The sequence below is a fragment of the Dendrobates tinctorius genome, unplaced genomic scaffold, assembly GCF_039654945.1.
Source record: "Dendrobates tinctorius isolate UK_male_01 unplaced genomic scaffold, ASM3965494v1 ptg000126l, whole genome shotgun sequence".
Lineage (NCBI taxonomy): Eukaryota > Metazoa > Chordata > Amphibia > Anura > Dendrobatidae > Dendrobates > Dendrobates tinctorius.
In genome coordinates this window covers 28,871,585-28,994,514 of record NW_027361794.1, presented here as the reverse complement: position 1 = coordinate 28,994,514, position 122,930 = coordinate 28,871,585, and the positions used below count along the sequence as shown (strand labels likewise).

The following is a 122,930-nucleotide window of genomic DNA, read 5'->3' as shown; positions in this document are numbered from 1 at the left end:
TTCCAGTTGCAAATTTTTATTCATTGCATAGTGGAATGTGTTCAGAACAATAAAACATATCAATTATCAATGTAAATCAAAATGAATATCCCATGGAGGTCTGGATTTGGAATGATACTCAAAATCAAAGTGGAAAATAAAATTACAGGCTGATCCAACTTTAGTGGAAATGTATCATGATAAGGAAAAGATGTTCAGTAGTGTGTGTGGCCTCCACGTGCCTGTATGACCTCCATAATCTCCTCCCAGGCTTGGACTAAAGCATCCTCCAACTCCTGGACAGTCTGTGGTGCAACGTGATGGTGGATGGAGCGAGACATGATGTCCCAGATGCGCTCAATTGGATTCAGGTCTGAGGAACGTGCAGGCCAGTACCTAGCTTCAATGCCTTTATCTTGCAGGAACTGCTGACACACTCCAGCCACATGAGGTCTGGCATTGTGCCACATTAGGAACCCAGGGCCAACCGCACCAGCATATGGTCTCATAAGGGGTCTGAGGTCTCATCTCGGTACCTAATGGCAGTCAGGCTACCTCTGGTGAGCACATGGAGGGCTGTGCAGCTCTCCAAAGAAAAGCCACTCCAAACCATTTCTGACCCACTGCCAAACCGGTCATGCTGAAGGATGTTGCAGGCAGCAGATCGCTCTCCATGGCGTCTCCAGTCTCTGTCACGTCTGTCACATGTGCTCAGTGTGAACCTGCTTTCATCTGTGAAGAGCACAGGGTGCCAGAGGCGAATTTGCCAATCCTGGTGTTCTGTGGCAAATGCCAAGCATCCTGCATGTTGTTGGACTGTGAGCACAACCCCATCTGTGGACGTTGGGCACTCAGACCATCCTCATGGAGTCGATTTCTAACCATTTGTGCAGACACATGCACATTTGTGGCCTGCTGGAGGTCATTTTGCAGGGCTCTGGCAGTGCTCCTCCTGTTCCTCCTTGCACAAAGGCAGAGGTAGTGGTCCTGCAGCTGGGTTGTTGCCCTGCTACGGCCCCCTCCACGTCTCCTGGTATACTGGCCTGTCTCCTGGTAGCGCCTCCATCCTCTGGATACTACGCTGACAGACACAGCAAACCTTCTTGCCACAGCTCGCATTGATGTGCCATCCTGGATGAGCTGCACTACCTGAGTAACTTGTGCGGGTTGTAGAGTCCATCTCATGCTACCATGAGTGTGAAAGCGCAACCAACATTCAAAAGTGACCAAAACATCAGCCAGAAAGCATTGGTACTGAGATGTGATCTGTGGTCCCCACCTGCAGAACCACTCCTTTATTGAGGGTGTCTTGATAATTGCCAATAATTTCCATCTGTTGTCTATTCCATTTGCACAAGAGCATGTGAAATTGATTGTCATCAGTGTTGCTTTCTAAGAGGACAGGTTGATGTCACAGAAGTTTGATTTACTTGGAGTTATATTCTGTTGTTTAATCAGCATAAACCGTGGCAGCATGAGGAAAACAGAACATTCTTACAGCAGACAACAATGAATCTTCATAGTGGAGCTCTGCACCTTTAGCCCTGTGGTCACACAGGCTATGCTTTATCCAGCCATCAGGCTATACAGTCTCTCAGTTAATCTTCCCTGTCTGGGTTACCTTTTAGCTGCTTCACACTTCAGACGTTCATTCCCTCTCCTTGGAACTGTCTGCCATTATACACAGCAAGTGAAAAAGACCAGCTCACCTGTCCTGGCTAATGGTGATGCAAGGAGGCTCGGATTCCGTGTAAACACACGTGAAAACGGTCCAAAAGAAAAAAATATCCAGCTTCGAAACATGCAAAAAATTTATTGAAGGCATAAGAACAGAGATACACGGACAAGCCCCATCATAGCGGAGTAGCAATAGCAACGCGTTTCGAACAATAAGTTCTTTTTCCAAGCTACTTTCAAGTGAACACCATGCTGAATATATACCACCTCCCACCAATCACAGTTTAAACACACATGGTGCATAATAGCAATAAAATCAGTCATACAAAAACAGAAAAATATTAAAAACAAATCAGTATAAAATATACCAATTAAATATAAACGAATATAGATATATAGAGGATTCCAATGTAAAAAATATGCACATCAATTATGGAACATAATTTCCTTTCGTGCATTCAGTCCATTTGGAACACAGGTTTTCAGCTGGAACATCCAGAAAGCTTCTCTGGTCACTAGACGTCTTTTAAAATCCCCATCTCTTGATGGAACACATACTTTCTCAAATCCGACCGCTTGAAGTGAAGAAATATTCCTTTGATGTTGAGAAATAAAATGTTTAGAGGAAAAGGACATGTCCGATTTAGAACTGCCAAGAGAGATTATATCGGTTATATGCTCTGAAATTCTCACTTTCAGTTTTCTCGTGGTGTTTTAGGTAGAAAACATTTCTCACATTAAGAACATGAAAAAGGTTTATCCCCTGTGTGAATTTTTTGGTGACTAAGAAAGATGATTTCTTCACAAAACATTTCCCACATTCTGAACAGGAAAAAAGCTTCTCCCCTGTGTGAGTTCTATGGTGCTTAACACAATCTGATTTATTGCTAAAACATTTCCCACATTCTGTGCAGGAAAAAGGCTTCTCCCCTGTGTGAGTTCTATGGTGCTTAACCAAATCTAATTTCTGGCTAAAACATTTCCCACATTCTGAACATGAATATGGCTTCTCTCCTGTGTGAGTTCTCTCATGTGCAACAAGATGTGAATTCTGAGTAAAACATTTCTGACATTCTGAACATGAATATGGCTTCATTGCTGTGTGAATTCTCTCATGTGTAACAAGATGTGAATTCTGAGTAAAACATTTCCCACATTCTGAACAGGAAAATCTATTCTCTGTTATGTCAATTTTTTCATGTTTAAGAAAAGTCTTTTCAAGAAAATTATTTCCATATTCTGAATATGAAAATGGCTCCTTTCCTTTAGAATCAATTATTTTTTTAATGCTTATATCGTGGCTTTGATTTTCCTTAGTAGTTGGTAATGAACCAAAAGATGGGACCGGTTTCATAGGATCAGATGACAGATCTTTGCTATGAAGGGATGATGGTATATCTGGAGTAATGGCATTAACTTCAGTTGTATCCTGTGAGATCTCAAGATCATCAGATTTAAAAATTGAAGATGTCAGCGTTCCCTCTGATCTCCTGGTGCATTCATCTGCTAAAAATAAAACCAATTAATAATTTTGAATAAAATATCCTCAAATTTTATACTTTTGAACATTTCTACTTAAGCTGTCCATAAAAAATACAAGCTTTTTAAGAAATATTGAAGTATTCACCAAGACAATGACAGTTCACAGTCTAATCGAAAGCCTCATAGCATGAACCAGTGCATCATGGTGTTCAATGGTTTGTTCATTCTGCCTCCCAAACATGGAACAAAAAGCCAACAAACAATGTTATATAGGTGAAAATTATACCAATAAAACTTCTACTCATCTCACGGAAACACAAGAAACCACTAAGATCCATCATCTGTCAGAGGAAAACCAAAAGGTTTCCACAATATTTGTGGGTCAAAAGCTCTTGAAAAGCAACATGGCTTCCATAAACCAATCCAGCAATATCCGCTCTCCCAAAGTCAAATATCCACTCTCTTCTGAGCCTTGTAGTGCGCCCAAACCATATTTAGCATCCATATATGTGGCATTACTATAGTGAGAAGAACCCACTTAATTTACGGTGTGTGTTTCCTGGAGCACAATCTGGGCATTATGTGTTGGATAATAAAATGGCAAATGTGCAATTTTCATGTTGCAACATCCAGTGCGAGCTAATTTCCGTAAAGTGTCACTACTCCCATAGAATAATTCACTGAGGGTTATAATTTCCATAATGGAGTCACTTTATGGGGATTTCTACTGCTTCAGTTCCCTGTAATTGTGTTATATTAGGGCATCTGCAGATGGTGTGTCCCCTCTCCACTGGAATCTGCTCCTGCGATGTTTGATTCTATCACCAAGCAGCGCCTTATTTATGGTGCAGACGTTGCTGGTAATAGAAGAGACGTCAAAACCAGAAGCTCTGGGTGGCGTTGGCTCTGTCCAGCCACTAAGATTAGGGTGCCTGAGACCAGTAGTTTCATCCAGCCTGGCAGTATGGGTTTGTGTGCTGTCCAGCAATCTGGTAGTAATCTGCTACCTGCTTAAGCCAATTAGAAAGCACCAAACCCTACTAAAGCTTGAAGCACATTCCTGGAATCTGCCAGATACAGCCTTGTTCTCCTCTGGTTCAGTCCTCTGTGCTCAGCTGGTGTATTTGTTTCCTGGTGTAATCCCAGCCCGCTTACTGACTACACTTGTGTCTTCTGATTTTGTACTTTCTCTGCCCTCCTGGTTATGACCAACTACCTGACTATTCTTCTTGCCATCTCACCCCACAGAATAGCAGGTAACACCATGGCTCAAGCCTAGGGGTCTCTGTGTAAGTCCAGATCCATGTAGAGGGGTTAAAGGATGATGAGCAAGGCAATCACTGGGATCTGGAAAATAGCGTAGATAGAGCCAAGCCTTCTCGTGGTGGCCATCTTCTGATCTGCCAGGTGATCACTAACAGTGCTCCCAATACATCGTGTCTGCAAACTATTCCATCAAGATCTGTGTACGAATAGCTAAATGGCGCTCCTTCCTTTCTTACCCTACCATGTGCCCAGAGAGTAGTGTACAACCATATATAGGGGATTGTTGGATTCAAGAGACATTGGGAAATAATTTGTAAGGTCCAATTGTTTCCTATTATCCTGGTGAAAACTCTCTGGGTAATTAGAGTATGGGGCTCGGTGGCTCTTGGCAATCTAAACTATCGTAAGGGACAATATTTTCTGTCAGATGAGTTTCAAGAAGAAAGATTAGACATTCATAGAGAACTTTTTATAATAGTGCAGAGCTGAGGTGTCTTAAATTTAGATCTCAGCCATTTGGCAGAGGTAATGGAGACCTTATTTTAAAGGCTACCAGGTAGTTGCAGACTAACATAAGTGAGGCAGGCCGATCCCACCATCATCAGACTACCATACAAAATGAACCTGTACAAAAAGAACTAGAATAAAAAACATGTTACCGTATTTTTTGGATTATAAGACGCACCCCAAATTTTGAGGAGAAAAATAGGAATTTCTTTTTAATAAAATGGTGGTGCTTCTTATAATCCATGCGTCCTATTTCTGTGGTGAAGCGGGGTCCCAGGGTCGCTGCTGGAGGAGGCAGGAGTGGGGTTATGCTGCAGGCCGCAGGGTGGGATGAGGGGGGTCCGATGTGCAGTGCACCGCTGTGATTGTTTGGTGCTGCTGGGGTGCCTGGCGCTGCTGCCCGGGGAGTCCGCTGCTGCAGGGGGACTCTGCCGACATTTCGTGAAAGGCCAGAGCCCCCCGCATGTCCATGGTTTCCTCCTGTGCGGTGGACTCTGTGAACATGGCTGCCGGGGGGCGGCACATGCGCAGATGGAGGTCTCGGTATCAAGATCTTGGGAGATGAGATTACAGCCCTGATATTAGATCTCAGGGATCTAGGAAGCCAACAGCATCATTACCCTCCGCTTTCTCCTACAGGCCCAGCATAATAGTTTTCTTCAAGTGAGTTTCTAACTTGTCAGCACATTTTACGTACGCTGTCATTTGGCTTTATAGTTACAGATCTGGGCAGGTAACGGTCAGTGTCTTCTAATCCCAGGGGTAGATGGATCTACCAGGTTGTAAGTTCTATAGAAAAGGGCTTTCAATGCCCAAAGTCATTTGAACAGTATTGGGTGGAGGAGAATGTTGTGGTCTAGAGGCAAAATGGTGATCATGGTAATACGGCCGGACTACACCACCGATAAAGCAGCCACAGTCGGTGACTGAGAGGAATCTGTGACTTCTCTGCATTCAGTGGTTACTACTCACCTGGGTAGTCATATGTGGGAATCTCCTCTTTACACCACTCATCACCCCTCACATATGTCTCTGTAGTATTAATATGGGTCAGATCTTCACCCTGAAACAAATATTGTAAAAGTCACAGACAGATGGAGAAGTCCCATCTATGATCAGCTCTAATCCTGCCATCTCCACCGTTCTCATTATACAAGTTGTTGGAATAGTTTTAGTGCAACAACTCCATTCATGTACATGACTGTTTAGTTGCTAGATTTGTATGCTGTTTATAAAGTTTAAAAAAAAACTCCCAGAGGCTCACACAGGGAGAGCATGTGACTGTATTTCCTGTTTTCCTGCTGTGTCTGAGTATGGGAGAAGCAGCCTGCTGTAGATGCTGCACAAATAGAGACACTCAAATGATTTATTCCTGATCTATTAAGCTTATCAAAAATTGTTCTTGATTGCTCCTGAAAAAACAACTTCTGTTGTCACACGCTTGGAGAGAATCGTGAGTAATCCGCTGCCAACACAAGTTCTGTGATGTATTAAGAGAAGTATAGAGTCTACATCACGTCAAATAATTATTCTCCTCTACTCCTTCTTGGTCAGATCTCTTCTGGAACACTGTGTCCAGTTCTGGGCATCACACTTAAAAAAAAGCATTGACAAGCGAGAGCAAGTTCAGAGAAGAGCTAACAGGATGGTGACATAAAACAAGACTGAGCACAAGACCTTTACAGCCGTCTACACATCATAGGGGAGATCTCCTGACACCTTCTCTCCATCTACCTGATGATCCTGAGGAGCACTGGGATCTTCTTGGTTACAGTCCTGTGGAAGAAGAGGACGGGGACATCTCTCTGGTGTTGTCCTCTTACTGGATAGATCTGGAGGAAACACATACAGGGACTGAATTCATTCTCTACATACAGATAATTATAGGCCGTGTGTATTTAGTCCTGTCTATTACCTGGTGATGTGAGGGGCTGGGGAACCTCCATTATGACGTTCCTGTACAGATCTCTGTGTCCTTCTAAATACTCCCACTCCTCCATGGAGAAATAGACAGCGACATCCTGACACCTTATAGGAACCTGACACATACAATGATACTGTCATCCCCCCCGATCCCTTCATAGTGTTACTGTATAATGTCCCAGCATTCCCAGCAGTGTCACCTTTCCAGTCAGCAGCTCAATCATCTTGTAGATGAGTTCTAGGATCTTCTGGTCATTGATGTCCTCATGGATCAGGGGGTGAGGCGGAGGCCCCGTGATTGGGCTCAGGGGTCTTCCACATCCCTCAGACACAGGGTCCTGACAGCGATCACTAGAGGTCTTCTTCACCACTGTGTAATCCTGATAAGGAGAGACACATTAATAAATCTCACTCCAGACATTTCCAGAGTCCTCACCTCTCCAGTTCTGTCCATCTGTTATTCCCATAGATAAGAATGATGTAATGTGACATCAAAACATTCTTTAACTACATAAATAGTAAGAAGCTAAAAAATGATAGTGTTGGCCCCCTTAAAAATAGTCTGGGTGAAATGGTGGATGAGGAGGAGGAAAAAGCCAATATGCTAAATGACTTTTTTTCAACAGTATTTACACAAGAAAATTCCATGACGGATAACATGACCAGGGATAAAAATTGTCCATTAAATGTCACCTGCTTAACCCAGCAAGAAGTACGGCGGCGTCTAAAAAGCACTAAAATTGACAAATCCCCGGGCCCGGATGGGATACACCCCCGAGTACTGCAGGAATAAAGCACAGTCATAGATAGACCATCATTTTTAATCTTTAAAGATTCCATAATAACAGGGTCTGTACCACAGGACTGGCGTATAGCAAATGTGGTGCCAATATTCAAAAAGGGGACAAAAACTGAACTTGGAAATTATAGGCCAGTAAGTTTAACCTCAACTGTGGGTAAAATCCTGGAGGGTTTTCTAAGAGATACTATACTGGAGTATCTGGAGAAGAATAACCTCATGACCCAATATCAACATGGGTTTACAAGGGACCGTTCCTGTCAGACTAATCTGATAAGCTCTTATGAAGAGGTAAGTTCCGGACTGGACCAAGGGAATGCAGTTTACGTGGTGTACATGGACTTTTCAAAAGCTTTTGATACGGTGCCACACAAAAGGTTGATACATAAAATGAGAACAATGGGGATAGGGGAAAAGATGTGTAGGTGGGTTAAGAGCTGGCTCAGGGATAGGAAACAAAGGGTGGTTATTAATGGAGCACACTCGGACTGGGTCACGGTTAGTGGTGGGGTACCACAAGGGTCAGTTTTGGGCCCGCTTCTTTTTAACATATTTATTAATGACCTTGTAGGGGGCATAGAGAGTAGAATTTCAATATTTGCAGATGACACTAAACTCTGCAGGGTAATCAATACAGAGGAGGACAATTTTATATTACTGGAGGATTTATGTAAACTAGAAGCTTGGGCTGATAAATGGCAAATGAGCTTTAATGGGGATAAATGTAAGGTCATGCACTTGGGTAGAACGAACAAGATGTATAATTATGTGCTTAATTGTAAAACACTGGGCAAAACTGTCACTGAAAAAGACCTGGGTGTATGGGTGGGAGACAAACTCACATTTAGCGGCCAGTGTCAGGCAGCTGCTGCAAAGGCAAATAAAATAATGGGATGCATTAAAAGAGGCATAGATGCTCATGAGGAGAACATAATGTTACCTCTATATAAGTCACTAGTGTGACCACACTTAGAATACTGTGTACAGTTCTGGTCTCCGGTGTATAAGAAAGACATAGCTGAACTGGAATGGGTGCAGAGAAGAGTGACCAAGGTTATTAGGGAACTGGGGGGTCTGCAATACCAAGACAGGTTATTACACTTGGGGTTATTTAGTTTGGAGAATCGAAGGCTTAGGGGTGATCTTATTACAATGTATAAATATATGCGGGGACAATACCAAGACCTTTCTAATGATCTTTTTACTCTTAGACCTGTGACGGGGACAAGGGGGCATCCTCTACATCTGGAGGAAAGAAGGTTTAAGCATACTCACAGACGCGGATTCTTTACTGTAAGAGCAGTGAGACTATGGAACTCTCTGCCATATGATGTTGTAATGAGCGATTCCCTACTAAAATTTAAGAAGGGACTGGATGCCTTTCTTGAAAAGTATAATTTTACAGGGTATATACACTAGTTTCCTTAATATTGCGTTGATCCAGGGAGCTAGTCTGATTGCCGTATGTGGAGTCGGGAAGGAATTTTTTTCCCCAATGTGGAGCTTACTGTTTGCCACATGGGTTTTTTTTGCCTTCCTCTGTATCAACATGTTAGGGCAAGTTAGGATAGGATATGGGTTGAACTAGATGGACTTAAAGTCTCCCTTCAACCTTAATAACTATGTTACTATGTCATCAGAATCTCTCACCTCTCCAGTGAGACGGAAGAGGATCTCTAGGGTGAGGTGTAACATCCTCTCCGCCATCTTGTCTCTGTCCATATCCATCCTTGATGGGTAAATCAGGAAAATTCTCTTCTGTAGAAGATCTTCACTGAGAGGATCCGACATTGTAGAGACCTGAATGAGAAGAAGATGATCCGATGTAACATCATAAGAATCCTGTGTAATAATACAATTACTGGAGATAATAAGGGAAACATATGAGGAGATTTATTATCTTACAGGGTTTAGTTTTCTTCCCTGACATCTACTAATAAAACCTATATATTTAGGCCACAGACAACAAGCAGTTTCCTCCTCGGAGTCGGCAGCTGAACACGTTCCTCATAGACTCATCTTCCATAACGCTAATTCTCCTCTCATTACCGACACTGGAATCGGCATTAGCAATACTGCAGGAGATATTCATTACACGCGACATGAGAAATAACTCCTTCATGATGAGGACGACATCTTCATCTTCTACTGCGGCTCTAGAGACAGATGTGGCCAGAGTCGGTCACTGCCTCCATCCCCACCGGCCGTCTATATGAAGGTTTCCCGTCTTCCCGCACTGGAATCTTCTCTCCCGTTAGATCTCAGCTCTGAGTCACACACAGAAGTTTGAGGCTTTTCTGGAAGAACAGGACAGGAGAGATCTGAGGCCGATGTCTCCATGTACAGGGTTTCCCCTCGGGATAAGAGGCTTTTCTGTCCCTTTCCCCCAATTAGAGGGGACACCTGTGGATATCGGGGTCTTTACCGGCTGCAGTCCTGGGGGGATTTACTCAGTAACGTGGACGTTGGACAAACGTCACCATCAATTCCCATCAGAGTGAAGGAACATCGCTCCTCTATTCAGCTCTATGGATCCAGGATGAAATCCACTGCGGCCTCTGCAAGAAAAGAGCGAAGTCTGGTGAGACCCCCGAGGCCGGAGATTTCTACAGCTGCTCTGTGCGCACAGGACCTGTGATCAGGGCCGGTTTTAGGCAAAGTGGGGCCCTAGGCAAAGTTTAAAATGGGGCCCCAAATGCTAACATACTGCACATCACACAGAAGCATTTCGATTGTATTTACATGCACTGAGTTGGGGCCGCTAAATGATCGTCAAAATTGAAGCTGTTCAATGCTTGTTTCCCGGCCTCTTTCCACCATCTGAGAAAGAATGATGGGAACAGAACGATCACTAAGGGTGTGTGCACACGTTGCGGTTTTTGCTGCGGTTACGCCGCAGTTTCCATGCAGTTTACAGTACAATGTAAACCTATGGAAAACCAAATCCGCCGTGCACATGCTGCGGAAAATTCCGCGCCGATTTGCTGCGGTTTATTTTCCGCAGCATGTTACGTCTTTTTTGCGGGACCGCAGCTGCAGTGTATGTTCCGGGACATACAAATCAATCTCTCTCTCTCTCATCCGCACTGCCAAACCGCACTAGAACCTGCATCAAATCCGCTGTACACATGCTAGGAATCCGCAGAAAAAATGCATGTGTTTTACCCTGCAGTTTCTGCCAAGAGATATGGATTCTCTGCAGAAAAAGCCGCAGACTAATCCGCAACGTGTGCACACACCCTAAGGGTGGTTTCACATTAGCGTTTCAGGCCGCAGCATCGGCCTGCACACGGCCGCCGCTAAGCCCCGCCACCTGCCGCGCCTCCTCCGGTAGCTCCGCCTACGGGCGCATGACGCTGCATGCGTCCTGCGTCCCCTATCTTTAGCACTGGGGACGCAGGCCGTGCGCAGATATGCGTTTGGCGGCGCATGCGTCCTTTTGACGGTGCGCCGACCAGCGCCAAACGCAACCTGTTGCAATTTGGTGCGCTCGGCGCACCGTCAAAAGGACGCATGCACCGCCAAACACATACCTGCGCACAGCCTGCGTCCCCAGTGCTAAAGATAGGGGATGCCGGACGCATGCAGCATCATGCGCACATAGGCGGAGCTACCAGAGGAGGCGCAGCAGGTGGCGGGGCTTAGCGGCGGCCGTGTGCGTCCCCAGTGCTAAAGCGTCATGCGCCCGTAGGCGGAGCTGCCGAAGGAGGTGCGGCAGAGAGCGGGGGGCTTAGCGGCCTGCAACGTTAATGTGAAACCACTCTAACAGATCACTATACAGTATCATGTTATCAGCAGGACATCTACAGTTTACACCCCATAGTCCTCCATATAATATAATCTGCCCCAAAGTCCTCCATATAGTATAATACACTCCTTATAGCTCTCCATATATTAAAATACACTGCTCAGTCCTCCATATAGTATACTACACTCCTCATAGCCCTACATATATTAAAATACACTGCTCAGTCCTCCGTATAATACACTCCATATAGTATAATGCACCGCCATAGTCACCCATGTAGTACAAATCACATCCCATAGCATAATGCACCCCATAGTTCTTCATATAATGTATTCCCCATAGTCCTCGATACAGCATAATGCAGCCCACATATAGTATAATGCAGCCACCCCACAGAGTATAATGCAGCCCCGCCATACAATATAATGTAACCCCCATAGAATATAATGCAGCCACTCCACAGAATATAATGTAACTCCCCATAGTATATAATGCAGTCCCACCCCCCATATAGTATAATGCAGCCCCTCCATAGAATATATGGCAACCCCCTCATGGGATATAATGAAGCCCCTTATATAGTATAATCTAGCCCCTCCATAGAATACAATGTAGCCCTCCTCATATAATAACTATAATACAGCGTCCCCCATAGAATATAATACAGCCCACCTCCCCATAGAATATAATGTAGCCCTTCATATTATTTAACACAGCCTCCCCCTATAGAATATAGTGTAAAATGTACCCTACATGGTATATAACACACCGCATAGTATACAGCCCAGCCCACCATGGTATACAGCCCACCATGGTATACAGGCTGTATACCATGCTGGGCTGTATAATACAGCCCAGCATTGTATAATATAGCCCGCCCAGCATGGTATAATACAGCCCAGCATGGTATAATACAGCCCAGCATTGTATAATACAGCCCAGCATGGTATTTAGCACCCCAGAATGGAATAATACAGCCCAGTATGGTATAATACAGCCCAGCATGGTATATATCCCCCCAGCATGGTATAATACAGCCCAGCATGATATATAGCACCCCAGAATGGAATAAAACAGCCCAGTATGGTATAATACAGCCCAGCATGGTACTGTATATAGCCCCCCCCAGAATGGTGTAATACAGGCCAGCATGGTATAATACAGCCCAGCATGGTATATAGCACCCCAGAATGGAATAATACAGCCCAGTATGGTATAATACAGCCCAGCATGGCATATAGCCCCCCAGCATGGTATGATACAGCCCAGCACGGTATATAGCACCCCCCAGAATGGTGTAATACAGGCCAGCATGGTATAATACAGTCTAGCATGGTATATATCCCCCCACAGAATGGTATAATACAGCCCAGCATGGTATATAGCCCCCCCAAAATGGTATAATACAGCCCAGGACAGTATAATACCGCCCAGCATGGTATATAGCCCCCCCAGCATAGTATAATACAGCCCTGCATGGTATATAGCCCCCCAGAATGGTATAATACAGCCCAGCATGGTATAATATAGCCCAGCATTGTATATAGCCCCCCCAGCCTGGTATAATACAGCCCAGTATGGTATATAGCCCCCCCCAGCATGGTATAATACAGCCGAGCATGGTATGATACAGCCGAGCATGGTATATAGTCCCCCCAGAATGGTGTAATACAGCCCAGCATGGTATATAGCCCCCCGCCCAGCATGGTATGATACAGCCGAGCATGGTATATAGTCCCCCCAGAATGGTGTAATACAGCCCAGCATGGTATATAGCCCCCCCCAAAATGGTATAATACAGCCCAGGACGGTATATAGCCCCCCAGAATGGTATAATACAGCCCAGAATGGTATATAGCCCCCCAGAATGGTATAATACAGCCCAGCACGGTATAATACGGCAAAGCATGGTATATAGCCCCCCCCAGAATGGTATAATACAGCCCAGCATGGTATATAGCCCCCAGCACGGTATAATACAGCCCAGCATTGTATATAGCCCCCCCCCAGCCTGGTATAATACAGCCCAGCATGGTATATAGCCCCCCAGCATGGTATAATACAGCCCAGCATGGTATATAGCCCCCCCAGCATGGTATAATACAGCCGAGCATGGTATATAGCCCCCCCAGCATGGTATAATACAGCCGAGCATGGTATTTAGCCCCCCAGCATGGTATAATACAGCCCAGCATGGTATATAGCCCCCCCAGCATGGTATAATACAGCCGAGCATGGTATATAGCCCCCCAGCATGGTATGATACAGCCGAGCATGGTATACATATAGTCCCCCCAGCATGGTATAATACAGCCCAGCATGGTATATGGCCCTCCCAGCATGGTATATAGCCCCCCAGCATGGTATATAGCGCCCCCCCAGCATGATATATAGTCCCCCCAAAGTGGCCCCACAGTCTAGTACTCGCACTGATTTAAAAAAAACAAAACAAAAAAAACAACACTCCTCACCTTCTCCTCATGCCCGCGCTGCTGGCTGCTCCTGTCTCCTCCTGCACACAGTGAGAGCGCGATGACGTCATTGCGCCCCCGCTGTGTCAGAGTCAGAGCGGGGAATGATGGGAGAGGGAGCGTCAGCTGACGCTCTCTCCCCCATCACTGCCTCCTTCAGTGCGGCGGCGGGAGTCGGCGCTGGTGGCAGGCGGGCCCTCCTGCCTCACAGGGGCCCCATAGTGGCTGTGTGATGTGCCGCTGGCTGGGGGCCCCTGGAGGAGCGGGGGCCCTAGGCAGCTGCCTGGTCTGCCTGCCCATAACGCCGGCCCTGCCTGTGATGAGGTCACAGGAGGGGAGGAGTCAGGGATCACATGATCAGGGCCTCAGTGTCTGCAGGACTCTGCTGTGCTGGTTGTCATGGTGCTGGATGAGGGGAAGTTTCTGTGTGGGGTCAGGAGGGGTTTACAGGGTGGATGTAGCAGAGCTGTGTGTACGAGGTGTACGGAGCGGAGCCGTGTGTGTACGAGGTGTACGGAGCGGAGCCGTGTGTGTACGAGGTGTACGGAGCGGAGCCATGTGTGTACGAGGTGTACGGAGCGGAGCCCTGTGTGTACGAGGTGTACGGAGCGGAGCCGTGTGTGTACGAGGTGTACGGAGCGGAGCCGTGTGTGTACGAGGTGTACGGAGCGGAGCCGTGTGTGTGCGAGGTGTACGGAGCGGAGACGCGTGTGTACGAGGTGTACGGAGCGGAGCCCTGTGTGTAAGAGGTGTACGGAGCGGAGCCGTGTGTGCACGAGGTGTACGGAGCGGAGCCGTGTGTGCACGAGGTGTGCGGAGCGGAGCCGTGTGTGTACGAGGTGTGCGGAGCGGAGCCGTGTGTGTACGAGGTGTACGGAGCGGAGCCGTGTGTGTACGAGGTGTACTGAGCAGAGCCATGTGTACGAGGTGTACGTAGCGGTGCCCTGTGTGTACGAGGTGTACGGAGCGGAGCCGTGTGTGTACGAGGTGTACGGAGCGGAGCCGTGTGTGTACGAGGTGTACGGAGCGGAGCCGTGTGTGCACGAGGTGTACGGAGCGGAGCCGTGTGTGTACGAGGTGTGCGGAGCGGAGCCGTGTGTGTACAAGGTGTACGGAGCGGAGCCATGTGTGTACGAGGTGTACGGAGCGGATCCGTGTGTGTACGAGGTGTACGGAGCGGAGCCGCGTGTGTACGAGGTGTGCGGAGCGGAGCCGTGTGTGCACGAGGTGTACGGAGTGGAGCCGTGTATGTATGAGGTGTACGGAGCGGAGCCGTGTGTGCACGAGGTGTACGGAGCGGAGCCGTGTGTGTATGAGGTGTACTGAGCAGAGCCATGTGTACGAGGTGTACGGAGCGGAGCCGCGTGTGTACGAGGTGTACGGAGCGGAGCCGTGTGTGTACGAGGTGTACGGAGCGGAGCCGTGTGTGTACGAGGTGTACGTAGCGGTGCCCTGTGTGTACGAGGTGTACGGAGCGGAGCCGGGTGTGTACGAGGTGTACGGAGCCGCGTGTGTACGAGGTGTAAGGAGCGGAGCCGTGTGTGTACGAGGTGTACGGAGCGGAGCCGTGTGTACGAGGTGTACTGAGCAGAGCCGTGTGTACGAGGTGTACGGAGCGGAGCCGCGTGTGTACGAGGTGTATGGAGCGGAGCCGTGTGTGTACGAGGTGTACGGAGCGGAGCCGTGTGTGTACGAGGTGTACGGAGCGGAGCCGTGTGTGCACGAGGTGTACGGAGCGGAGCCGTGTGTGTACGAGGTGTACTGAGCAGAGCCGTGTGTACGAGGTGTACGGAGCGGAGCCGCGTGTGTACGAGGTGTACGGAGCGGAGCCGTGTGTGTACGAGGTGTGCGGAGCGGAGCCGTGTGTGTACGAGGTGTACGTAGCGGTGCCCTGTGTGTACGAGGTGTACGGAGCGGAGCCGGGTGTGTACGAGGTGTACGGAGCGGAGCCGCGTGTGTACGAGGTGTACGGAGCGGAGCCGCGTGTGTACGAGGTGTACGGAGCGGAGCCGCGTGTGTACGAGGTGTACGGAGCGGAGCCGTGTGTGTACGAGGTGTACGGAGCGGAGCCGTGTGTGTACGAGGTGTACGGAGCGGAGCCGCGTGTGTACGGAGCGGAGCCGTGCGTGTACGAGGTGTACGGAGCGGTGCCGTGCGTGTACGAGGTGTACGGAGCGGTGCCGTGTGTGTACGAGGTGTACGGAGCGGAGCCGTGTGTATACGAGGTGTATGGAGCGGAGCCGTGTGTATACGAGGTGTACGGAGCGGAGCCGTGTGTGTACGAGGTGTACGGAGCGGAGCCGTGCGTGTACGAGGTGTACGGAGCGGAGGCGTGTCTGTACGAGGTGTACGGAGCGGAGCCGTGTGTGTACGAGGTGTACGGAGCGGAGCCGTGTGTACGAGGTGTACGGAGCGGAGCCGTGTGTATACGAGGTGTACGGAGCGGAGCCGTGTGTGTACGAGGTGTACGGAGCGGAGCCGTGTGTATACCAGGTGTACGGAGCGGAGCCGTGTGTACGAGGTGTACGGAGCGGAGCCGTGTGTGTACGAGGTGTAAGGAGCGGAGTCGCGTGTGTACGAGGTGTACGGAGCGGAGCCGCGTGTGTACGAGGTGTACGGAGCGGAGCCGCGTGTGTACGAGGTGTACGGAGCGGAGCCGCGTGTGTACGAGGTGTACGGAGCGGAGCCGTGTGTGTACGAGGTGTACGGAGCGGAGCCGCGTGTGTACGAGGTGGACGGAGCGGAGCCGCGTGTGTACGAGGTGTACGGAGCAGAGCCGCGTGTGTACGAGGTGTACGGAGCGGAGCCGCGTGTGTACGAGGTGTACGGAGCGGAGGCGTGTCTGTACGAGGTGTACGGAGCGGAGCCGTGTGTGTACGAGGTGTACGGAGCGGAGCCATGTGTGTACGAGGTGTACGGAGCGGAGCCGTGTATATACGAGGTGTACGGAGCGGAGCCGTGTGTGTACGAGGTGTACGGAGCGGAGCTGTGTGTGTACGAGGTGTACGGAGCGGAGGCGTGTGTGTACGAGGTGTACGGAGCGGAGCCGTGTGTGTACGAGGTGTACGGAGGGGAGCCGCGTGTGTACGAGGTGTCTGGAGCGGAGCCCTGTGTGTACGAGGTGTATGGAGCGGAGCCACGTGTGTACGAGGTGTACGGAGCGGAGCCGCGTGTGTACGAGGTGTACGGAGCGGTGCCCTGTGTGTACGAGGTGTACGGAGCGGAGCCGGGTGTGTACGAGGTGTACGGAGCGGAGCCGTGTGTGTACGAGGTGTACAGAGCGGAGCCGTGTGAGTACGAGGTGTACGGAGCGGAGCCGTGTGTGTACGAGATGTACGGAGCGGAGCCGCTTGTGTACGGAGCGGAGCCGTGCGTGTACGAGGTGTACGGAGTGGTGCCGTGCGTGTACGAGGTGTACAGAGCGGTGCCGTGTGTGTACGAGGTGTACGGAGCGGAGCCGTGTGTGTACGAGGTGTACGGAGCGGAGCCGTGTGTATACAAGGTGTACGGAGCGGAGCCGTGTGTGTACGAAGTATACGGAGCGGAGCCGTGTGTGTACGAGGTGTACGGAGCGCAGGCGTGTCTTTATGAGGTGTACGGAGCGGAGCCGTGTGTGTACGAGGTGTACGGAGCGGAGCCGTGTGTGTACGAGGTGTACGGAGCGGAGCAGTGTGTATACATGGTGTACGGAGCGGAGCCGTGTGTATACGAGGTGTACGGAGCGGAGCCGTGTGTACGAGGTGTACGGAGCAGAGCCGTGTGTGTACAAGGTGTATGGAGCGGAGCCGCGTGTGTACGAGGTGTGCGGAGCGGAGCCGCGTGTGTACGAGGTGTAAGGAGCGGAGCCGGGTGTGTACGAGGTGTACGGAGCGGAGCCCTGTGTGTACGAGGTGTACGGAGCAGATCCGTGTGTGTACGAGGTGTACGGAGCGGAGCCGCGTGTGTACGAGGTGTGCGGAGCGGAGCCGCGTGTGTACGAGGTGTAAGGAGCGGAGGCGCGTGTGTACGAGGTGTACGGATCGGAGTCGCGTGTGTATGAGGTGTGCGGAGCGGAGCCGCGTGTGTACGAGGTGTAAGGAGCGGAGCCGCGTGTGTACGAGGTGTACGGAGCGGAGCCGCGTGTGTACGAGGTGTACGGAGCGGAGCCGTGTGTGTACGAGGTGTACGTAGCGGTGCCCTGTGTGTACGAGGTGTACGGAGCGGAGCCGGGTGTGTACGAGGTGTACGGAGCAGAGCCGTGTGTGTACAAGGTGTGCGGAGCGGAGCCGTGTGTGTACGAGGTGTATGGAGCGGAGCCGCGTGTGTACGAGGTGTACGGAGCGGAGCCCTGTGTGTACGAGGTGTACGGAGTGGAGCCGTGTGTGTACGAGGTGTATGGAGCAGAGTCGCGTGTGTACGAGGTGTACAGAGCGGAGCCGTGTGTGTACGAGGTGTACGAAGCGGAGCCGTGTGTGTACGAGGTGTACGGAGCAGAGCCGTGTGTGTACGAGGTGTACGGAGCGGACCCCTGTGTGTACTCTATATACACCTGTATTCCCCCAGCTTCAGTCACAGACTCTTGTGTACACTGTATGCACCCGTATACCCCCAGCTTCGGTCGCAGACCCCTCACTGTGCACTGTATAAACCCGTATACCCCCAGCTTCAGTCATAGACACCTCCATGTACGCTGTATACGCCTGTAATCCCCCAGCTTCTGTCACAGACCCCTGTTTGTAGGCTGTACACACCCACCTACCCCCAGCTTCGGTATCAGCCCCCCGTGTATGCTGTATACACCCGCATACCCGCAAGTTCAGTCGCAGACCACTCTGTGTACACTGTGTACACCTGTAATCTCCCATCTTCAGTTGCAGATTCCTGTGTACACTGTATACACCTGTATTCCCCTAGCTTCGGTCACAGACCCCTCTGTGTATACTGTGTACACCCGTATTCCCCTAGCTTCGGTCACAGACCCCTCTGTGTATACCCTCAGCTTAAGTAACAGCCCACTGTTTACGCTGTATGCACCAGTATACCCCAGCTTCAGTCGCAGACCCCTCTGTGTATACTGTATACACCCGTATATCCCCAGGTTCGGTCACAGACCCCCTTAGGCTACTTTCACACATCAGGTTTTCGGCGTCAGGCGCGATCCGGCGTCGTGCCGGAATGCCGGATCCGGCAAATGTTTTGTAAAACCTGATGTGCCGGATCCGGTTTTCTGCCGGATCCATCTTGTTCTTGACAGACAAAACCGGATCCGTCTCATCCGGTTCATCCGTTTTTCTATCCGTTTTTCGACGGATTACGCCGGATCCGGTTTTTAAAATTGACCCTTGTGGCCTTCCGAACGGGATTGGCTACTGGAAAACTATATATAGCATGTTCCTACAGCCCTTCTTTGACAGGTTGTAGAGGAGAAAGTGCAGGTTGGAGAGAAGAGCAAGTTACTGGCGAAGATGGATGTTGTCATTGGAAATATTTTGAAGAATTTGGCGGATTTTATAGCGGAGGCAAATCGTTTGAGGGTGATTGTTCTGGAGAAGGAGAGAGCGAGACAGCAGCGCATCAGGCATCGTAGACGACATTTGTGGATCCACCCCATCACAGCCAGGAGAATGACGCGTGGGGTCTATTCTACACTCTGCATGGACCTTCGACGAAACCCGGATAAATTTTTTGGATATGTTCGGATGAAAATGGAGAATTTTGATTACTTGGTGGAGCGCATTGCACACCTCATAAGAAAATCGGACACCTATTGCCGCTTCTCTGTTTCACCCGCAGAGCGTCTGATGGTGACTTTAAGGTAAGCCACATTTATTGGATGTGATTGCATCAGAGCACACTTTCACTGCAATCTTGTTGGTGGTAGTTTGTATCTCCAAGTGTTATAGCTGACTTTTGGTATGTAATGCTGTGATTTAAAACTAATTTATTTTTTTTTAATTCCCCACAGATTTCTTGCAACTGGAGAATCCCTTTTGTCACTGCATTTCCAGTACAGACTCAGGATTTCCACCATATCTGGAATAGTGAAGTACACATGCCGTGCACTGTGGGACTCCTTAGCTGAAGAGTTTTTACCAGAGCCCACAACAGAGAGGTGGATTGAAATTGCTGACAAGTTTCTACAGATATGTCAGTTTCCCAACTGCTTGGGCGCTGTGGACGGGAATCATATCCGCATTGTAAAGCCAGCTGGATCGGGATCGGAATATTTCAATTACAAGAAATATTTTTCAATTGTCATCATGGCCATCGCTGATGCGGAATACAAATTTATTGCTGTTGATATTGGGGCCTATGGCCGCTCCAATGACTCTCAAGTTTTCAAACTGTCTGCCATGGGGCGTAAACTGTATGGAAACACCTTCCAGTTCCCACCACCTAGAACGCTGCCGCAAACAGCTGGCCCACCTATGCCATCTGTCTGTGTAGGGGATGAAGCCTTCCAGCTGTCAGAACACCTTTTGAAACCGTACTCTAGCAGAGGATTGACAAGACCAAAACGCATTTTTAATTATCGCCTCACAAGAGCAAGAAGAATGGTTGAATGTACCTTTGGTATTCTGACAGCCAAATGGCGGGTCCTATTGACTGCGATCAACCTCAAGACAGAAACTGTGGACGAGGTGATCAAAGCTTGCGTGGTACTCCACAATTTTGTTATCTGCAAGGAACCCATTTCCATTGAGGACACCTCTGAAGAAACCACCTTGCAAGATTACCATGACATTACCACTAGAAGTTCTGTGACGGTTTCAGTAATGAGGGACAATTTTGCACTATACTTTATGTCACCTCAAGGCAGAGTACACTGGCAGGATGACAGAGTGTGAAAGATTTGTGTCCTTAACCAAACTTGTGTACCTTCTGTACCAACAGTATATACCTTTGCCAACCAAAGTTGGCTATCTTGTCATGGTCTCTATTTTTACCTTTAGGCCACAGGTGTGTACCTGGTTGTGTTTTATGCAAAGTATTTCACCTTTTAACAAAAGTTGTGTACATTGTTAGGAAATCACCAACAATAAACACAACTTTTCAGGTGAAATACTTTGCTTCAAACACAACCAGGAACACAACTGTGGCAAAAAGCTAAAATTTACCCACAGTTATATACCTGGTTTTGAATACCTTTTTACCTTTTAAATACCCTGTATTTAACCTTTTTTTAAAACATATTTCGCCGCAGAAAGAAATGACAGACAACCAGTGTAAACAATAATTTAACTTTTATTTAAAATATTTTTTTTTGTGTAAACTGTTTTTAAAGTTAAAAAAACTTTTTTAATAAAGGTTTGAAACCAACTGGTCATTTTTATTACAAAACACATCATAAATCTGTGTAGTGTGGGGTGGAAATACTGCTGGAGGGGCTGCGGGACACTTCGACACTGGGAGTGTGGAGAGAGGACTGGGATCGTGGTGGGGAAGGAACAGTTAGAGGTGATGGTGTGGAAAAAGCTACAGAATGGGTGGACATGTGGGAGGCAGAAGAGGTGGTGGGCGGTGGAGTGGAGGGTTGGGCAGGGACTGTAGGAGCAGATGATGTTGATGGAAAGTTGTATGGGGAAGGAGTTTGGTACGGGGAAGGAGTTTGGTACGGGGAAGGAGTTTGGTATGGGGCAGGTTGCTGGAAGTGGGGAGATGTCTGGTACTGGGGAGGTTGCTGGTACTGGGGAGGTTGCTGGTACTGGTGAGGTTGCTGGTATGTAATAGGAGGGGGAGGATGGAAAGTGGCTGGAGGGGGTGCAGATGTAATAGGAGGGGGAGGATAGAAAGTGGCTGGAGGGGGTGCAGATGTAATAGGAGGGGGAGGATGGAAAGTGGCTGGAGGGGGTGCAGGTGCAGGAACTACAGTGGTGGGAGGTGGAGGTTGGGAGGTAACCTGCTGTAGAGCACCGTGGCACGAATGCATTACATGCATCTGCTGGGTAGGAGATAGTGTTGCCATGCGCTCCACAACAGACCTGAAAAAGGTGTGGTTTGGCGAAGATCTTGCTTCTGAATGCATCGTTTGCAGAAGTGTCTTCACCTCCAGAATGCTGGAGTTGATCTGCTGAAAGCCTGCGGAGATTTGCTCTGACAAGACTTTTAGACAGTTCTGGAAAGATGCATTCAGATGCAAGAACTCTGGCGCATAACTCTTTTCCTGACCCCTCTGCCGCTGCCGCCCAGTACCCGCAGGTGTACTAGAGGTGGCAGGGGCAGAAGGGTGGGGTAAAGGGAAAGCGATCTCCTCACCAGCAGCTTCATGTAATGTAGGCGGCCACGATGCTCCTGTGCTGGTGGATGGGACAGATGGGTCGAATGTGTGGGAAGGCTGGGAAGGTGCAGATGTACCGGGGCGGTCGAAGTGTCCCTCGGTGCCGGTCTCCTCAGGGATCGCCTCAGAAGGGTCCAATCGTGCAGGCTCCCGAGTGCTGCTCACCGTGCTGTGGAATAAAGAGAAAAAAAAACAATTAAAATACTGACATGGTATGGCCCTGGCTGAAAAAAAAAGTTACATCTAACATTTTTTTTCACATGTGGTGTGTAATATTTACCTTCTAGTGACCATTGTTTCCCGGAGGAACGACAGGGCTCGTGCGTACTTGTACTTGCTCCTGCGTCCTCCAGATCCACTCGGGGCCCGCATCTCTTTATTGAACTCCTTCTTGAAACGATCCCTCACAGACCGCCACCGCTTCACAATTCTGTCCCCTGAAACGAGAAAGGACAAAGTGGTTAGTATACAACATCAGTGTTTCCCAAACTCCAGTCCTCATGGTCCCCAGGGGTCATGTTTTCAGGATTTCCATAGTAAATAGAAATCCTGAACACATGATCCGTGGGGACCACGAGGACTGGAGTTCGGGAAACACTGGTTTACATCAAGCAACCGGTACCGTATATACTTACGCTCTTTAATCTGGGCCCGAGCATCGAGGTCCTCCCAGCGGCCCACAAGGAGCGAACAGATTTCCTCCCAGAGTCGTCGGGTAACGATAAGGTCAGCATGGCGGCGGTCAGCCATATTCCAGAGCGGCTCCCTTTCTCTGACGAGATCGATGAGGTGGTCCACATCAATCCCTCCATCCTCACCGTCAGAGTCGGGAGCACGCTGTGAAGGCTGTTAAAGAAAAAGACAAAAATAACATAATTAGCCTCCACAAAAGAAATGAAATAAAAAGTGCAAAAAAACAAAGCAAAAATATTTATACTTACACGCTGGTGACCGCCGCGTTGCTGTCGCCGACGACCCTGGGAGGCACTGCGAGGACCTCTTGGCCGAGCACCAGATTGGGAAGACTAGAGAAGAAAACAAAAAATGTTATGTCTTTGGATGTAGGCATTTGTTTGCTGTGTGTGGTCTGCAGAACATTGTTTTCTATGTGTTGTGTGTAGTGTGATGTTGTGTTTCTGCGTTTGATGCAAAAAACTTACCAATTGTGAGCCCACTCCAAGTGTCTGTCCACCCCTTCCTTCTTCTTCTGGGAGCTCCTCTTCATCTTGTGATTCCTGTTTTGAAATAAAAGGCAATGAATAGACATATATTACAGAGATGATGGATTTTGGAAATAAAAAATTACCGTCAAGCGCTGACGATGCGAGGGAGGGCTCCCAGAAGATGTGCTGTCTTCCTGGTGGCCACACGCCATGCCTGTGGGTGGTGTTCCAGCTGCTGCCATTGCTGCTGCTGCTGCATCTATTGGGCGGCTGTTGAATAAAGAGAAACAAAGGGCCAATGAATATCTTGATATTCCATAGCCCTAGTTTGGAGGAATGGGGGATTTGATAATTACCGTCTCTCATCTGCTGCTGGCCTCCCCTCCTCAGCATGTTCCATTTGCTGCTCCATTTGGGGTGGTGGTGCTGATGGTGCTGCAGTGGTCTCCTGCCTTCTCCTGCGCTTGGTTGCTTTCTTGGGTGGCATGTTGGGTGTGGCTGTGGGTCCCACTGTCTTGCTTTTATATATGTCTTGTGGGCAGAGCTACTGAGCATGCTCAGACCAAAGAAACCGGATCCGGCCACCATCAGGCGCATTGCGGCGCTCATAGGCTTTCATTGTATGAAAAAGCCGGACACGCTGGATCCGGCGTGTCCGGCTTTTTCGCCGGAGACAAAAAACGTTACAGTAGCCGTTTTTTCCAGACGCCGGATCGCGTCACATTGCCGGATCTGGCGAAAACCGGATGAAACGCATGGCCATCCGGCTCGATCCGGCTCTAATGCAAGTCAATGGGGGGGAAACCGGATCCGGCATTGCATTTCGCCGGATCCGGTTTCTGTCAAAAGCGCCGGATCGCACCTGACGGCGAAAACCTGATGTGTGAAAGAGGCCTTAGTGTACACTTTATATGCCTGTATGCCCTAAGCTTCGGTCACGGACCCCTCTATGTATGCTGTATACACCCGTATACCCCCAGCTTCGGTCACAGACCCTGCATCTCTCACACTGTAGAACTGACGCCGGACACACACGGTAAAACTGTGGTCGACGGTCTCTCATCTCTCGCACTTAGGGTGTGTGTAGACGCTGCGGAATCGGCTGCAGATTAATCCGCACGGATTTTGCAAAAACCGCAGATAAACCGCAGGTCAAAAGACCTGCGGATTATCTGCGGTTTTGCCTGCGGATTCACCATCTCCACAATGGTGGAGTAGGAACCCGCTGCGGATTCCGCAGAAAGAACTGACATGTCAATTCTTTCTGCGGTTTCAAAACCGCAGCAAATCCGCGCGGATTTTTCCGCAACGTCAGCACAGCAGTTTTTTTTTACCATTCATTTGAATGGTACTGTACACCGCAGCTAAAACTGCTGCGGGTCCGCAGCGGCCAAAACCGCTGCGGAAACGCAGCGGAATCCGCAGCGTGTGCACGTAGCCTTATACTGATAACACGAGAAGTGGTGAGTTCTCCTTCAATGGAAGTCTTCAAACAGAGGCTGGACAGACATCTGACTGGGATGATTTAGCGAATCCTGCTTTGAGCAGGGGGTTGGACCAGATGGCCCAGGAGGTCCCTTCCAACTCTACGATTCTATGATTCTATGAACATAAGATGGAGTCAGACGAACCCTCCTACAAACCGTGAGAACAAAGTCATTACTACAGGACTGTGTGAGAAAGGGATTTATTCTACAAGAAATGCTGGGGCCACAAATGAGAGAATTCGGGCCCCGTGGCTGGATACTCCGGACCCCCAGCGTGTTAGGACCAGACGGGGTCTTTGTCCCTGGAGCTTCTCTACTCGGGATAATGAGACTCTGATCTTGGTCATCTGTATGGATAATGGAAATGGAATTACAAAGCTTCTCATAGACTTTCCATGTTACACACGGACGGCTCATGTACGGCACACGGACGGCACATGTACAGCACACGGATGGCACATGTACAGCACACGGACGGCTCATGTACAGCACACGGATGGCACATGTACAGCACACGGACGGCTCATGTACAGCACACGGACGGCACATGTACAGCACACGGACAGCTCATGTACAGCACATGTACAGCACACGGACGGCTCATGCACGGCACATGTACAGCACACGGACGGCACATGTACAGCACACGGATGGCACATGTACAGCACACGGACGGCTCATGCACGGCTCATGTACGGCACACGGACGGCACATGTACAGCACACGGATGGCACATGTAAAGCACACGGACGGCACACGTACAGCACACGGACGGCTCATGTACAGCACACGGACGGCTCATGTACAGCACACGGACGGCACATGTACAGCACACGGACGGCTCATGCACGGCACATGTACAGCACACGGACGGCACACGGACGGCTCATGTACAGCACACGGACGGCTCATGTACAGCACACGGACGGCACATGTACAGCACACGGACGGCTCATGCACGGCACATGTACAGCACACGGACGGCACACGGACGGCTCATGCACGGCACATGTACAGCACACGGACGGCACATGGACAGCACATGTACAGCACACGGACGGCACATGTAAAGCACACGGACGGCACACGTACAGCACACGGACGGCTCATGTACAGCACACGGATGGCACATGTACAGCACACAGACGGATCATGTACAGCACACGGACGGCACAGGTACAGCACACGGATGGCACATGTACAGCACACGGACGGCACATGTACAGCACACGGACGGCACATGTACAGCACACGGATGGCACATGTACAGCACACGGACGGCACATGTACAGCACACGGACGGCACATGTACATCACACAGACGGCACATGTACAGCACACGGATGGCTCATGTACAGCACATGGACGGCTCATGTACAGCACATGGACGGCTCATGTACAGCACACGGACGGCACATGTACAGCACACAGACGGCTCATGCACAGCACACGGACGGCTCATGCACGGCACATGTACAGCACACGGACGGCTCATGCACGGCACATGTACAGCACACGGACGGCACATGGACGGCTCATGCACGGCACATGTACAGCACACGGACGGCACATGGACAGCACACGGACGGCACACGGACGGCACATGGACAGCACATGTACAGCGCACGGACGGCACATGTACAGCACACGGACGGCACATGGACGGCACATGGACAGCACATGTACAGCACACGGACGGCACATGTACAGCACACGGACGGAACATGTAAAGCACACGGACGGCACACGTACAGCACACGGACGGCTCATGTACAGCACACGGATGGCACATGTACAGCACACAGACGGATCATGTACAGCACACGGACGGCACAGGTACAGCACACGGATGGCACATGTACAGCACACGGACGGCACATGTACAGCACACGGACGGCACATGTACAGCACACGGATGGCACATGTACAGCACACGGACGGCACATGTACAGCACACGGACGGCACATGTACATCACACAGACGGCACATGTACAGCACACGGATGGCTCATGTACAGCACATGGACGGCTCATGTACAGCACATGGACGGCTCATGTACAGCACACGGACGGCACATGTACAGCACACAGACGGCTCATGCACAGCACACGGACGGCTCATGCACGGCACATGTACAGCACACGGACGGCTCATGCACGGCACATGTACAGCACACGGACGGCACATGGACGGCTCATGCACGGCACATGTACAGCACACGGACGGCACATGGACAGCACACGGACGGCACACGGACGGCACATGGACAGCACATGTACAGCGCACGGACGGCACATGTACAGCACACGGACGGCACATGGACGGCACATGGACAGCACATGTACAGCACACGGACGGCACATGTACAGCACACAGACAACACATGTACAGCACACGGACGGCACGTTTACATGGACTCATAGACTTGTATTGGCGCTTTGTCATCTGTGCCGATGGGGAAACACGGACATGAGAGCAGCACCGTAGGTCAAATAGGGGACACGTGGCATCTGTGAAAAACATGACAGGTCGTGTGAAGGGGCCGTACAGTCACATAATAGAAAACAGCAGAATAAAAAGTGATTAATAACAAGTCCTACATGTCCCCCAAACTACTCTGCTAAATCCCCTCTGGCTCCGTGGCCGATGGTTCGGGGGCCCTGATGGTTATTATTCACTTTGCAGCTATAATATAAGGTGAAGCCACAAGACCCCTGCAGACCAGTGCTGAGGCTGACGGAGACCCCCGGAGCCACAAGACCACTGCATCCCAGTGCTGAGGCTTACAGAGAACCCCGGAGCCACAAGACCACTGCAGCCCAGTGCTGAGACTAGCAGAGACCTCCCGCAGCCACAAGACCCCTGCAGCCCAGTGCTGAGACTGACGGAGACCCCCGGTGCCACAAGACCACTGCAGCCCAGTGCTGAGACTGACCCCCGGTGCCACAAGACACCTGCAGCCTAGCACTAATACTCCCGGAGACCCCCGGAGTCACAAGACCACTGCAGCCCAGTGTTGAGACTGGCGGACACCCCCGGTGCCACAAGACCCCTGCAGCCTAGTGCTAAGACTCACAGAGACCCCCTGGAGCCACAAGACCACTGGAGCCCATTGCTGAGACTAGCAGAGACCCCCAGAGCCAAGACTCCTGCAGCCCAGTGCTGAGACTGATGGAGACTCCTGGAGCCACAAGACTACTGCAGCCCAGTGCTAAGACTGTCAGAGACCTCCAGAGCCACAAGACCCCTGCAGCCCAGTGCTGAGACTCGCAGAGAACCCCGGAGCCACAAGACCACTGAAGCCAAGTGCTGAAACTGATGGAGACCCCTGGAGACCCAAGAACATTGCAGCCCAGTGCTAAGAATGACGGAGACCCACGGAGCCATAGAACACTGTAGCCCAGTGCTGAGACTGGCGGAGACCCCCGAAGTCCCAAGACCACTGGAGACCAGTGCTGAGACTGATGGAGAACCCTGGAGCCACAAGACCATTGCAGCTCAGTGCTAAACTGAAGGAGACCCCCGGAGCCACAAGACTATTGCAGCCCAGTGCTAAGTCTGGCAGAGACCCCCAGAGTCACAAGACCACTGGAGCCCAGTGTTGAGACTGACAGAGACCCCCAGAGCCACAAGACCCCTACAGCTCACTGTTGAGACTGGCGGAGAAGCCCGGAGCTTCACAACCACTGCAGCCCAATGCTAAGACTGACAGAGACACCTAAAGCCACAAGACCATTGCAGCCCAGTGCTAAGATTGACGGAGACCCCTGGAGCCACAAGACTATTGCAGCCCAGTGCTGAGACTGGCAGAGACCCCCCCGGAGCCACAAGAACACTGCAGCCCAATGCTAAGACTGACAGAGACCCCCGGAGCATCGGTGCTTGAGCAACGGGGGATTTATCAGTTCATGCTAATTATTTTTACATTCTCAGAAATCCCCTGTAGTGTCTGTTCACACTCACAATTTTTGCTGTGGATTGATCTACAGTGTTGGCAGGAAATATTCTGCTTTTTTGCAGCCTTTTCACTTACATTTTTGTGTCCCATTCATTTGAACAGGGAAAAAAACACTGCAGAAACTCTGAAAGATGACAGCAACAGATTTATACTGGCTGGTGTCCGTGTCTGGTCAGTGTCCGTGTTTGGCTGCTGTCCGTGTCTGGCTGGTGTCCGTGTTTGACTGCTGTCTGTGTCTGGCTGGTGTTTGTTTCTGGCCGGTGTACATGTCTGGCTGCTGTCCGTGTCTGGCTGCTGTCCGTGTCTGGCCACTGTCCGTGTCTGCCTGGTGTCCATGTCTGCCTGGTGTCCGTGTCTGGCCGCTCTCCGTGTCTGGCCGGTGTCCGTGTCTGCCCAGTGTTCATGTCTGCCCGGTGTCCGTGTCTGGTCAGCGTCCGTGTCTGCCCAGTGTCCATGTCTGCCCGGTGTCTGTGTCTGGTTGGTGTCCGTGTCTGGATGCTGTCCATGTCTGGATGCTGTCTGTGTCTGGCCGGTGTCCGTGTCTGTCCGGCGTCCGTGTCTGGCCGGTGTCCGTGTCTGGCCGCTGCACTGGGACAGCCCGGAATAGTATAGTAGACGGCATTATTCCACACAATAGGATATTAAGCCCTGTTTACACTGCGCTTCTGCAGTGCGTCCGGGGGCTCTGCCTGAATCCCTCTAAAATAGGATTCACATAAATCCCCGTTGGGGCCACAGACGGCACTGACACCAGCAGAGGTCAAAGGAATTTGCTTTTTTTCTGTAATTGACTGATTTATTTCCTTAGGCCGGGTGCACACGATCAGGAATTGGTAGCGCTTTGGACGCAGCACATGTCCGCTGCCGGCTATTGAACGCAGGTGACTCCACATGTGATTACTGAGCCGTGTGGATTCACTGCATACAATACATTGTACGGTGAGATTTATCGCGTCTCCACAAGATAAATAGACGTGTTGTGATCTGGAAAGACGCCGCCGCATGTCCGTCTCTAAAGAAGGGAATGTAGATTGTGAGCCTCATTGGGGAAAACGCCACTAATGTCTGTAAAGCGCTGTGGAATTAATAGCGCTATATAAATGAGTAAAAATATATAAACTGCGGGGGTTCTGGCCTTTCACAAAATGTCAGCAGAGCCCCCGCAGCACCGTACACCCGCAGCGGCGTGCCACACATCTGAACGCCCCCTCATCCCAGCCTGCAGCAACACTCCACTCTTGCTTCCTCTAGCAGCGACCCTGGGACCTCGCATCACCGCAGCCACCACCCCCCGGTAAGTAACTTATTAAAAAAAGTTATTTTCCTATTCCTCTCTTCAAAATTTGGGGTGCGTCTTATAATCCGGAGCGTTTTATAATCAGTAAAATACGGTAAAATACTGATCCCTATTATGGCGACACTACAATTACAGGACTATATATACAGCACATATACACAGATACACACTATACATGGACACACATTATATATACTTTATAAATATAGAAACATACACTATATGCTGTATATACAGTACACACACATACTGTGTATATAAAGTATATACACACAGAAACATTCAGTTTATATACAGTATATACAGTATGCTCACATACATATACAGTTTAGATATTTACAGAATACAGTGCACACAAGCAGTATACAAGTATAATATACATACACATACTATATACTGTATGTACATGTATATATATTATATATAAACTCACATGCACCACAGATATGCACACACATACTAATACACATATACAGGCACACACACTATATACTGCACATGTACATGCACAGATACACATATACATGTATACTTACCAGGTTCTGTGGTTTCACTTGCACAGATCCATTCCCAGGACAGTGCTTTATGAGCAGCCATGATGAGGACTCAGGAGGAGATGACACAGACACACAGGGCTGCAGGCATCTTCCTGGCCATGCTTTGATCTCTGCTGTGTTGTAATCGGCCCCTTCCCACTCACTCTCAACTTCTAACCTGACTGTAGGGAGAAAGAGAGAGAGGGGCTGGAGGGGGGTTTAGGAGAGACGCTCCGGGACTACAGAGGATGCACAGCGTTATTGACTGCTGTAAACCGTCTACTATAGAGCGAAATTGGGATTTATATCATTGTAACCGGTTGTTGTATTGTTTACTGGTTTTTCTTTTTTTTATTGTTTTTCTCACAGTTTGTACAAGAAAAACAAAATGCTAGTAATTCTTTGTTTTGTTCAATAAAATTTATCTGATTGAAAAAAGAAAGGTGATAAAGTTGTTAATAGATGAAACGATAGAAAATACCAAGATCACATGAGAAGGTGCTCGTATGAATTCACAGATAAATGTGGTCGCTCATTGACAAGGAGGTTATATCCATGCATGCAAGGGACATATGTATCCAAAATAAAAGGGGCACCCGGGCCAGAAATTCATAACCCCTCTGACACAGCTGAGGCATGTTGTTGCTATTATAGCTCGCTATATAATATCCATGGATAATACCACGACATGCCACCTAATATTCTGGAAAGAAAAACTGACAAATATATTATGGACGCTGCTCTTCCTTCCTTACAGACCCCTGAGCAGGAGGAACTAGACAAAGCTGTCACTGAGGAAGAGATCGGAGAGGCCATTACATCATTCCCTATCGGGAAGAGCCCTGGGCCGGATGGGGGCAATAATAGATTTTATAAGATGTTTGCACCCCAGTTATCACCATTTTTAGGAGAAGTGATCAGTAATATCTCAGAAGACTCCCTCTCTGCCCCTTAATTACTGGAGGCTGACATAACATTGTTTCTGAAAGCCTGGAGAAGAACCAAATGTCTGCCCTAATTTTCATCCAATATCACTAATTACTGTAGAGGTGAAAATATTTTCTAAAGTGATTACAGCCCGGCTCTCCCACTACCTGCCCCCAATTGTTACCGACCATCAGGTTGGCTTTATTAAGGACAGAGAAGCTCGTGAGAAAACATTGGATCCCTGGGGATCCCAATGAGCCTTGTTTCTGCCGACACTGAAGAAGTGTTGGACATAGTGCCCGGACTTTCCTGAAGGTCACCCTACGACATATTGGGTTGGGCCTTTTCTTGTTATCTGTCATTCTCTCCTTATACACTGACCCTAAACTGATAATAAGGGGAGACGGCCTTCTATCTGACACATTATCTATTAATAATGGGACGAGACAAGGGCGTCCCTCATCACTTCTCCTATACACACCGGTGATGGAGCAGTTAGTGGTGGCATTACGTATAAATCCCGATATTAGTGGGTCACTATAGGCTCACAGCTCTATACACTCGCTCTATACACAGGTGACTTGTGGCTCTATGTTTCACCCCAATGATCTCATTTCCCTCTGTAATAAAGGAATCCGGAGAATTCGGCCATGGAAGGAATTTTATAGTCAACTCCTCTAAATCAGAAGCCATGAACATAACGCTGAACTGACAACTAATTTCTATCTTTCCCTTTAAGTGGCAGAAAGATGCAATTAACCCCTTCATGCTGCGGCCCATTTTCGTTTTTTGGTTTCTATTTTTCCCTCCCTTCTTCCCAGAGCCATAACTCTTTATCTCTCTGTCCACATAGACATATGAGGGCTTGATGTTTGCGGGGCGAGTTGTACTTTTCAATGACTCCCTTAATTTTACCACATACTGTACTCAAAAACAAGGAAAAAATTCCAAGTGCGGTGAAATTGTGAAAAAAGCAATTCTGACATTGTTTATTGTGAATTGTTTTTGTACATTTTGTGGTAAAATTGACCATGTAATATGATTCTCCTCATCACTATGATTACGGCGACACCAAACATGTCCAGTTTTTATTATTCTTTTAGTGGAGAAAAAATCTGAGGTTTGCAAAGAAACATTTTTGGAGCAGTTCCTCCATTTCCCGAGCCCCGTAACATTGTTATTTTTCTCCGGTGGAGCTGTATGATGGATTATTTTCTGCAGGACGAGATAACGTTTTTATTAGTACAATTGTGATCGCTCGTTACAGCATTTTTTGTGGAATTGTGCCATCCATAAATACGTAATTTTGGCAATTCTCACATTTTTTCTATTTCCGGTGTTTACTGATCGGGTTAATTGTTTTTATGTTTTTTACAGAGTGGTAAAAGACACACAGGCCGTGCTGTACAAAAACAACAGATAATGTAACAAAAAAGAACAGCGAGCACCGAAGGAGATAAAAACTGCCAAGATCCTGTTATTAGAGAAGCCGATAAAGGCAATAATGTAGTGTTAGTAGTAATGGACAATATAGTAAGGAGCAGAAAGACAGCGATCAGAGAGCAGCACAGAGAAAAACAAGCGCTGATCCCACAAATAACGAGAAGGAACAACTAAGATCTTCTCTGAGATTTCACATAGAGAAGGGACGATTGTCTAAGAAATATCAGAGAAACTCTTCCCTGAATTTCCACACAAGCCGCATTGGTATTATATTCCTAAAGTCCACAAAGACGCAGCGCCCCCACCAGGCCGCCCGATAGTGTGCGGGGTCGGATCAGTAACAGAATCTTTATCTACATTTATAGACCGGTGTGTGAGACCATTACTGAGAATAGCACCTGCTCACATCAAGGACACCGGAGATTTATAGAGAATTGTGTCCGGTATAGATTGGCAGGAGGGTTATAAATTGGCTTTGATCGACGTCGGGAGCTTGTACGCACGAATTCCACAAATCGCAGGACTGGAAGCAATAAAAAATCTATGGAAAAAACTGCTGAAACAGATGACTATATTGGATTCATCCTGGAAAGCCTGAATGTTATATTGTCCCATAAGGCCTTCTCTTTTGGGGGCAGCTGGTCACCCAGATGACGGGGACAGCGATGGAGGCGCCGGATGCTGCAGTTTCACTAATTTGTTCTTGCCAAAGTGTAAACCCCCCCTGACACCTCCGTGCGGACCACCGGTACGTGGATGATGTGTTTCTGGTGTGGGCTGGTACAGAAAGGGGTTAATGATTTCATTAAACATATGAATGAGCAGAATAAGGTTAATATGAGATTTATTCACAATTTGGACAGAATAACTTAGATTTCTCAGATGTGAATAATAAAATAGTGGATGGTAGAATAATAACCAGCACCTATAAAAACCTACAGCCACCAATATGTCCCTCCATTCTAATAATGCGCACCTGAAACATACTAACAGAGGCCGACCATACAGCCGGTATCTGAGGCTGAGAACAATGAATAGTAGAGAAGAAGGTTTCATACAACAAGCGAATGACCTGACAGATGACTTATTACACAGAGGTCATCCGCCAACATTATTACACTGTGCTAGAGCGATGGAGGAACCCATGTGGGTCTAGTTACAAGATCCAGGAGGAAGAGCAGAAAAAAGGACGAGATAATAAAAGGTTTATTGTTACTTTTACACCTAATCCCAATATGAATGTAATAAAATCAGCGATAAACAGGAATTGGCATTTGTGAGGAGATGAAGATTTAGCCGTAGCAGCAAAGAACAACCCTCGATTGCTTCTAGAAGAAGCGGTGACTTAGATGACTTATCGCTACAGGAAAGATTCCAGGAGAAGAACAATAAAGTCACCTGGTTACATGGAAGACGCCCAAGAGGCCATTTCCATTGTGGGGATTGCTCCTTCTGTCATCTCCATCTTACAGGAGAAATCTGAGGATCGGGGCGATGACGGTAGATAAACTAATCACGGGCCGCACAGAGCAAGTGCTTTATGTCATATACTGCCCAGGACGATTATTATATTGCCCAGACTATTAGACCGCGGCACATCAGGCTCAGAGAACATTTCCATTCAGTCACACAGGAAAAGGATCTGTGACATTAATGATATAAGAGAGGTCCATAATGCGGACCCCGATGTGCTGAGATCTGCAGGAATTGAGCCCGCTGATTATCCTGTACAAGGCGGTGACCAGAATAGATTACTACTAACAAGAGAAGCAGCATGGATTGTGGATTGCGATGCACAAGTTCCCCTTGGCCTCAGTGATACATTGAATATGTCTGTGTGGCTGTGATCTATGTTATATTTCTTGTAATTTTTTGTATTAATCATTTCACTGTACTCACTGTAAATGTTTTGCACTTCTCAGTTAACCATTCGCTAACCCTTGTTGAAAGGAAGTGGTGTAACCCCCTGACAAGCATGGACCGGTAGAAGCGCTAAGCAAGTGCGAAACGGCCGTACTCCGTCAGGCTCTCTCCTCTGTATAGCTCCCTGCTACCTGCACGCCACACTCTAATATGGTTTGATGTCTCGTTTCACCATGGAATAAAATTGCAAGAAGGATCTGGGTGACGATTCTTTCAATCCCTTATGATTACTCTTATATGTATACACAATGGGGTAGATTTGCGGTAGTTTACCTGGATGATATATTGAGTTACTCACGTACTCTGCAGGAGCATCATGAGCATGTCAGACAGCTGGAGTGGGAAAAACATTACCCAGCAATCCCTTTTTGACATTTTGAAGACCTCCATCATTGAAAAATGTCCTAGCACCAAGAAACATAAAAGAGAATGAAGATTTGCTAAAAATCGCCTGTCTCCCGAATAAAACCATTACATGCAATCTGAAAACTTGCCTCTGTTGTGACTCGATCTGCCATGGTCTCTCTGAATTCAGCCTTATTTCTACTGGTGAAATTTTCCCGATCAAAACTCCCATGTCATGTTCCACCAGTTATGTTACACACGTGATTATATGCTCAGACCAGAAATTATATGTGGGAAGGACGACCCAACCCCTCCACAAAAGGCTGAACTCACACCGCTCCAATACTCCATAGGGTTTTCTCCAACATGGGCTTTCACGTCACTGCACCATCAAACACAAGAAAGACTCCACACAACTGAGAATATTCCCCACAGAGGAGATTCCCCCACAGGATCAGAATCGCATTGGACAACTACATCGGGAAGAAATCTTCTGGATTTATAAACTAAACCCCCTTACTCCAAATGGCCTCAGTGAGATTACAGATGTTACAGAGGCTCCTGCTGCACCAGCCTGGGATAAGTCAGATCATCGCCGGATCACTGAACACCTCCTGTGACCCGGCTCCACCAGCGCTGCCGATCCCCCCGGGTTTACTGAATTCGGACTGTGAGACAGACCCCCACTTGCACATTAACTTTTGCCCTATTTTCCTTCTGAATATTTGGGGTGCGTCTTATGGTCCGGTGCGGCTTATAGTCCGAAAGATACAGTATATCTTTATTCATTCTTTTAGGTGACCTCACTTCATTCATAGGCACTTTATAATATAATTATTGTATGTAAGTGTGTTCTGTTTTCTCATGAACTATAATTTACCTTTGTGTGACGGACTTTCTCATGAACTTTGACATTTTGTGATTTGTTGGCGTTTTTTCATTCCAAAGACATACTGATAGGGAATTTAGATTGTGAGCCCCATCGGAGACAGCGATGATAATGTGTGCAAACTGTAAAGTGCTGCGGAATATAAGTAAATAAACATTTTTAATGAAAATCTCCATCTCCGATCGTCTCCATCAGCAGCGCAGGTACAGACACATTATACCCGGATCAGCTCTTCTGCTCGGTCTTTGGCCCCGGGTCCTGCAGCAGCTGATTTATGCATTGAGCATGGTGTAAAGGCGCCACTCCATCAGGTGAGTGTAATACTCCCCTACTCTCATTACATCTGGTTATCAGGTAAGACCCTATTTTTCACTTGTTTGTTCCTCAGTATCTCGACTACAAGAAATCTCTGTAACACTTTCAGGTTACTTGGTTAAAACCAATGAAGGGACTGCTGGGACCGTAACGGGTCCATCTGAGACCCCAATGCAGAAGCCACATGTCCTGAGATCTGGACCTGCTGGACCACAAATTGTCATTTCTCCAGGTTACCAAATAAATAGTTGTCACGTAGAACCTGGAGAACCTGTCTGACATGCTCAGCATGCTCCTCCAGAGGACGGGAGTAACTAACTATATCATCCAGGAGAATTACCACAAATCTACCAATCAGTGAGAAAAATATAATTACTGACATTGTCACAGACTGCCGGAGCATTGGTTACCCCGAATGGCGGCATCAGGTTGGGTTTTCTTACAATGAATATTGGATTTATGTTGGGGCCCCCTGTCCCTGACAGCCGGTGTCGTTTCCCCTACAGAGGCTAATCCACAAGGGCCCTGAGGAGCGAGACTCGGGCGAGTTTCTCACAAGTGTGACCCCGGCCTCAGCCGGACTCTGGAAGGGGGGAAATAACCGAGATTTGGGCATTTTAGCTCCTGGTGTGGAGTCGATAGCACAATCATATGCCGCCATATAATAGACGGCCGGTGACTGGTGAGAATTCCCTCATGTGTGGGGTCTATTTCCATCCAGAGAAATCACACGTTACATTCCACACATAACACTGTGTAGAGAAGGCGGCGCGGGGTAATTGTGCCAGTAGTGAGGGGCAAATAATGACTCCTCCCCTTCTGTGACCTCATCACAGGTCCTGTGCGCACAGAGCAGCCATATATGTGGAGTGCGGCTCTGCAGGTTAGTGATGGGCAGTCCGGCTCTTCTGGCTCCTTTCCCCAGTTTTCTCCCTCCTGTCCCTTCACTATAAAGCCTGGGCCTCATTATACGGCTGTACTGAGGTCTAGTGAAGGCTTTTTAACCCTTTCCTCAGTCTGTAGCTCCTGGGAACAGGTCCTCACTCCTGTCCCTTCACTATAAAGCCTGGGCCTCATTATACAGCTGTACAGGGGTCTAGTGAAGGCTTTTTAGCCCTTTCCTCAGACTGTAGCTCCTGGGCACAGGCCCTCCCTCCTGTCCCTTCACTATAAAGCCTGGGCCTCATTATACAGCTGTACAGGGGTCTAGTGAAGGCTTTTTAGCCCTTTCCTCATACTGTTGCTCCTGCGAACAGTCCCTCACTCCTGTCCCTTCACTATAAAGCCTGGGCCTCATTATACAGCTGTACAGGGGACTAGTGAAGGCTTTTTAGCCCTTTCCTCAGACTGTAGCTCCTGGGCACAGGCCCTCACTCCTGTCCCTTCACTATAAAGCCTGGGCCTCATTATACAGCTGTACAGGGGTCTAGTGAAGGCTTTTTAACCCTTTCCTCAGACTGTAGCTCCTGGGAACAGGCCCTCACTCCTGTTCCTTCACTATAAAGCCTGGGCCTCATTATACAGCTGTACAGGGGTCTAGTGAAGGCTTTTTAGCCCTTTCCTCAGACTGTAGCTCCTGGGCACAGGCCCTCACTCCTGTCCCTTCACTATAAAGCCTGGGCCTCATTATACAGCTGTACAGGGGTCTAGTGAAGGCTTTTTAGCCCTTTCCTCAGACTGTAGCTCCTGGGAACAGGCCCTCACTCCTGTTCCTTCACTATAAAGCCTGGGCCTCATTATACAGCTGTACAGGGGTCTAGTGAAGGCTTTTTAGCCCTTTCCTCAGACTGTAGCTCCTGGGAACAGGCCCTCACTCCTGTTCCTTCACTATAAAGCCTGGGCCTCATTATACAGCTGTACAGGGGTCTAGTGAAGGCTTTTTAGCCCTTTCCTCAGACTGTAGCTCCTGGGCACAGGCCCTCACTCCTGTCCCTTCACTATAAAGCCTGGGCCTCATTATACAGCTGTACAGGGGTCTAGTGAAGGATTTTTAGCTCTTTCCTCAGACTGTAGCTCCTGGGAACAGGCCCTCACTCCTGTCCCTTCAATATAAAGCCTGAGCCTCATTATACAGCTGTACAGGGGTCTAGTGAAGGCTTTTTAGCTCTTTCCTCAGACTGTAGCTCCTGGGCACAGGCCCTCACTCCTGTCCCTTCAATATAAAGCCTGGGCCTCATTATACAGCTGTACAGGGGTCTAGTGAAGGCTTTTTAGCCCTTTCCTCAGACTGTAGCTCCTGGGCACAGGCCCTCACTCCTGTCCCTTCACTATAAAGCCTGGGCCTCATTATACAGCTGTACAGGGGTCTAGTGAAGGCTTTTTAGCCCTTTCCTCAGACTGTAGCTCCTGGGAACAGGCCCTCACTCCTGTTCCTTCACTATAAAGCCTGGGCCTCATTATACAGCTGTACAGGGGTCTAGTGAAGGCTTTTTAACCCTTTCCTCAGACTGTAGCTCCTGGGATCAGGCCCTCACTCCTGTTCCTTCACTATAAAGCCTGGGCCTCATTATACAGCTGTACAGGGGTCTAGTGAAGGCTTTTTAGCCCTTTCCTCAGACTGTAGCTCCTGGGCACAGGCCCTCACTCCTGTCCCTTCACTATAAAGCCTGGGCCTCATTATACAGCTGTACAGGGGTCTAGTGAAGGCTTTTTAACCCTTTCCTCAGACTGTAGCTCCTGGGAACAGGCCCTCACTCCTGTTCCTTCACTATAAAGCCTGGGCCTCATTATACAGCTGTACAGGGGTCTAGTGAAGGCTTTTTAGCCCTTTCCTCAGACTGTAGCTCCTGGGCACAGGCCCTCACTCCTGTCCCTTCACTATAAAGCCTGGGCCTCATTATACAGCTGTACAGGGGTCTAGTGAAGGCTTTTTAGCCCTTTCCTCAGACTGTAGCTCCTGGGAACAGGCCCTCACTCCTGTTCCTTCACTATAAAGCCTGGGCCTCATTATACAGCTGTACAGGGGTCTAGTGAAGGCTTTTTAGCCCTTTCCTCAGACTGTAGCTCCTGGGAACAGGCCCTCACTCCTGTTCCTTCACTATAAAGCCTGGGCCTCATTATACAGCTGTACAGGGGTCTAGTGAAGGCTTTTTAGCCCTTTCCTCAGACTGTAGCTCCTGGTCACCATGTGATCTCACCATAACCCTAACAAGCTAATTAAGGTGTGAAATCTTGGTCAAAATTATCTCAGTACACAAATCTCCCAGGGTGCTCAAAGTTTTGCATCGCCCTTTTTCCTTTTTGCAATTATGAAATTGTAAAAAAGTCTATATATATAAATATATATATATATATATGTATGTGTTTTATTATTATTTTTGCCTAAAATACAAAGGCCATGTGTCATCTTAGAGGTTCGGCCTTTTAGAGATCTTTTCATCTTCATCTTACTACTGCTCACAATAACGGTCATTTTGACCCGGGGCGCCCACACTTTTACACGCTGCTGTCAATGCTTCATCCCGTCGGTGCTCAATATTTAATAGGGTCTTACTATTAAACTTAATGAAAAGTTTGGTGAATTTCTTTGAGCTGTTATTACTAGAGATGAGCGAATATCGTCGGAGAAGTTGTTATTGGCTAATATCACTTACCGAATAGCTGCATCGGGACCCCGGATCCCTGGAGCGCTCCCGATAATCAGCTGCATGTGTCGCCCTCCATGCAGGTGCTGTGACTATCACACAGCGCGACACACGCAGCTGATTATCGGGAGCCCTCCAGCACACTGAGTCCTGCACACACTGAGGCCCCTGATCATGTGACCCCTGACTCCTCCCCTCCTGTGACCTCATCACAGGTCCTGTGCACAGAGCAGTCATATATGTGGCGGACACTCCTGGATCTTCTGCTTTCTGGGCCGGTTCCTCCTGTGAGTCCTATTAACCCTTTCGCTCCCTGTATTCTCCTTTCTGACAGGACAATATCTGAATTCGGACAGTGTGACAGGAATATAAGCAATGTGGAAGGAAAAAATGACAATTTTACTTTATTTCCTCACAAAAATGTGACTTTAGCTCCAAAATTGGCAGCGTAACAAATCCTTATTTCCCCCACTGTAGTTTGTAGACTCCATATACAGATCCCTTAAGTGTGAAAAGAGCTGAATTCCCCACTTAAGTTATTGCATTTTGGAAATTGCCCCCACTGGGAATTTATCTCCAGGTAAAGCACAATTGTGTCTCCATGGGGGTTGTGCTCACAGCCCAACATCGTGTGGCCTCCAAAGAAATGCCACCCCACACCATTACTGACCACTGCCAAACCGGTCATGCTGAAGGGTGTTGCAGGCAGCAGATCGCTCTCCACGGCGTCTCCAGACTCTGTCACGTCTGTCACATGTGCTCAATGTGAGCCTGCTTTCATCTGTGAAGAGCACAGGGCGCCAGTGGTGAATTTGCCAATCCTGGTGTTCTGTGGCAAATGCCAAGTGTCCTGTACGGTGTTGGGCTGTGAGCACAACCCCCATCTGTGGACGTCAGGCACTCAGACCATCCTCATGGAGTCAGTTTCTAACCGTTTGTGCAGACACATGCACATTTGTGGCCTGCTGAAGATCATTTTGCAGGTCTCTGGCAGTGCTCCTCCTGTTCCTCCTTGCACAAAGGTGGAGGTAGCGGTCCTGCTGCTGGGTTGTTGCCCTCATACGTCCCCCTCCGCATTTCCTGATGTACTGGCCTGTCTCCTGGTAGCGCCTCCAGCCTCTGGACACTACGCTGACAGACACAGCAAAACTTCTTGCCACAGCTCGCATTGATGTGCCATCCTGGATGAGCTGCACTACCTGAGCCACTTGTGTGGGTTATAGAGTCCGTCTCATGCTACCACGAGTGTGAAAGCACAACTAACATTCAAAAGTGACCAAAACATCAGCCAGAAAGCATTGGTACTGAGATGTGGTGTGTGGTCCCCACCTGCAGAACCACTCCTTTATTGAGGGTGTCTTGATAATTGCCAATAATTTCCATCTGTTGTCTATTCCATTTGCACAACAGCATGTGACATTGATTGTCAGTCAGTGTTGCTTCCTAAGTGGACAGTTTGATTTCACAGAAGTTTGATTTACTTGGAGTTATATTCTGTTGTTTAAGTGTTCCCTTTATTTTTTTGAACAGTGTATATAGATAGATTTTGTTTTCTTTATGTTGGAGGGTCCAATTCCAGCTATTGCTGTGGGATCTGTGATTTCTGTCTACTCCACTGTGTACAGGATAATAGAGTATAATAAAGTAGTTATGGATGTGACGTAACTAACATTGTGCAGTGACTCTGCTTTCCATATAGTGATGGATATTTCTTGTTGCTGAAACTGTGACATTTTCTCCACTTTAAACCTTTTTTAAACCCCTCTGATCAGTGCGATCACACAACATACAAGCCTCTGATGGCTCCGGTGATGCCCTGTACTACTGTAGTGCCGTGTATCATCACTGCCTGTCAGTGTAATACTAACGGCCCCATACACATGAGATCAGAGTTGGCTGAACGGTCATTTGGCAGACGGCGATCTCTCCCGACTCCCCCATACACACAAATATTCCAGCTTTCCTGTGGTCTGTATGAGAGAGTCGCCTCCCGACTCCTCTAGAGGAGGATTATCTACAGGAAGAACAAACGGATTATCCTCTGAAATTCAGGATGCCAGATCCTTCTCTGCCCTGACATCATCTGTCGGGAGGCCCCCAAATACATTACATGGTCGGCCAAACCCCCCGAAATCAGTGCTTTCATGGAACTTTAGTCTAATGTGTATGGGGGCGTTATAAGGTAACTTATTGGACGCTGCCTCTGGCCCGACCTAATAGACCTTCATACATTGCAGCCCAGACACCATTATTAGGCATGTAAGTATCGGAGTAACTAGGCCGCCCCATACTATCGAGTACTTGGAGGCGGGGGGCATTCAGCCAAACTCTGTCACACCTTCTTAGATGCCATGTTTGCTTTTCACAGCAGCAAGTGGTTAAACTGTCAGGGTTTTTGTTGAAGCCTCATCTGTGCCGTCCCTGCGGTGTACATCTATGTTCTGGGGCCCAAAAAGATTAATTTCTTTTTAATAAATGTTTAATTGTTAAAAATTATAAAATGTGTCTTCTGCTTTTTGCATATTTTTTTCTTCTCACAAGAATTGTTGGAGCCAATTTTCTTTAGAAACATTTTAATATCGGCTTTTTCTGGAGTTTTCCTTGTAATATAGGAAAGCCTAAGGCCAGAAATAATCCCCATAAATCACTGTACATGGAGACTTTGGGATCATATAATTTCTTTCCGTTGTGTTTGTGGAAACAAAAAATCTTTTCTAAAAGCCTCAAACTTCTGTGTGTGACTCAGAGCTGAGATCTAACGTGAGAGAAGATTCCAGTGCGGGGAAGACGGGAAACCTTCATATAGACGGCCGGTGGGGATGGAGTCAGTGACCGACTCTGGCCACATCTGTCTCTAGAGCCGCAGTAGGAGATGAAGATGTCGTCCTCATCATGAAGGAGTTATTTCTCATGTCACGTGTAATGAATATCTCCTGCAGTATTGCTAATACCGATTTCAGTGTCGGTAATGAGACGAGAATTAGCGTTATGGAAGATGAGTCTATGAGGAACGTGTTCAGCTGCCGACTCCGAGGAGGAAACTGCTTGTTGTCTGTGGCCTAAATATATAGGTTTTATTAGTAGATGTCAGGGGAGAAAACTAAACCCTGTAAGATAATAAATCTCCTCATATGTTTCCCTTATTATCTCCAGTAATTGTATTATTACACAGGATTCTTATGATGTTACATCGGATCATCTTCTTCTCATTCAGGTCTCTACAATATCGGATCCTCTCAGTGAAGATCTTCTACAGAAGAGAATTTTCCTGATTTACCCATCAAGGATGGATATGGACAGAGACAAGATGGCGGAGAGGATGTTACACCTCACCCTAGAGATCCTCTTCCGTCTCACTGGAGAGGTGAGAGATTCTGATGACGTCACATTACATCATTCTTATCTATGGGAATAACAGATGGACAGAACTGGAGAGGTGAGGACTCTGGAAATGTCTGTAGTGAGATTTATTAATGTGTCTCTCCACAACCAGGATTACACAGTGGTGAAGAAGACCTCTAGTGATCGCTGTCAGGACCCTGTGTCTGAGGGATGTGGAAGACCCCTGAGCCCAATCACGGGGCCTGCACCTCACCCTCTGATCCCTGAGGACATCAATGACCAGAAGAACCTAGAGCTCATCTACAAGATGATTGAGCTGCTGACTGGAGAGGTGACACTGCTGGGAATGCTGGGACATTATACAGTAACACTATGAAGGGATCGGGGGATGACGGTATCATTGTATGTGTCAGGTTCCTATAAGGTGTCAGGATGTCGCTGTCTATTTCTCCATGGAGGAGTGGGAGTATTTAGAAGGACACAGAGATCTGTACAAGGACGTCATAATGGAGGTTCCCCAGCCCCTCACATCACCAGGTAATAGACAGGACTAAATACACACGGCCTATAATTATCTGTATGTAGAGAATGAATTCAGTCCCTGTATGTGTTTCCTCCAGATCTATCCAGTAAGAGGACAACACCAGAGAGATGTCCCAGCCTTTTTTTCAACAAGACTGTAAACAAGAAGATCCAAGTGCTCCTCAGGATCATCAGGTAGATGGAGAGAAGGTGTCAGGAGATCTCCTCTATGATGTGTAGACTGCTGTGAAGGTCTTCTCAGTCTTGTTTTATCCACTAGTATTGCTGTATATACTCGAGTATAAGCCGACCCGAGTATAAGCCGACCCCCCTAGTTTTGCCACAAAAAACTGGGAAAACTTATTGACTCGAGTATAAGCCTAGGGTGGAAAATGCAGCAGCTACTGGTAAATTTCAAAAATAAAAATAGATACCAATAAAAGTAAAATTAATTGAGACATCAGTAGGATAGATGTTTTTGAATAGCCATATTGAATCAGGAGCCCCATATAATGCTTCATACAGTTCATGATGGGCCCCATAAGATGCTCCATAAAAATACACCCCATATAATGCTGCACAAAGGTTAATAATGGCCCCATAAGATGCTCCATAGAATAATATGCCCCATATACTGCTCCATAAAGGTTATGGCCCCATAAGATGCTCCATAGATTATGCCCCCATAAGATGCTCCATAGATTATGCCCCCATATGCTGCCCCCATAAGATGCTCCATACATTATGTCCCCATATGCTGCCGCTGCTGCTGCAAATAAAAAAGCCATACTCACCTCTCCTGCTCAGGACCCGGCACCTGAGACATTCATCTGTCCTGCGTCCATCGCTGCTGCTCACCGCTATCTGCCATGTCATCTGTCAGTGACGTTCAGACAGCAGAGGGCACGACGCGCACTAACCACGTCACCACGCCCTCTGCTGTCTGAATGTCACTGACAGAGGACACATCAGACAGCAGCGATGGAGTGAAGGGACAGGTGAATATAGCCTATACTTTACCCGTCCTGGTGCTGTCTCTGCAGCTCTGTGCTCCCACTGTCTCCCTTCCTGCCTTCAGCGGTCATGTGGTACCGCTCATTACACTCATGAATATGCGCATATTAATGAGTTTAATGAATGGTACCATGTGACCACTGAAGGAAGGAAGGGAGACTGTGGGACAAGCAGGGGGGGCTGCAGAGACGGCGCCAGAACGGGTAAGTATGACCTGACACCCCCGCTCCCCCTCCGACCCCCTGGCATATATGACTCGAATATAAGCCGAGAGAGGACTTTCAGCCCAAAAAAAGGGCTGAAAATCTCGGCTTATATTCGAGTATATACGGTATATGTTTTATACTTGTGTAATGAGAACGGTGGAGATGGCAGGATTAGAGCTGATCATAGATGGGACTTCTCCATCTGTCAGTGACTTTTACAATATTTGTTTCAGGGTGAAGATCTGACCCATATTAATACTACAGAGACATATGTGAGGGGTGATGAGCGGTGTAAAGAGGAGATTCCCACATATGACTACCCAGGTGAGTAGGGACCACTGAATGCAGAGAAGTCACAGATTCCTCTCAGTCACCGGCTGTGGCTGCTTTATCGGTGGTGTAGTCCGGCCGTATTACCATGATCACCATTTTGCCGCTAGACCACAACATTCTCCTCCACCCAAAACTGTTCAAATGACTTTGGGCCTTGAAAGCCATTTTCTATAGAACTTACAACCTGGTAGATCCACCTACCCCCAGATTATGAGACGCTGATCGTTACCTGCCCAGACCTGTAGTCTTCAAAGCCAAATGACAGCGTACGTAGAATGTGCTGACAAGATAGAAAATCACTTGTAGAAAAATTATTATGCTGGGCCTGAAAGAGAAAGCGGAGGGTAATGATGCTGTTGGGTTCCTAGATCCCTGAGATCTTATTGGTTGAATCTTCTCTCCCTTCTGTGCTGCTGAATGTCTCATGGTCCCTAAAAGACCAGGTCCTTACAAGTCTTTCTGGTCAAACTTTGCTTTTATGAGCGACAACTCTAAGGGTATGTGCACACGTTGCAGATTTAACTGCAGAATTTTTTGCACAGAATCTGCATCTCTTGCCAGAAAAGGCAGGTAAAAATCCGCACGTTTTTGATGTGGATTTGTATGCGTTTTTGTAAGCTAAATAAAGATATCTTAATTAACAAAAAAAAAGAAGATTTGTGATGTCATTTCTGGCCCAACCTCCTCTTTTACATTTGTCCAACCCACCCTTCATTACACACACAGATAAATATGGGACAGATGGATATATCTATAGATAGATTGATAAATCCATATCTATGGATGGATCTATGATGGATAGATGGATGGATCCATCCATGGATGGATCTATAATGGATAGATGAATCCATCCAATAAGACGCCTATCCATTATAGATAGATCCATCCAATAAAACGCCTATTCATTATTAATCTTATAGTAAGAAAGGGTTAAAAAGCACACATAAGAATAAAGTATTTTAATGAAATAAAACATGACAGTTTTTCATAATTTTTATTGTACGCCTAAATCCATTCGACGCCATCGATCACCAGCAAAAAAATTAAAAAAGCAAACCAACAATATACTCCCTGTCCAACATAATCCCATTAATAACGATTGTCCCACGACGATCTCCACTATAGAGCTGTCACATCAGCAGATATGACCACTCTATAGGCCTCCGATGACACACTGACAGGCGAAAGCCCTCCAGCAGTGTGTCATTGGAAATAAGCCTCACATTTTACGGCTGTATTGCCGCAAGTTGACAAGTGAACTCCAGGGACCTGTCGGCGGCGGAGTGATACAATGCGGAGGATTATCTCTGTCATTGTATCACTGGATCCCCTGGAGAGCAGTCGCATCAGCTGATGTGGCAGCTCTCCACAGGAGATCGTCCTGGGATAATCATATTAATTGGATTACGTTGCACACAGGGAGTATAGTGTTTATTATTTTAATATTTTTTCAGGTGAGCGAGGGCTTCGGGGATTATGTGTAGATGGTGAGTATGAACTATATATGTGTGGTTTTTTTTACATTCAACACATTAGCCGGATGATGGGACTACTACTGTCCCATCATTGGCTAATGTTTCACTCACTGTCACTGTAGCAGGCATTGCCCGATGGGACTTGTAGTCCCATCGGACGATGCCTGCATACACACACACACACATGCAGACCCCCTGCACACCCCCGGCAGACACGCACACAGTCACCGCCCACACACTTCCCTGCTTCCGATCAGCAGCGTTTCATCCGCAGCAATACTGCAGATCTTTTTTAGACCTGCGATTTTGCTGTGGAAATGCCCGACTCAATGCAAGTCAATGGGTGAGAAACGCTGCAGATCCGCACAAAGAATTGACATGCTGCAGAAAATAAAACGCTGCAAATCCACGCGTTTTTTTCCGCAGCGTGTGCACAGCGTTTTTGGATTTCCCATTGATTTACGTTGTGTGCACTCTGCACTGCGGATATGATGCAATTCTGCGCGTTCAAAAACGCTGCGGAAATGCATCAAAAATCGCAAAGTCTGCACGTACCCTAAATGTGCAGTGAGGCCAAGTGTGAATTTCTGTACAATAACAGCAGAGTTTCCCTTTATCCTGACTTTTCAGTTTGTATTAAAACTACTGTATTTTTTCGGACTATAAGACGCACTTTTTTCCTTCAAAAATGTGGAGTAAAATGGGGGGGGTGTCTTATAGTTCGGATGTACCGGCTCCGGCTGTAGAGGGGAGGTGGGGAAAAGGCATCGGCGGAGCAGCGGGTCACATGAGGCTGGAGCCGGTGGCTGCGGCTAACTCCTGTTCCCGCTGCTAAACAGAAATTAATATTCACTGCATTCCACTCCCATGGACTTCGAGGGCAATGAATATTCATTTCTCTTTAATAATAGTATCTTGATATGATTAGCCCCCAACCCCGTCCTGGTATGCATGGCCCCATCCTTATAATTGACCCCCATCCATATCCACATCCTGGTATGCATGGCCCCATCAGAAAACATTAAAAAAGCAAACCATTACACTTACTTACCCCGCGCTTCCTCGCAGCACCCTGCTCCGGTGCCAGCAACTGCTATATGCTTGTAAGCAGCGCATGGCAGGGACGTCACGCACTGCTCACAAGCAGAGCACAGCTGCCAGGACTGTGCACACAAAGGGCAGTGAGTATTCATTGCTCTTCAGTAGCGCACAGTGTCAGCCACCGGCTTCCTGCTGCTACTGGCGGTCACGTGTGCCGCTACTTAAGAGAAATGAATATTCATGAATACTCACTGTTCTCAGCGCTGCTTACAAGCATAAAGCAGTTGTTGGCACCGGAGCAGGAGGCTGCGAGGGAGCACCGGGTAGGAAAGTGTAATGGTTTGTTTTTTAATGTTTTCTGATGGAGTCATGTATACCAGGATGGGGATGGGGGTGGGGGCCACTTATAAGAATGAGGCCCTGCATACCAGGACGAGATGCGGCCCTGCATACCGCATACTAGGAGGAGATGGGACCATGCATACCCGGATAGGGATGGGGCCATACATAAGAGGATAGGAATGAGGTGCCATGCATACCAGGATAGAGATGAGGGGGCTATGTGTATCAGGCTAGGGATGAGGGATCCATGCATACCAGGGTAGGGATGAGGGATCCACGCATGCCAGGGTAGAGATGAGGTGCCATGTGTATCAGGTTGGGGATGAGGGGGCCATATATACCAGGATAGGGGATATTAAATACAGAATTGGCCACATTTTTTGCTTCAATTTTTTTTCCTAATTTCCAATTAAACCTTAGGTGTGTGTTATAGTCCAAAAAATATAGTAATTTCAAGGAGGATTGTAATAAACTACAGGAAAAACATTATAATGATAATATTAAAATAATTGTTATTGAATTATAATAACTGGATTAATGTGCCGCTGGATCAAACTGGAGCACGTGTGGAAAATATATGAAAAATGTATTACAGTAAATAAAGCCACAATATTCACAACAGAATAGAAAAATCCTAATACACACTGTCAGTATAAAAGAACATTATATAAACTGCCCCTAGTTCAGTTTCTGTCCCCTTTTTGAATATTGGCCCCACATTTGCTATACGCCAGTCCTGTGGTACAGACCCTGTCATTATGGAATCTTTAAAGATTAGGAATAATGGTCTATCTATGACTGTGCTTAATTCCTGCAGTCCTCGGGGGTGTATCCCATCCGGGCCCGGGGACTTGTACATTTTAGTGATGTTTAGACGCCGCCGTACTTCCTGCTGGGTTAAGCAGGTGACATTTAATGGAGAATCTGTATCACCTAGATAACCAGCGTGCTGCCAGGGTCCCATGTACCGGACACTTATTACAGGTCCATTGTAGTTAAGGCCTTGTCTCACATAATAAGATTGTTAGCGAGATCGCTGGAACATCACAGATTTTGTGACGCCACAGCGATCTCCCTACGTGTGACACATAGCGGCGACCACCCCCCCCCGCCTGATATCGCTGATCGTGCTCAAACATCCTGGACCATTTTTCATTGTCGGCGTCCCACTGGCCAGCATGCATCGCTGTGTTTGACGCCGACGAGCGACCTTGTTGGCGACGCAGAACTCAGGGGCGCAGGCTGGAATCGTTTAGAATAGCTGGTGTGTGACAAGGTCCCAACGACTGCCGAGGTCGCTATACGGATCGCCGGATCGTTGCTGCGTTGCTGAATAGATCTGCCTCTTTGACAGCTTACTAGCGACCATGTAGTGACGCTCCAGTGATCCTTACCAGGTCGTATCGTTGTCGGGATCGCTGGAGCGTCGCTAAGTGTAACAGTACCCTTACAGTGCCTTGCGAAAGTATTTGGCCCCCTGGAACTTTTCAAGCTTTCCCCACATACTGTACACGCACAATATAATATAATATATATACATATATTATATACATACACACACATATGTATATATATACATATATATATATATACTTATATCTACATGCACGCACAATATATACACACACACTTTTGGTCTGTACTGTATCATGCTTCAAACATAAAGATACCAAATGTAAATTTTTGGTGAAGAATCAACAAGTGGGACACAATTGTGAAGTTGAACGAAATTTATTGGTTTATTTTTAATTCCTACTGAATAGACTGTCAGCTGCTTTTTTTCTTGCCATAATACAAATTCTAACAGTCTATTCAGTAGGACTATCAGCTGTGCATCCACCAGACTTCTGCACAACACAACTGATGGTCCCAACCTCAGGGCACACCTGTGAGTGAAAACCATTTCCGGTGACTACCTCTTGAAGCTCATCAAGAGAATGCCAAGAGTGTGCAAAGCAGAAATCAAAGCAAAAGGTGGCTACTTTGAAGAACCTAGAATATAAGACATATTTTCAGTTGTTTCACACTTTTTTGTTACTTATAAAATTCCACGTGTTAATTCATAGTTTTGATGCCTTCAGAGTGAAGCTACAATTTTCATAGTCATGAAAATAAAGAAAACTCTTTGAATGAGAAGGTGTGTCCAAACTTTTGGTCTGTACTGTGTGTGTTTGTATATATATATATATATATTATGCATAATCTGAGTGTATAGCCCTGCCCACTCCTCATAGCCACATTCACTATAATATCCCACATCGTCCCATCAGTCAGAGCCACCGTACTCCTACCCCATATATCCCATATCATCCCGTCAGCCAGAGCCACCGGACTACTACTACCCCTAATATCCCACATCATCCCATAAGCCCGAGCCACCGGACTACTACCCCTAATATCCCACATCATCTCGTCAGCCAGAGCCACCGGACTACTACTACTACCCCTAATATCCCATATCATCTCGTCAGCCAGAGCCACCGGACTACTACCACTACCCCTAATATCCCACATCATCCCATAAGCCAGAGCCACCGGACTACTACCCCTAATATCCCACATCATCTCGTCAGCCAGAGCCACCGGACTACTACTACTACCCCTAATATCCCATATCATCCCGGCAGCCAGAGCCACCGGACTCCTACCCCTAATATCCCACATCATCCCGTCAGCCAGAGCCACCGGACTACTACCCCTAATATCCCACATCATCCCGTCAGCCAGAGCCACCGGACTACTACCCCTAATATCCCACATCATCCCATCAGCCAGAGCCACCGGACTACTACCCCTAATATCCCACATCATCCCGTCAGCCAGAGCCACCGGACTACTATCCCTAATATCCCACATCATCCCATCAGCCAGAGCCACCGGACTACTACCCCTAATATCCCTCATCATCCCGTCAGCCAGAGCCACCGGAATACTACCCCTAATATCCCACATCATCCCATCACAGCCGCCGGACTACTACCCCTAATATCCCACATCATCCCATCAGCCAGAGCCACCGGACTACTACCCCTAATATCCCACATCATCCCATCAGCCAGAGCCACCGGACTACTACCCCTAATATCCCACATCATCCTGTCAGCCAGAGCCACCGGACTACTATCCCTAATATCCCACATCATCCCATCAGCCAGAGCCACCGGACTACTACCCCTAATATCCCTCATCATCCCGTCAGCCAGAGCCACCGGAATACTACCCCTAATATCCCACATCATCCCATCACAGCCGCCGGACTACTACCCCTAATATCCCACATCATCCCGTCAGCCAGAGCCACCGGACTACTACCCCTAATATCCCACATCATCCCGTCAGCCAGAGCCACCGGACTACTACCACTAATATCCCACATCATCCCGTCAGCCAGAGCCACCGGACTACTACCCCTAATATCCCACATCATCCCGTCAGCCAGAGCCACCGGACTACTACCCCTAATATCCCACATCATCCCGTCAGCCAGAGCCACCGGACTACTACCCCTAATATCCCATATCATCCCGTCAGCCAGAGCCACCGGACTACTACCCCTAATATCCCACATCATCCCGTCAGCCAGAGCCACCGGACAACTACCCCTAATATCCCACATCATCCCGTCAGCCATAGCCACCGGACTACTACCCCTAATATCCCACATCATCCCGGCAGCCAGAGCCACCGGACTACTACCCCTAATATCCCACATCATCCCGTCAGCCAGAGCCACCGGACTACTACCCCTAATGTCCCACATCATCCCGTCAGCCAGAGCCACCGGACTACTACCCCTAATATGCCACATCATCCAGTCAGCCAGAGCCACCGGACTACTACCCCTAATATCCCACATCATCCCGTCAGCCAGAGCCACCGGACTACTACCCCTAATATCCCACATCATCCCGTCAGCCAGAGCCACCGGACTACTACCCCTAATATCCCACATCATCCCGTCAGCCAGAGCCACCGGACAACTACCCCTAATATCCCACATCATCCCGTCAGCCAGAGCCACCGGACTACTACCCCTAATATCCCACATCATCCCGGCAGCCAGAGCCACCGGACTACTACCCCTAATATCCCACATCATCCCGGCAGCCAGAGCCACCAGACTACTACCCCTAATATCCCACATCATCCCATCAGCCAGAGCCACCGGACTACTACCCCTAATGTCCCACATCATCCCGTCAGCCAGAGCCACCGGACTACTACCCCTAATATGCCACATCATCCAGTCAGCCAGAGCCACCGGACTACTACCCCTAATATCCCACATCATCCCGTCAGCCAGAGCCACCGGACTACTACCCCTAATATCCCACATCATCCCGTCAGCCAGAGCCACCGGACTACTACCCCTAATATGCCACATCATCCAGTCAGCCAGAGCCACCGGACTACTACCCCTAATATCCCATATCATCCAGTCAGCCAGAGCCACCGGACTACTACCCCTAATATCCCACATCATCCCGTCAGAGCCACCGGACTACTACCCCTAATGTTCCACATCATCCCGTCAGCCAGAGCCACCGGACTACTACCCCTAATATGCCACATCATCCAGTCAGCCAGAGCCACCGGACTACTACCCCTAATATCCCACATCATCCCGTCAGCCAGAGCCACCGGACTACTACCCCTAATATCCCACATCATCCCGTCAGCCAGAGCCACCGGACTACTACCCCTAATATGCCACATCATCCAGTCAGCCAGAGCCACCGGACTACTACCCCTAATATCCCACATCATCCAGTCAGCCAGAGCCACCGGACTACTACCCCTAATATCCCACATCATCCCGTCAGCCAGAGCCACCGGACTACTACCCCTAATATCTCACATCATCCCGTCAGCCAGAGCCACCGGACTACTACCCCTAATATCCCACATCATCCCGGCAGCCAGAGCCACCAGACTACTACCCCTAATGTCCCACATCATCCCGTCAGCCAGAGCCACCGGACTACTACCCCTAATATGCCACATCATCCAGTCAGCCAGAGCCACCGGACTACTACCACTAATATCCCACATCATCCCGTCAGCCAGAGCCACCGGACTACTACCCCTAATATGCCACATCATCCAGTCAGCCAGAGCCACCGGACTACTACCCCTAATATCCCATATCATCCTGTCAGCCAGAGCCACCGGACTACTACCCCTAATTTTACCCTTCGCCATGACAGCACCCACTGGAGAGAGGGATCCACCCCATAGGAACAGGAAACCTACAGAAAATAAAAGGGGAGGTCTGCCTCTCCTCCTCAGTTGGTTTCCTGTTCCTACGGCATCCGCAGGAATAATCTCCTACAAGAACACATACCTGGGCCAATGCATGCCGCCTGTGCGGGGTCTGTGGGAAAGGCAGGGGCTGTGGTCCAGATGCAGCGTTGGAGGAGTTTCCATTTGACGGCTCCCTCCTCATCTAGTGGATGGCACGATGGCTGGGTCCGGGGAGGGCCGCCCTGTCTCACTCGGGAGACGCGCCGTCGGCTGCAGCTTCCTTACGGGTTCCAATGGTGACCCGGGGATGGAGCTGGGCTTCATGGGCCCCGACCAGCATAGCAGTTGCGTGGGGGGCAGCGTTCCGGTAAGGCCTGCATCCTGGATGCAGCCCGGTGCATGAAGCCGAGTCGGCACATGCGCCGACTGACACAGATTCTTCTGCCCCGAAAGTGAAGGTTGGACTTCCGGGGCACACAGGCTGAGGTACAGGTGGTAGGGGAAGTGCTGGGGGCGCATGCGCGATACACCGCAGCCGCTGACCCGGAACTGGATGGGGGACTTCTGGGTCATGGAAAAGAAAGGAAAAAATAAAAGGGATGTGTATTATGTTCTATAAAAGCCCCCATGCCGACTACCCCCGCCTCCGCATTGAACTATACCGGCATCATAGATGCTGGTACAGTTCATAGCAATGATGGATGATCATTCCCTGCTCTGCCTCTGACACTTCATTGCGCACTCACTGTGTGCCAGGCAGAGCAGGATACCGGAGCAGTGCGGGCACGAGGAGTTGAGTGTTTTGGTTTTTTAAATGTAACAGTGACTGTGGGGCCATTCTCGGGGGGGAGGGAGAGCTGGTGCATACCATGGGGCAGTGCTGTATACCATTTGGTGCTGTGTACCATTTGGTGCTGTATACCATGGTGTTGTGCTGTATACCATATGGGACTGTGCTGTATACCAGTGGGGGGCTGTGATGTATACCAATGGGGGCTGTGCTGTATACCATGTGGTGCAGTGCTGTATACCATGTGGGGCTGTACTATATACCATGTGGGGTTGTGCCATATACCATGTGGTGCTGTGCTATATACCACTTGGGGCTGTGTTATATACTTTGTGGGGCTGTGTTATATACTTTGTGGCTGTGCTATATATTATGTGGCTGTGTTATATACCATGATGGGTACATTATACATTATATTCTGGGGGAGGCTGTGTTATATAATATAGGGGGATACATTATATTCTATGGGGAGGTGGGCTGTATTCTATTCTATTCGGGGCTACATTATATTCTATGGGGGGCTGTATTATATTATATTCTATTGGGGTGATCGCATCATACTCTGAGTGGGCTACATTATACTATATGAGGAGGCTACATTGTATTCTATGGGGGGCTGCATTATAGTCTATGTGGGGCTAGATTATATTGTATGGGGGCTCTATTATACTTTTTGAGGGGGCTACATTATATTCTATTGGGGCTGTATTATACTATATGAGGAGGGCTACATTGTATTCTATGGAGGGGCTACATTATACTATATTAGGGGCTGCCATATATTCTATGGAGCGGCTGCATTATACTATATTAGGGGGCTATATTATATTCTATGGGGAGTTACATTATATTCTTTGGGGTGGCTACATTATGCTCTAAGGGGTGGCTGCATTAAACTGTAAGAGTGGGGCTGCATTTTATTCTATGGGGGTTACATTATATTGTATGGCGGGGCTGCATTATACTCTTTGGGGTGGCTGCATTATGCTCTATGGGGTGGCTGTATTATGCTCTATGGGGTGGCTGCATTATGCTCTATGGGGTGGCTGCATTATACTGTATCAAGGACTATGGGGAATACATTATACTATATGAAGAACTATGGGGTGCATTATACTATGGGAAGTGAATTGTACTACATGGATGACTGGCAGTGTATTATACTATATGGAGGACTATGGGGAGTATATTATACTATATGGAGGACTATAGGGGGTGTATTATACTATATGGAGGACTATGGGGTACATTATATTATATGGAGGACTATGGGGTGTAAACTGTAGATGTGCTGCTGATAACATGATACTGTATGGGGACAGATTGATCCATTAGTGATTGTTCTGTCCCCATCATTCTTTCTCAGACGGTGAAAAGAGGCCAGGAAACAAGTGTTGAATATAATATAATGTTGTCGATCACACTCATTTAGCAGCCTTAACTCAGCACATGTAAATACAATCTAACTGCTTCTCTGTGATGTGCAATATGTTAGCATTTGGGGCCCCATTTTAAACTTTGCCTAGGGTCCCACTTTGCCTAAAACCGGCCCTGCTCAAACACATGACATGATGCAGCATTACCGATCACAATCTCTGCCAGTGCCTCCAATATAAGATACACACACACCACACTCTTATATGGCCTAATATGTCATATGAGGCCTGTATACCGACCGTACAGACCACACTATCATCCTCCTGTATGCCGTATATAGGCAGAGAGTGCAGTCTGTACAATATCTAAGATGGCGACAGTCTGTATGTCTTATAGGGGGCCTAATAGGAGACGACAGTCTGTATGTCTCATAGGGGGCCGACAGTCTGTATGTCTTATAGGGGGCCTAATAGGAGACGACAGTCTGTATGTCTCATAGGAGGCCGACAGTCTGTATGTCTTATAGGAGGCCGACAGTCTGTATGTCTCCTAGGAGGCCTAATAAGAGGCCGACAGTCTGTATGTCATATACGAGGTCAATATTCCGTACATACCGCAATATCGGCATCCTATTTACTGTACATACCACACTTATGGAAAGTATCTATTATAGGAGACTGAGTCTGTATGTGATATAGGATGCCAAGAGTACAGTCTGTATGATATATAGGAGGCTGAGAGTGCGGTCTGTACAATAGAAAGGAGGCTGAGTGCGGTCTGTACGATATATAGGAGGCTGAAAGTGCGGTCTGTACGATATATAGGAGGCTGAGAGTGCGGTCTGTACGATATATAGGAGGCTGAGAGTGCGGTCTGTACGATATATAGGAGGCTGAGAGTGCGTTCTGTATGATATATAGGAGGCTGAAAGTGCGGTCTGTACGATATATAGGAGGCTGAGAGTGCGGTCTGTACGATATATAGGAGGCTGAGAGTGCGGTCTGTACGATATATAGGAGGCTGAGAGTGCGGTCTGTACGATATATAGGAGGCTGAGAGTGCGGTCTGTACGATATATAGGAGGCTGAGAGTGCGGTCTGTATGATATATTGGAGGCTGAGAGTGCGGTCTGTACGATATATAGGAGGCTGAGAGTGCGGTCTGTACGATATATAGGAGGCTGAGAGTGCGGTCTGTACGATATATAGGAGGCTGAGAGTGCGGTCTGTACGATATATAGGAGGCTGAGAGTGCGGTCTGTACGATATATAGGAGGCTGAGAGTGCGGTCTGTACGATATATAGGAGGCTGAGAGTGCGGTCTGTATGATATATTGGAGGCTGAGAGTGCGGTCTGTATGATATATTGGAGGCTGAGAGTGCGGTCTGTACGATATATAGGAGGCTGAGAGTGCGGTCTGTACGATATATAGGAGGCTGAGAGTGCGGTCTGTACGATATATAGGAGGCTGAGAGTGAGGTTTGTACGATATATAGGAGGCTGAGAGTGCTGTCTGTATGATATATAGGAGGCTGAGAGTGCAGTCTGTACTATATATAGGAGGCTGAGAGTGCGGTCTGTACGATATATAGGAGGCTGAGAGTGCGGTCTGTACGATATATAGGAGGCTGAGAGTGCGGTCTGTATGATATATTGGAGGCTGAGAGTGCGGTCTGTACGATATATAGGAGGCTGAGAGTGCGGTCTGTACGATATATAGGAGGCTGAGAGTGCGGTCTGTACGATATATAGGAGGCTGAGAGTGCGGTCTGTATGATATATTGGAGGCTGAGAGTGCGGTCTGTATGATATATTGGAGGCTGAGAGTGCTGTCTGTATGATATATAGGAGGCTGAGAGTGTGGTCTGTATGATATATAGGAGGCTGAGAGTGCGGTCTGTATGATATATAGGAGGCTGAGAGTGCGGTCTGTACGATATATAGGAGGCTGAGAGTGCGGTCTTTACGATATATAGGAGGCTGAGAGTGCGGTCTGTATGATATATAGGAGGCTGAGAGTGCGGTCTTTACGATATATAGGAGGCTGAGAGTGCGGTCTGTACGATATATAGGAGGCTGAGAGTGAGGTTTGTACGATATATAGGAGGCTGAGAGTGCTGTCTGTACGATATATAGGAGGCTGAGAGTGCGGTCTGTATGATATATAGGAGGCTGAGAGTGCAGTCTGTGCGATAGAAAGGAGGCTGAGTGCGGTCTGTACGATATATAGGAGGCTGAGAGTTCGGTCTGTACGATATATAGGAGGCTGAGAGTGCGGTCTGTACGATATATAGGAGGCTGAGAGTGCGGTCTGTACGATATATAGGAGGCTGAGAGTGCGGTCTGTACGATATATAGGAGGCTGAGAGTGCGGTCTGTACGATATATAGGAGGCTGAGAGTGCGGTCTGTACGATATATTGGAGGCTGAGAGTGCGGTCTGTACGATATATAGGAGGCTGAGAGTGCGGTCTGTACGATATATAGGAGGCTGAGAGTGCGGTCTGTACGATATATAGGAGGCTGAGAGTGCGGCCTGTACGATATATTGGAGGCTGAGAGTGCGGTCTGTACGATATATAGGAGGCTGAGAGTGCGGTCTGTACGATATATAGGAGGCTGAGAGTGCGGTCTGTACGATATATAGGAGGCTGAGAGTGCGGTCTGTACGATATATAGGAGGCTGAGAGTGCGGTCTTTACGATATATAGGAGGCTGAGAGTGAGGTCTGTATGATATATAGGAGGCTGAGAGTGCGGTCTGTACGATATATAGGAGGCTGAGAGTGAGGTTTGTACGATATATAGGAGGCTGAGAGTGCTGTCTGTACGATATATAGGAGGCTGAGAGTGCGGTCTGTATGATATATAGGAGGTTGAGAGTGCAGTCTGTGCAATAGAAAGGAGGCTGAGTGCGGTCTGTACGATATATAGGAGGCTGAGAGTGCGGTCTGTACGATATATAGGAGGCTGAGAGTGCGGTCTGTACGATATATAGGAGGCTGAGAGTGCGGTCTGTACGATATATAGGAGGCTGAGAGTGCGGTCTGTATGATATATTGGAGGCTGAGAGTGCGGTCTGTACGATATATAGGAGGCTGAGAGTGCGGTCTGTACGATATATAGGAGGCTGAGAGTGCGGTCTGTACGATATATAGGAGGCTGAGAGTGCGGTCTGTACGATATATTGGAGGCTGAGAGTGCGGTCTGTACGATAAATAGGAGGCTGAGAGTGCGGTCTGTACGATATATAGGAGGCTGAGAGTGCGGTCTGTACGATATATAGGAGGCTGAGAGTGCGGCCTGTACGATATATTGGAGGCTGAGAGTGCGGTCTGTATGATATATAGGAGGCTGAGAGTGCGGTCTGTACGATATATAGGAGGCTGAGAGTGCGGTCTGTACGATATATAGGAGGCTGAGAGTGCGGTCTGTACGATATATAGGAGGCTGAGAGTGCGGTCTGTACGATATATAGGAGGCTGAGAGTGCGGTCTGTATGATATATTGGAGGCTGAGAGTGCGGTCTGTATGATATATTGGAGGCTGAGAGTGCTGTCTGTATGATATATAGGAGGCTGAGAGTGTGGTCTGTATGATATATAGGAGGCTGAGAGTGCGGTCTGTATGATATATAGGAGGCTGAGAGTGCGGTCTTTACGATATATAGGAGGCTGAGAGTGCGGTCTGTACGATATATAGGAGGCTGAGAGTGAGGTTTGTACGATATATAGGAGGCTGAGAGTGCTGTCTGTACGATATATAGGAGGCTGAGAGTGAGGTTTGTACGATATATAGGAGGCTGAGAGTGCTGTCTGTACGATATATAGGAGGCTGAGAGTGCGGTCTGTACGATATATAGGAGGCTGAGAGTGCGGTCTGTACGATATATAGGAGGCTGAGAGTGCGGTCTGTACGATATATAGGAGGCTGAGAGTGCGGTCTGTACGATATATAGGAGGCTGAGAGTGCGGTCTGTACGATATATAGGAGGCTGAGAGTGCGGTCTGTATGATATATTGGAGGCTGAGAGTGCGGTCTGTACGATATATAGGAGGCTGAGAGTGCGGTCTGTACGATATATAGGAGGCTGAGAGTGCGGTCTGTACGATATATAGGAGGCTGAGAGTGCGGTCTGTACGATATATTGGAGGCTGAGAGTGCGGTCTGTACGATATATAGGAGGCTGAGAGTGCGGTCTGTACGATATATAGGAGGCTGAGAGTGCGGTCTGTACGATATATAGGAGGCTGAGAGTGCGGCCTGTACGATATATTGGAGGCTGAGAGTGCGGTCTGTACGATATATAGGAGGCTGAGAGTGCGGTCTGTACGATATATAGGAGGCTGAGAGTGCGGTCTGTACGATATATAGGAGGCTGAGAGTGCGGTCTGTACGATATATAGGAGGCTGAGAGTGCGGTCTTTACGATATATAGGAGGCTGAGAGTGAGGTCTGTATGATATATAGGAGGCTGAGAGTGCGGTCTTTACGATATATAGGAGGCTGAGAGTGCGGTCTGTACGATATATAGGAGGCTGAGAGTGAGGTTTGTACAATATATAGGAGGCTGAGAGTGCTGTCTGTACGATATATAGGAGGCTGAGAGTGCGGTCTGTATGATATATAGGAGGCTGAGAGTGCAGTCTGTGCGATAGAAAGGAGGCTGAGTGCGGTCTGTACGATATATAGGAGGCTGAGAGTGCGGTCTGTACGATATATAGGAGGCTGAGAGTGCGGTCTGTACGATATATAGGAGGCTGAGAGTGCGGTCTGTACGATATATAGGAGGCTGAGAGTGCGGTCTGTATGATATATTGGAGGCTGAGAGTGCGGTCTGTACGATATATAGGAGGCTGAGAGTGCGGTCTGTACGATATATAGGAGGCTGAGAGTGCGGTCTGTACAATATATAGGAGGCTGAGAGTGCGGTCTGTACGATATATTGGAGGCTGAGAGTGCGGTCTGTACGATAAATAGGAGGCTGAGAGTGCGGTCTGTACGATATATAGGAGGCTGAGAGTGCGGTCTGTACGATATATAGGAGGCTGAGAGTGCGGCCTGTACGATATATTGGAGGCTGAGAGTGCGGTCTGTATGATATATAGGAGGCTGAGAGTGCGGTCTGTACGATATATAGGAGGCTGAGAGTGCGGTCTGTACGATATATAGGAGGCTGAGAGTGCGGTCTGTACGATATATAGGAGGCTGAGAGTGCGGCCTGTACGATATATAGGAGGCTGAGAGTGCGGTCTGTACGATATATAGGAGGCTGAGAGTGCGGCCTGTACGATATATTGGAGGCTGAGAATGCGGTCTGTATGATATATAGGAGGCTGAGAGTGCGGTCTGTATGATATATAGGAGGCTGAGAGTGCGGTCTGTACGATATATAGGAGGCTGAGAGTGCGGTCTGTACGATATATAGGAGGCTGAGAGTGCGGTCTGTACGATATATAGGAGGCTGAGAGTGCGGTCTGTACGATATATAGGAGGCTGAGAGTGCGCTCTGTACGATATATAGGAGGCTGAGAGTGCGGTCTGTACGATATATGGGAGGCTGAGAGTGCGGTCTTTATGATATATAGGAGGCTGAGAGTGCGGTCTGTACAATAGAAAGGAGGCTGAGTGCGGTCTGTACGATATATTGGAGGCTGAGAGTGCGGTCTGTACGATATATAGGAGGCTGAGAGTGCGGTCTTTACGATATATTGGAGGCTGAGAGTGCGGTCTGTATGATATATAGGAGGCTGAGAGTGCGGTCTGTACGATATATAGGAGGCTGAGAGTGCGGTCTGTACGATATATAGGAGGCTGAGAGTGCGGTCTGTACGATATATAGGAGGCTGAGAGTGCGGTCTCTACGATATATAGGAGGCTGAGAGTGCGGTCTGTACGATATATAGGAGACTGAGAGTGCGGTCTGTATGATATATTGGAGGCTGAGAGTGCGGCCTGTACGATATATTGGAGGCTGAGAGTGCGGTCTGTATGATATATTGGAGGCTGAGAGTGAGGTCTGTACGATATATAGGAGGCTGAGAGTGCGGTCTGTACGATATATAGGAGGCTGAGAGTGCGGTCTGTACGATATATAGGAGGCTGAGAGTGCGGTCTGTACGATATATAGGAGGCTGAGAGTGCGGTCTGTATGATATATTGGAGGCTGAGGGTGCGGTCTTTACGATATATTGGAGGCTGAGAGTGCGGTCTTTACGATATATTGGAGGCTGAGAGTGCGGTCTGTATGATATATTGGAGGCTGAGAGTGCGGTCTGTACGATATATTGGAGGCTGAGAGTGCGGTCTGTACGATATATTGGAGGCTGAGAGTGCGGTCTGTACGATATATAGGAGGCTGAGAGTGCGGTCTGTACGATATATTGGAGGCTGAGAGCGCGGTCTGTACGATATATAGGAGGCTGAGAGTGCGGTCTGTACGATATATAGGAGGCTGAGAGTGCGGTCTGTATGATATATAGGAGGCTGAGAGTGCGGTCTGTACGATATATTGGAGGCTGAGAGCGCGGTCTGTACGATATATAGGAGGCTGAGAGTGCGGTCTGTACGATATATTGGAGGCTGAGAGTGCGGTCTGTATGATATATTGGAGGCTGAGAGTGCGGTCTTTACGATATATAGGAGGCTGAGAGTGCGGTCTGTACGATATATTGGAGGCTGAGAGTGCGGTCTGTACGATATATTGGAGGCTGAGAGTGCGGTCTGTACGATATATTGGAGGCTGAGAGTGCGGTCTGTACGATATATAGGAGGCTGAGAGTGCGGTCTGTACGATATATAAGAGGCTGAGAGTGCGGTCTGTACGATATATAGGAGGCTGAGAGTGCGGTCTGTACGATATATTGGAGGCTGAGAGTGCGGTCTGTACGATATATAGGAGGCTGAGAGTGCGGTCTGTACGATATATAGGAGGCTGAGAGTGCGGTCTGTACGATATATAGGAGGCTGAGAGTGCGGTCTCTACGATATACAGGAGGCTGAGAGTGCGGTCTGTACGATATATAGGAGGCTGAGAGTGCGGTCTGTATGATATATTGGAGGCTGAGAGTGCGGCCTGTACGATATATTGGAGGCTGAGAGTGCGGTCTGTATGATATATTGGAGGCTGAGAGTGAGGTCTGTACGATATATAGGAGGCTGAGAGTGCGGTCTGTACGATATATAGGAGGCTGAGAGTGCGGTCTGTACGATATATAGGAGGCTGAGAGTGCGGTCTGTACGATATATAGGAGGCTGAGAGTGCGGTCTGTATGATATATTGGAGGCTGAGGGTGCGGTCTTTACGATATATTGGAGGCTGAGAGTGCGGTCTTTACGATATATTGGAGGCTGAGAGTGCGGTCTGTATGATATATTGGAGGCTGAGAGTGCGGTCTGTACGATATATTGGAGGCTGAGAGTGCGGTCTGTACGATATATTGGAGGCTGAGAGTGCGGTCTGTACGATATATAGGAGGCTGAGAGTGCGGTCTGTACGATATATTGGAGGTTGAGAGCGCGGTCTGTACGATATATAGGAGGCTGAGAGTGCGGTCTGTACGATATATAGGAGGCTGAGAGTGCGGTCTGTATGATATATAGGAGGCTGAGAGTGCGGTCTGTACGATATATTGGAGGCTGAGAGCGCGGTCTGTACGATATATAGGAGGCTGAGAGTGCGGTCTGTACGATATATTGGAGGCTGAGAGTGCGGTCTGTATGATATATTGGAGGCTGAGAGTGCGGTCTTTACGATATATAGGAGGCTGAGAGTGCGGTCTGTATGATATATTGGAGGCTGAGAGTGCGGTCTGTACGATATATTGGAGGCTGAGAGTGCGGTCTGTACGATATATTGGAGGCTGAGAGTGCGGTCTGTACGATATATTGGAGGCTGAGAGTGCGGTCTGTACGATATATAGGAGGCTGAGAGTGCGGTCTGTACGATATATAGGAGGCTGAGAGTGCGGTCTGTACGATATATAGGAGGCTGAGAGTGCGGTCTGTACGATATATTGGAGGCTGAGAGTGCGGTCTTTACGATATATTGGAGGCTGAGAGTGCGGTCTGTACGATATATAGGAGGCTGAGAGTGCGGTCTTTACGATATATTGGAGGCTGAGAGTGCGGTCTGTATGATATATTGGAGGCTGAGAGTGCGGTCTGTATGATATATTGGAGGCTGAGAGTGCGGTCTTTACGATATATTGGAGGCTGAGAGTGCGGTCTGTACGATATATAGGAGGCTGAGAGTGCGGTCTGTATGATATATTGGAGGCTGAGAGTGCGGTCTGTATGATATATTGGAGGCTGAGAGTGCGGTCTTTACGATATATTGGAGGCTGAGAGTGCGGTCTGTACGATATATAGGAGGCTGAGAGTGCGGTCTTTACGATATATTGGAGGCTGAGAGTGCGGTCTGTATGATATATTGGAGGCTGAGAGTGCGGTCTGTACGATATATAGGAGGCTGAGAGTGCGGTCTGTATGATATATTGGAGGCTGAGAGTGCGGTCTGTATGATATATTGGAGGCTGAGAGTGCGGTCTTTACGATATATTGGAGGCTGAGAGTGCGGTCTGTACGATATATAGGAGGCTGAGAGTGCGGTCTTTACGATATATTGGAGGCTGAGAGTGCTGTCTGTATGATATATTGGAGGCTGAGAGTGCGGTCTGTATGATATATAGGAGGCTGAGAGTGCGGTCTGTATGATATATAGGAGGCTGAGAGTGCGGTCTTTACGATATATTGGAGGCTGAGAGTGCCGTCTGTACGATATATAGGAGGCTGAGAGTGCGGTCTGTACGATATATAGGAGGCTGAGAGTGCGGTCTGTACGATATATAGGAGGCTGAGAGTGCGGTCTGTACAATATATAGGAGGCTGAGAGTGCGGTCTGTATGATATATAGGAGGCTGAGGGTGCGGTCTTTACGATATATAGGAGGCTGAGAGTGCGGTCTGTACGATATATAGGAGGCTGAGAGCGCGGTCTGTATGATATATAGGAGGCTGAGAGTGCGGTCTGTACGATATATTGGAGGCTGAGAGTGCGGTCTGTACGATATATAGGAGGCTGAGAGTGCGGTCTTTACGATATATTGGAGGCTGAGAGTGCGGTCTGTACGATATATAGGAGGCTGAGAGTGCGGTCTGTATGATATATTGGAGGCTGAGAGTGCGGTCTGTATGATATATAGGAGGCTGAGAGTGCGGTCTTTACGATATATTGGAGGCTGAGAGTGCGGTCTGTACGATATATAGGAGGCTGAGAGTGCGGTCTGTATGATATATTGGAGGCTGAGAGTGCGGTCTGTATGATATATTGGAGGCTGAGAGTGCGGTCTTTATGATATATTGGAGGCTGAGAGTGCGGTCTGTATGATATATTGGAGGCTGAGGGTGCGGTCTTTACGATATATAGGAGGCTGAGAGTGCGGTCTGTATGATATATAGGAGGCTGAGAGTGCGGTCTGTTTGATATATAGGAGGCTGAGAGTGCGGTCTGTATGATATATAGGAGGCTGAGAGTGCGGTCTGTATGATATATAGGAGGCTGAGGGTGCGGTCTGTACGATATATTGGAGGCTGAGAGTGCGGTCTTTACGATATATAGGAGGCTGAGAGTGCGGTCTGTATGATATATTGGAGGCTGAGGGTGCGGTCTTTACGATATATAGGAGGCTGAGAGTGCGGTCTGTACGATATATAGGAGGCTGAGAGTGCGGTCTGTATGATATATAGGAGGCTGAGAGTGCGGTCTGTATGATATATTGGAGGCTGAGGGTGCGGTCTGTACGATATATAGGAGGCTGAGAGTGCGGTCTGTATGATATATAGGAGGCTGAGAGTGCGGTCTGTACGATAGAAAGGAGGCTGAGTGCGGTCTGTACGATATATTGGAGGCTGAGAGTGCGGTCTTTACGATATATAGGAGGCTGAGAGTGCGGTCTGTATGATATATAGGAGGCTGAGAGTGCGGTCTTTACGATATATAGGAGGCTGAGAGTGCGGTCTGTACGATATATAGGAGGCTGAGAGTGCGGTCTGTATGATATATTGGAGGCTGAGAGTGCGGTCTTTACGATATATAGGAGGCTGAGAGTGCGGTCTGTACGATATATTGGAGGCTGAGAGCGTTCTCTTTTGCACACTGTCCAGCTTGCAAAAAGGCACACGTTTTAGTGGGAGAGGCCAAAAAATGAACACGTAATAAAACTGTTTATGGTAGCCATAGGGTGGTCCCTAGGCATCCCAGTCCGATCCTGTTCATCCAACAAGGTTTTCTATTAGACTGTGAACTGTCCTTGTCTTGGTAAATAAAGTTTATTACATAGCTTGCCATTTTTATGGACAGTTTAAGTAGAAATGTTCAAATATATAAAACTCAAGGATATTTTATTAAAAAATAATTGTTTTTTTATCTTAGCAGATGACTGTACCAGGAGATCAGAGGGACAGCTGACATCTTCAACTTTTAAATCTGATGATCTTGAGATCCTACGAGATAGAACTGAAGTGATTGCTGTTACTCCAGATATATCATTATCCATTCACAGCAAAGATCTCTCATCTGATCCTATGAAACAGGTCCCATCTTCTGATTCATTACTGACTACTAAGGAAAATCTAAGTCACAAAAGAGGCAATAAAAAGCCAACTGCTCCTAAAGCAAAGAAGCCATTTTCATGTTCAGAATGTGGGAAGTATTTTACATGGAAATCACATTTTGTTACTCACCAGAGAACTCACACAGGGGAGAAGCCTTTTTCCTGTTCAGAATGTGGGAAATATTTTGCACAGAAATCAACTTTTGTTACCCACCAGAGAACTCACACAGGGGAGAAACCTTTTTCATGTTCAGAATGTGGGAAATGTTTTAACAATAAATCCGATTGTGTTCATCACCAGAGAATTCACACTGGAGAAAAACCTTTTTCATGTTTAGAATGTGGGAAATGTTTTGCAAAGAAATCAACTTTTGTTACCCACCAGAGAACTCACACAGGGGAGAAGCTTTTTTCCTGTTCAGAATGTGGGAAATATTTTGCACAGAAATCAACTTTTGTTACCCACAGGAGAACTCACACAGGGGAGAAACCTTTTTCATGTTCAGAATGTGGAAAATGTTTTGCACATAAATCACAGTTTGTTACCCACCAAAGAAATCACACAGGGAAGAAGCCTTTTTCCTGTTCAGAATGTGGGAAATGTTTTGCACAGAAATCACAATTTGTTACCCACAGGAGAACTCACACAGGGGAGAAACCTTTTTCATGTTCAGAATGTGGAAAATGTTTTGCACATAAATCACAGTTTGTTACCCACCAAAGAAATCACACAGGGGAGAAGCCTTTTTCCTGTTCAGAATGTGGGAAATGTTTTGCACAGAAATCACAATTTGTTACCCACAGGAGAACTCACACAGGGGAGAAGCCTTTTTCATGTTCAGAATGTGGAAAATGTTTTGCACATAAATCACAGTTTGTTACCCACCAAAGAAATCACACAGGGGAGAAGCCTTTTTCCTGTTCAGGATGTGGGAAATATTTTGCACAGAAATCAACTTTTGTTACCCACAGGAGAACTCACACAGGGGAGAAGCCTTTTTCATGTTCAGAATGTGGGAAATATTTTGCACAGAAATCAACTTTTGTTACCCACCAGAGAACTCACACAGGGGAGAAACCTTTTTCATGTTCAGAATGTGGGAAATGTTTTAACAATAAATCCGATTGTGTTCATCACCAGAGAATTCACACTGGAGAAAAACCTTTTTCATGTTTAGAATGTGGGAAATGTTTTGCAAAGAAATCAACTTTTGTTACCCACCAGAGAACTCACACAGGGGAGAAGCTTTTTTCCTGTTCAGAATGTGGGAAATATTTTGCACAGAAATCAACTTTTGTTACCCACAGGAGAACTCACACAGGGGAGAAACCTTTTTCATGTTCAGAATGTGGAAAATGTTTTGCACATAAATCACAGTTTGTTACCCACCAAAGAAATCACACAGGGAAGAAGCCTTTTTCCTGTTCAGAATGTGGGAAATGTTTTGCACAGAAATCACAATTTGTTACCCACAGGAGAACTCACACAGGGGAGAAACCTTTTTCATGTTCAGAATGTGGAAAATGTTTTGCACATAAATCACAGTTTGTTACCCACCAAAGAAATCACACAGGGGAGAAGCCTTTTTCCTGTTCAGAATGTGGGAAATGTTTTGCACAGAAATCACAATTTGTTACCCACAGGAGAACTCACACAGGGGAGAAGCCTTTTTCATGTTCAGAATGTGGAAAATGTTTTGCACATAAATCACAGTTTGTTACCCACCAAAGAAATCACACAGGGGAGAAGCCTTTTTCCTGTTCAGGATGTGGGAAATATTTTGCACAGAAATCAACTTTTGTTACCCACAGGAGAACTCACACAGGGGAGAAGCCTTTTTCATGTTCAGAATGTGGAAAATGTTTTGCACATAAATCACAGTTTGTTACCCACCAAAGAAATCACACAGGGGAGAAGCCTTTTTCCTGTTCAGAATGTGGGAAATGTTTTGCACAGAAATCACAATTTGTTACCCACAGGAGAACTCACACAGGGGAGAAGCCTTTTTCATGTTCAGAATGTGGAAAATGTTTTGCACATAAATCACAGTTTGTTACCCACCAAAGAAATCACACAGGGGAGAAGCCTTTTTCCTGTTCAGGATGTGGGAAATATTTTGCACAGAAATCAACTTTTGTTACCCACAGGAGAACTCACACAGGGGAGAAGCCTTTTTCATGTTCAGAATGTGGAAAATGTTTTGCACATAAATCACAGTTTGTTACCCACCAAAGAAATCACACAGGGGAGAAGCCTTTTTCCTGTTCAGAATGTGGGAAATGTTTTGCACAGAAATCACAATTTGTTACCCACAGGAGAACTCACACAGGGGAGAAGCCTTTTTCATGTTCAGAATGTGGAAAATGTTTTGCACATAAATCACAGTTTGTTACCCACCAAAGAACTCACACAGGGGAGAAGCCTTTTTCATGTTCAGAATGTGGGAAATGTTTTAACAATAAATCAGATTGTGTTAATCACCAGAGAATCCACACAGGGGAGAAGCCTTTTTCTTGTTCAGAATGTGGGAAATGTTTTGCACGTAAATCACATTTTGTTATCCACCAAAGAACTCACACAGGGGAGAAGCCTTTTTCCTGTTAATGTGGGAAATATTTTAACCACAAAGCGCTCCTTGATCGCCATCAGAGCAGGCACACAGAAGTGAAGCCTTTTTCATTTTCTTAATGTGGGAAATATTTTACTTGGAAATCATCTGTTAATAAACATCAGAGACGTCACATAGGGGAGAAGCCTTTTTTATGTTCATAATGTTGGAATAGTTTTAACCCAAACTGAATCTTCTTAAATGGGTTGTCTCTTGTCATTCCTCATGTTTGCTGACATAAAACTAAACTTTATTAATTCCAAATGTAAAACTATACCCATAATTCACCCCCTGAAGGCTAGTCAGAAGGTGACTAATAGAAAATAACATATACCCCACAGTTCAGTATATGGGGTGAGGTGACGTATACACACTCACTCTCCAAGCCTCTCATTTCTACGGGTTTCATCGTCCTCACCAAAGGCGACTCATCAGGAGACTATTTAATATTGACCTATATTCAAGCGAGACTAGACAAAAAAAAACTAAAATCATGTATCATGTATCATGTTATTCGAAACAGTCAGAAAACTAGCCCCATATTGTCAGATCCCAGACCTCAAACTATTTATTTCGGAAGTTTATAAGCCACTCCAGTGTCAGGAATAGATAGTATGATTTTGAATTTACCAAATGGCGGCAATGAAACAAAGAGTGAAAAATATAAAGGGGTGTGAATACTTTCCATACCCGCTGTATCAGTAAAAATAACTCCTCTTTATTAGGTAAAGTATAAAAGAATTGCACCATTTTCCGATACCCGTCGCGTCTCCATTTTTTATGATCTCGCATTGGGTGAGGGCTTATTTTTTACTTGCCGAGCTGATGATTTTAATGGAGACCATTTTGATGCAGATACGATCTTGTGATCGGCCGTTATTGCATTTTAATGCAACGTTGCGGCAACCAAAAAAAGTAATTCTGGCGTTTTGACCTTTTTTCTCGTTACGCCATTTAGAGATCGGGTTAATTCTTTTTTATATTGATAGATCGGGCGATTCTGAACGCGGCTATAACAAATATGTGTATGTTTGATTTTTTTATTGCTGTATTTTGAAAGAGGGGTGATTTGAACTTTTATATTTTTTTAACATTTTTAAAAACTTTTTTTTACTTTTGGCATTGTGAAGACTTACAGCATTGTATCTTAATTAACCAGATGAATATTTTTTAGCAAACGAAGAATAATAGAATGTTATCTGTATGTTGGCTTTAAATGTAAGTGTTGATTTCTGGTTGGTCAAGAAAACAGACTTTTGTTTGTGTAAGCCGGTTGGAAGAATACTGATCTGCTCCATTGACCATCGCTGAACCATGGATACGTTTGGAGACAGGTTGTGATCCTCGGATCAACTGGCCTTGTATGGACTGTCAATTTCCTATGCTTGTCATTACCCCCTGTGTGTGTGTGCCACAGGTGGAGTTGCGACCCTGGAAGATCTGTAGTCACAGCAGCTATTATCCTGGCGGGTCAGTGGAGGGTGAGACTCTGTAATGTGCCCCATCTTGGGTATTTTTCTGGGACTGTTCTATGTGTTAGCATACAAAGAGATAAACTGCACGGCAGGGAAATCACGGCCGCCACATGTGCTCGGTGCGATACTGCTCAGTGAGCCATGATGAGCTCATGTAACCGGACACTTCGGGTGCACACCAAGTAAAGAAAGTGTGGACCCGCAGAAGCGCAAAATGGCCGTCATCACTCGCATACTCCATCTCCCTGAGGACATGCTGTGAACTGCTTGATCAATAAAGAACAGACTTTTTACACTGGTGAGTGCCACCTCATCTCTTCTTCATGTTCTATGTGTTATCTGCCTGTTCTGTGGTACAGTAAAGCATTGCCACACTGTGTTACCCTCACCCTGTGTTGTCTGAGTAGCGTTTTGCCCATGTTAAAAGGAGAGCGGGAGATCGGCGGGACGATCCCTGGTCCATGCGGTTTTGGCTAGTGAGTGGAGTTCATAGCATTCCGGCAGTGACAAGCATAGAGGTCTGCTGGAGACTTCTGGTTGTGATGCCAACCCATCCGTGACCCATGATCATGTGATGAGGTCATCGATGGGTGGGATTTCCGGCGTGCTTGCTGGAAGTGAGCTTTAAATGCCGCTGTTAGGGGCAAATGGCAGCTGTTCAGTACAGCTGACATGTGCCGTAAAAGATGTAAGCTCACCGCCGGAGCCCACATCAAAGGGAGGAAGTACATTTACACCCAATGTCAGAAAGGGGTTAAAGGGGATTGTTTTTACAGAGACAGAAGTAATCAATCATGTATACATACAGATAATTACAGAAATACACAGCTTCTAATGGTAAATAGTATAGAGTTACCACAAGAAAATATAATTTGTGTAAATCATGTGTAGATAAAAAAATTCAGGCAAATGTCAAATGTTGTAGCACCATCTAGTGGCCATGTGCAGAAGTGCCATCATAGAGTAACATGTATCCTAAGAGAGCGTCACTATCAAGGTGGAGATGAGATAAGTGCACCGTATTTATTGCGTGTAAGATAAATCCATACATAGATATATGTAACCGGATTGTAGATCTATCACTGGATATCAGTGTATAAGGGGAATAGATCCTGTGCACTTATAGATGAAAACAAAAAGGGTGATGAACTTAATAAATTCAATACTTAATAGAGCACTATAATGAAATATAATAAAATAAAATCCAAGTTAGAACACCCCTCTGAAACTATGGATGGCAGACCATCCGGAGAGAGTGACTATACACACTGAATATGGGGGAAGAAAAACCGGCAAGGTGGCAGGTGAAAATAAATAAAATATATGCAACAAAGTGTGGTTATAATTAAAATACCCTTTATTAAAATATGGGTATACACATAAAACAATTAAAAGAAAGACATACCAGGCATGTACACGGTGTCATAATATAATATGTTATAGCATGAAGCTTGATATATAACCATGTAAAAATATAGAAACAGGCTCAATAATAAACAGGTAATAGTTGTATATTTCTATATAGACCCCAAAGATAAAAAGGTGATAAAAAAATGCAAAGAAAAAATATATAGTGAGGTATAAAATATATATGAATGTTGTGTATATAATAATATACAAATGAAGTGACACAACAATAGTCAATATAAAATAAAAATTGTGAAGACGCACATAATCTAACCAAAAGTGCGCAGAAGAAACCACACTGAATGTGTGGAAACCACAAAATGAAAATCAGGGGATGAACAACTATGTGCGTCTTCACATACAGAAGGCGCACTTATAGATGAATAGCTTATATAATGAGAGGACACAGAGCAAAGGGTATAAATAGTGAGAGAATACAGAGCTGACAGCGCATTACATCCCTGGGATACAAATAGGAGATATAAAGTGCAGCCAGTGCTATATGGGATATCCCAGGAATACAGCACAGCCCATATAGTGTAAAGGAGGAACCATCCTAACAAGAGATGGAGATTACAGATCCTACAGACGACATGCCGGGAGTGTACAGAGAAAGATGGCAGATTCACCACTATTCCCTCTTACGGGCGTTTCGCCACGTCAGCTTCCTCAGAGGGTACGGATAAGTGTTTCCAACACACCAAGGTCCGGCACTAATCCAGGCAAGGGGAGTAACTCTGGGGTAAAGTGGGGGTGTTCCTAAAGGAATTGGGGTTGTTCCCCGGTCACATCTTCCCCAGTGAAGCAGGAGGATCAGGATGAAAACCTGTTGGTAAGACCAAGATGGATAATGCTGCATAGAGCCATCTGGTAGCGATCAATCAGGTAAAGTGATAGTGAGAGGGGTCCGGAAACAAAACAATGCAGGTGAAAAGAGCCAAATGTGACCCCACCAAGTGACCAGTGAGAGTGCAACTGTGCAACGGGTAAGAAAAGAGAATAAACAGTGATATGGTAAAGATATAAAGAGAAAAGCAGCTTAATAACAGTGATGATAATAAAATCTATGGGAAGTGTTTGTGGTGAAGTGTATACACTCCTAGAAATGTTTCCTCTACAATATAGAGATATAAATGATCAGTATTAGGACGTGTAACAAAGAGGAATCTGTTATTATATAGAGAGAATGTAATGAGCAATAAATGACGGGAATAATCGGGAATGAAATTGTTATTAATAATATAATGAGATCCCAGCACCTGACACTTCCCGGGATATATGGGCTTATATTAGAATCCCAATTACCAACCGGAAAGATAAAAACAAAGGGAAAAGGGCGGAACAAAAAACAAGCCCCAAACACCTCTTAACCCACAATGTAAGGGCAGAAAAATACCGGAAAATATAAGTGTCTATTCACACTGCAATATTAGTCACCTGTGATCTGTGTCTCTCCCAGAAGAGAAGTCATCACAGCGTCATTCCCCGTAATAACCGTATAGAGGAGGAAATGATCGCGGAGAGAGCGTCCATTGTTAGAATAGTGGGGAGACACAGATGGGATCCAATGCTCCTGACTGTCCGGATGTCTAGAGGATCGTCACCATCGGAGAGTAAAGTGCAGATCAGCGATCTTGTGACCGTTGTATTATGGGGAAATAAGAAACAAATAAGACACATTGAGATCAGAGAAAACTGTTCTATGTAATAAAGAGTGTAGAGAACGAATTCCACCAAACCCCCTATAGGAAAGGGGAGGAGCTGAGAACTTCATCTACACCATTGGGATGTCAGGGATTTAATTGCCGGATCCATTTAGTCTCTAACTGTGACCAGTAGTGATGGGCGTATCCCCGATGATCAGGATCGGTGGGTTCTCCCGAGTTTTTTTGTAAACTTTGAGCTCGGGGCCGGAGATGACGAGAACTTGCATCCGAACCCCGAGCTTGGACTTTACAGATATGGAATGGGGCGGGGGGCTGTAAAACAAAGCATAAAATTAATAATAAACATTATAATTATAGTTACTGGTCCAGTGACGCGTCCTCCCGTCCCGCTGTATCCCGGCCCATCTACTTCCGGGGCCGCTCATTAACTTCCGGGTTATTCACTCCACTGCTCGGCAATTTTCAGCCGGCATCGGCGGTGTTCATGCGGTTACATCAGGGTTCACCCCACGTCATGGCCCGACCCATGAACTGGGATGAACCCTGACATCACCACACGAACACTGCAGGAAAAAGCCAAAGACTGCCGAGAGCAGTGAATACCGCCGGAAGATAATGCGCGGCCCCGGAAGCAGATGTGGCCGGGAGTCAGCGGGATGGGAGGACACATCGCCGGACAGGTAAGTATAATATTTATTATTAATTTTATGCTATTACAGGCCCTGGACCCGAACTGTAACACGGGTTTCCCATGGAAATCCATGTTCAGGACCTTATGACCGAGCAGTATATGTTTGGTACAGGGTCGGAACTTTACAGTTCGGGATCGCCCATCGCTAGTGACCAGACCTTTTTCCAGTTGCCCCCTATTGGTAACCAGGAGCCTATTGATGGCAGAGACACGGAGTAAGCTGGAATCACAGGTATGTTTCTTTATAGTCAACTCCTCTAAATCAGAAGCCATGAACATAACGCTGACCTGACACAACTAATTTCTAACTTTCCCTTTAAGTGGCAGAAAGACGCAATTAACTCCTTCATGCTGCGGCCCATTTTTGTTTTTTTGTTTCCATTTTTCCTTCCCTTCTTCCCAGAGCCATAACTCTTTATCTCTCTGGCCACATAGACATATGAGGGCTTGATGTTTGCGGGGCGAGCTGTACTTTTCAATGACTCCCTTAATTTTACCACATAGTGTACTCAAAAACGAGGAAAAAATTCCAAGTGTGGTGAAATTCTGAAAAAAGCAATTCTGACATTGTTTTTTGTGAATTGTTTTTACGGTGTACATTTTGTGGTAAAACTGACCATGCAATATGAATCATAGAATCATAGAATCGTAGAGTTGGAAGGGACCTCCTGGGCCATCTGGTCCAACCCCCTGCTCAAAGCAGGATTCACTAAATCATCCCAGTCAGATGTCTGTCCAGCCTCTGTTTGAAGACTTCCATTGAAGGAGAACTCACCACTTCTCGTGGCAGCCTGTTCCACTCATTGATCACTCTAACTGTCAAAAAGTTTTTTCTAATATCTAATCTGTGTCTCCTCCCATTCAGTTTCATCCCATTGCTTCTAGTCTTTCCTTGTACAACTGAGAATAAAGATGATCTTTCTACAATATGACAGCCCTTTAGATATTAGTAGACAGCTATTAAGTCTCCTCTCAGACTTCTCTTTTGCAAACTAAACATTCCCAAATCCTGCAACCTTTCCTCATAAGACAGGGTTTGCAGACCGGTCACCATTCTCGTCGCTCTTTTCTGAACTTGCTCCAGTTTGTTGATGTCTTTTTTAAAATGTGGTGCCCAAAAGTGGACACAATATTCCAGATGAGGTCTGACCAAAGAGGAGTAGAGGGAAATAATGACTTCACGTGATCTAGACTGTATGCTTCTGTTAATACATCCTAGAATTACATTTGCCTCTTTTGCTGCTGCATCACACTGTTGACTCATATTCAGTCTGTGATCTATTAGTATACCCAAGTCTTTTTCACATGTGCTGTTGCTTAGCCCTATTCCTCCCATTCTATATATGCTTTTTTCATTTTTATTGCCCAGATGTAGTACTTTGCATTTTTCCCTGATAAAAACCATTCTGTTAGTTGCTGCCCACTTCTCCAGTTTATTTATATCTTTTTGAATCCTCTGTCTCTCTTCTCTAGTATTAGCTATCCGTCCTAGCTTTGTGTCATCAGCAAATTTAATCAGTTTACCCTCAATTCCTTCATCTAAATCGTTGATAAAGATGTTGAACAATACAGGGCCCAGGACAGAGCCCTGTGGTACCCCACTTGAGACATTCTTCCAACTGGATGTGCAGCCATTTACGACCACTATTGGGTCCGATCACTAAGCCAGTTATGAATCCACCTAACAGTTGCCTTGTCCATTCCATACCAAGTCATTTTTTTCAATAAGGATTGTATGAGATACTTTGTCAAATGCTTTGCTGAAGTCAAGATATACTATATCTACAGCATTTCCCTGATCCACCCAATCAGTGATTCTGTCATAGAAGGAAATTAAGTTAGTCTGACATGACTTATTAGTTACAAACCCATGCTGACTCTGTTTAATCATTTCATTCTTATCCAGGTACTTACATACATGTTGTTTAATAATTTATTGAAAGATCTTTCCTGGTATAGAAGTCAGACTCACCGGCCTAGAGTTGCCTGGGTCCACCTTCTTCCCTTTTTGAAGATAGGAACATTTGCTCTTCTCCAGTCTTCTGGGACTTCTCCTGTACTCCAAGAATTTTCAAATATTATGGAGAGGGGTTCAAAAATTTCTTCTGCTATCTCCTTCAGTACTCTATGGTGTAGTTCATCTTGACCTGGAGACTTGAATTCATTTAGGTTAGCTGTTTCCTCACTATCTTCCTGTTTATAGATATCCTGGATTCCTCTATTCCCTTAATAGGACAGTGAAAAACAGTTGATGTTACATTTCCTTTCTGAGAGAAAACGAATGCAAAATAGGAATTTAAAAGTTCGGCCTTCTCAACATCCTGTCTTACCATTTCATCATTTTCATCCGGTAAAAATCCTATAGCATCTTTGACTTTTCTTTTACTTTTGAGACATCCCCAAAATCCTTTATTATTGCTTTTGACATCTCTTGCAAGCCTCAATTCATTGTCAGCTTTAGATAATCTGATTTGTGCCCTGAAAGTTCTGCAGACAGCATTATATTCTTCTTTAGATATGCCTCCCTCTTTCCATTTTATAAACATTTTTTTCTTCCTTTACAGCATGTGCTTAAGTTCTGTGTTCATCCATCCTGGCTTCCATAAATGCTTCCTATTCTTCCCTCTTTTTGAAATTGTTAACAATTGTGCTTTGAGAATTTCATTTTTCAAGATTTCCCATCCTTCCTGGACAGTTTTGTCCTTACGGATATCCAGCCAATGGATCCCTCCAATTCTCTTTCTGAATCCTTTAAAATCTGCCTTTCTGAAATCTAACCTTGACATCTGAGTCTTCACAGGTCTTCCTCATCTAGTTATCCAAAATTCTAAAATAGCATGGTCGCTACCTCCTAGGATCCCAGCCACTTTTACCTCCTCAACCATTTCCTCCCTGTTTATAAGGATTAGATCCAAGGTAGCAGTTCCCCTTGTTTTCTCCCCTACCTTTTGGAAGATAAAGTTGTCAGCAAGAGAGGATAAAAATTTCCTTGACCTGTTAGTTTTGCCTGAGAGAGATTCCCAACAAATGTCTGGATAGTTGAAATCTCCCATGACAACTATGTCATATTTTTGGAGAACTTGACCATTTGATGCATAAAGAGTTCATCCATATCTTCAGCTTGCACAGGCGGCCTGTAGTAAATGCCTACAATGGTGTCCTTTCCATTGTTCTGTCCTTGAATTCTTACCCAAACAGTAAGTAAGTCCTTGTATTCTTACTCTCAACAGGGAATCCCCCATGACCGCCACTCTCCGTTTCTTCTTCACAACATTTTTCTTTCTCCATCCAGGAGGACTCTGAAGGCGTACAAGGTTGCTGTTTGTGGGCAAAGTCTTATCCTGATGTATTTCTTCATCATTCTCCTGCGTAAGAGCCTGGTACTGGTTCCTGAGCAGTATGGGCGCTGACTGCCTCCCGATCCTCCTGCTTCTATGGGTCACATGTCTCCATTCCTCTGTTTCTTCAGGTGCACTTTTAACTTCTCTTTCTGTAACATGAAGAGATAATTCTGCTCTGTCTAAGAACTCTTCACCTTCCTTAATGATCTTCAATGTAGCTATCCTCTCCTCGAGATTTTGCAACTTTTCCTCCGCCAGGGACACAAGCTTGCATTTGTGGCATGTGAAGTTTGGGTTTTCTACTGGTAAGTCTGTGAACATGTAGCAAGAAATGCAGCTCACCAAATGGCTCCTGGCCTCTTCCATATTGTTATTGTTAGAGATTTCAAAGCAATGAAAAATGAGCCAAAATTTACTGATTTCCTCCTTTCAGCTGCAACGGCCAAAATCCAGTGATCGTTGAGCTCGCGGAGACTCTTCACTTATGCTAAAATTTTGCCCGCTTTGCTTCCCTGACAGTAATATTTGGCATTACTTTTCCGTAGATTGTGCTCGTATTTGGGTTGGAGCAGGTGGTATAGTTCATATCTTAGTTTCTCTAATGTTTGGAGGATTGTGTTTGTGGGGCTACGTTTGTGTGCCTCTTCTAGTGTGGCTATGTTTTGATTAATTTCCTCTATTTGGTGTAGTGTTGGTTTTTTATTCTGAGACGCTATTTTACCCCGGATGTCGGCCTTGTGGGCGCACCATACTGTAGATACGGACACATCGGGTGTGTTATTAATTGTGAAATATTCTAATAATGATTCCTGCAATTGGGGCCTAATTTTATGGGATGTGATTAGGTAGTTATTCACTCTCCATGGGGAATATGTCGGATAGTTGTATCCCTCTGTAATTTGACCGGAGACCGGGGCATGGTCCGACCAGGTTATGTTCCCTATCATGGCCTGTAATAACCATTTATCTGTGACCATTAGATCAGTTCTGGAGTCACCTCTATGGGAGTGTGAGTAGAATGTGTAATCCCGCTCGGAGGCATGTAGTGCCCGCCAGACATCGTAGAGTTCTTCCTCTAGGAAGGTCTGAGAGAGTGATTGGGTGTTTTCTTTCTTCTGAGGGGTACCGATTTATCAATGTTAGGACAGGGGGTGATGGTAAAGTCCCCACAGACTAACAAGGCACCTTTTTTAACCTTTGCCACTACCGCCAGGGTACCTTTAAGAAATGAGATCTGCTTGGAGTTAGGGGCATAAATAGAGACAATTGTGTAGGTCTTGTTATTTATGGTGTAGACTAGGATGACATATCTGCCCTCGTCGTCCACTACGCTGGTGATTAGCTGGAAGGCGACGGTGTTCTTTATCGCGATTACTACTCCTCTTTTTTTGTCAATTGCTTGGGAATGAAAGACATTTGGGAAATTTCTATTCTGCAATCTATGGGCGTCAGTGCTGTATAGGTGGGTTTCCTGAATGCACAATACATCTGCTTTTAGGGATTGGGCCTCTCTCCACAGAAGGGATCTTCTGAATGGACTATTCAGTCCCTTTACATTAATGCTAGAAATGTGAAGAACCATGTACAGATTACAGATACAATCTATGTGTCACCACTAGACAATTAGGAAAAATGGGGGACTAACAAAAAACAAACTTTAATTTTGTGAAAAAACTGTAACAGCTTCAAAAATAGAGTTTGGTTCTAAGTGAACCTCCTGGATATGCTCCGCTATCCAGTATATAGTGGGGGGTATTGGGGGCTGATATACTCCTCTATCCAGTATATAGTGGGGGCATTGGGGGCTGATATGCTCCTCTATCCAGTATATAGTGGGGGCATTGGGGGCTGATATGCTCCTCTATCCAGTATATAGTGGGGGGGTGAAGAGAAAGAAAAAACTCTCCTCTTGTGCCTCCGCAGACCATGGTGAAAAGTAGTCTTGTATTCTCTTCTCTTGTTCATGTCCACACCTTCATCAGGGTGGGCGGCATCTTCTTCAGCGGGGAGCTGGTATCCTCGTCCACCGACGCCAGCGACCACTTCTGCAGAAGAGGAAAGGCCTCTCGGGGGGGAAGTCAGGAGCTGCGTGGCTCCATTCTTGGTGACAATCACCGGGTAGCCCCACTTGTACGTGATCCCGTTGTCCTGTAGGATCTTGGTGGCTGTGGAGAACTCCCGCCTTCTTTTCAGGGTCACGGCGGATAGGTCGGTGAACACCATGATGCACTTGAACCTCTGGGAGCTCCGGTCCACTCGCTGCAGCTTTGCTAATGGCTTCTTTAAAATGATAAAAATAAAGCCTGGCAATTACATCCCTGGGCGCAGAGGCGGGGGCACTTTTGGGTTTGGGGATCCTGTGCGCTCTATTATGAGGTCTCGCTGCTCCGCCTCAGGGACTAGTGCGGTAAAGAAATCTGTTAGGAACTCCTACAACGCACCCGCAGCAACGCTTTCTGGTATCCCATAAAGCGCAGATTGTTGCGCCTGGAGCGGTCCTCCAAATCCGCCAGCTTTAGTTTTAGGGTGGTGATCTGCTCATCTGCCTCATAATGAGAGTCCACTAAGTCGTTGTGGGCTGTGGTGAATTCCTCCAGCTTCTCCTCAGTACGGGCTGTTCTGTCCCCTATGTGCCCGATGTCTTTCTGTAGTGCAGTGAGGGCTGAGGTAATGTCACTATGTATAGCCTGCTTTAGATCTCCTAGCAGGGACTTCAGTGTGGCCTCAGTGATGGGGTGGAGGGGTGCCGTGTCAGGTGCATATACTTGCAATTTGTTGCTCTGCTTCTCCGGGCTCCTGGATGAAGAGCTGCCCGATCTATCCTGTGCCTGCTCCACTGCATTCATGCCCCTTGTGACGAACGGGAGACCCGCTGCCACCAAAGCGTGACGGACAGCGGACCCTGTTTCACCAATATGTCACAATCCCACCGCTGCCACCAATATGTGATGAACGGGAGACCCGCTGCCACCAAAGCGTGACGGACAGTGGACCCTGTGTCACCAATATGTCACAATCACACCACTGACACGGGTGTATCAGCGGACGGAGGGATGCGGCACACGGCTATCACAGGCACAGTGGGGGCTTATCTTAGTTATCCCACCACTGGCACCATGTGACAAAAATGCAGCAAGCTAACCTTGCTCTAACAATTTGCCGCAGGGGGGGTTTATTTTGGGTGCCCCACCACTGCTAACAACCTTCTAAGAACTGCGGGGATTTATGTATGTCCCACTTTCTCAGTTCCACTTTGGAACTCGCAGCTCTCCGGCGTCCCCTTACCCTCAGGTCAGTCAGGGAACTGCACCTAGGATAATTAGTCACCGGACGGGCTGCTTGTTGTGCACGGGCAATTAGGCTACCGCAGTAAGGGAATTATCAATGCTGTGGCCGCAGCCCCCCTTTAGCAATATAAGACCCTTCTGTCCTGCCAACTAGCCTAATCAATCACACACACCACGCTGCCACCATCCACGGTTTATTTAATCAAAGAGTTAATTAAGAGGGTCCGCGGCAAGCCCCTTGAATTAGTAGCGATTATCTAAACAAGGCGTATAGATCGTTTCTAAGAGCATGAAGACAGACTGAATTATTATATCATTTATTCCCCAAAATGAGGGCAGTGATTATATAGATAAAAGTTGTTATAAAATTGAGATATAAAATATGTACAAGTATAAAACAAAAATGGATGAAAACAGAAAGTACACTCACGGTTGCTTATGACTCTTTAGGCATCCCATGTGGCTTGGGGGAGGGGCGGCAACCAAACATCTCAAGAAATGGGGGTTAGGTCTGTTCAGCATCAAAACTCAGCTCCAAGTGGCATGGGATATGGTAGGGAATGCTTATAGACTAGGGTTTGTGACCTCATGAAAGGGGCGGTCTGGAGAGGACCACCCTCCCTCTCTTTAAGTTATGATTTGGCTACAAAACTTATGAGGATCATATCTTAGCGAGGGGAGCCTGCACAAACACATATATGGTATCATTGGTTGTAGCTCATAGAATAGAGTGAAACAACTCCAAGCATGCAATAATTACGACATTCCATTTGGGAGCAATCCATATCTCGGTTTCTGGAGGTCCGAGAACTTCACCAGAGGCACCGTAGCGAAGCTGGGTCCACTCAGATAACGGAAATATCACTATTATATCTCTGTCATGAGCGGAGTACGAGCTAGGCTTCTTTTAATATTTCCTATACGTGTAACCAGCCTTTGGTTTTAAACAAAGGACCATCTTTTCACTTAGCTAATTAACATTCCTAGCTCACAGGAAATGGACGGTTTCAGGTTTCATAGAGCTGTGCAAATGAAGACACTGGTGTGTATGGGGGGAAGAGAAGGGGCGTTTGCAGCTACACAGCAGGCTGCAATGTCCTGATAAGAAAAGGGGAGACTTCTAGAAGTTTCTAGAAACATCTTTACAGTACATTACTCCCCTCTCCGGTGAGGTCTGACCCAGTGTCAGGAGATCAGACACCCCAGAGTGCTCCACACAGCCGCTGGCCGCATGGTGAATGCTGCGGTGGCCATCTTGGATTTTCTTGGGCGCTGGCACAAAGACCGGTATCCTGACCAGCGCTGCTCCCCTGCTCCTCATTGCATGCCCCATCAGTGCCCGGACCCCGTCTGAGGTCGTGGTGAGTGGAATTGCTGGTTTCCCTGACCGTTAGTTGCTGCTGGGGCATGCAGCTAGTGTTGCCTGCGCCCGCTCAGCTCCTCATCCAGACACGCCCCCTGTGTCCTCATTATATAAGCTATTCATTTATAAGTGCACAGTATCTATTCACCTTTTAAACTGATACCAAGTGATATATCTACAATCCGTTTACATATATCTATGTATGGATTTATCTTATACTCAATAAATACGGTGCACTTAATCTCATTTCCACCTTGATAGTGACGCTCTTTTAGGATACATTTTACTCTATGGTGGCACTTTTGCACATAGCCACTAGATGGAGCTACAACATTTGACATTTAAAAACATATGTGACATGCACAAGTGTGAACAAGTCGGTCAGACAGTGTTCACGCCACCCACTGGCTGAAACACAACAAGAAAACACAAAATGACAAATTTGCAAAAATACTCTGCAGTAAAAAATATCACAGTAATCAGCAAGTGCTGGATAACAAATACAGGGTATTTAGTCGATACATTTCTTGCAAAAAGTGTATAGCAAGCTGCTCCACCACGTCACGGTAACCCTTCATGGAGCAGTCCCTATCTAATGTATTTAAAACCTGAACATGTGAACAGTGTCTAAATGAACAGGATACAGACAGGCGCCCCCCAGTATGGGCTCGTGGTGCAAGGCAGCTCATTTATGTGCATGTTACACAAGAGAGGGGAGGAGTCTCCCAAACCATGCTAAGCAAGGAAAAATCGGATTAAAAACATATGTCACATGCACAAGTGTGAACAAGTCGGTCAGACAGTGCTCACGCCACCCACTGGCTGAAACACAACAAGAAAACACAAAATGACAAATTTTTTTGCAAAAAATGTATCGACTAAATACCCTGTATTTGTTATCCAGCACTTGCTGATTACTGTCATATTTTTTACTGCAGAGTATTTTTGCAAATTTGTCATTTTGTGTTTTCTTGTTGTGTTTCAGCCAGTGGGTGGCGTGAACACTGTCTGACCGACTTGTTCACACTTGTGCATGTCACATTTAATAGAATAATAGAATAGAATAATAGAATCGTAGAGTTGGAAGGGACCTCCTGGGCCATCTGGTCCAACCCCCTGCTCAAAGCAGGATTCGCTAAATCATCCCAGTTAGATGTCTGTCCAGCCTCTGTTTGAAGACTTCCATTGAAGGAGAACTCACCACTTCTCGTGGCAGCCTGTTCCACTCATTGATCACTCTAACTGTCAAAAAGTTTTTTCTAATATCTAATCTGTGTCTCCTCCCATTCAGCTTCATCCCATTGCTTCTAGTCTTTCCTTGTGCAAATGAGAATAAAGTTGATCCTTCTACAATGTGACAGCCCTTTAGATATTTGTAGACAGCTATTAAGTCTCCTCTCAGTCTTCTCTTTTGCAAACTAAACATTCCCAAATCCTGCAACCTTTCCTCATAAGACAGGGTTTGCAGACCGGTCACCATTCTGGTCGCTCTTTTCTGAAGTTGCTCCAGTTTGTTGATGTCTTTTTTAAAATGTGGTGCCCAAAATTGGACACAATATTCCAGATGAGGTCTGACCAAAGAGGAGTAGAGGGAAATAATGACTTCACGTGATCTAGACTGTATGCTTCTGTTAATACATCCTAGAATTGCATTTGCCTTTTTTGCTGCTGCATCACACTGTTGACTCATATTCAGTCTGTGATCTATTAGTATACCCAAGTCTTTTTCACATGTGCTGTCACTTAGCCCTATTCCTCCCATTCTATATATGCTTTTTTCATTTTTATTGCCCAGATGTAGTACTTTGCATTTCTCCCTGTTAAAAACCATTCTGTTAGTTGCTGCCCACTTCTCCAGTTTATTTAAATCTTTTTGAATCCTCTCTCTCTCTTCTCTAGTATTAGCTATCCCTCCTAGCTTTGTGTCATCAGCAAATTTAATCAGTTTACCCTCAATTCCTTCATCTAAATCGTTGATAAAGATGTTGAACAATACAGGGCCCAGGACAGAGCCCTGTGGTACCCCACTTGAGACATTCTTCCAACTGGATGTGCAGCCATTTACGACCACTCTTTGGGTCCGATCACTAAGCCAGTTATGAATCCACCTAACAGTTGCCTTGTCCATTCCATACTTAGTCATTTTTTCAATAAGGATTGTATGAGAGACTTTGTCAAATGCTTTGCTGAAGTCAAGATATACTATATCTACAGCATTTCCTTGATCCACCCAATCAGTAATACCGTCATAGAAGGAAATTAAGTTAGTCTGACATGACTTATTAGTTACAAACCCATGCTGACTCTGTTTAATCACTTCATTCTTATCCAGGTATTGACATACATGTTGTTTAATAATTTGTTCAAAGATCTTTCCTGGTATAGAAGTCAGACTCACCGGCTTATAGTTGCCTGGGTCCACCTTCTTCCCCTTTTTGAAGATAGGAACAACATTTGCTCTTCTCCAGTCTTCTGGCACTTCTCCTGTTCTCCAAGAATTTTCAAAGATTATGGAGAGGGGTTCAAAAATTTCTTCTGCTATCTCCTTCAGTACTCTGGGGTGTAATTCATCTGGACCTGGAGACTTGAATACATTTAGGTTAGCTAAGTGTTTCCTCACTATCTTTCTGTTTATAGATATCCTGGATTCTTCTATTCCCTTAATAGGACAGTGAATAACAGTTGATGTTACATTTCCTTTCTGACAGAAAACAGATGCAAAATAGGAATTTAAAAGTTCAGCCTTCTCAACATCCTGTCTTACCATTTCATCATTTTCATCCTGTAAAAATCCTATAGCATCTTTGACTTTTCTTTTACTTTTGACATATCCCCAAAATCCTTTATTATTGCTTTTGACATCTCTTGCAAGCCTCAATTCATTTTCAGCTTTAGATAATCTGATTTGTGCCTTGCAGGTTCTGCAGACAGCATTATATTCTTCTTTAGATATGCCTCCTTCTTTCCATTTTATAAACATTTTTTGCTTCCTTTTTAGCATGTGCTTAAGTTCTGTGTTCATCCATCCTGGTTTCCTTAAATGCTTCCTATTCTTCCCTCTTTTCGGAATTGTTAACAACTGTGCTTTGAGAATTTCATTTTTCAAGATTTCCCATCCTTCCTGGACATTTTTGTCTTTAAGGATATCCAGCCATTGGATCCCTCCAATTCTCTTTCTGAATCCCTTAAAATCTGCCTTTCTGAAATCTAACCTTGACGTCTGAGTCTTCACAGGTCTTCCGCCTCTAGTTATCCAAAATTCTAAAATAGCATGGTCGCTACCTCCTAGGGTCCCAGCCACTTTTACCTCCTCAACCATTTCCTCCCTGTTTATAAGGATTAGATCCAAGGTAGCAGTTCCCCTTGTTTTCTCCTTTACCTTTTGGAAGATAAAGTTGTCAGCAAGAGAGGATAAGAATTTCCTTGACCTGTTAGTTTTGCCTGAGAGAGATTCCCAACAAATGTCTGGATAGTTGAAATCTCCCATGACAACTATGTCAAATTTTTTGGAGAACTTGGCCATTTGATGCATAAAGAGTTCATCCATATCTTCAGCTTGCACAGGCGGCCTGTAGTAAATGCCTACAATGGTGTCCTTTCCATTGTTCTGTCCTTGTATTCTTACCCAAACAGTTTCCACAGAACTCCCAGTCTCTGAAGCTTCAATCTCTGTGCAGATATACGCGTTTCTAACATACAATGCGACACCCTCTCCTCGTTTATCAAGTCTGTTTCTTGCAAATAAGTTGTATCCTTCTAGTCTTGTATTCCAATCATGTGTATTGTCCCACCAAGTTTCAGTGATTCCAATGACATCATATTTCTTTTCCTGTGTTAGTAGTTCCAATTCTCCTTGTTTGTTGCCCATGCTTTGTGCATTAGTATAGAAACATTTTAGTTTGTGATTGATTTCTCTTTCTCCAATATTTTTTTTAATTAGATTCTTTCGTCTTTGTTCTTCCTTTCCACTTCTAATAGCAGAGTTCTCAGTAGCATTTGTCAGGTGTATGGCTTTTTCTGGTCTTTTGCTTCCCTTCCCATGTTGTTCTAGTTTAAAGCTCTCCTTACAAGTGTAGCAAGGCGACTTCCAAATACCTGCTTTCCAGTCTTCGTAAGGTGCACCCCATCTCTAGCAAGTAGTCCATCGTATAAGTAGTTCACTCCGTGATCCAGAAATCCAAATCGTTGCTGACGGCACCATCGATGTAGCCAGTTGTTCACCTGCAGAATCTTATTCCACCTCCTTGTTCCATGGCCATCCACTGGGAGGATGGAAGAGAAGACCACCTGCGCTCCCAGTTCTTTCACTTTCTTGCCTAAGTCTTCAAAGTCTCTGCAGATGGTTTCCAGGTCGTTTCTTGCGGTGTCATTTGTCCCCACATGTAGTAGCAGGAATGGGTAGTCATCTGTAGGTCTGAAGAGTCCTGATATCCTGTCAGACACATCTTTAATTTTTGCACCTGGAAGACAGCACATTTCTCTTGAAGTTATATCCGGTCTGCAGATAGCGGCCTCTGTTCCTCTCAACAGGGAATCCCCCATGACCACCACTCTCCGTTTCTTCTTCACAACATTTTTCTTTCTCCATCCAGGAGCACTCTGAAGGCGTACAAGGTTGCTGTTTGTTGGCAAAGTCTTATCCTGATGTATTTCTTCATCGTTTTCCTGCGTGAGAGCCTGGTACTGGTTTCTGAGCAGTATGGGTGCTGACTGCCTCCTGATCCTCCTGCTTCTCTGGGTCACATGTCTCCATTCCTCTGTTTCTTCAGGTGCACTTCGAATTTCTTCTCTTTCTGTAACATGAAGAGATAATTCTGCTCTGTCCAAGAACTCTTCACCTTCCTTAATGATCTTCAACGTAGCTAACCTCTCTTCGAGATTTTGCAACTTTTCCTCCAACAGGGTCACAAGCTTGCATTTGTGGCATGTGAAGTTTGGCTTTTCCACTGGTAAATCTGTGAACATGTAGCAAGAAATGCAGCTCACCAAATGGCTCCTGGCCTGTTCCATCTTGAGATTTCTTAAAAAGATAAAAGATGAGCCAAAATATGCAAATGATCTCCTCAAGACTCTTCCCCTGGTTTCTCCGATTTCCTCTTTTCAGCTGCAACGGCCAAAACCCAGTGATCGTTGAGCTCGCGGAGACTCTTCACTTATCCCAGAAGGCACTGGGAATATGCAAATGATCTCCTCAAGACTCTTCCCCTGGTTTCTCCGATTTCCTCTTTTCAGCTGCAATGGCCAAAACCCAGTGATCGTTGAGTTCGCGGAGACTCTTCACTTATCCCAGAAGGCACTGGGAATATGCAAATGATCTCCTCAAGACTCTTCCCCTGGTTTCTCCGATTTCCTCTTTTCAGCTGCAACGGCCAAAACCCAGTGATCGTTGAGCTCGCGGAGACTCTTCACTTATCCCAGAAGGCACTGGGAATATGCAAATGATCTCCTCAAGACTCTTCCCCTGGTTTCTCCGATTTCCTCTTTTCAGCTGCAACGGCCAAAACCCAGTGATCGTTGAGCTCGCGGAGACTCTTCACTTATCCCAGAAGGCACTGGGAATATGCAAATGATCTCCTCAAGACTCTTCCCCTGGTTTCTCCGATTTCCTCTTTTCAGCTGCAACGGCCAAAACCCAGTGATCGTTGAGCTCGCGGAGACTCTTCACTTATCCCAAAAGGCACTGGGAATATGCAAATGATCTCCTCAAGACTCTTCCCCTGGTTTCTCCGATTTCCTCTTTTCAGCTGCAACGGCCAAAACCCAGTGATCGTTGAGCTCGCGGAGACTCTTCACTTATCCCAGAAGGCACAGGGAATATGCAAATGATCTCCTCAAGACTCTTCCCCTGGTTTGTTTTCTATTCGTTTCTTCCTTGCTTAGCATGGTTTGGGAGACCCCACCCCTCTCGTGTGACATGCACATAAATGAGCTGCCTTGCACCATGAGCCCATACTGGGGGGCGCCTGTCTGTATCCTGTTCATTTAGACACTGTTAACATGTTCAGGTTTTAAATACATTAGATAGGGACTGCTCCGTGAAGGGTTACCATGACGTGGTGGAGCAGCTTGCTATACACTTTTTGCAAAAAATGTATCGACTAAATACCCTGTATTTGTTATCCAGCACTTGTTGATTACTGTCATATTTTTTACTGCAGAGTATTTTTGCAAATTTGTCATTTTGTATTTTCTTGTTGTGTTTCAGCCAGTGGGTGGCGTGAACACTGTCTGACCGACTTGTTGACACTTGTGCATGTCACATATGTTTTTAATCTGTTTTCTCCTTGCTTAGCATGATTTGGGAGACCCCACCCCTCTCTTGTGTGACATGCACATAAATGAGCTGCCTTGCACCACGAGCCCATACTGGGGGGTGCCTGTCTGTATCCTGTTCATTTAGACACTGTTAACATGTTCAGGTTTTAAATACATTAGATAGGTACTGCTCCATGAAGGGTTACCGTGACGTGGTGGAGCAGCTTGCTATACACTTTTTACAAAAAATGTATCGACTAAATACCCTGTATTTGTTATCCAACACTTGCTGATTACTGTCATATTTTTTACTGCAGAGTATTTTTGCAAATTTGTCTTTTTGTGTTTTCTTGTTGTGTTTCTACATTTGACATTTGGGTGAATTTGTATATCTACACATGGTTTACACAAACTATATTTTCTTGTCTTAACTCTATACTATTTAACATTATAAGTTGTATACATGATTGATTACCACTTCTTTCTCTGTAAAGAAAATCCCCTTTAACCCCTTTCCGACATCAGGCGTAAATGTACTTCCTCTCTTTGATGTGGGCTCCGGCAGTGAGCTTACATCTTTTCCGGTACGTCAGCTGTCTTGAACAGTTGCCATTTGCCCCTAACAGCCTCTGACAGCAGCATTTAATGCGCACTTCCAGCAAGCGCGCCGGAAATCCGCCCATCGGTGACCCCGTCACATTATCATAGGTCACGGATGGGTTGGCATGACAACCAGAGGTTTCCAGCAGACCTCTATGCTTGTCACTGCCGGAATGCTATGAGCACTGCCCGCTAGCCAAAACCACATGAACTAGGGATCATCCTGCCGAACTCCAGCTCTCCTATTAGCATGGGCAAAATGCTACTCAGACAACACAGGGTGAGGGTAAAACAGTGTGGCAATGCTTTATTGTACCACAAAACAGGCAGATAACACAAAGAACAGTTTCAGAAAAATACCCAAGATGGGGCACATTACAGAGTCTCACCCTTCCATGGACCCGCCAGGAAAATAGCTTCTGTGACTTCAGATCTTCCAGGGTCACTACCCCATTTGTGGCACGCACACAGAGAGGAGGTAACGACAAGCGTAGGAAGATGACAGTCCATACAAGGCCAGCTGAACCGAGGATCATAACTTGGCTTCATATTCCAGGGTCGGATACTCCACCTGTGGCATGCACACAGAGAGGAGGTAACAACAAGTGTAGGAAGATGACAGTCCATTGAGTCCATACAAGGTACAAGGCCGGTTGATCCAAAGATCACAATCTGACATCTGCAAACGTATCCATGGTTCAGTGATGGTCAATGGAGCAGATCAGTATTCTTCCAACCGAGACTGAAAACCCCTAGGTTGTTTCCTATAGAATGATAGATCCATGTCCCTTGTGATGATGTTGTGGCTGCTGTCCTGTCTCTTGTCCTTAGGATGAATAGATGTCTTGGCAGAATCTCTCTGGCTATTTCTCTCTCTCAGTCTCTTTATACAGAGGCATGTAACCTATTTTTAGACTTAACAAGTGTCCCTCATTCAGTATTTACATAAAGGGTAAGAATGGAGGTGAGATTATTATAGCATTACTTGATTATTTAAACTATTTGCATAGTTTTTCCCTCTCTGCTTTAGAAGTCAACAAACTGGCTCCATAACACAATGCATAATTAGCATATCAGCAAACATCACCAGTGATCAAGGATAAGCGCACAATAAAAGTCAATATTCCAGGCTTACACAAACAAAAGTCTATTTTCTTGACCAACCAGAAATCAACACTTAAATTTAAAGCCAACATACAGATAACATTCTATTATTCTTCGTTTGCTAAAAAATAGTCATCAGGTTAATTAAGATACAATGCTGTATGACTTCACAATGCCAAAAGTAAAAAAAGAAATGTTTTTAAAAATATAAAAAATAATAAAAGTACAAATTATCCCCTTTCGCCCCTTTCAAAATAAAATAAAAAATCAAACATACACTTATTTGTTATAGCGGCGTTCAGAATCGCCTGATCTATCAATATAAAAAATAATTAACTCGATCGCTAAATGGCGTAACGAGAAAAAAGGTCAAAACGCCAGAATTACTTTTTTTTGGTCGCTACAACATTGCATTGAAATGCAATAAAGGATGACCAAAAGATCGTATCTGCACCAAAATGGTATTCATTAAAATCATCAGCTCGGCACACAAAAAATAAGTCTTCACCCAACCCGAGATCATAAAAAATGGAGACGTGACGGGTATCAGAAAATGGTGCAATTCTTTTATACTTAACCTAATAAAGAGGAGTTATTTTTACTGATACAGTGGATATGGAAAGTATTCAGACCCCTTTAAATTTTTCACTCTTTGTTTCATTGCAGCCATTTGGTAAATTCAAATTCATACCATCTATTCCTGACACTGGAGCGGCTTATAAACTTCAGAAGTATATAGTTTGAGGTGTGGGATCTGCCAATATGGGGCTAGTTTTCTGACTGTTTCGAATAACATGATACATGATTTTAGTTTTTTTCTTTTTTCGTTTAGTCTCGCTTGAATATAGGTCAATGTTAAATAGTCTCCTGATGAGTCGCCTTTGGTGAGGACGATGAAACCCGTAGAAATGAGAGGCTTGGAGAGTGAGTGTGTAAACATCACCTCACCCTATATACTGAGATATGGGGTACATGTTTTTTCTATTAGTCACTTTCCAACTAACCTTCAGGGGGTGAATTATGGGTATAGTTTTACATTTGCAATTAATAAGGTTTAGTTTTTTCCTTTCGTCAGCAAACATGAGGAATGACAAGAGACAACCCATTTAAGAAGGTGGAATTTTGGTTAAAACTATTCCAACACTATGAACATAAAAAAGGCTTCTCCCCTATGTGACATCTCTGATGTTTATTAAGAGTTGATTTCCAAGTAAAATATTTCCCACATTAAGAAAATGAAAATGGCTTCTCCTCTGTGTGACTGCTCTGATGGCGTTCAAGATGCGCTTTCTGGTTAAAATATTTCCCACATTCTGAACTGGAAGAAGGCTTCTCCCCTGTGTGAGTTCTCTGGTGGGTAAGAAAATGTGATTTCTGTGCAAAATATTTCCCACATTTTAAACATGAAAAAGGCTTCTCTCCTGTGTGAGTTCTCTGGTGCTTAACACAATTTGATTTAGTGTTAAAACATTTCCCACATTCTGAACATGAAAAAGGTTTCTCCCCTGTGTGGATTCTCTGGTGCTTAACACAATCTGATTTATTGTTAAAACATTTCCCACATTCTGAACATGAAAAAGGCTTCTCTCCTGTGTGAATTCTCTGGTGCATAACACAATCTGATTTATTCCTAAAACATTTCCCACATTCTAAACATGAAAAAGGCTTCTCCCCTGTGTGAGTTCTCTGGTGCATAACACAATCTGATTTATTCCTAAAACATTTCCCACATTCTGAACATGAAAAAGGCTTCTCCCCTGTGTGAGTTCTCTTGTGGGAAAGAAAACTTGATTTCTGTCCAAAACATTTCCCACATTCTGAACATGAAAAAGGCTTCTCTCCTGTGTGGATTCTCTGGTGCTTAACACAATCTGATTTCGTGTTAAAACATTTCCCACATTCTGAACATGAAAATGGCTTCTGCCCTGTGTGAGTTCTCTGGTGCTTAACACAATCTGATTTATTGTTAAAACATTTCCCACATTCTGAACAGGAAAAAGGCTTTTCCCCCGTGTGATTTCTCTGGTGTCTAACAAAATGTGATTTCTGTGCAAAATATTTCCCACATTCTGAACAGGAAAAAGGCTTCTCCCCTGTGTGAATTCTCTGGTGTCTAACAAAATGTGATTTCTGTGCAAAATTTTTCCCACATTCTGAACAGTAAAAAGGTTTCACTCCTGTGTGAATTCTCTGGTGAGTAACAAAATGTGATTTCCATGTAAAACATTTCCCACATTCTGAACATGAAAATGACTTCTTTGCTTTAGGAGCAGTTTGGTTTTTATTGCCTCTTTTGTGACTTTGATTTTCCTTAGTAGTCAGTAATGAATCAGAAGATGGGACCTGTTTCATAGGATCAGATGACAGATCTTTGCTGTGAATGGATGATGATATATCTGGAGTAATAGCATTCACTTCAGTTGTATCTTGTAGGATCTCAAGATCATCAGATTTAAAAGTTGAAGATGTCAGCTGTCCCTCTGATCTCCTGTTATAGTCATCTGCGAGATAAAAAAACTATTATTTTTTAATAAAATATCCTTGAGTTTTATATTTTTGAGCATTTCTACTTAAACTGTCCATAAAAATGGCAAGCTATGTAAAAGCTTTAATTATTTACCAAGACAATGACAGTTCACAGTCTAATAGAAAACCTTGTTGGATGAACCAGTAGTGTGCGGTGTTCAACTGTTGGTTCATTCTGCCTCCCAAATATCGAATAAAAAGAAACCAATCAATGTTATGTAGGTGAAAATAATACCAATTCTCATCTCACAAAAACAAGTCCCCACTCAGGTCCATCATCTATCACTGGAAAAACAGAGATTCCCGCACTATTAGTGGCTCAAATGCTGTTGAAAAGCAACAAGGTTTCCATAAACCAATCCAGCAAAATCCGCTCTCACTTCGGAGTCTTGCAGTGTGCGCAAACAACATTTAGGATCCCTGTATTTAGCAATATTATAGTGAGAAGAATCCACTTAATTTGCGGTGTCTCCTGGAGCACAATCTGGGCACTATGTGCTGGGTAATAAAATGGCAAATGTGTAATTTTCACTCTCCAACATCCACTGTGTGTTAATTTCCGGAAAGTGGCTGTGGAGTCAAAATATTCACTCCTCTTAAGGATTATAACCCTCAGTGAATTAATTTATAAAATGGAATCGCTTTATGGGGATTTCGACTATTCTGGTTTTCTGTCATTTAGTTATATTAGGGCTTCTGCATATGGTGTGTCCAATCTCATCTGGGATCTGTTCCTGCTGTCCAGCTGGAGTAATCTGCTCCCTACTTCAGCCAATTGGAAAGTAGCACACCCTACTAAAGCGCAAAGCACATGGCCGGAATCTGCCAGATACAGCGCTGTTCTCCTCTGGTTCAGTCCTCTGTGCTCAGCTTGTGGCTTGTGTATTTGTTTCCTGCTGTGACCGTGGCCCGTTTACTGACTACTCTTGTGTCTTCTGATTCTGCATTCTGTCCTTCTGGTTCTGACCCAGCTACCTGACCATTCTTCTTGCCATCTAATACCACAGAATAGCAGGTAACACCATGGTCCAAGCCTAGGGGTCCCTGTGTAAGTCCAGATTCCATGTAATGGTGTTAAAGGGCGATGAGCAAGGCAATCCTTGGGATATGGAAAGCAGAGAAGATAGAGCCAAGCATGTTCATGGTGGACATCTTTTGAGCTGCCAGGTGACCACGAACAGTGCTCCCAATACATTGTGTCTGCAAACTATTCCAGCTAGATCTGCATTCACATAGCTAAATGGCGCTCCTTCCCTTCTGAACACTGCCATGTGCCCAGACAGTAGAGTACAACCGTATATAGAGTATAGTGCGAAGCTGGAAAATAATTTGTAAGATCCATTTGTTTTCTATTATCCTTTGTGAAGAATTCCAAACTTACCACCATATAAAGTGACACACGTCAGATATTAATAATGGGGCCTGATTAGGAACTACTGAAATGATCAAACTCCACAGTCTCCATCAGTAATAAATGAGTAACTAGTGGTGAAACCTCTCTGGTGTAATTAGAGTATGGGGCTCGGTGACGTCACAATCTATACTATCCTAAGCTCCAATATTTTCTGTCAGATGAGTTTCAAGAAGAAATATTAGTCATTTAAAGAGAACTGTGTATAAGGCCGGTTTCACACGTCCTGATATTTCCGGTACCGGAGATGTCCGTGTGTGTAATACTTGTGGCACACGTGTGACAACTATGTCAGCATCCGTACCACATGGACGGCCGTCAGGGAAGAAGCGCTACATTAATCGCTGTTCCCCGGTGGCGGGTGCTGAAGACGCTCTCATCATTCTCCTCTGCTCTGCCGGCAGGGAGAATGATGAGAGTTATATTAAAGTGAGAATGATGATAGTAGGTGCGGGCGTTTGGGACTATTACTCCCATCAACCTACACCTGCTGCTGCCAAGAACAGTGACAGCAGGAGCGGATGATTGGAGTATTCCTCACCCACTGCCTGCGTTATAACTAAATAAATGAATGAAAAAAACGGTGTGGGTTCCCCTGTATTTTCTATAACCAGTCTGGCAAAACTCACAACTGGGGGCTGCAACCCTCATCTGTCAGCTTCAGCAAGGCTGGTTATCAAGAATAGAGGGGTCCTCACACTGTTTTTTTAATTATATAAAGAAATAATTTAAATACATGGCATGGAGTCCCCCCATTTTTGACAACCAGCCTTGCTAAAGCTGACAGTTGGGGGCTGGTATTCTCAGGCTTGTAAAGGGCCATGGATATTGACCCCCCAGCATAAAAATAACAGCCTGCAGCTGCCCAGAAAAGGCACATCTATTAGAGGCGCCAATGCTGGTGCTTTGCCCGGCTCTTCCCACTTGCCCTGCGTTTTGTTTTATTTCTAATAAAAGACTTTATTCTGGCTGCATCTTTATTTATCATATAATTATAGGATTAGTTATGGATAGGTGTCTTACTTTGATACCTGGCGATGAAATCTTTATTTGTAGCTTTCCGTTAGTGAGACTCTCGTGCTCTGGGGCCGGGCTGTGGTGGCCTGTGGGCGGGGCTTTATGTGGTCTGATTACATATTTATCTGTACTGGGTTATGACAGGTCGCTGATCCCTCACTGACCTGCCCCCCATTATTACATAATGCATATAATAGCATTGATATTATTGGTGATAATGCCTATAATATTGTGGCTATTGTGAGGCTTAGAAAAAAATTACATCCAGTAAAATGTCACCAGCGGCGCCTGCACAGTAGCCTCTGTCTCTTACTTATAGATGCTACTGTGCAGGCGTCGCCATCACCGGTGACATTTTGCTGGATGTAATTTTTTTCTAAGCCTCACAATAGCCACAATATTATAGGCATTATCACCAATAATACCAACACTATTATATGCATTATGTAATAATGGGGGCAGGTCAGTGAGGGATCAGCGACCTGTCATAAGCCAATACAGAGGAATATGTAATCAGAGCACCACATAAAGCCCCGCCCACAGCCCCGCCCCAGAGCACGAGAATCTCATTAACTGAAAACTACAAATACAGATTAAACAACAACCACAAGACGGATTTCATCACCAGGTATCATTGTAATCAGTATAACGGTGCTGACCTGACAGTGTCTGTAGGTTACTGAGCACAATCCTGCTGACAGGGGCACTTTAAATTTAGCTCTTAGGCATTTGGAAGAGGCAATGGAGAGATTTTTTGAAGATCATCAGGGAGTTACTGACTCACATTAGGCAGGAAGGCCGATCCCACCACAATCAAACCATCATACAGAATGAACAGGTTAAAAAAAGACAGAATAAAAAAATATGTTACATCCCCAACAACAACGTATGTACGAGGGGAGAACACTAAACTGGAGTTGCCCTCATTTATGGTGGACCATTGGAGCCACTATGGATCCTGAGCAGAAGAGCAGAGAACGTATTTGTTCTCCCCATTTCAGGAGAGATTGTGCAGTAATCTGAATTCCTTAGGATGGAAAACATAATGGAATTCATGACGTTTAGTAAATCTATGAAACCAGGGCTGGAGCCAACACATCTCCTGCAGGCGGGAATAACTGTATATTACAGCCATCAGCCACGCACAGCTTAGAGATCTATCATGGCACAGGTGTAATGTTTGTCCTGTAGATTATCACAATCCTCCTTGAAATTACTGTATATTTTGGACCATAAGACGCACCTAGGTTTTAGAGGAAATAAGGAAAAAAAATTGAACCAAAAAATGTGGTCAATTCTGTACTTAATATCCCCTATCCTGGTATATATGGCCCCCTCATCCTCATTCTGAAACACATGGCCCCCTCATCCCTACCCTGGTATGCATGGCCCTCTCCTCCCCATTCTGATACACATGGCCCCCTCATAATAATAATAATAATAATAATAATGATAAATTTTATTTCTATAGCGCCGACATATTCCACAGCACTTTACATTTCAGAGGGGATTTGTACAGACAATAGACATTACAGCATAACAATAATCACATAGATCATAACAGATACCAAGAGGAATGAGGGCCCTGCTCGCAAGCTTACAATCTATGAGGAAAAAAAGGGGAGACACGAAAGGTGGGTGGTAACAATTGCCCTGATTGTATGGACCAGCCATAATGTTAAGTGTGTAACAGTACAGACACAGAGGGCTAATGGATGCATAAAGCATGTGGGAACATGATGAGGGGAACCTGGTTATGGTAAAAAACTTTTGGCTGTGCCACATAGGGATAGATTAGGTTAATGTGTTGAGGCGGTAGGCCAGTCTGAATAATTGCGTTTTCAGGGCACGCTTAAAATTGTGGCCTCATCCCCCCCCTCATCCCTATCCTGGTATGCATGGCCACCTCATCCTTATCCTGGTATGCATGGCCCCATCCCTACCCTGGTATGCAGGGTCCCTATCTCATCCTAGTATGGAAGGTCTCATCTCTATCCTGGTATGCATGGTCCCATCCCTATCCTGGTATTCAGGGCCCCATCTCGTCCTGGTATGCATGGCCCCATCTTGTCCTGGTATGCAGGGCCCCATCTCATCCTGGTATGCAGGGCCCCATCCTTATAAGTGGCCCCCATCCACATTCCTATCCTGGTATGCATGGCCCCAACAGAAAACATAAGAAAAACCAAACCATTACACTTACCTACCCGACGCTCCCTTGCAGCATCCTGCTCCGGTGCCAGCAACTGCTTTATGCTTGTAAGCAGCACTGATAACAGTGAGTATTCACAAATATTCATTTCTCTTAAGTAGCGACACACGTGACCGCAGGTAGCAGCAGGAAGCCGGTGGCTGACACTGCGCGCTACTGAAGAGCAAAGAATACTCACTGCCCTTTGCGTGCACAGTCCTGGCAGCTGTGCTCTGCTTGGGAGCAGCACATGACGTTCCTGCCATGCACTGCTTACAAGCATATAGCAGTTGCTGGCACCGGAGCAGGACGCTGCGAGGGAGCGCGGGGTAGGTAAGTGTAATGGTTTGTTTTTAATGTTTTCTGAAGGGGCCATGCATACCAGGATAGGGATGGGGATGGTGGTGTGGGCCAATTATAAGGATGGGGCCATGCATACCAGGACCGGGGTTGGGGGCCAGTCATATCAAGATACTATTATTAAAGAGAAATGAATATTCATTGCCCTCCAAGCCCATTGGCGTGGAATGCAGTGAATATTCATTTCTCTTTAGCAGCGGGAACAGGAGTTAGCCGCAGCCACCTGCTCCAGCCTCCTGTGACCCGCTGCTCCGCCGATGCCGTTCCCCCACCTCAGCCAGAGCCGGTACATCTGGACTATAAGACACCCCCCATTTTCCTCCACATTTTTGAAGGAAAAAAGTGTGTCTTATAGTCCGAAAAATATGGTAGTTTTAACACAAATTGAAAAGTCAGGAAAAAGGGAAACTCTGCTGTTATTGTACAGAAATTCACACTTGGCCTCACTGCACATTTACTGTTGTCGCTCATAAAAGGGAAGTTTGGCCCGAAAGACTGGACCTGGTCTTGTAGGGACCATGAGACATTCAGCAGCACAGAAGGGAGAGAAGATTTATCCGATAAGATCTCAGGGATCTAGGAAGCCAACAGCATCATTACCCTCCGCTTTCTCTTACAGGCCCAGCATAATATTTTTCTTCAAGTGATTTTCTAACTTTTCAGCACATTCTACGTACGCTGTCATTTGGCTTTATAGTTACAGATCTGGGCAGGTAACGGTCAGTGTCTTCTAATCCCAGAGGGGTAGGTGGATCCTCCATGTCATAAGGTCTATAGAAAAGGGCTTTCAATGCCCAAAGTCATTTGAACAGTTTTAGGTGTAGGAGAATGTTGTGGTCTAGAGGCAAAATGGTGATCATGGTAATACGGCCGGACTACACCACCGATAAAGCATCCACAGCCGGTGACTGAGAGGAATCTGTGACTTCTCTGCATTCAGTGGTTACTACTCACCTGGGTAGTCATACGTGGGAATCTCCTTTTACACCACTCATCATCTCTCACATATGTCTCTGTAGTATTAACATGGGTCAGATCTTCACCCTGAAACAAATATTGTAAAAGTCACCGACAGATGGAGAAGTCCCATCTATGATCAGCTCTAATCCTGCCATCTCCACCGTTCTCATTACACAAGTATAAAACATATAATACTGGTGGATAAAACAAGACTGAGCACAAGACCTTCACAGCCGTCTACACATCATAGGGGAGATCTCCTGACACCTTCTCTCCATCTACCTGATGATCCTGAGGAGCACTGGGATCTTCTGGGTTACAGTCCTGTGGAAGAAGAGGATGGGGACATCTCTCTGGTGTTGTCCTCTTACTGGATAGATCAGGAGGAAACACATACAGGGACTGAATTCATTCTCTACATACAGATAATTATAGGCCGTGTGTATTTATTCCTGTCTATTACCTGGTGATGTGAGGGGCTCGGGAACCTCCATTATGACATTCTTGTACAGATCTTTGTGTGCTTCTAAATACTTCCACTGCTCCATGGAGAGATAAACAGCGATATCCTGACACCTTATAGGAACCTGACACATACAATGATACCGTCATCCCCCCGATCCCTTCATAGTGTTACTGTATAATGTCCCAGCATTCCCAGCAGTGTCACCTCTCCAGTCAGCAGCTCAATCATCTTGTAGATGAGTTCTAGGATCTTCTGGTCATTGATGTCCTCATGGATCAGGGGGTGAGGTGGAGGCCCCGTGATTGGGCTCAGGGGTCTTCCCCATCCCTCAGACACAGGGTCCTGACAGCGATCACTGGAGGTCTTCTTCACCACTGTGTAATCCTGGTTATGGAGAGACACATTAATAAATCTCACTACAGACATTTCCAGAGTCCTCACCTCTCCAGTTCTGTCCATCTGTTATTCCCATAGATAAGAATGATGTAATGTGAGGTCTTCAGAATCTCTCACCTCTCCAGTGAGACGGAAGAGGATCTCTAGGGTGAGGTGTAACATCCTCTCCGCCATCTTGTCTCTGTCCATATCCATCCTTGATGGGTAAATCAGGAATATTTTCTTTTGCAGAAGATCTTCACTGAGAGGATCTGATATTGTAGAGAACTGAATGAGAAGAAGATGATGCGATGTAACACTGTGTTTGAGAGCGGGCCCACCTGGAGCTACTGTCAGGGCTGGCGTTTGTACTTCACATGTATCAGAGTGCAGGGAGTGAGTCATGTGACCGCTCTTCAGTCTGTGGAGGAGAGGGGGAAGGAAGGTCACCCACGCAATCCAGGATGAGCGCGCTCTCCTTCAAAGCTCCCTGATGCAGAGAAGTCATCAGCCCCAAACGCCTGGACGCAGCGGGGCTTGCTCTGCCTGTGACTGTGAGCTGAGCTCACTGTCTGCACTCTTCTGCCTGGAAGGAGCCTGACAGCCAGGGAGGCTAGGAGCAGCACCGAGGACCAGGGACACACTGGACACAGCATGAGGACTGATGAGTATCTTGGCACATGTCATTTACTATTTGATATGTCTAATCTGTTGGTCGAATATATACATACAGATATATAAAGCAATGAAGGTTCTTAAAGGGGTTGTTCACTACTTTAAATTAAACCCCCAATGTATCCCCCTGGCGCCCCTAATGAATTTTTGTAAATACCTCATGTTGCCTATTCTGCCTGTGAGCGTCGCTATCGCTGGTCGCTCACAGGCAGCACATGACCCCTGGCTGCAGCCGGCTCTTGCTTCCGCTGACGTCCCGACAAGTGCTGGCAGCAGCCGGGGGTCCATCTTCCTCCTTCCGCGCTGTCTGCCAGGCTGTGGGCGGGGATATCCCCCCGCGTCACACCCGGCATCTACCAAGCGCCCATTCATTGATAAAGCGTGCAGTGGATGCTGGGTGTGACCTCGGGGGTAACCACGCCCACAACCCAGCAGCCACTGCGGGACCCAGCGCTGAGTCACGCCTCACTTGTGACGTCAGCGCTGGGTTACGTGCTGCCTGTGAGCGGCCAGCGATAACACCACTCACAGGCAGTATAGGCAACATGAGGTATTTACAAAATTCATTAGGGGCCCCGGGGGGGTACATTGGGGGTTAATTTAAAGTAGTGGACAACCCCTTTAAACTTTTATGTCTTGTTTATCCTGCAAGCTGGACAGAGACTAAGGGTATGTGCACACGCTGCTTCTTCCATTGTGGATTTTTCTGCACGGACTCTGCAGAATCCGCAGGTAAAGCGACCTGTGTTTTACCTGCGGGTTCCTGCGGATTTAGTGCAGATTTGATCTGCGTTTTTACACTGCGGATTCCTATAATGGAATAGGTGTAAAAACGCTGCGGAATCCGCACAAAGAATTGACATGCTGCAGAAAATAAACCGCTGTGTTTCCGCTCTGAATTTTCCGCAGCATGTGCACAGCGGTTTTTGTTGCTCACTATGGGCCTGATTCACCGTCTCTCCTGCCTTGATTGACATGGCTGACGTCTCCTGTGTCATCCACTGTCTGTCCAGCTCTCGCACCTGCACAGGAGGGAACAGGAGCTGCGCAGCGCAACAGACTGGATGACATAGGAGGCGTCAGCCACGTCAGTAAAGGCAGGAGGATGGCAATTGTGGGGTCAGAGGAGGCGCTGAGCAGGGACCATAGACACTCATCCGACTGGACGCTGCCGATTAGCTTACGAGAAGGAGAATGATTATTTTCTTAAGTTTGCGAGCGGCTGGAATCTTGCAGGATGGCTTTTTAAATGTGGCTAAAAGGCGGTGGCTACAGGTCTTACAGATTAAAGGGAGCCTTTCAGCATGCTGTCCCCATATAAGGTCCGGCCAGCATCGCCCTCACATACAGTGTTCTAGAATGCTCTCTATATGTCCCCAATCCTCTATGCAAGGCACAAAAAAGAGCTTTTATTATACTCACAGACGGCGCGGTCTGGGCATCTCTAGTCTTGATCCGGTGCCTACCCTCTTCTTGTGATCGCTGTCCTGCTTCGTGTGGAGGATGCGTCCTACATCATGCATTCAGTGTCCTCTAGCGCACTCCTGTGCAGGCGCACTTATCTTTGCCCTACTGAAGTCAGAGCACAGTATTGTAGTGCGCATGCGCCGGCTTTACTTCCAGGTCATCAGCGCCCTTTAGCCTTTCCCAGCGCATACGCACTACAGTACTTAGCTCTGCTTTCAGCAGCCCAGAGAAAAGTGCGCCTGCACAGGAGCACAATGGGTGACACTGTGTGGATGACTAAGGACGTGTCATCCAGATGATGCAGTTAAGGAGAATGGCGATCTTAAGTCAAGACCAGCTATGCCTTGGTGAGCGCCCTTGGTGAGTATAATGAGAGGTCATTTTTATGCCTTGCAGAGGCGATTGGGAAGCATTACACTATAGAGTCTGCCTATGGGGAAGCATTACACTATAGAGGCTGCCTATGGGGATGCATTACACTATAGAGGCTGCCTATGGGGATGCATTACACTATAGAGGCTGCCTATGGGGGTGCATTGTACTATATAGTCTTCCTATGGGGGTGCATTACACTATAGAGGCTGCCTATGGGGATGCATTACACTATAGAGGCTGCCTATGTGGATGCATTACGCTATAGAGGCTGCCTATGGGGATGCATTACACTATAGAGGCTGCCTATGGGGATGCATTACACTATAGAGGCTGCCTATGGGGATGCATTACACTATAGAGGCTGCCTATGGGGATACATTACACTATAGAGGCTGCCTATGGGGATGCATTACACTATAGAGGCTGCCTATGGGGGTGCATTATACTATATAGTCTTCCTATGGGGGTGCATTACACTATAGAGGCTGCCTATGGGGATGCATTACACTATAGAGGCTGCCTATGGGGATGCATTACGCTATAGAGGCTGCCTATGGGGAAGCATTACACTATAGAGGCTGCCAATGGGGAAGCATTACACTATAGAGGCTGCCTATGGGGATGCATTACACTATAGAGTCTGCCTATGGGGAAGCATTACACTATAGAGGCTGCCTATGGGGATGCATTACACTATAGAGGCTGCCTATGGGGATGCATTACACTATAGAGGCTGCCTATGGGGGTGCATTATACTATATAGTCTTCCTATGGGGGTGCATTACACTATAGAGGCTGCCTATGGGGATGCATTACACTATTGAGGCTGCCTATGGGGATGCATTACGCTATAGAGGCTGCCTATGGGGAAGCATTACGCTATAGAGGCTGCCTATGGGGATGCATTACACTATAGAGGCTGCCTATGGGGATGCATTACACTATAGAGGCTGCCTATGGGGATGCATTACACTATAGAGGCTGCCTATGGGGATGCATTACACTATAGAGGCTGCCTATGGGGATGCATTACACTATAGAGGCTGCCTATGGGGGTGCATTATACTATATAGTCTTCCTATGGGGGTGCATTACACTATAGAGGCTGCCTATGGGGATGCATTACGCTATAGAGGCTGCCTATGGGGAAGCATTACACTATAGAGGCTGCCTATGGGGATGCATTACACTATAGAGGCTGCCTATGGGGATGCATTACACTATAGAGGCTGCCTATGGGGATGCATTACACTATAGAGGCTGCCTATGGGGATGCATTACACTATAGAGTCTGCCTATGGGGAAGCATTACACTATAGAGGCTGCCTATGGGGATGCATTACACTGTAGAGGCTGCCTATGGGGATGCATTACACTATAGAGGCTGCCTATGGGGATGCATTACACTATAGAGGCTGCCTATGGGGTTGCATTATACTATATAGTCTTCCTATGGGGGTGCATTACACTATAGAGGCTGCCTATGGGGATGCATTACACTATAGAGGCTGCCTATGGGGATGCATTACGCTATAGAGGCTGCCTATGGGGAAGCATTACACTATAGAGGCTGCCTATGGGGATGCATTACACTATAGAGTCTGCCTATGGGGAAGCATTACACTATAGAGGCTGCCTAGGGGGAAGCATTACACTATAGAGGCTGCCTATGGGGATGCATTACACTATAGAGTCTGCCTATGGGGAAGCATTACACTATAGAGGCTGCCTATGGGGATGCATTACACTATAGAGGCTGCCTATGGGGATGCATTACACTATAGAGGCTGCCTATGGGGTTGCATTATACTATATAGTCTTCCTATGGGGGTGCATTACACTATAGAGGCTGCCTATGGGGATGCATTACACTATAGAGGCTGCCTATGGGGATGCATTACGCTATAGAGGCTGCCTATGGGGAAGCATTACACTATAGAGGCTGCCTATGGGGATGCATTACACAATAGAGGCTGCCTATGGGGATGCATTACACTATAGAGGCTGCCTATGGGGATGCATTACGCTATAGAGGCTGCCTATGGGGAAGCATTACACTATAGAGTCTGCCTATGGGGAAGCATTACACAATAGAGGCTGCCTATGGGGATGCATTACACTATAGAGGCTGCCTATGGGGATGCATTACACTATAGAGGCTGCCTATGGGGGTGCATTATACTATATAGTCTTCCTATGGGGGTGCATTACACTATAGAGGCTGCCTATGGGGATGCATTACACTATAGAGGCTGCCTATGGGGATGCATTACGCTATAGAGGCTGCCTATGGGGAAGCATTACACTATAGAGGCTGCCTATGGGGATGCATTACACTATAAAGGCTGCTTATGGGGATGCATTACACTATAGAGGCTGCCTATGGGGATGCAATACACTATAGAGGCTGCCTATGGGGATGCATTACACTATAGAGGCTGCCTATGGGGATGCATTACGCTATAGAGGCTGCTTATGGGGAAGCATTACACTATAGAGGCTGCCTATGGGGATGCATTACACTATAGAGTCTGCCTATGGGGAAGCATTACACTATAGAGGCTGCCTATGGGGAAGCATTACACTATAGAGTCTGCCTATGGGGAAGCATTACACTATAGAGGCTGCCTATGGGGATGCATTACACTATAGAGGCTGCCTATGGGGATGCATTACACTATAGAGGCTGCCTATGGGGGTGCATTACACTATATAGTCTTCCTATGGGGGTGCATTACACTATAGAGGCTGCCTATGGGGATGCATTACACTATAGAGGCTGCCTATGGGGATGCATTACGCTATAGAGGCTGCCTATGGGGAAGCATTACACTATAGAGGCTGCCTATGGGGATGCATTACACTATAGAGGCTGCTTATGGGGATGCATTACACTATAGAGGCTGCCTATGGGGATGCATTACACTATAGAGGCTGCCTATGGGGATGCATTACACTATAGAGGCTGCCTATGGGGGTGATTTATACTATAGAGGCTGCCTATGTGGATGCATTACACTATAGAGGCTGCCTATGGGGGTGCATTACACTATAGAGGCTGCCTATGGGGAGTGCATTACGCTATAGAGGCTGCCTATGTGGATGCATTACGCTATAGAGGCTGCCTATGGGGGTGCATTACACTATAGAGGCTGCCTATGGGGAGTGCATTACGCTATAGAAGCTGCCTATGGGGAGTGCATTACGCTATAGAGTCTGCCTATGGGGGTGCATTATACTATAGAGGCTGCCTATGGGGGTGCATTACACTATAGAGGCTGCCTATAGGGAGTGCATTACTCTATAGAGGCTGCCTATGTGGATGCATTACATTATAGAGTCTGCCTATGGGGATACATTATACTATATAGTCTGCCTATGGGGATGCATTACACTATAGAGGCTGCCTATGGGGATGCATTACACTATAGACTCTGCCTATGGGGAGTGCATTATATTATATAGAGAGGTGTGACAGGGAGAGGCGGTGGCATGACAGGGGCAGATGGCGGCAGCATGACAAAGAAAAGGGGTGCGGGGAGGAATCTGAGGTACCGGCCATGGTAAAGTGCCCGAGTCAGCTGGTTGTGGGGCAGAACGCTGCTTACAGGGGCATAATGGGGGCATTACACTGTGTGGGGCCAAGAAAGGGGCCCTGTACTATGGGAACACTCCGTCTCCTCACTGCCTGTCCTCCATAGTGGGGTCGTATGTATCTATTACAGGAAACAGCACAGAAACGTGATGATTCTTATAAAGAGTCTCAGTGCAGAAGGGGTTAATGTCCCCCCCGCGCTCAGTAATGGGGGGAATCTCCACATACCTCCACCTGCAGAGCCGCACTCCACATATATGGCTGCTCTGTGCACAGGACCTGTGATGAGGTCACAGGAGGGGAGGAGTCAGGGGTCACATGATCTCCGGAGTGCAGACCTCCATGGAGACTTCTCCTCAGTCAGTGACATTCCCGCCATTATTTGCCCCTCACTACTGGCACAATTACCCCGCGCCGCCTTCTCTACACAGTGTTATGTGTGGAATGTAACGTGTGATTTCTCTGGAGGGAAATAGACCCCACACAGGAGGGAATTCTCACCAGTTACCGGCCGTCTACTATATGGAGGCATATGATTGTGCTATCGACTCCACACCAGGAGCTAAAATGCCCAAATCTCGGTTATTTCCCCCCTTCCAGAGTCCGGCTGAGGCCGGGGTCACACATAATGTATAAAAAATCGGTCGGTGTTTCAGGGCCGAGAATCACAGAAATGTTCCCTGATCAGTGATCCGTGTGTCCTCCGTGTGCAGAGCGAGGATGCGATTTCCTCACATCAAAGTGTCCGTGTGGCGAGATTTTACTGCAAAATGGACATTTCACTGATCCATGGCCTGAAATATTATAGGTCTTTATAGTTCATACAGATATAGATGGCAGAATCGCCGATAATTCTGTAAAATCATTACAGAACCCGACAGGAGAGGAGACATAGTTCACATACAATAAACCATTGCAGAACCATTAGATTTATAGATGTCAGTGACTAATAGTGTCAGTACTATGTGTACTATGGCTAGAGGAGCACTAGCGTGAGGGCAAAGGACACTGCTTCCGAGACACGGGAAGCCTGCCCCTCTAGACCCATTACCCCGGAACCGCTACTGCGGAGCCAGGGAAGGTTCCCCCTGGAACGCTGTGCCCTGTTAACCGTCACAGGGCGCAGCACACATTAGACTGCCGCTCTGAGCATGTACTGCCTCTGCACTTACAGTCGCCACTAACCAGCCTGAGCTTGGTGCTGGAAAGCACACTATCTGTGCACGGCGCCGTACAGACGGACACTGCTACACAAGCGGTACTGTGATGCCTGTGCTGACTGGCACTAACGGATGAGAGAGCTGAATGCACTGCGGCATTAGGCAGTACCAGTACTAGGTGCTGACTCTAACTCTGTGACCCTAACTCATACACAACCGAGGGAGGGGAGTCATAATGAGTCATTCACCTGTCTCATACAGCCATCATCACATACACCACTATAACAATAAGAATTAATCTCTATCAAACCACATAGCGGGGCGGCCATGTGAGGCTTTTATAGCCACGACCTTCCGGGACCTTCCTGATGGTCGAATCAGAGCAGGAGCTGGACCTAAGCATGTGACCTCCAATCTTCAATGAGAGATCGTCCCACAGGCATTCTCAGTGGAACGAAAGGAGGACTTAGTCCCTGGAGTAGCTCGCTGCTGACCAGCATGCATTGCTATAGCTGGACCAGAGGTGGCAGCAGCAACCAAACCCACAGTGCTAATCTGAGCAGGGCACTGGGATTGACGACCCTGGTGAGCAGCCTCCTCTGTGGTAGGAGAGTAATGGGAGACCGCAGAAGGCAAGGCTCAGGATTCCTCCTATGCAGCAGCAGGAACCTGATGCCTAACATTACCGCCCCCTCCTCCCTGAGCCTCGCTATGTTCAAATGCCACAATGAGATGGGGAGCGCGGATGTTCTCCACTGGCTCCCAGGTTCGATCATCTGGGCCATGACCCTTCCAGTCCACCAGATAAAACTTTTTTCCAAGTACCACCCTGCATCCCACGATGGCATTAACCTCAAACTCGTCCGAGGACAAGTCTGATGTCCCGGCAGATGACTCGGAGAACCGGGACATGTGGACAGGCTTAATAAGGGACACGTGGAAGGTGTCAGTGATAGCCAAGTGTGGCGGAAGGGCCAGACGGTCGACCACAGGGTTGATCTGCTCAAGGACCTTGAAAGGGCCAATGTAGCAAGGTGCGAACTTAGTGGACTCGACCCGCAGCCTGATGTTATGGGCAGAGAGCCACACTAAGTCACCAGGAGCAAAGGTCGGAGCAGCATGCCGGTGCATGTCAGCGGAGACCCACATTTTCTCCTTGGAGGCCTGGAGGGCATCCTGAGCGGAATCAAAAAAAATTTCACGAGCCTCCACCACCCAGTCTGCCACCCTGGAATTGGTGGACAACACGGGCATAGGGACAGGGACGCGCGGAAGCTGGCCATAATTAAGGAGGAATGGGGTCTAGCCGGTGGAATCGGCCACAGCATTGTTCAAAGCAAACTCCGCCCATGGTAGCAGGGATGCCCAGTCATCTTGCCTGGCCGAGATAAAATTTCATAGGTATGTGACCATGGTCTGGTTGGCTCTCTCTACCAACCCGTTCGTCTCGGGATGATAGGCCGAAGAGAGATTTAGCTCAAAGCTGAGCAGACTACAGAGTTCTCTCCAGAATCGAGACGCAAACTGGGGACCCCGGTCACTGACTATCTTGTCTGGCATTCCATGCAAACGAAAGACAAGTTTAACAACGCTGCCAGGTCTTGTGCAGAAGGTAGCCGCGAGAGTGGCACCAGGTGCACCATCTTGGAGAAATCATAGAATCGTAGAGTTGGAAGGGACCTCCTGGGCCATCTGGTCCAACCCCCTGCTCAAAGCAGGATTCACTAAATCATGCCAGACAGATGTCTGTCCAGCCTGTTTGAAGACTTCTATTGAAAGAGAACTCATCACCTCTCGTGGCAGCTTGTTCCACTCATTGATCACTCTAACTGTCAAAAAGTTTTTTTCTAATATCTAATCTGTGTCATCCCATTGCTTCTAGTCTTTCCTTGTGCAAATGAGAATAAAGATGATCCTTCTACAATGTGACAGCCCTTGAAATATTTGTAGACAGCTATTAAGTCTCCTCTCATTCTTCTCTTCTTCAAGCTAAACATACCCAAATCCTGCAACCTTTCCTCATAAGACAGGGTTTGCAGACCGGTCACCATTCTGGTCGCTCTTTTCTGAACTTGCTCCAGTTTGTTGATGTCTTTTTTAAAATGTGGCGCCCAAAACTGGACACAGTATTCCAGATGAGGTCTGGCCAAAGAGGAGTCGAGGGCAATAATGACTTCACGTGATCTAGACTGTATGCTTCTGTTAATACATCCTAGAATTGCGTTTGCCTTTTTTGCTGCTGCATCACACTGTTGACTTATATTCAGTCTGTGATCTATTAGTATACCCAAGTCTTTTTCACATGTGCTGTTGCTTAGCCCTATTCCTCCCATTCTGTATATGCTTTTTTATTTTTATTGCCGAGATGTAGTACTTTGCATTTTTCCCTGTTAAAAACCATTCCATTAGTTGCTGCCCACTGCTCCAGTTTATTTATACCTTTTTGAATCCTTTCACTTTCTTCTCTAGTATTAGCTATCCCTCCTAGCTTTGTGTCATCAGCAAATGTAATCAGTTTACCCTCAATTCCTTCATCTAAATCGTTGAAAAAGATGTTGAACAATACAGGTCCCAGGACAGAGCCCTGTGGTACCCCCCCTTGAGACATTCTTCCAACTGGATGTGCATCCATTTACGACCACACTTTGGGTCCAATCACTAAGCCAGTTATGAATCCACCTAATAGTTGCCTTGTCCATTCCATACCAAGTCATTTTTTCAATAAGGATTGTGTGAGATACTTTGTCAAATGCTTTGCTGAAGTCAAGATATACTATATCTACAGCATTTCCCTGATCCACCCAATCAGTGATTCTGTTATAGAAGGAAATTAAGTTAGTCTGACATGACTTGTTAGTTACAAACCCATGCTGACTCTGTTTAATCACTTCATTCTTATCCAGGTACTTACATACATGTTTTTTAATAATTTGTTCAAAGATCTTTCCTGGTATAGAAGTCAGACTCACCGGCCTATAGTTGCTTGGGTCCACCTTCTTCCCCTTTTTGAAGATAGGAGCATTTGCTATTCTCCAGTCTTCTGGGACTTCTCCTGTACTCCAAGAATTTTCAAATACTATGGAGAGGGGTTCAAAAATTTCTTCTACTATCTCCTTCAGTACTCTGGGGTGTAGTTCATCTGGACCTGGAGACTTGAATTCATTTAGGTTAGCTAAGTGTTTCCTCACTATCTTTCTGTTTATAGATATCCTGGATTCCTCTATTCCCTTAATAGGACAGTGAAGAACAGTTGATGTTACATTTCCTTTCTGAGAGAAAACAGATGCAAAATAGGAATTTAAAAGTTCGGCCTTCTCATCATCCTTTCTTACCATTTCATCATTTTCATCCGGTAAAAATCCTATAGCATCTTTGACTTTTCTTTTACTTTTGACATATCCCCAAAATTCTTTATTATTGCTTTTGATGTCTCTTGCAAGCCTCAATTCATTGTCAGCTTTAGCTAATCTGATTTGTGCCCTGCAGGTTCTGCAGACAGCATTATATTCTTCTTTAGATATGCCTCCCTCTTTCCATTTTATAAACATTTCATTCTTCCTTTTTAGCATGTGCTTAAGTTCTGTGTTCATCCATCCTGGTTTCCTTAAATGTTTCTCCTATTCTTCCCTCTTTTCGGAATTGTTAACAATTGTGCTTTGAGAATTTCATTTTTCAAGATTTCCCATCCTTCCTGGGCATTTTTGTCCTTAAGGATATCCAGCCATTGGATCCCTCCAATTCTCTTTCTGAATCCCTTAAAATCTGCTTTTCTGAAATCTAACCTTGACGTCTTCCTCCTCTAGTTATCCAAAATTCTAAAATAGCACGGTCGCTACCTCCTAGGGTCCCAGCCACTTTTAGCTCCTCAACCATTTCCTCCCTGTTTATAAGGATTAGATCCAAGGTACAGTAGCAGTTCTCCTTGTTTTCTCCCCTACCTTTTGGAAGATAAAGTTGTTAGCAAGAGAGGATAAGAATTTCCTTGACCTGTTAGTTTTGCCTGAGAGAGATTCCCAACAAATGTCTGGATAGTTGAAATCTCCCATGAAAACTATGTCATATTTTTGGAGAACTTGGCCATTTGATGCATAAAGAGTTCATCCATATCTTCAGCTTGCACAGGCGGCCTGTAGTAAATGCCTACAATGGTGTCCTTTCCATTGTTCTGTCCTTGTATTCTTACCCAAACAGTAAGTAAGTCCTTGTATTCTTACTCTCAACAGGGAATCCCTCATGACCACCACTCTCCGTTTCTTCTTCACAACATTTTTCTTTCTCCATCTAGGAGGATTCTGAAGGAGTACAAGGTTGCTGTTTGTGGGCAAAGTCTTATCCTGATGTATTTCTTCATCATTCTCCTGCGTAAGAGCCTGGTACTGGTTCCTGAGCAGTATGGGTGCTGACTGCCTCCTGATCCTCCTGCTTCTCTGGGTCATATGTCTCCATTCCTCTGTTTCTTCAGGTGCACTTCGAATTTCTTCTCTTTCTGTAACATGAAGAGATAATTCTGCTCTGTCTAAGAACTCTTCACCTTCCTTAATGATCTTCAATGTAGCTAACCTCTCTTCGAGATTATGCAACTTTTCCTCCAACAGGGACACAAGCTTGCATTTGTGGCATGTGAAGTTTGGGTTTTCTACTGGTAAGTCTGTGAACATGTAGCAAGAAATGCAGCTCACCAAATGGCTCCTGGCCTCTTCCATATTGTTATTGTTAAAGAGATTTCAAAGCAATGAAAAATTAGCCAAAATTTACCGATTTCCTCTTTTCAGCTGCAACGGCCAAAATCCAGTGATCGTTGAGCTCGCGGAGACTCTTCACTTATCCCAGAAGGCACTGGGAATATGCAAATTCTCTCCTCAGGACTCTTCCCCTGGTTTGCTAATTTCCTCTTTTCAGCTGCAATGGACAAAATCCAGTGATCGTTGAGCTCGCGGAGACTCTTCACTTATGCTAAAATTTTGCCCGTTTGTTTCCCTGCCAGTAATATTTGGCTTTACTATTCCGTAGATTGTGCTTGTATTTGTGTTGGAGCAGTTGGTATAGTTCATACCTTAGTTTCTGTAATGTTTGGAGGATTGTTTGTGTGACTACGTTTGTGTGCCTCTTCTAGTGCGCTATGTTTTGATTAATTTTCTCTATTTGGTGTAGTGTCGCTTTTTTATTCTGGGACGCTATTTTACCCTGGATGTCGGCCTTGTGGGCGCACCATACTGTAGATACGGACACATCAGGTGTGTTATTAATTGTGAAATATTCTGATAATGCTTCCTGCAATTGGGGCCTAATTTTATGGGATGTGATTCAGTAGTTATTTACTCTCCATAGGGAATATGTCAGATAGTTGTGTCCCTCTGTAATTTAACAGGAATCATAGAATCATAGAATCATAGAATCGTAGAGTTGGAAGGGACCTCCTGGGCCATCTGGTCCAACCCCCTGCTCAAAGCAGGATTCGCTAAATCATCCCAGTCAGATGTCTGTCCAGCCTCTGTTTGAAGACTTCCATTGAAGGAGAACTCACCACTTCTCGTGGCAGCCTGTTCCACTCATTGATCACTCTAACTGTCAAAAAGTTTTTTCTAATATCTAATCTGTGTCTCCTCCCATTCAGTTTCATCCCATTGCTTCTATTCTTTCCTTGTGCAAATGAGAATAAAGTTGATCCTTCTACAATGTGACAGCCCTTTAGATATTTGTAGACAGCAATTAAGTCTCCTCTCAGTCTTCTCGTTTGCAAACTAAACATTCCCAAATCCTGCAACCTTTCCTCATAAGACAGGGTTTGCAGACCGGTCACCATTCTGGTCGCTCTTTTCTGAACTTGCTCCAGTTTGTTGATGTCTTTTTTAAAATGTGGTGCCCAAAACTGGACACAATATTCCAGATGAGGTCTGACCAAAGAGGAGTAGAGGGAAATAATGACTTCACGTGATCTAGACTGTATGCTTCTGTTAATACATCCTAGAACTGCATTTGCCTTTTTTGCTGCTGCATCACACTGTTGACTCATATTCAGTCTGTGATCTATTAGTATACCCAAGTCTTTTTCACATGTGCTGTCACTTAGCCCTATTCCTCCCATTCTATATATGCTTTTTTCATTTTTATTGCCCAGATGTAGTACTTTGCATTTCTCCCTGTTAAAAACCATTCTGTTAGTTACTGCCCACTTCTCCAGTTTATTTAAATCTTTTTGAATCCTCTCTCTCTCTTCTCTAGTATTAGCTATCCCTCCTAGCTTTGTGTCATCAGCAAATTTAATCAGTTTACCCTCAATTCCTTCATCTAAATCGTTGATAAAGATGTTGAACAATACAGGGCCCAGGACAGAGCCCTGTGGTACCCCACTTGAGACATTCTTCCAACTGGATGTGCAGCCATTTACGACCACTCTTTGGGTCCGGGAGACCGGGGCGTGGTCCGACCAGGTTATGTTCCCTATCGTGGCCTTTTGGATGTCCTGTAATAACCATTTATCTTTGACCATTAGGTCAATTCTGGAGTCACCTCTATGGGAGTGTGAATAGAAGGTGTAATCCCGCTCGGAGGTGATGGTAAAGTCCCCGCAGACTAACAGGGCGCCTTTTTTAACCTTTGCTACTACCACCAGGGTACCTTTAAGAAATGAAATCTGCTTGGAGTTAGGGGCATAAATAGAGACAATTGTGTAGGTCTCGTTATTTATAGTGCAGACTAGGATGACGTATCTGCCCTCGTCGTCCACTAGGCTGGTGATTAGCTGGAAGGTGACGGTGTTCTATATCGCGATTACTACTCCTCTTTTTTTGTCAATTGCAGGGGAATGAAAGACATTTGGGAAATTTCTATTCTGCAATCTATGGACGTCAGTGCTATTTAGGTGGGTTTCCTGAATGCACAATACATCTGGTTTTAGGGATTTGGCCTCTTTCCATAGAAGGGATCTTCTGAATGGACTATTCTGTCCCTTTACATTAATGCTAGAAATGTGAAGAACCATGTACAGATTACAGATACAATCTATGTGTCACCACTAGACAATTAGGAAAAAATGGGGGAATAACAAAAAGCAAATTTTAATTTTGTGAAAAAACTGTAACAGCTTCAAAAATAGAGTTTGGTTCTAAGTGAACCTCCTGGAGATGCTCCTCTATCCAGTATATAGTGGGGGCATTGGAGGCTGATATGCTCCTCTATCCAGTATATAGTGGGGGCATTGGGGGCTGATATGCTCCTCTATCCAGTATATAGTGGGGGGTATTGGGGGCTGATATACTCCTCTATCCAGTATATAGTGGGGGGTATTGGGGGCTGATATGCTCCTCTATCCAGTATATAGTGGGGGCATTGGGGGCTGATATGCTCCTCTATCCAGTATATAGTGGGGGGGTGAAGAGAAACAAAAAAACCTCTCCTCTCGTGCCTCCGCAGGCCATGGTGAAAAATAGTCTTGTATTCTCTTCTTTTGTTCATGTCCACTCCTTCATCAGGGTGGGTGGCATCTTCTTCAGCGGGGAGCTGGTATCCTCATCCACCGTCGTCAGCGACCACTTCTGCAGAAGAGGCATGGCCTCTCAGGGGGAAGTCAGGACCTGTGTGACCCCATTCTTGGTGAAGATCACCGGGTAGCCCCACTTGTGCGTGATCCCGTTGTCCTGTAGGATCTTGGTGGCTGTGGAGAACTTCCGCCTTCTGTTCAGGGTCACGGCGGATAGGTCAGTGAACACCATGATGTTCTTGAACCTCTGGGAGCTCCGGTCCACCCGCTGCAGCTTTGCTAATGGCTTCTTTAAAATGATAAAAATAAAGCCTGGCAATTACATCCCTGAGCACAGAGGCGGGGGCACTTTTAGGTTTTGGAGATCCTGTGCGCTCTATTATGAGGTCTCGCTGCTCCGCCTCAGGAACTAGTGCGGTAAAGAAATCTGTTAGGAACTCCTACAACGCGTCCGCAGCAACGCTTTCCGGTATCCCCCTGAAGCGCAGATTGTTGCGCCTGGAGCGGTCCTCCAAATCCACCAGCTTTAGTTTTAGGGTGGTGGTCTCCTCATCTGCCTCATAATCAGAGTCCACTAAATGGTTGTGGGCTGTGGTGAATTCCTCCAGCTTCTCCTCAATATGGGCTGTTCTATCCCTTATGTGCCCAATGTCTTTCTGTAGTGCAGTGAGGGCTGAGGTAATGTCACTATCTATAGCCTGCTTTAGATCTCCGAACAGGGACTTCAGTGTGGCCTCAGTGATGGAGGTGGAGGGGTGCCCTGTATCAGGTGCACATACTTGCAATTTGTTGCTCTGCTTCTCCGGGCTCCTGGATGAAGAGCTGCCCAATCTCTCCTGTGCCTGCTCCACTGCACTCATGCCCCTCTCCGGTGAGGTCTGATCCAGTGTCAGGAGATCAGACACCCCCAGAGCGCTCCACACAGCCGCTGGCTGCATGGTGAATGCTGCGGTGGCCATCTTGGATTTTCTCGGGCGCTGGCACAAAGACCGGTATCCTGACCAGCGCTGCTCCCCTGCTCCTCGTTGCCTGCCCCATCAGTGCCCGGACCCCGTCTGAGGTTGTGGTGAGTGGAATTGCGGGTTTCCCTGACCGTTAGTTGCTGCTGGGGCATGCAGCTAGCGTTCCCTGTGCCCGCTCAGCTCCTCATCCAGACACGCCCCCGTGTCCTCATTATATAAGCTATTCATTTATAAGTGCACAGTATCTATTCACCTTATAAACTGATACCAAGTGATATATCTACAATCCGTTTACATATATCTATGTATGGATTTATCTTATACTCAATAAATACGGTGCACTTATCTCATCCCCACCTTGATAGTGATGCTCTCTTAGGATACATTTTACTCTATGGTGGCACTTTTGCACATAGCCACTAGATGGAGCTACAACATTTGACATTTAAAAACACATGTGACATGCACAAGTTTGAACAAGTCGATCAGACAGTGTTCATGCCACCCACTGGCTGAAACACAACAAGAAAACACAAAATGACAAATTTGCAAAAATACTCTGCAGTGAAAAATATGACAGTAATCAGCAAGTGCTGTATAACAAATACAGGGTATTCAGTCGATACATTTTTTGTAAAAAGTGTATAGCAAGCTGCTCCACCACGTCACGGTAACCCTTCACGGAGCAGTCCCTATCTAATGTATTTAAAACCTGAACATGTGAAGTGTCTAAATGAACAGGATACAGACAGGCGCCCCCCAGTATGGGCTCGTGGTGCAAGGCAGCTCATTTATGTGCATGTCACACAAGAGAGGGGTGGGGTCTCCCAAACCATGCTAAGCAAGGAAAAAACGGATTAAAACATATGTGACATGCACAAGTGTGAACAAGTCGGTCAGACAGTGTTCACGCCACCCACTAACTGAAACACAACAAGAAAAAACAAAATGACAATTTTTTTTGCAAAAAATGTAACGACTAAATACCCTGTATTTGTTATCCAGCACTTGCTGATTACTGTCATATTTTTTACTGCAGAGTATTTTTGCAAATTTGTCATTTTGTGTTTTCTTGTTGTGTTACAGCCAGTGGGTGGCGTGAACACTGTCTGACCGACTTGTTCACACTTGTGCATGTCACATATGTTTTTAATCCATTTTTTCCTTGCTTAGCATGGTTTGGGAGACCCCACCCCTCTCTTGTGTGACATGCACATGAGTTGCCTTGCACCACGAGCTCATACTGGGGGGCGCCTGTCTGTATCCTGTTCATTTAGACACTGTTCACATGTTCAGGTTTTAAATACATTAGATAGGGACTGCTCCGTGAAGGGTTACCGTGACGTGGTGGAGCAGCTTGCTATACACTTTTTGCAATAAATGTATTGACTAAATACCCTGTATTTGTTATCCAGCACTTGCTGATTACTGTCATTTTTTTTACTGCAGAGTATTTTTGCAAATTTGTCATTGTGTGTTTTCTTGTTCTGTTTCAACATTTGACTGAATTTTTATATCTACACATGGTTTACACAAATTATATTTTCTTGTCTTAACTCTATACTATTTAACATTATAAGCAGTATACATGATTGATTACCACGTCTTTCTCTGTAAAAACAATCCCCTTTAACCCCTTTCCGACATCAGGCGTAAATGTACTTCCTCTCTTTGATGTGGGCTCAGGCGGTGAGCTTACATCTTTTCCGGCACGTCAGCCGTTTTGAACAGTTGCCATTTGCCCCTAACAGCATCTGGCAGCAGCATTTAATGCGCACTTCCAGCAAGCACACTGGAAATCCATCCCATTGGTGACCCCGTCACATTACCATAGGTCACGGATGGGTGGGCATGACAAAAAGAGGTTTCCAGCAGACCTCTATGCTTGTCACTGCCGGAATGCTATGCGCACCATCCGGTAGCCAAAACCACATGAACCAGGGATCATCCTGCCGAACTCCCGCTCTCCTATTAGCATGGGCAAAACGCTACTCAGACAACACAGGGTGAGGGTAAACAGTATGGCAATGCTTTATTGTACCACAAAACAGGCAGATAGAACAGTGTCAGAAAAATACCCAAGATGGGGCACATTACAGAGTCTCACCCTTCCATTGACCCGCCAGGAAAATAGCTTCTGTGACTTCAGATCTTCCAGGGTCACTACCCCATTTGTGGCACGCACACAGAGAGGAGGTAATGACAAGCGTAGGAAGATGACAGTCCATACAAGGCCAGCTGAACCGAGGATCATAACTTGGCTTCATATTCCAGGGTCGGTTACTCCACCTGTGGCCCGCACACAGAGAGGAGGTAACAACAAGTGTAGGAAGATGACAGTCCATTGAGTCCATACAAGGTACAAGGCCAGTTGATCCAAAGATCACAATCTGGCTTCTGCAAACGTATCCATGGTTCAGTGATGGTCAATGGAGCAGATCTGTATTCTTCCAACCGAGGCTGAAAACCCCTAGGATGTTTCCTATAAAATGATAGATCCATGTCCCTTGTGACGATGTTGTGGCTGCTGTCCTGTCTCTTGTCCTTTGGATGAATAGATGTCTTGGCAGAATCTCTCTGGCTATTTCTCTCTCTCAGTCTCTTTATACAGAGGCATGTAACCTATTTTTAGACTTAACAAGTGTCCCTCATTCAGTATTTACATAAAGGGTAAGAATGGAGATGAGATTATTATAGCATTACTTGATTATTTAAACTATTTGCATAGTTTTTCCCTCTCTGTTTAGAAGTCAACAAACTGGCTCCATAACACAATGCATAATTAGCATATCAGCAAACATCACCAGTGATCAAGGATAAGCGCACAATAAAAGTCAATATTACCGGCTTATACAAAAGTCTGTTTTCTTGACCAACCAGAAATCAACACTTAAATTTAAAGCCAACATACAGATAACATTCTATTATTCTTCGTTCGTTTGCTAAAAAATAGTCATCTGGTTAATTAAGATACAATGCTGTATGTCTTCACAATGCCAAAAGTAAAAAAAGAAATGTTTTTAAAAATATATAAAAAAAAAAGTTCAAATTACCCCTTTTCAAAATAAAACAATAAAAAATCAACCATACACATATTTGTTATAGCGGCATTTAGAATCGCCCGATCTATCACTATAAAAAAGAATTAACCCGATCGCTAAATGGCGTAACGAGAAAAAAAGTAAAAACCCCAGAATTACTTTTTTTTTGGTCGCCACAACATTGCATTGAAATGCAATAAAGGATGATCAAAAGATCGTATCTGCACCAAAATGTTATTCATTAAAATCATCCGCTCGGCACACAAAAAATAATCCCTCACCCAACCCAAGATCATGAAAAATGGAGACGCGACGGGTATCGGAAAATAGTGCAATTCTTTTTTACTTTACCTAATAAAGAGGAGTTATTTTTACTGATACAGTGTGTACGGAAAGTATTCAGACCCCTTTAAATTTTTCACTCTTTGTTTCATTGCAGCCATTTGGTAAATTCAAATTCATACTATCTATTCCTGACACGGGAGGGGCTTATAAACTTACGAAGTATATAGTTTGAGGTCTGGGATCTGCCAATATGGGGCTAATTTTCTGACTGTTTCGGATAATACATGATTTTAGTTTTTTTTTTCCGTTTAGTCTCGCTTGAATATAGATCAACATTAAATAGTCTCCTGATGAGTCGCCTTTGGAGAGGACAATGAAACCCGTAGAAATGAGAGGCTTGGAGAGTGAGTGTGTATACGTCACCTCACCCTATATACTGAGATGTGGGGTATATGTTTTTTCTATTAGTCACTTTCCAACTAACCTTCAGGGGGTGAATTATGGGTATAGTTTTACATTTGCAACTAATAAAGTTTAGTTTTTTCCTTTCTTCAGCAAACATGAGGAATGACAAGAGACAAACCATTTAAGAAGATGCAATTTTGGTTAAAACTATTCCAACACTATGAACATATAAAAGTATACTCCGCTATGTGACGTCTCTGATGTTTATTAACAGTTGATTTCCAAGTAAAATATTTCCCACATTAAGAAAATGAAAATGGCTTCTCCTCTGTGTGACTGCTCTGATGGCGTTCAAGAAGCGTTTTCTGGTTAAAATATTACCCACATTCTGAACTGGAAGAAGGCTTCTCCCCTGTGTGAGTTCTCTGGTGGGTAAGAAAACGTGATTTCTGTGCAAAATATTTCCCACATTTTAAACATGAAAACGGCTTCTCTCCTGTGTGAGTTCTCTGGTGCTTAACACAATGTGATTTAGTGTTAAAACATTTCCCACATTCTGAACATGAAAAAGGCTTCTCCCCTGTGTGGATTCTCTGGTGCTTAACACAATCTGATTTATTGTTAAAACATTTCCCACATTCTGAACAGGGAAAAGGCTTCTCTCCTGTGTGAATTCTCTGGTGGACAACAAAATGTGCTTTCTGTGCAAAACATTTCCCACATTCTGAACAAGAAAAGAGTTTCTCCCCTGTGTGAATTCTTTGATGGGTAACAAAATGTGATTTATGTGCAAAATATTTCCCACATTTTAAACATGAAAACGGCTTCTCTCCTGTGTGAGTTCTCTGGTGCTTAACACAATGTGATTTAGTATCAAAACATTTCCCACATTCTGAACATGAAAAAGGTTTCTCCCCTGTGTGGATTCTCTGGTGCTTAACACAATCTGATTTAGTGTTAAAACATTTACCACATTCTGAACAGGGAAAAGGCTTCTCTCCTGTGTGAATTCTCTGGTGGACAACAAGATGTGCTTTCTGTGCAAAATATTTCCCACATTCTGAACAAGAAAAGGGTTTCTCCCCTGTGTGAATTCTTTGATGGGTAACAAAATCTGATTTATGTGCAAAATATTTCCCACATTCTGAACATGAAAAAGACTTCTCCCCTGTGTGAGTTCTCTGGTGCATAACACAATCTGATTTATTCCTAAAACATTTCCCACATTCTGAACATGAAAAAGGCTTCTCCCCTGTGTGAGTTCTCTTGTGGGAAAGAAAATGTGATTTGTGTCCAAAACATTTCCCACATTCTAAACATGAAAATGGCTTCTCTCCTGTGTGGATTCTCTGGTGCTTAACACATTCTGATTTAGTGTTAAAACATTTTCCACATTCTGAACAAGAAAAAGGCTTCTCCCCTGTGTGGATTCTCTGGTGCTTAGCACAATCTGATTTAGTGTTAAAACATTTCCCACATTCTGAACAGGAAAAAGGCTTCTCCCCTGTGTGGATTCTCTGGTGCTTAACACAATCTGATTTATTGTTAAAACATTTCCCACATTCTGAACAGGAAAAAGGCTTCTCCCCTGTGTGAGTTCTCTGGTGTCTAACAAAATGTGATTTCTGTGCAAAACATTTCCCACATTCTGAACAGTAAAAAGGCTTCTCCCCTGTGTGAGTCCTCTGGTGCCTAACAAAATGTGATTTCTGTGCAAAATATTTCCCACATTCTGAACATGAAAATGACTTCTTTGCTTTAGGAGCAGTTTGTTTTTTATTGCCTCTTTTGTGACTTTGATTTTCCTTAGTAATCGGTAATGAATCAGAAGATGGGACCTGTTTCATAGGATCAGATGGCAGATCTTTGCTGTGAATGGATGATGGTATATCTGGAGTCACTTCAGTTGTATCTTGTAGGATCTCAAGATCATCTGATTTAAAAATTGAAGATGTCATCCGTCCCTCTGATCTCCTGGTACAGTCATCTGCTAAGATAAAAAAAATTATTTTTTAATAAAATATCCTTGAGTTTTATATTTTTGAATGTTTCTACTTAAACTCTCCATAAAAATGGCAAGCTATGTAAAAGCTTTAATTATTTCCCAAGACAATGACAGTTCACAGTCTAATAGAAAACCTTGTTGGATGAACCAGTAGTGTGCGGTGTTCAACTGTTTGTTCATTCTGCCTTCCAAATATCAAATAAAAAGAAACCAATCAATGTTATGTAGGTGAAAATAATACCAATTCTCATCTCACAAAAAACAAGTCCCCACTCAGGTCCATCATCTGTCATTGGAAAAACAGAGGTTCCCACACTATTAGTGGCTCAAAGGCTGTTGAAAAGCAACAAGGATTCTATAAACCAATCCAGCAAAATCCGCTCTCATTTCGGAGTCTTGCAGTGTGCGCAAACAACATTTAGGATCCCTGTATTTAGCAATATTATAGTGAGAAGAATCCACTTAATTTGCGGTGTCTCCTGGAGCACAATCTGGGCACTATGTGCTGGGTAATAAAATGGCAAATGTGTAATTTTCACTCTCCAACATCCACTGCGTGTTAATTCCCAGAAAGTGGCTGTGGAGTCAAAATATTCACTCCTCCTAAGGATTATAACCCTCAGTGAATTAATTTATAGTATGGAATCACTTTATGGAGATTTTGACTATTTTGCTTTTCTGTCATTTAGTTATATTAGGGCTTCTGCATATGGTGTGTCCAATCTCATCTGGGATCTGTTCCTGCTGTCCAGCTGGAGTAATCTGCTCCCTACTTCAGCCAATTGGTAAGTACCACACCCTACTAAAGTGCAAAGCACATGGCCGGAATCTGCCAGATACAGCGCTGTTCTCCTCTGGTTCAGTCCTCTGTGCTCAGCTTGCGGCTTGTGTATTTGTTTCCTGCTGTGACCGTGGCCCGTTTACTGACTACTCTTGTGTCTTCTGATTCTGTGTTCTGTCCTTCTGGTTCTGACCCAGCTACCTGACTATTCCTCTTGCCATCTAACACCACAGAATAGCAGGTAACACCATGGTCCAAGCCTAGAGGTCCCAGTGTAAGTCCAGATTCCATGTGAGGGTGTTAAAGGGCGATGAGCAAGGCAATCCTTGGGATATGGAGAGCAGAGAAGATAGAGCCAAGCCTGTTCATGGTGGACATCTTTTGAGCTGCCAGGTGACCATGAACAGAGCTCCCAATACATTGTATCTGCAAACTATTCCAGCTAGATCTGCATTCAAATAGCTAAATGGCGCTCCTTCCCTTCTGAACACTGCCATGTGCCCAGACAGTAGTGTACAACCGTATGTACGGTATAGTGCGAAGCTGGAAAATAATTTGTAAGATCCATTTGTTTTCTATTATCCTCTGTGAATAATTTACCACCACATAAAGTGACACACGTCAGATATTAATAATGGGGCCTGATTAAGAACACAAAACTGGCTGCAGGAAGAGGTTAAATCAGAGTATTTTGGACACTACTGTAATCAAACACTGTGACTATAGACAATAACATCTACTGAAATGATCAAACTCCACAGTCTCCATCAGTAATAAATGAGCAGCTAGTGGTGAAACCTCTCTGGGGTAATTAGAGTATGGGTCTCGGAGACTTCACAATCTAAACTATCGTAAGCTCCAATATTTTCTGTCAGATGAGTTTCAAGAAGAAATATTAGTCATTTAAAGAGAACTGTGTATAAGGCCGGTTTCACACGTCCTGATATTTCCGGTACCGGAGATGTCCATGTGTGTAATACTCGTGGCACACGCGTGACAACTATGTCAGCATCCGTACCACATGGACGGCCGGCAGGGAAGAAGCGCTACATTAATCGCTGTTCCCCGGTGGCGGGTGCTGAAGACGCTCTCATCATTCTCCCCTGCTCTGCCGGCAGGGAGATTGATGAGAGCTATATTAAAGTGAGAATGATGATAGTAGGTGCGGGCATTTGGGACTATTACTCCCATCAACCTACACCTGCTGCTGCCAAGAACAGTGACAGCAGGAGTGGATGATGGGAGTATTCCTCACTGCCTGCGCTATAACTAAATAAATGAATGAAAAAAAACGGTGTGGGTTCCCCTGTATTTTCTATAA

The 122,930-nt window shown here is 46.0% G+C and overlaps 2 protein-coding genes across 2 annotated transcripts; both read right to left on the bottom strand.

Annotated features, from left to right (window-relative positions):
• Nucleotides 1-1,777: 1,777 nt before the first annotated feature.
• On the bottom strand, nucleotides 1,778-92,586 carry LOC141047215 (uncharacterized). Its single transcript, XM_073542166.1, is given in 5 exon segments — nucleotides 1,778-3,157; nucleotides 78,671-78,861; nucleotides 79,437-79,743; nucleotides 79,905-80,108; nucleotides 91,222-92,586. Coding segments are annotated over 5 exon segments (2,763 nt in total). The 5' UTR covers nucleotides 92,425-92,586; the 3' UTR covers nucleotides 1,778-2,299.
• A 24,516-nt stretch (nucleotides 92,587-117,102) lies between these two features.
• Nucleotides 117,103-120,807, bottom strand: LOC141047123 (uncharacterized). The gene has a single exon (XM_073542079.1). The coding sequence runs from the start codon at nucleotides 120,779-120,781 to the stop codon at nucleotides 119,201-119,203; it is 1,581 nt and encodes a 526-aa protein (XP_073398180.1). The 5' UTR covers nucleotides 120,782-120,807; the 3' UTR covers nucleotides 117,103-119,200.
• Between the last annotated feature and the right edge of the window lie 2,123 nt (nucleotides 120,808-122,930).

Excerpts from the sequence above, each read along its gene's own strand:
- LOC141047123 (XM_073542079.1), bottom strand. The coding sequence starts at position 120,781 with ATGACATCTTCAATTTTTAAATCAGATGATCTTGAGATCCTACAAGAT.